This window comes from Pan troglodytes, chromosome 16, assembly GCF_028858775.2.
Source record: "Pan troglodytes isolate AG18354 chromosome 16, NHGRI_mPanTro3-v2.0_pri, whole genome shotgun sequence".
Classification (NCBI taxonomy): domain Eukaryota; kingdom Metazoa; phylum Chordata; class Mammalia; order Primates; family Hominidae; genus Pan; species Pan troglodytes.
Genome location: NC_072414.2, coordinates 36795884 through 36939256, shown reverse-complemented (window position 1 = coordinate 36939256; position 143373 = coordinate 36795884). Strand labels below are relative to the sequence as shown.

Sequence of the window (143373 nt, the reverse complement as noted above, 5' to 3'; positions counted from 1 at the left end):
TTCATTTCATCATTTCATCTATAAATGTTTCACTTTGAATCCCTGAAAAGTGAGGGCTTAAAAAACATACACACAACCACGACACCATTCTCGCACTTAAAAGATAGTTCTTTAATATAGTCAAATAGCACCAGTGTTCAAATTTCTGTTTTCCTCAAAATTGTTTTCCTTTTACAGTTTCCCACCTCTTACATCAGTTGTGATAAGTAGTTATATTTTTCTGGTGTTGTGTTCCTTTAAACATTAAAAAATTGTTTATATAAAGTTGTCCATAAAGTCTTTTACTTTTTTAATATCTGTGGGATCTCTAGTCATGGTTCTTGTTTTCAGTTTTTTGTCCTTGTTTTTAAATTTTTCCTCCTACTTTAGTCACGTCTCTGACAATCTTTTTTTCATTTCTGATACTGGTTATTTGTGCCTTCCCTTTTTTCATTTCCTAGTCTGATTAGAACTTCGTCAATTTTTTAGCCTTTTCAAAGAACATACTTCTGGTTTTATTGATATTCTCTTCATGTATTTCTTTTCTATATCATTAATTTTAGCTCTTTATAATTTCCTTCCACTTTTCTTTCTTTAAAATTGCTGTTCTTAGGCTGGGCGCAGTGGCTCATGCCTGTAATCCCAGCACTTTCGGAGGCCTAGGTGGGGGGATCACTTGAGGTCAGGAGTTCGAGACCAGCCTGGCCAGCATGGTGAAACCCCATCTCTACTAAAAATACAAAAAATATCCGGGTGTGGTGGCGCATGCCTGTAATCTCAGCTACTAGGGAAGCTGAGACAGGAGAATCGCTTGAGCCCGGGAGGCAGATGTTGCAGTGAGTTGGGATCACGCCACTGCACTCCAGCCTGAGTGACAGGGCAACACTCCATCTCAAAAAAAAAAAAAGGCTGTTCTTTTTCTAATTTCTTGAACTAGATAATTGTTTTTGATCCTTTATTTTTCTAATATGTGCATATAAAGCTATAAATTTCCTTTGAAATGTGTGTCACATGTTTTTAAGAGGTCATTTTTTATTATTATTCAATTCAAAGTATTTTCAGATTTCCCATATGAGTATTGTGACTCGTGGATTATGTGAAATGTTTTTAAATCTCCAAGTACATATGATTTTCTAGTTATCTAGTTGTTATTGATTTCTGGAGTTCGAGACCAGCCTGGCCAACATGGTGAAACCCTGTCTCTCCTAAAAATATAAAAATTAGCTGAGTGTGGTGGCACGCGCCTGTGGTCCCAGCTTCTTGGGAGGCTGAGGCAGGAGAATCACTTGATCCAGGAGGTGGAGGTTTCAGTGAGCCGAGATCATGCCACTGCACTACTACAGCCTGGGCAACAGAGCAAGACTCCATCTCAAAAAAAAAAGGAAGGTGTTTTGTGTGATCTTTTCTCTTGAAGACCAGGAAGAGTTTATCTTTAAATGTCCCATTTTACTTCATGTGCCCTTCACAATTGTAAATTATTCTTCACCTTTTTTATCCTAATACATGCATAGTTACATTGATATATTTGTTTTTAGCCATAACAAGTTTTGATGTGCATTCTTGTCAATATTGTTTGCTTCAAAATCTATAAAGCCTAATGATTTTACTAGCTTATGACTTAAAGTTTACTGTTTCAGGAGAATTTTCCCAAATACTCAGTTGACTCAAGTTTATTTCAGCAAAAATTTCTTGCAACATACTTTTAAATATTATCTCATTAGTTTATTCCATTGTTTTATTACTTTTTTCCTGGCACTCCAACTTTGTGAATAGTGCCTTTGCTTAACTTTGATTTCTACCACTTTTCTGTGACCTCTTTTTTCCTTATGTCATTTTCATTCTCCAGGTGTTTTTCTACCTTTCTTCAATGCTAGTCATTATATTTTCATTTGAGTCTATTCTCTTTTGTGACCTTGTGGTTCCCTTTTTCTTTAGGAGATAACTTTGTCTTTCTTTCATTTATCTTCCAGCTTTAATTAACTATATTTTCATTTCCTTATGTTTTTGCCCATTTTTGTTCTTATTTTTTAGATATGTGACTCCAGGGGCTTTTCATATCCACAAATGCTTATTTGAATAAATTTTATTCTATTTGAAGTGTCAGCTTAGAATTTTATTCTGAGCCATAGTTATTTTATTTGGGGAGATTTGAATTAGTCAGAGTATATTGGATCTGAGTTTTTATTTGTTTATTAATGATTTACGTAAGTTACATGAACTTGAAAATTTCTTAGACTGATTTAAATAATTTATGAATACTCTTAGACTGATTTAAATAATTTATGAATACTCCTGACCTCAGGTGATCTGCCTGCCTTGGCCTCCCAAAGTGCTGGGATTATAGGTGTGAGCCGCCACGCCTGGCCTATCAGACCTTTCAAGAACAACATACAAAGCAAAACAATCATAAGGTGGGTAGCAAATTCAAAATACTCTATAATATACAGAGGGCTTTATATCCAGCCAACTAACCTTGTGTAGTACCAGGACTACATAAGAAAGTGTTAAAGATATAAGAACATATAAAATCATTTACCTACAAGCCTTTCTTGAAGAAACTACAGGATGAGTTTCATCCAAACAAATATTACTGGGAAATCCTCATTAAAATGATGGGTGTGAGTATTTACACATATTGTAGCTCTAAGGCTAAAATGAAAATAGGACAAGGGTGAGTTACTAATATGGAAATCTTATATATTGTGTAAGTTAAAAATAATGAAACTAAAAATGGGAGGAGAAGAGAGAGGGAAAGAAGAAAGTAGAATAAGTTAAATTTTTTAAAATACAGAAGCAATTAATACAGGACTTGTAGAAAAGGAAACACAGCAATTATAATAAAAATAGTTATAAAACATTGTGACACAGTTGAGGCCAAATCTATCAAAAGTCATAGTTATCCATATGAATGGCTTAACTACCAAAACAAGACATCACTTTGAATCACAAAACACAACCCAAATATTTGCAGAATATAAGAGACACACCAAAACCAAAGTGATTAAGAAAGGATAAAAATTTACACACAAGGCCGGGCGCAGTGGCTCATGCCTGTAATCCTAGCACTTTGGGAAGGTGAAGTGGGCAAATCACCTGAGGTCAGCAGTTCAAGACCAGCCTGGCCAACATGGTGAAACCCTGTTTCTACTAAAAATAAAAAAATTAGCTAGGTGTAGTGGCAGGCACCTGTAATTCCAGCTACTCAGGAGGCTGAGGCAGGAGAATCGCTTAAACAAGGCAGAGGTTTCAGTGACCTGAGATCGTGCCATTGCACTCCAGCTTGGGTGACAAGTGCAAGACTCTGTCTCAAAAAAAAAAAAAAAATTATGCACAAAGGCATACTAGGCAAATGAAAACATCAAAAAAACAAGGTATAGCAATCCTTATGTAAGTAGTATTCAGGCCACAAAACATTAAGCATGACAAAGAAAGCAAGCTTTTAATGCTAAAACCCAATTCACGATAAAGATACAATACTTATGAATGTCTGCGCACAAAAATCACGTTCTGCATAAATAGAAACCAGAGAGGCACTAATGAGTAGTTAGGAAGGCTCTCATCACTGGGAAATTTAAAACACTACTCTCAATACAACACACATCAAGTGGACAAAATAACTATGGATATAGAAGACCTAAACATCATACAATCAATAAGGAAAATCTTAAGAATAAATACAAACATTACACCCTTGGAGAATATACTTTCTTTGGAGACACAGTCTCACTCTGTTGCCCAGGCTGGAGTGCAGTGGAACGATCTCAGCTCACTGCAACCTCCAACCCCCTGGTTCAAGCAGTTCTCCTGCTTCAGCCTCCCAAGTAGCTGGGACAACACGCATATGCCACCACCCTGGCTAATTTTTGTATTTTTAGTAGAGATGGGGTATCACCATGTTGGCCAGGCTGGTCATGAACTCCTGACCTTATGATCCACCCACCTTGGCCTCCCAAAGTACTGGGATTACAGGCATGAGCCACCCTGCCCAGCCTAGAGTATATACTTTGTCAAGAACACATAGAATAGTCACAAGAAATTATCATATAATAGATCACAAAGACATATCTGCAAGTTCCGTAAGTACAAATATTATAAACAACACTTGCTAGTTACAATGCAATGATGCTAGAAATTATTAGCAAAGTCATAAACACAAAGACTCTTTCCCATGGAAAAATTTTAAAAATTGTTAACTATGGAGTAAAAGGGAAGATGGAAAAATTCTAAAAACAATGATAATTAAAATATTACAGATCAGCATCTATGGGTCCATTTAATGTAGAAATCAGAGGAAAATTCTTAGCACTGAGCACTGTATTAGACCATTTTCACATTGCTGATAAAGACATACCCGAGACTGGGAAGAAAAAGAGGTTTAGTTGGACTTATATTTCCATGTGGCTGGGGAGGCCTCAGAATCATGGCGGGAGGTGAAAGCCATTTCTTACATGGTGAGGGCAAGAAAAAATGAGGAGGAAGCAAAAGCGGAAACCCCTGATAAACCCGTCAGATCTCATGAGGCTTACTCACTATCAGGAGAGGAGCACAGGAAAGATCAGCCCCTATGATTCAGTTACCTCCCCTTAGGCGGCTCCAACAACACCTGGGAATTCTGGTAAATATAATTCAAGTTGAGATTTGAATGGGGACACAGCCAAACCATGTCAAGCGCATTTATTAGAAATGAAAGAATTCAATATATGATTTAATTTCACAGATGGAAAATATAGAAAAGTAATACAATAAAAAAGTAATACAAAAAAAAACAAAAAACACAAGAAAAATATAATAAAGGTGAAAGGAGAAGTAAATGAGATAGGGAATAGAAAAACGAGTGAAATGCAGGCCTCAACAGAACCATATTAATAGTGCATTAAACATAAATAGGTATATCACCACAACCAAAAAGCACAGAAGACCAGACAGAACATGAAAGCAAGAAACAACTGAATTCTTGTCTATTAGGTACAACATTTAGATATGATGACACAGATAGACGAAATTGACCAAATGGGAAATGAAATACCATGCACATTATAAGCAAAAAATTCTATGTAAATATCAGACATCAAGACAAAAGGGACAAAGGACAGTTAATAATGTTAATAGTGTCAATATATCAATAATACATAAAAATTATCGCCATACATGTGCCTAGAAACAGGAGTAAGATATAAAATATTTAACAACTAAAGGGAGAAAAGAAACTCCAAAATCATAGTTGGAGATTTTAACACTAATCTTGCAGCAATTAATAGAAGAGGTGACACACACACAAAAAACCATTTCAAAATAAATGATCTGATGAATGCCATCAACTACTTTAATCAAAGTAAATTGTATTTATAAAAATCCTAAAAGTTGAGAATAAATATCCTTTCAGGTCCAAATGCAATATATTTACCAAGATTTTGCACATACTGGGTCATAAAACAAGGCTCAATAAGCTTTAAAATTTAAAATTTTACAGAATATGTTCTCTGACCAAAATTATACTAAATTACAAATTAACAGAAATAAAACATCTAGATATTCCCCAATATCTGGAAGCTAAACAACTCACTTTTAAACAACAGATTGCTCAAAGAACACATCACAACTAAAAACAGAAAATATTTCGAAATGGATGAAAATTAAAACACAGCGTATCGATATTTCTGAGAGGTATGGAAAACAGTGCAGATGTATAGATTTATGTATATGTTAGGAAATAAAGCAAAAGCTCTATATCAATGCTACATTTAAATCTCAGGAAGCTAAGCAAAGCAAAAAGAGCAAATTTAGATGACAATAAGTAGGTAGAAAAAAACATAGGTGACACAAGGAATTGACGAAAATGAAAGCTAATGAGCAATAGAGAGAAACGATGAAAACAAAAGGGTTTTTTTTGGTAACGATCCATAAAATTGGTAACACTTTAGTAAGTTACTAATATCTAGAATGAAAGGGAAGCTACTATTACAATTCCAACAAAGGAGTGGACAATTCCCAACGTATTTTAAGTGACCAGCATAACCCCAGAAAAAAACAATATCCCTACGAAAATAGATGCTAAATTTCTTAACAAAATATTGGCAAATCAAATGCAGCAATTTTTTGTTTTCTTTTTGAGACGGAGTCTCGCTCTGACGCCCAGGCTGGAGTGCAGTGGCATGATCTCAGCTCACTACAAGCTCGGTTTCCCAGGTTCATGCCATTCTCTTGCCTCAGCCTCCCGAGTAGCTGGGAGTACAGGAGCCCACCACCACACCCAGCCAATTTTTTTTTATTTTTAGTAGAGACAGGGTTTCACCATGTTAGCCACGATGGTCTCCATCTCCTGACCTTGTGATCAGCCCGCCTTCGTCTCCCAAAGTGCTGGGATTACAGGTGTGAGCCACTGCACCCAGCCTGCAGCAATATTTTTTAAAGGTAATCCTAGTGACCAGGGTATCTGCTAATATTAGAACATTGATTGAGAAGAAATTGAACCCTGAAGATTGAAATGGGGAAACACAGGCAAGGCCCCAGTGAAAAAGTGGCCCTTAAACTAAATTTACCAAGTTCTCCCCTCTCCACCCCCTAGTCAAAGCAGCCCTTCAGCACTCAGCTGAGGAGGGTACCTCCCTTTGCCTGAAGAACGTGTAATGCCCCCCTGTGAGGTAGTTAACTTGAAAGACACTGCTGAGTCTCACAAGAACCTATTTTAATAACATTATCCCAATTTATATAGACATTAAGTGGGATCAAGGCAGAAGCAATATAAAGTTAGATCAGGCTGTGATATAAGTTAAATATAAAGTTAGATCGCTGCTGTGAGAACAGCACCAAACCATCTATGACCCAACACCTGCCACTAGGCCCCACCTCCCAACACCTCACCTTGAAGATCAAATTTCAACATGTATTTTGGTGGCGGCAAACAAACCATATCCAAACCACAGCAGCCAGTCTACTAAATTCTCATTAGCCTGTGCAGTCAGAAAGATCTAGGTCCAGTGAACAGAAGTCTGACTTAAATCATCAAAAGAGAGTTACGGCTCCACAATCAATTCACAAACTAGAATCAGTTTATAGAATTCTTTCCTTTGAATTAAGAGGAAAGGTTCCCTTGAGGAAGGAATACAATACAATGTCAGAAACTTGTAATGCTGATTTTCCTCCCAGCCATCCCCAAAGGCACCCACAGCCCTTTGTCACAAGGAGTGCCTTGAGGAAAGGGAAGTAATAAGACTTTTAAGGGATTGCTGGCTCTAAACTGACACTAATTCCTGAAGATGAATACTACCCGTGGCCCATCAGTCAGAATAGGTCTTTATGCAGGTCAGGTGATTGATGGACTTTTAGCTCAGACCTGTCTCATAGTTGACCGACTGTCTCCCTGAACCCATCCTGCACTCATTTCCTTAATTCTGGAATTCATAATTGGAAGAGACAGTCTCAGCAACTGGCAGAATCCCCAAATCCACAGGTTTCCAACCCGTGGAGTAAGGGCTATTATGGTAGGCAAGGTCAAGGAGAAGCCCCTAGAAGTGCTGCTCTTTCTACAAAAATAATTAGCCACAAGCAATACTGCATTCTGGAAGGATTGCAGAAATCAGTGCTACGATCAGGATACAGGGGTGATGATTGCACCACATTCCTGTTCAATGCACCAATTTGGTCCATGGAGAAGACAGACCGATATTGGAGAATGATAGTGGATTATCATAAATTATTCAGATGGTGACTCCAGTTGCAGCTGCTCTTTTCCAGATGTGGTTTTGTTGCTTTAGCCAATCAACCATCCCCTGGTACTTGATTTGCAGCTACTGATCTGAAGAACGCCTTTTTTATTTTCTTTATACCTATTAGTGAAGACCACTAGAGGCACTTTGATTTCAGCTGGCTAAGCTAGAAATACATTTTTGCTATCCAACCACAGGTGTTTATCAACACTCCAGCCTATACTTGATCACCTTTCCTTTCCACAGCACCTCACACTGGTCTATTACTTTTGTGATATTATATTGCTTGAACTTGGTGAGCAGAAAGTAGCAATTACTCTGCAATGTAAGTGTCTCAGGAAATAGATCTCATAAATATTCACGAATCTTCTGTCTCACTGAAGTTTCTAGGGGTCCCATGGTAGGAGAATCCCTCCTAAAGTGAAGGAAAATTTGTTACATCTGGCCCTCCTATGACCACAAAAGATGTATAATCCCTATTCGGTCTCTTTGTAGGCAACATGTATCTCATTTGGGTGTGCTATGCCAACTCATTAACTATGACCTGAAAAGCTGATAGTTTTGAGTATAGCCCACAACGAGGGACAAGAGAAGGCTCTGTAACAGGTCCAGGCTGCTACATTTGTATTACCATCAGCAATGAGATTTTTCCAATAAAGTAATTTTTGCCAATTTACATGGATGTAATAAAATACCTTGCTGTATTCCTGCTTTTCATTTAATTGGTTATTAAATGGCATGTTGGCCATTTGTGCTTACTCTTCTGTGAATTGTATGTTTGAGTCTGTTGCCACCCCATTTTTTGTATTGAGTTGTCTTTTCCTCATTATTTTATAGAACATTTTTATATTCTTTAGATATTCATTCTTTCTTATATGTTACCAGAAAATAAACCAAAAACAAAAGAAAGCAAAAAAAAAAAAAATACAGATAATTGCTTGTGTTTTAAATTTCTTTATTTTCTTTTCGGTTTTTTTTTGAGACAGAGTTTCACTCTTGTTGCCCAGGCAGAAGTGCAATGGCACAATCTGGGCTCACCACAACCTCTGCCTCCCAGGTTCAAGCGATTCTCCTGCCTCAGCCCTCCCGAGTAGCTGGGATTACAGGCATGCGCCACCACACCCGGCTAATTTTGTATTTTTAGTAAAGACGGGTTTCTACATGTTGGTCAGGCTGGTCTCAAACTCCCGACCTCAGGTGATCCACCCACCTCGGCCTCCCAAAGTGCTGGGATTACAGGCATGAGCCACTGCGCCCGGCCTATTTTCTTTTTTATAACTGAAGTTCTTATTATTATTTTAGCAGTTGTCAACCTAAATAATACACTGAAGGATTCTCTAAAATAAAAGATATTTGAGAACAAAGGATTGTGATGAGAATATGTGTGCCATGGTAAACTATGAGCACATTCAGGGAGGAAATGGAAGACAATGGTTTTTAAAGGTAATAATGAAGAGGATTACATTATCGTTCTCAATAAAGGTGATTCCAGTCCAAGGTTGGACAGGCAGTTGCTAGGCAGATGTCACAGAAGCATTTTTTGTACAAGGTTACAATGACCTTTGTGCGAAGTTGTGTTTTTTGCAGTCTTTTATGATACTTTTTGTTATCAGGCATACAAGAATTAGAAATCTCTTTTCTTGGCCTTCTCTGGCTCTATTTGTCAAGCTTTCTTTTTTTTTTTTTTAACATTAATGACTCCATTTTGATTTTGAAAACGTTCATAGAGTATTTATCATTATTTCTACTTTTTGATTCGTGTTTTATAACAATTTTAAGAAATCTTTATCACAAAGTCTTCTTTATTTTTTATAACAAATTTAGGGTATGTCTTTGCTATTATGACCTTAACCCTTCTGAAGTATTTTGTAGATAATAAATAATATGAAGTAAGAGACTATTTTTTCTTTTTTTTTGAAATAGAGTCTCACTGTTACCCAGGCTGAGTGCAGTGGTGCGATCTTGTATCACCACAGCATCGACCTCCTGAGTTCAAGCAATCCTCCCACCTCAGCCTCCTGAGTAGATGGGACTACAGGCACGTGCCACCATGCCTGGCTAATTTTTCATTTTTTGTAGAGATGGAGTCTCACTGTTTCCCAGACTGCTCTAGAACTCTTGGACTCAAGCAATCCTCCTGCCTCAGCCTCTCGAAGTGTTGGGATTATAGGCATGAGCCACCACATCTAGCCATAGTTCTCATGTGGATAACCAACTGTCCCAGCACCTCTGCTGTCCTTCCTCCTTAGCCTTCTGCTGTGATAACTTCATCATATGTAAAAATCGTCCTCAATGTTTAGCTCTGTTATATGGCTCTTCATTCCACTCCAATGCTTCATTTATTTATCCTTGAATCAACACTAGTATGTCTTAATCACACTTTTATAGTAGATTATAGTGAATTACTGAAAATATTTCAAACTGGCTTGTAAAAAAAAAAAGAGAGAAGATATGACTTTTGATAAATGGAATTTTTCTGATTTGTATGGATCCGGGTTTCCAGTTAGATGGTCAGATCTTCCTATGAGATGGTAAGCCGTCCTTCCCGTCTGCTGGGATAGGCCCTCGAGCTTCCCCTTCAGATGCTTTTGCCTCTGCTTGTCCTTTACTCACATCTTACATTGTTAGGGTCAGCATGCGAAGGAGTTCCCCATGAGAATTTTGATGGGATTTCACTGAATCTATAAATCCTCTTGGGAATTATTCACAATGAAGTATAATTATGTAATTTCACAGAGATGGACATTGTATGAGTCTGCTAGGACTGTCATAAGGTAATACCACAGACTGGGTGGCTTAAACAGCATAAATGTATTTCTCACAGTTCATGAGGCTGGATGTCCAAGATCAAAGGGTGAGCAGGTTCGGTTTCTCCTGAGGCCTCCCCGCTTGGCTTGTGGACGCCACCTCACTATGTCCTCACGTGGCCTTGTCTCTGGGCACTGCATCCCTGGTGCCTCTCTCTCTTCTCATAAGGACATCTGTCCTATTGGATGAGGGCCCCACCTACATGAGCTCATTTACCTTTAGGAGCCCCCTAAAGTCCCTGTTTCCAACTACAGTCACACTGGGGGTTAGGACTTTAACATATGAATTTTAGGGGGACACATTCAGCCTGTAGCAGACATTTCAATTGTTTCTCGTGTCTTAATAATTCAAACTTAGCAGTGAGAACTGCAGTAATCTCAGCCTCTGCCATCTCTCATAGCTGGGTAACTAGCCTTTCACAGTGTCTCACCTTGCTTGCTGAGTGTAAGTGTTAAATCACCCTTGTGACTGGCAGCTTTAAGCAAGTGCCTCATGAGGTAATAACCTACATTGGTCACATTGATTTTTTATTTCCTTTTTTTTTTTTTAAATTGAGACAGAGTCTCACTCTGACACCCAGGCTGGAGTGCAGTGGTGCGATCTGGGCTCACTGCAACCTCCACTTCCCAAGTTCAAGGGATTCTCCCACCTCTGCCTCCTGAGTAGCTGAGATTACAGGTGCCTGCCACCATGCCCAGCTAATTTTTTTTTTTTTTTTTGTATTATTAGTAGAGACAGGGTTTCCTCATGTTGGCCAGGCTGGTCTCGAACTCCTGACCTCAAGTGATCCACCCGCCTTGGCCTCCCAAACTTCTGGGATTACAGGCATGAGCCACCATGCTGACCTTATTTCTTTATTGAAAAATAAATAGATAACAATAAAAATTTAAAGATGTAAAATGTTATTAAATGAAAAGCATCTTGTCTTCCCTTCCTATCCCACTATCTATCACATATCTGTTAATTTTCATAATTTCCATTATTTTCATAAATAAGGGCTGTTTCTTTTATGAATTACTGAAAGCAATTCAAACTGGCTTGTAAAAAAGTGAAGATGAATGACCCCTGAAAAACGAACATTTTCAGGTTTGTCTGGATTGGGTTTCAATTTTTTTTCTTTTCTCTTTTCTTTTTTCTTTTTTTTTGAGACAAGGTCTTGCTCTGTCACCCAGGCTGGAGTACAGTGACACAATCTTGGCTCACTGCAGCCTCAGTCTCCTGGGCTCAAGCAATCCCCCCACCTTAGCCTCCCAAATAGCTGGAACTACAGGCATGCACCACCACGCCTGGCTAATTTTCATTATTTTTGTAGAGATGAGATTTTCCATGTTGCCCAGGCTCGTCTCAAACTGAGCTCAAGCGATCCACCCACCTCAGCCTCCCAAAGTGCTGGGTTACAGGCGTAAGCCAGTGTGCCCAGCACTTTACTGTCTTTTACCATTTATCTCTTACATGGGATGAAGCACAGTGATTTACCAGGCCTGAGTTATGTGACTAATTTTATCGTGTGGACTGGGATGGATAATGTGTTTTCTGGAAAAAAAAGAAAAAGAAAAGAAAAGAAAGAAAGAAAAAAGAAAGAGAGAGAGAGAAAGAAAGAAGGAAAGAAAGAAAGAACACAAGATACTGTTAACAGAAAAGGAAACAGGCGATAGGTAAGTCAATATTACAGATATTCACATTTAATGACAATTTAAAATATAATGCATATATTTCTTTTTTTCTTTTCTTTTTTTTTAACTGGCGCCCGGCTCATTTTTGTGTTTTTAGTAGAGATGGGGTTTCACCATATTGCCCAGGCTGGTCTCAAACTCCTGGCCCCAAGTGGTCCGCCCACCTTGGCTTCCCAAAGTGCTGGGATTACAGGCGTGAGCCACTGTGCCCAGCCTATACTTGTTTTTTTGTTGTGGTAAAATGTTTGTAACATAAAACATACCATTTAATCACTTTTAAGTGTACAGTTCAGTGCCACTAAAGTGCATTCACAATGCTGTACAACCATCACCATTATCCATTTCCAGAACTTTTCCATCATCCCAGACAAACTCTGTACCCATTAAACAGTGACTCCCCCGCCCCTAGTAACCATTATTCCGCCTTTTGTCTCTGTGAATTTGCTTATTCTAGGTACCTCGTGAAAGCGGTATCATACAGTTTTGTCTTTCTGTGTCTGCCTTATTCCACTTAGCATAATGTTTTCAAGGTTCATCCATGTTGTCGGCTGTATCAGAATTTTATTCCTCTTAAGGCAGAATCACGTCCCATTGTGTGTATTGTACAGATGCTCTCGATTTATGATGGAGTTACATCTCAATAAACCCACCGTAGATGGAAAATATCGTGTTGCAAATGCATTTAATACACCCAACCTACTGAACATCATAGCTTAGCCTAACCTACCTTAAACATCTCAGAACACTTAGATTAGCCTACAGCTGGGCAAAATCATCCAACACAAAGCTTCTTTTATAATCAAGTGTTGAATATTTCACGTAACTTACAGAATACTGAAAGTAGAAATCAGTATGGTTGTACGGGTACTTGAAGTACAGTTCCTACTGAATGGGTATCACTTTTGCACCATTGTGAAGTCAAAAAATATTAAGTCAAACCATCGTAAGCTGGGGACTATCTGTGTTTGTTTTTGAATAGATAGTACATGCACAGAGTACAACATTCAAAGATGCAAAGGACCTAGAGTGAAGAGTAAATCTCTGTCTTACCCCTTCCTCCTCCCAGCCCCAGCTCCCCTCCCAAGAGACAACCAGTGTGACTGCATTCCTGTGTATCTTTTCTGAGAGTGTCTGCACACTCAGCATCTAGGTTTAAATAGTATTTGAAAATATATTTTCACACAAGTATTAGTACACCAGGCATATTGTTCCTGCATCTTGCTGGTATCTTCTTACTTCACCGCCCCCTTCTTTTTTTTTTTTTTTTTTTTTTTGAGACAGAGGCTTAGCTCAGTGTGCTAATCCAGAGGTTTTTTTGAGACGGTTTAGGGGAGGGGAAAAGGTTGATATAATAATGCAGGGTTGCTCCTCGGGGTATCGATCTAGAAACAATTTTACGGAACTTCAGTTGTAAACTCAATAACATTACTTGTATAATGGTGATGGCCATGTTGTTGTTTTAATCAGTTGCCTCGTTTTAAAAGAAATTTTTAAGGAAAACACATTCAACTATCATTAAAAAAATGAAGTTAAGCTGTTGGGACCATTTCTTTAAGATTTAACAAAAGTTCAGCCTTTTAGGTAGTTGAAGGGAAGTACACCCCGTATTCAGCACATGTTGAGTTTTCTACACCAGGAATTTTCAATATGTATATTGATGAAAACAAGCTCAATTCAAACTGGACAGTTTTAAGATAATATTAAAATCAGCACTTTTAGAGACAACGAAGGCCAAGAATCAGTACAGTAGTATTCCAAAATGATTTTCTCTAGAAATTTGAAAGTGGATCGAATAGAATGTTTTCAACCGCCTACCAGTACAATCTTTTGTGGAAGATAATTTGAAATCACTTTCTACTTTGTTAGTAAAGTTCTCTCTCTTTCCAGAGCTGCAAGTTTTAAAGTGTTACCTATACAGACCAACAAAGAATAGTGCTGAATTAAGTGGCATTTAGTATCTAGAAGCCATTTTGATCCAAGAAGCTACTTAAGTGTCAAAGCCAGCATGCAGCACATGTAGCTTTTCTGTAAACAAGGGTGTGATACGAAGCTGCTTTTTTAAGAAGAGTAAAAGCACATTCCATGTACGTAAGTGAATTTTAAAAATAAATTAAGGCAAACAAGAAGTTTTATTTTTAGAGCGACAAGTTAACTGTAAATATTTTAATGTTAGTTTGATCATCTATGATCTGAGATCATGCTGAAGTGAGAAAAATGTCCCCAAAATACAATTTAATGCATTGGGAAAAAATTTTTTTTTTAAATTTCATTTCATATCATTTTACATCTTAAAATTTTTTTTCTATTTATTTTTCAATAAAGAAATAAGGTCGGCATGGTGGCTCATACCTGTAATCCCAGAAGTTTGGGAGGCTGAGGCAGCGGATCACCTGAGTGCAGGAGTTCGAGACCAGCCTGGTCAACATGGTGACACCCTCGTCTCTACTAATAATGCAAAAAAAAAAAAAAAAAATTAGCTGGGCATGGTGGCAGGCACCTGTAATCCCAGCTACTCAGGAGGCAGAGGCGGGAGAATCCCTTGAACTTGGAAAGTGGAGGTTGCAGTCAGCCCAGATCGCACCACTGCACTCCAGCCTGGGTGGCAGAGTGAGACTCTGCCTCAATTTAAAAATAAAAAAGGAAATAAAAAATCAATGTGACCAATGTAGATTATTACCTCATGAGGCATTTGCTTAAAGCTGCCAGTCACAAGGGTGATTTAACCCTTACCCTCAGCAAGCAAGGTGACACCCTGTGAAAGGCTAGTTACCCAGCTATGAGAGATGGCAGAGGCTGAGATTACTGAAGCTCTCACTGCTAAGTTTGAATTAGATTAAGACAAGAGAAACAATTGAAATGTCTGCTACAGGCTGAATGTGTCCCCCTAAAATTCATATGTTAAAGTCCTGACCCCCAATGTGACTGTAGTTGGAAACGGGGACTTTAGGGGGCTCCTAAAGGTAAATGAGCTCATGTAGGTGGGGCCCTCATCCAATAGGACAGGTGTCTTTATGAGAAGAGAGAGGCACCAGGGATGCAGTGCTGAGAGACAAGGCCACGTGAGGACGGAGTGAGACATGCGGATCACGAGGTCAGGAGATTGAGACCATCCTGGCTAACACGGTGAAATCTCGTCTGTACTAAAAAAAACAAAAATACAAAAAAATTAGCTGGGCGTAGTGGCTGGCCCTGTAGTCCCAACAACTAGGGAGGCTGAGGCAAGAAATGGCATGAACCCGGGAGGCGGAGCTTGCAGTGAGTAGAGATCTCACCACTGCACTCCAGCCTGGGCGACAGAGCGAGGCTCTGTTGCAAAAAAAAAAAAAAAGTAATAAAACGGTGTGAGGTGCTGTGGAAAGGAAAGGTGATCAAGTATAGGCTGGAGTGTTGATAAACACCTGTGGTTGGATAGCAAAAATGTATTTCTAGCTTAGCCAGCTGAAATCAAAGTGCCTCTAGTGGTCTTCACTAATAGGTATAAAGAAAATAAAAAAGGCGTTCTTCAGATCAGTAGCTGCAAATCAAGTACCAGGGGATGGTTGATTGGCTAAAGCAACAAAACCACATCTGGAAAAGAGCAGCTGCAACTGGAGTCACCATCTGAATAATTTATGATAATCCACTATCATTCTCCAATATCGGTCTGTCTTCTCCATGGACCAAATTGGTGCATTGAACAGGAATGTGCTGCAATCATCACCCCTGTATCCTGATCGTAGCACTGATTTCTGCAATCCTTCCAGAATGCAGTATTGCTTGTGGCTAATTATTTTTGTAGAAAGAGCAGCACTTCTAGGGGCTTCTCCTTGACCTTGCCTACCATAATAGCCCTTACTCCACGGGTTGGAAACCTGTGGATTTGGGGATTCTGCCAGTTGCTGAGACTGTCTCTTCCAATTATGAATTCCAGAATTAAGGAAATGAGTGCAGGTTGGGTTCAGGGAGACAGTCAGTCAACTATGAGACAGGTCTGAGCTAAAAGTCCATCAATCACCTGACCTGCATAAAGACCTATTCTGACTGATGGGCCACGGGTAGTATTCATCTTCAGGAATTAGTGTCAGTTTAGAGCCAGCAATCCCTTAAAAGTCTTATTACTTCCCTTTCCTCAAGGCACTCCTTGTGACAAAGGGCTGTGGGTGCCTTTGGGGATGGCTGGGAGGAAAATCAGCATTACAAGTTTCTGACATTGTATTGTGTTCCTTCCTCAAGGGAACCTTTCCTCTTAATTCAAAGGAAAGAATTCTATAAACTGATTCTAGTTTGTGAATTGATTGTGGAGCCGTAACTCTCTTTTGATGATTTAAGTCAGACTTCTGTTCACTGGACCTAGATCTTTCTGACTGCACAGGCTAATGAGAATTTAGTAGACTGGCTGCTGTGGTTTGGATATGGTTTGTTTGCCGCCACCAAAATACATGTTGAAATTTGATCTTCAAGGTGAGGTGTTGGGAGGTGGGGCCTAGTGGCAGGTGTTGGGTCATAGATGGTTTGATGCTGTTCTCACAGCAGTGAGTGAGTCCTTGCTCTGGTGAGGTGGGATTAATTCTTTCAGGAATGCATTAGTTCCTTCAAGAGTAGGTTGTTATGAAACCAGGATGCCCCTTGGTTTTTCTCTCTTCCCTTTTGACCTTCTCTTCCATGTTCTAACATAGCATGTGGCCCCCACCAGAAGATGAACAGATGCCATTGCCCTGTCCCACTTCCCAACCTGCAGAACAACTAGCTAAATAAACTTCTTTTCTTTACAAATGATCCAGTCTCAGGTATTCTATCATAACTACACAAAAAAGGTACTAAAACTCCGGCCATCTATTTCTTTCCTAGAACCATCCTGATAACCAGTCAACTCCAGAGATCTCTCTGAGTCAGTCTATTCTGATCACTTCTTTCGTTCCACTGTCCATTGTGGTGACCACACCCACCTTGTCTTTGACAATCAAGTGTTGCCACTTGGCACCTCATTGCATTTAGGGATCTTAAGTTTGGTGGTTGCAGTTCCCACTGTCATTTCTGACCTACAGAGAAGAATGACCACAGAGATCTTAAGGATGCTAGGGTTCCCCTCACAAATCCATTTCTAACAGCTGTGGTGAAACGTGTGTCCTCTGGATTCCCTGATCATGGGTGAGCAGGCCTTACATGATAAATCCACTCTGTCTTCCCATACCTCTAAGTCTTTAACAATCTTTCTCCATAGTACACCAAGACAGTCTGGCATTTCAACTTCACTCAGTATAGGCTACCTTTGGGCTCACATTTTAGCCAACCAAACAAACAAAGCCCTTCCTAACTCCTGGAGCTAGGAATGCTGCATCCAGGATCTCTGCTTAGTTGACCTATGTCAATACATTTAGCCTGATCCAAATTTATATTGCTTCTGCCTTGATCCCACTTAATGTCTACATAAATTGGGATAATGGTTTTTTGTTTGTTTTTTTTGTGTGTTTTTTTTGAGATGGAGTCTCGCTTTGTCGCCCAGGCTGGAGTGCAGTGGCGCGATCTCGGCTCACGGCAAGCTCTGCCTCGCGGGTTCATGCCACTCTCCCGCCTCAGCCTCCCAAGTAGGTGGAACTACAGGTGCCCGCCACCACGCTCGGCTAATTTTTTGTATTTTTTAGTAGAGACGGGGGTTTCACCATGTTAGCCAGGATGGTCTCGATCTCCTGACCTCGTGATCCACCCGCGTCGGCCTCCCAAAGTGCTGGGATTACAGGCGTGAGCCACCGCCCCTGGCCGGGATAATGTTATTAAAATAGGTTCTGGTGAGACTCAGCAGTGTCTTTCAAGTTAACTACCTCACAGCGGGGCATTACATGTTCTTCAGGCAAAGGGAGGTACCCTCCTCAGCTGAGTGCTGAAGGGCTGCTTTGACCAGGGGGTGGAGAGGAGAGAACTCGGTAAATTTAGTTTGAGGTCCACTCTTTCACTGGGGGCTTGCCTGTGTTTCCCCATTTCAATCTTCAGGGTTCAATTTCTTCTCAATCAATGTTCTAATATTTGCAGATACCCTGGTCACTAGGATTACCTTTAAAAAATATTGCTGCAGGCCGTGCGCCGTGGCTCACGCCTGTAATCTCAGCACTTTGTGGGAGGCCGAGGCGGGCTGATCACGAGGTCAGGAAGGGGAGACCATCGTGGCTAACATGGTGAAACCCCGTCTCTACCAAAAATACAAAAAATTAGCTGGGCGTGGTGGCGGGCGCCTGCAGTCCCAGCTACTCAGGAGGCTGAGGCAGGAGAATGGCATGAAACCGGGAAACGGAGCTTGCAGTGAGCTGAGATCGTGCCACTGCACTCCAGCTCGGGCGTCAGAGCGAGACTCCGTCTCAAAAAAAAAAAAAATCTGTTAAGAAATTTAGCATCTATGTTCGTAGGGATATTGTTTGTTTCTGGAGTTATGCTGGTCACTTAAAATACGTTAGGAATTGTCCCCTCCTTTGTTGGAATTGTAATAGTAGCTTCCCTTTCATTCTAGATATTAGTAACTTACTAAAGTGTTACCGATTTTATAGCTCGTTACCAAAAAAAACCCTTTTGTTTTCATCGTTTCTCTCTATTGCTCATTAGCTTTCATTTTCATCAATTCCTTCTGTCACCTATGTTTTTTTCTACCTACTTATTGTCATCTAAATTTGCTCTTTTTGCTTTGCTTAGCTTCCTGAGATTTAAATGTAGCATTGATATAGAGCTTTTGCTTTATTTCCTAACATATACATAAATCTATACATCTGCACTGTTTTCCATACCTCTCAGAAATATCGATACGCTGTGTTTTAATTTTCATCCATTTCGAAATATTTTCTGTTTTTAGTTGTGATGTGTTCTTTGAGCAATCTGTTGTTTAAAAGTGAGTTGTTTAGCTTCCAGATATTGGGGAATATCTAGATGTTTTATTTCTGTTAATTTGTAATTTAGTATAATTTTGGTCAGAGAACATATTCTGTAAAATTTTAAATTTTAAAGCTTATTGAGCCTTGTTTTATGACCCAGTATGTGCAAAATCTTGGTAAATATATTGCATTTGGACCTGAAAGGATATTTATTCTCAACTTTTAGGATTTTTACAAATACATTTTACTTTGATTAAAGTAGTTGATGGCTTTCATCAGATCATTTATTTTGAAATGGTTTTTTTTTTGTCACCTCTTCTATTAATTGCTGGAAGATTAGTGTTAAAATCTCCAACTACGATTTTGGAGTTTCTTTTCTCCCATTAGTTGTTAAATATTTTATATTCTACTTCTGTTTTTGGGCACATGTATAACGATAATTTTTATGTATTACTGATAAATTGACACTTTTAACATTATTAACTGTCCTTCTTTGTCCCTTTTGTCTTGATGTTTGATATTTACATATAATTTTTTGCTTATAATGTGCATGGTATTTCATTTCCCATTTGGTCAATTTCGTCTATCTGTGTCATCATATCTAAATGTTGTACCTAATAGACAAGAATTCAGTTGTTTCTTGCTTTTATATTCTGTCTGGTCTTCTGTGCTTTTTGGTTGTGGTGATATACCTATTTACATTTAATGCACTATTAATATGGTTCTATTGAGGCCTGCATTTCACTCTTGTTTTTCTATTCCCTATCTCATTTACGTCTCCTTTCATATTTATTATATTTTTCTTGTGTTTTTTTGTTTGTTTTGTATTACTTTTTTATTGTATTACTTTTCTAAATTTTCCATCTGTGAAATTAAATCATATATTGAATTCTTTCATTTCTAATAAATGTGCTTGACATGGTTTGGCTGTGTCCCCATTCAAATCTCAACTTGAATTGTATCTACCAGAATTCCCAGGTGGTGTTGGAGCCGCCTAAGGGGAGGTAATTGAATCATAGGGGCCGATCTTTCCTGTGCTCGTCTCCGTCTCCGGATAGTGAGTAAGTCTCACGAGATCTGACGGGTTTATCAGGGGTTTCCGCTTTTGCTTCCTCCTCATTTTTTCTTGCCCTCACCATGTAAGAAGTGTCTTTCACCTCCCGCCATGATTCTGAGACCTCCCCAGCCACATGGAAATATAAGTCCACCTAAACCTCTTTTTCTTCCCAGTCTCGGGTATGTCTTTATCAGCAATGTGAAAATGGTCTAATACAGTGCTCGATGCTAAGAATTTTCCTCTGATTTCTACATTAAATGGACCCGTAGATGCTAATCTGTAATCATTTAATTATCATTGTTTTAGAATTTTTCCATCTCCCCTTTTACTCCATAGTTAACAATTTTTAATAATTTCCATGGGAAAGTCTTTGTGTTTATGACTTTGCTAATAATTTCTAGTGTCATTGCATTGTAACTAGCAAGTGTTGTTTATAATATTTGTACTTACGGAACTTGCAGATATGTCTTTGTGATCTATTATATGATAATTTCTTGTGACTATTCTATGTGTTCTTGACAAAGTATATACTCTAGGCTGGGCGTGGTGGCTCATGCCTGTAATCCCAGTACTTTGGGAGGCCAATGTGGGCAGATCACGAGGTCAGGAGTTCATGACCAGCCTGGCCAACGTGGTGAAACCCCATCTCTACTAAATCTACAAAAATTAGCCGGGCGCAGTGGCACACGACTGTTGTCCCAGCTACTTTGGAGGCTGAGGCAGGAGAGCTGCTTGAACCAGGGGGTTGGAGGTTGCAGTGAGCTGAGATCGTTCCACTGCACTCCAGCCTGGGCAACAGAGTGAGACTGTGTCTCCAAAAAAAGTATATTCTCCAAGGGTGTAATGTTTGTATTTATTCTTAAGATTTTCCTTATTGATTGTATGATGTTTAGGTCTTCTATATCCATAGTTATTTTGTCCACTTGATGTGTGTTGTATTGAGAGTAGTGTTTTAAATTTCCCAGTGATGAGAGCCTTCCTAACTACTCATTACTGCCTCTCTGGTTTCTATTTACGCAGAATGTGATTTTTGTGCGCAGACATTCATAAGTATTGTATCTTCATCGTGAATTGGATTTTAGCATTAAAAGTTTGCTTTCTTTGTCATGCTTAATGTTTTGTGGCCTGAATACTACTTACATAAGGATTGCTATACCTTGTTTTTTTAATGTTTTCATTTGCCTAGTATGCCTTTGTGCATAATTTTTTTTTTTTTTGAGACAGAGTCTTGCACTTGTCACACAGGCTGGAGTGCAATGGCACGATCTCAGGTCACTGAAACCTCTGCCTTGTTCAAGCGATTCTCCTGCCTCAGCCTCCTGAGTAGCTGGAATTACAGGCACCTGCCACCACGCCTAGCTAATTTTTATATTTTTAAGTAGAAACGGGGTTTCACCATGTTGGCCAGGCTGGTCTTGAACTGCTGACCTCAGGTGATTTGCCCACCTCACCCTCCCAAAGTGCTAGGATTACAGGCATGAGCCACTGCGCCCGGCCTTGTGTGTAAATTTTTATCCTTTCTTAATCACTTTGGTTTTGGTGTGTCTCTTATATTCTGCAAATATTTGGGTTGTGTTTTGTGATTCAAAGTGATGTCTTGTTTTGGTAGTTAAGCCATTCATATGGATAACTATGACTTTTGATAGATTTGGCCTCAACTGTGTCACAATGTTTTATAACTATTTTTATTATAATTGCTGTGTTTCCTTTTCTACAAGTCCTGTATTAATTGCTTCTGTATTTTAAAAAATTTAACTTATTCTACTTTCTTCTTTCCCTCTCTCTTCTCCTCCCATTTTTAGTTTCATTATTTTTAACTTACACAATATATAAGATTTCCATATTAGTAACTCACCCTTGTGCTATTTTCATTTTAGCCTTAGAGCTACAATATGTGTAAATACTCACACCCATCATTTTAATGAGGATTTCCCAGTAATATTTGTTTGGATGAAACTCATCCTGTAGTTTCTTCAAGAAAGGCTTGTAGGTAAATGATTTTATATGTTCTTATGTCTTTAACACTTTCTTGTGTAGTCCTGGTACACAAGGTTAGTTGGCTGGATATAAAGCCCTCTGTATATTATAGAGTATTTTGAATTTGCTACCCACCTTATGATTGTTTTGCTTTGTATGTTGTTTTTGAAAGGTCTGATAGGCCAGGCGTGGTGGCTGACGCCTGTAATCCCAGCACTTTGGGAGGCCAAGGCAGGTAGATCACCTGAGGTCAGGAGTATTCATAAATTATTTAAATCAGTCTAAGAGTATTCATAAATTATTTAAGTCAGTCTAAGAAATTTTCAAGTTCATGTAGCTTACGTAAATCATTAATAAATAAATAGAAACTCAGATCCAATATACTTTGAATAATTCAAATCTCCCCAAATAAAATAACTATGACTCAGAATAAAATTCTAAGCCAACACTTCAAATACAATAAAATTTATTCAAATAAGCATTTGTGGATATGAAAAGCCCCTGGAGTCACATATCTAAAAACTACAAACAAAAATGGGCAAAAACATAAGGAAATGAAAATATAGTTAATTAAAACCGTAAGATAAATGAAAGAAAGAAAGACAAATTTATTTCCTAAAGAAAAAGGGAAACACAAGGTCACAAAAGAGAATAGACTCAAATGAAAATATAATGACTAGCATTGAAGAAAGGTAGAAAAACACCTGGAGAATGAAAATGAAATAAGGAAAAAAGAGGTCACAGAAAAGTGGTAGAAATCAAAGTTAAGCAAAGGCACTATTCACAAAGTTGGAGTCCCAGCAAAAAAAGTAATAAAACAATTGAATAAACTAATAAGAGATAATATTTAAAAGTATGTTGCAAGAAATTTTTGCTGAAATAAACTTGAGTCAACTGAGTATTTGGGAAAATTCTCCTGAAACAGTAGACTTTAAGTCATAAGCTAGAAAAATTATTAGCCTTTGTAGATTTTGAAGCAAACAATATTGTCAAGAATGCGCATCAAAACTTGTTATGGCTAAAAACAAACATATCAATGTAACTATGCATGTATTCGGATAAAAAACGTGAAGAATAATTTACAATTGTGAAGGGCACATGAAGTAAAATGGGACATTTAAAGATGAACGCTTCCTGGTCTTCAAGAGAAAAGATCACACAAAACACCTTCTTTTTTGTTTTTTGAGATGGAGTCTTGCTCTGTTGCCTATGCTGTAGTAGTGCAGTGGCACGGTCTCGGCTCACTGAAACCTCCACCTCCTGGATCAAGTGATTCTCCTGCCTCAGCCTCCCAAGAAGCTGGGACCACAGGCGCGTGCCACCACACACATCTAATTTTTATATTTTTAGGAGAGACAGGATTTCACCATGTTGGCCAGGCTGGTCTCGAACTCCAGAAATCAATAACAACTAGATAACTAGAAAATCATATGTACTTGGAGATTTAAAAACATTTCACGGCTGGGCGTGGTGGCTCACGCCTGTAACCCCAGCACTTTGGGAGGCCAAGGTGGGTGGATCACAAAGTCAGGAGATCAAGACCATCCTGGCAAACACGGTGAAACCCCGTCTCTACTAAAAATACAAAAAATTAGCTGGGCGTGGTGGCAGGTTCCTGTAGTCCCTGCCATACCTGCGCCAGGGCCTGTGTTCTCCAAAACTTTGAATAACAACCCTACGCCATGAATCAGTCAGTGGCCAAATACCATGAATTAGATCCCTGTAATTGTTCTTCATCCTCACTGACACTAACTTAGTAGCACATTAATTCCCTTTTGGCCGGGGCTATCAAAGTAACTTCCTAAGCCGTTACTGTGCCTTGAATCTGTTCCCTGACATCCCCCTTCGCATGGCTGTCAGATTTTGCTTACAAACCAGACATCAGATCAGGGCCCTACCACCCTCCTTTCCCCACTTCCTCCTGCCCCCGCGATTTCCTACAGATTTAGATCGTGGCTGTGCCTGCCTTGTTTACTTCCCAGTTTTTCTCATGCCTTCCGTAGCCCAGTCAACCCGAACTGCCATTATTGTGCCTTCATGCATGCCTTTTTCTTGTAATGCTTTTCTTATCTCCATCTATAGAAAATATGTTGCTTTCTATATGTGAAGCTTTCTCTGATTGCATGCGCACTCTTCACCTCAGGATTAATTGATCCCTCTTTATAGCAATGACCATGGATAAGCCCCATAGGCTGCTAGCTCAATCCACTGTTGATGCCCAGTGAACACGACCGTTTTAGATCAAGTTTCCTAATTCATATGGTCATTAACCAACCCTGTAAAGCTCTGAGATGTGCTAGATATAGGCCCCCAGAAAGTAGTATCTTATGCCATATGTTTTTCCTTCCTTGCCAGAAAAGGACAGCATACATGTATGCTTCAATGTAATTGTCTCCCTACTTCCAGTTATTTATTTATTCTTTTGAAAGGTTGAATACATTCTTGTTTCTTTCATGACCTAAAATATTTCCTTTCTTTCTCCTAGAATATATCAGAGTCTTGATTACATAGAAGATAATGCTACAGGTTTTCATGCCTACTATCTCTCTGCAGTAGCTAATGCCGAAATAAAAAACTCGGTGGCTTTGGGTCATTTCATTCTTCCTCCTGCGTGCCTGCAAAAAGGTTAGCAAAGATCATTCAGCCAATCCCTGTCAGACAGCCAAATCTGGCTAATCTCTGTTAAACAGCCAAATTCAACTGTACTTATTTTACTCTCAGTCACATATTTTTGAATTTTGTATCTATTTAACATAAGTGGAAAAAGCATGGACTTTGGATCAGATTGCCTTGGGTGTATATCCTGACTTTGTTTATGTATTGTTTATTCATACATTCATTGAGCTCTTCCTGTGTGCCAGGTTTCAACCTGGGTAGGTGCTGGGGATTCAGTGGAGAATAAGACAGATGCAGATCTTAACTTCACAGGCTATGATCTGATGCTTACTAGTTTTGTGATCTTGTAGCAAGTTACTTCTCTGAAGTTGTTTTGAGGATAAAATGAGATAATAGGCCGGGCGCGGTAGGGCGTGCCTGTAATCCCAGCACTTTGGGAAACTGAGGTGAGCGGATCACTTGAGCCCAGGAATTCAAGACTAGCCTGGGCAACAGGGTAACATGGTGAGACCCTGTCTGTATTTATTTTAATAATTTCAAATTATTTTTTAAAATAAGATAATGTATTAAGGTATCTGATGTGGTGAGCATTTAATAAATGTATTCTTTGCTAGTTTTGAATCCCTTCATTATTTTTCTAATTTTTTCTTCTGATATTTAAAGATTGGTTATGATAATAAATCCATTTATTCGCATTTTTAAAATGCGAATTTTAAAATTCCTTGAGCCCAGGAATTTGAAGCTGCAGTGCACCATGATCTCCCTGTGAATAGCCACTGCATTCCAGCCTGGGCAACATGCTGAGACCCCCTTCTCTAAAAAAATTAATTGAATAATTAAGTGAGTAGAATTAATTTTAGGAATATATTTTATTTAACCTAATATATCTAAAATATTATCATGTCAATATATAATCTATAAAAACTGAGATACCCTACATTTTTTTGATACTAAGTCTTCAAAATCCTGTATTTATTTTATACTTACAGCACCTCTCACTTTGGATTAACCACATATTTCCAGTGCTCAGTACCTACATGTAGCTAGTGGCTGCCATACTGGACAGCAAAAGTCTAGAGTAATATTACCTTTTTTGTCCTTTTGACTACTGTGAAAACTTTTGAGATCATTGAGTTTGGATGACGACATTGTTGTTTGACATACTGACCATTGTAGAATTCCTGTACTACCATGTTTACTAGACATATTGTTAACGCATCCTTCATTTATATCTATATCTATATATGTGTATCTGTATCAATATCTACAGCTATATAGACATTAGATATACATCTAATATATATCTAATGCATTATATAGATACATATGCATTATTATATAGAGATATATCTATATATGTAGATGTATAGCTACATATGTGTATACATATACATCTAATGTATATCTAATGATACAGATATAGATATTGATGTATATCTAATGTATATGTAGATACAAATATAGATATAAAAGAATAGTGGATGAACATATCTCAATTATATATATACATCTAATGTATATAGAGATACAAATATAGATATAGATATATTCTAGCAGGAAACGTCTACAACAATGATTAGCAAAGTGTATTAGAATTATCTGGAGAGTTTGTTAGAAATGCAAATTCCAGAGCTCCTCCTCAATGATCTGATTCAATAGGAATCTGCATTTTAACAAGTGTGTTATGTGATTTTGTTGCAAATAGAATAACACTGGCCTAGAAATTTCAGACTTTAAGCAAAATTCAGAAGATTCCAAAAAAAAAAAATATTGGATTTGTTTTTCTCACCACAGAAATAAGAAGAAAAATTGGTAGTTTTATTTGGGAACAAGACCAACATTTTCTGATAGAAAAGGTAAGAGTAAATTAAGGTACTTGGTTAGAATCTACAGTTTCAACATTTTCTGAAAGCAAAGTTATCTTTAAAATGTTTACTTGTGACATGTTAGCACCAATGAGTCAGTTTAAGAGATTTATTTATTTATTTTGAGACGGAGTCTCACTCTGTCTCCCGGGCTGGAGTGTAGCAACGCTATCTCGGCTCACTGCAACCTTTGCCTTCTGGGTTCAAGCGATTCTCCTGCCTCAACCTCCCAAGTAGCTGGGATTATGGGCGTGTGCCACCACGCCCGGCTCATTTTTGTAGTTTTAGTAGAGATGGGGTTTCACCATGTTGGCCAGGCTGGTCTCGAACTCCGGGTCTCAAGTGATCCCCCCACCTTGACCTCCCAAAGTGCTGGGATTACAGGCGTGAGCCACTGTGCCCGGCACAGATTCAGAAATTTAAAGGGCATGCTGTTATTTAATATTATATGGTTCGACTTTGTTTCATAGCAGTACATTAGTAAAATTGAGGTTATTTTGTATAAATAAAATTATTCCTATAAGAAACTTGAAAATTTGCTTCTGTTAGTAATAGGAAGAGAATAACAGGTGCATAGTATTTACCAGTTCTTTACTGCCAGTGTAGATTCTGATTGGTTAATTTCTGTGACATGCTGTTTGTTCAATGTTTTGAATAACACCCCTCCATAAATGTGTACAAGAGTCTGTCTGAACCTATTCTGGTTCAGGGGCTGCCTGATTAACGAAAAAAAAGAAAAAAATAGTGTACAATACTGGAAAAATAGCTGTTTTGTAGCTTTTGCCATCCTGCCTCAGATTTTCTTATGCTTTTGACTTACTTCAGAATCTTTAAGTAATAGCCAAATTTGGGAACAATTGAGCATTAAAACTGATAATGACAATAATGGATTATAATATGTTAGGTAAAAAGAATCCATGTGCTTGCTTCGGCAGCACACATACTAAAATTGGAACAATACAGAGATTAGCATGGCCCCTGCATGAGGATGACATGCAAATTCGTGAAGCATTCCATACATGTATATGATACTCCAAAAGCAGACATAAAGAAAAAAGGAAGGACAGAAGGAAGAAAGGAAAGAAGGAAGAAAATAAGGAAGATAAGGGTGGGATAAGGAAAATTTTCCTTTACAAAAATAGCAGCTAGTAAATATAGAAAGAAAGATAAAATAGAAAAATCACCATTTTTAAAACCCTCAATTTAATAATTGATTTAGATAAGTTCATTAATGGATTCTAAACCTATGATCTCAAATTATCACCCACAGATTGATTATTAGTTACAAAGTTAAACAGTGTACCTTTACAATGGAGCGATCTGGCAGGCACCATTTAACTAACTTAGCAAACAGCATCACCAATATTGGAGCAACCTTTCATTATGTTCAGTCAGATATGGTATAATAAATACACAATATTATCTGTGTAGTATTCTTGTTCAAAACATTTAACCCGAATTTAATTATGAGTTAACATTCAGACAAATCCAGAATATGGACCATACCACAAGACAATTAACTGACCTGGACTCTAACATCAGTTAATGTCATAAAATACAAAAAAAGCAATAGGAGCATAGTAGATGAAGAGACATAAAAAAGAGGTATAAAAGACATTTGGAGAGCAATTGGGAAAATTTAACAATGAACTGTATAATGGGTGATACTGTATTACATTTTATTTTCTTAAGTGTGATAGTGGTGTTGTAAAGATAAAACAATGTATATTTTTAGAAAACACATGCCAGGTATTAGAGAGTGGAAATGTCATATCTGCAAATGTTTTCAAGTGGTTCCACAAAAATAAAAAGAGAGAGGAGGCACTCAAGGTGTCGGAAATGTTAACACTTTGTGAATCTAGGTGAAAGGTATATGGTATTTATTATACTATTCTTTTTTTTTTTTTTTTTTTGAGACAGAGTCTCATTCTGTCGCCAGGGTGGAGTGAAGTGGCGGGATCTCAGCTTACTGCGACCTCCACCTCCTGGGTTGGAGCGATTCTCGTGCCTCAGCCTCCCGAGTAGCTGGGATTACAGGCACCCGCCACCACACCCAGCTACTTTTTGTGTTTTTAGTAGAGACAGGGTTTCACCATGTTGGCCAGGATGGTCTCAATCTCCTGACCTCGTGATCCACCCACCTTGGCCTCCCAAAGTGCTGGGATTACAGGCGTGAGTCACTGCGCCTGGTCTATTGTACTATTCTTTAACTTTTTGGTAAGTTTGAAATTTTTCACAATAAAGAGTTAGGGAGAAAATCTTTCATTTTTGTTTTTTTAAACTTTAAACCCACAGCCATATCATATAGAAAACCTTTACATTATGTCCAAAATCAAGCTATCAACTTATATATTTTATATTTCTGTCATTAATTTGTTTTTTCTTCCCAAGGCATCATCATCTGAAAATAATAGTTCTTTCAGTCTTTTTGCCTAGGAGGTAATAGTATGTTGTACTAAGGACTGAAATATCTAATCCTTGACTTTTCACAGTGTTTCCAGGAACGTGAGCAGTAATGCAATGGTTATTATTTGGTGGTAATTATTGACTCTAGCAGAACTTTAGAGTTTAAAGATCATTAATTTCATCATTTAGCTTTATACATGAGAAAACTAAGGTAAAGAAAATATAATGACCCATTTTAGTACACATTGGCAAAGTGGAGCCAAATTTTCTCAGCTCTAACCCAATCCGATGTTTTTTCTACTAAAAAATTACTAAAACATGCTTGTATGGACGTTGACTCTAGAAGTTATATTATTACATGATAAAAGAGTTTGTCAATTCTTTCAAAATATTGGTTGATATGAGTATTAGCCAATTATAATAATGTAACCATAGCATATATAAGTGGAAGGTATTCATTGAATGGCAATAACTAGGGTAAATCTGGGGAGCATTACAATTGTTTGGAGTGGGTTTAAGTTTTTATTTAAATATAGAAACTTCTTAATGGTGGCTGGGCACGGTGACTCGCGCCTGTAATCCTGGCATTTTGGGAGGCTGGGGCGGGCCGATTGCCTGAGCTTGGGAGTTCGAAACCAGCCTGGGCAACATGGCAAAACCCCGTCTCTACTAAAAATACAAAAACTTAGCCAGATGTGGTGGCTGGCGCCTGTAATCTCAACTACTCGAGAGGCTGAGGCAGGAGAATTGCTTGAACTTGGGAGGCGGAGGTTGCAGTGAGCCGAGATTGTGCCACTGTACTCCAGCCTGGGTGACGGAGCAAGATTCTCTCTCAAAAAAATAAATAAATAAATAAAAATTTAAAAAAAGAAACTTCTTACTGGTATATAAAATAAATAGATTATGTGATAGGTACCAGTATCTAAGTTGCTTTCACAGAATATTTAGAAAAAGCTTAACATACATTTAGTCATTTTTTATCTTTACAGCTAAATACTTCAATGTCATTTTGAAGGAGAAACATAATTTGTTCAGCTTACTTTATAGTTTTGATTTGTAGCTCACAGGAATCCTTAAGTCATTAAGGATTCCTTAAGGAATCCTTAAATCCTTAAGGATTTTAAGAAAGTTTAAATTAGTAGCAAGATTTTTTGTTTCCTTATTTTTGTGACTAAAAGGTAATATAACCACATTAGAGGAAATTTCAATAATTGAAAGGAGAATAAAATCAGTCAAAGTTTTACTTATCTGACATAACCACAGCTGGTATATTTAAAATTCTGGTCTTCTTTATGTGTCTCTAAAAATATATAGTATAATTACATGTTTGTGTGGACAAAATTTTGTAAATTTTCTCCACAATGCTAGATTGAGTGGACTTAAATGTGTAAATATTTTTATGGCTTTTGAGATATATATTTCCAGTTTATTTTTCCTTTTTAAAAACATTACTGATTGTATCACTGGTATGACGATTTTTTAAAATGTGATTTATTTTTCTATCCACAGCATGATGAAGTAACACCAAATGAAATAAAGACCCTTAGGGAAAACAGTGAACTAGCAACATAGCACAAAAAAGAATTATCCGAAAGGTATTGAATTCATAAACTTCATTGATATTCAATTTAATGTAGAAATCTGTGAGCACTGATTGTGTGCTTATCTCATTTAATTTTCAGTTTTCCTATGAGATAGATAGCGTTATAATCATTCCCATTATACAAAAAAAGAGATCTATGATTAGAAAGATAAGCAATTTCCCCAAAGTCATATAAACTTTGTTAAGTAGGAGAGAAGCAGGATTTCAATGAGTCAGAGCCCATTCATTTAAATGGTAGTCATTAAATACTATACCAGGTATTTACTATGTAGAATACTATACTATCTCATAGTATAGCACACTATACTGTCTCTTCAGAAAGGAGACAAGGATTTTATGTATGTTATGATAACAGTTAATACATTATTTAAAAATTATATGTATCTGTATGTGAAAACCCAATCATCATGCTTATGAACTACAAAATAATCTTAAAATATATTTTTTACTTGGAAGGAAGTACACTACATATTAGCAGTAATTTTATTAGGATGAAAAGTGGTGAGTGATTTCCCCTCTTCTTTCCAAATTGCTTGTAATATATTACATTGGTTTAAGAAATTAAATTTAGCCTGGGCATTGTGGCGCATCCTTGTAATCTCAGCACTTAGGGAGGCTGAAGCCGGATGACCGCTTGAGCCCAGGAATTTGAGACCAGTCTGGGCAGCATAGGGATACCCCATCTCTATAAAAAATTTAAAATACTAGCTGGGCATAGTGGCACATACCTATAGTCCCAGCTATTTGGAGGCTGAGGTGGGAGGACCGCTTGAGCCCAGGAGGTTGAGACCACAGTGAGCCGTGATCACGCCACTGCACTCTAGCCTGGGTGACAGAACAATACTCTGTCTCAAAGAAAAACAAGAAATTAACTTAAAAAGACAAACAAACATGGCCTTGCCATTATATTAGGACCAGTTTATGAGAGGCCTTCTCATTGCAGGTCCTAGTTATACATGATCTAGTCCTAGTTCCATATTTTCCAATTCAGTTGGTTTTCAAATATTCATAGGGAACATTGGTTCTTCAGAAGTCTATTTTATCGCTCCAAACCTGTGGCCGGAGTCAACCTAAAAGTGGAGGCAGGGGAATCCCCACAATGGAGTGCCCCAAACTGTCCCAAGTTGGGGCCAGTTGGGATTCTAAAGAAAGAACCACTAGCTAGAGTAATCAGTCTAAAGCATTTATTGAGGGAACTTGTACAGTATTGCACCAATCCTTGCAATGGACAAGATATAAGGGGTGTTCTACCTAGGTATATCCACAGTGAGGCGGTCTGGGTATGGAGTTTATATGAGGGTTTAAGGAATCTGGCTCAGGGCTGAGGCCAGTTTCTTTCAGTGTTTTGAGCAGCAACCTAGATACCTTTATCAGTGCCTGGAAATGTTTAAGGTCCTGGTTTGAGTTCAAGCCTGATGGGAAAACCCTGCACTGGGCTGTCTCACAGAGCAGTCAAAGCCCTCTGTGATTTTTGGTCAGGACACAGAAAGAAAGCCAGGAGTGGAATCGGGGGAGGGGAGGATGGGACTGGGGTACCCTACAGTCTGGTATTTAGCTGCTGTAATATAAATGATCAAATAGTAGTTATCTTTCTTCAAAATAAAAAGTAATGATGTAATTTATATAATTTTTTCAAGTTTTTCTCCCATAAGGGCTAATTTCCTTAATATACAAAGAAGTATTAGAAATCTGGGAAAAATATGTCCAATCCAAAAACAACAGAAATGGACAAAGGATATGAATAAACCCTAGGTAGGTGTCTACTTAGAGCCTTTTCTCTGTGGAAACACCAGAGGGTGCAGTGTGAACATAGATAAAATATACCCTCAATTTACCTGCTGAAGCATTTGTTAGCATAGTACTAGGGACATTGATTTTTTTTACATCATACAAACTTGATGTATGAAAAATCAGGCAGTACAGAATTAGTATAAAATCCTAGTTTCTCCCAAATCCTCTCCCAGTGATAACCTTCGTTTTTTGTTTTTAATTGAGACAGAATCTTACTCTGTTGCCCAGGCTGGAGTGCAGTGGTGTGATCTCGGCTCACTGCAACCTCTGCCTCCTGGGTTCAAGCAATTCTCATGCCTCGGCCTCTCGAGCAGCTGGGACTACAGGTACATGCCACCCCACCACACCAGCTAATTGTTTGTATTTTTAGTAGAGACGGGGTTTGGCCATGTTGCCCAGGCTGGTCTAAAATTCCTGGCCTCAAGTGATGCACCTGCTTCAGCCTCCCAAAGTGCTGGGATTACAGGCATAAACCACCTGTGCCTGGCTGAAAAATCTTATTTGATATTATGATGTGTAATGGCAGCATATGGCGTTTCATTTTGTTTAACCTTTTTTTTTTTCGAGACAAAAGCTCACTCTCACCCCCAGGGCTGGAGTGCAGTGACGTGATTTCAGTTCACTGCAGCCTCAACCTCCCAGGTTGAAGCGAGAGATCCTCCCTCCTCAGCCTCCCAAAATGCCGCTAGGATTACAGGCATGAGCCACCACACCTGGCCTAGAATTTGTTACTTTTATGACACTTCCATGAACATCTTTTTAAAAGTAAATCTTGCTCTACATTTTTTATAGATTTCTTCATGTAAATTCTCAGATGTGGAAATTATGGTACAAAGAGGAGTTTTTCTTCTTTCTTAAACACCTTATGTTTATTTATTTACTTAATTTGTGTGTGTCTGTGTGTGTGTGAGAGAGAGAGAGAGAGATAGGATCTTGCTGTGTCACCCAAGCTGCAGTGAGGTAGCATGATCATATGCTCACTGCAACCTGGAACTCCCAGGCTCAAGCAATCCTCCCACCTCAGCCTCCTGAGTAGCTAGGACCGCAGATGTGGGCCACCACGCCTGGCTAATTAACAAAAAAAAAAAAATTTTTTTTTGATACAGGTTCTCGCTCTGTCACCCAGGCTGGGGTACAGTGGCACAATCTTGGCTCACCGTAACCTCTCAACTTCCACCTCCTGGGTTCAAACGATTTTTGTGCCTCAGCCTCCTGAGTAGCTGGGACTACAGGTGTGTACCACCACGCCTGGACAACTTTTTTTGGTATTTTTAATAGAAACATGTTTTTGCCATGTTGGCCAGGCTGGTCTCAAACTCCTGGCCTCAAGCAATCCACCTTCCTAGGCCTCCCAAAGTGCTAGGATTACAGGTGTGACCCAATTCACCCAGCCTAATTAAATTTTTTTTGTCAAGATGGCATCTCACTATGTTGCTGAGGCTGGTCTTGAACTTCTGGGCCCAAGGTATTTATTAATTAGTATAGTAGCCAGCCAGGCATGGTGGCTCACACCTGTAATCTCAGCACTTTGGAAGACTGAGGCATGAGGATAGCTTGGGGCCAGGAGTTCGAGACTAGTTGGAGCAATATAGAGAGACCCAGTCTACACAAAAGATTTTTTTAAAAAAATTCACTGGATGTAATGGTGTACTCCTGTAGTCCTAGCTACTTGGGAGGCTGGGGCAGGAGGATTGCTTAAGCCCAGGAGTTGAGGTTTGCAGTGAGCTATCTATGGTCATTCCACTGTGCTTCAACCAAGGTGAAAGAGTGAGGCCATGTATCAAAAAAAAAAAAAATTAGTAGCATATATCTGTTTCTTAGAATATGGAGCTGGAGGGTATTCTTTCATACTGGAAATAAACTACATAATATCATACAATATGCTCAAATGCATATACTAAAGAACTCTACAAAATTTTAATCAAAATCTAGGTTTAGTTTGTTAAGAATTTCTTGAGAGAACCACTGAGAGACAGTGTCCTTTTGATCAAATGATGAATCTCTTCAGAGTTAAGTCTTATAAAGGAAATTTTGACTATGTTGATCCAAGTAATGCAGTAGTGGCACATTGGTTAAAAGGCAAAATTTTACTTTTAATTTTCCTAAATGCTGTCTCACTTGAGTCAGGAGGGATTGGGAATACTCAAAATGATCTTCCAGAGAATTTCTGCCGTAAGAGTGTGTGCCCTCATTAGGAATGGCTCTCTCATTATCTGTCCATGATTGGAGGACTGCTTTCTCTGATAAAACCTTTATATCTCCTGGTAAAGGGGAAGATGTAGTATAAAAAAGAACTTTGCCATTTGGTGAGAGAAGGGGATGTCTTGTGTATGTTGCAGTAAAATTCATCATGCGCAGTTTTGTGCTGTCTTTCCAAGGGTCTTCAATGCATCCTACCGAGGTGCAGGCTTTCTTGATTGCAGTTGGGGTTTCCAGTTTTCTTAATAGTTCAGCTAGCACTTGAGTCACCAGATATAAATTAGACATTTATCTCTTCAGTTGCCAGTATACATTCTGTGTATTATCACTTGAAGTTCTTACTCTTCAGAGATCTCTGCTCTTCAAGATTGTCTTCCTCATACAGATAGGTTTGTCTGGTTTTTGAGTAGTTCTATTTTGAGATCGTTACCTTCTTTCCTCATCAACTCTTGTTCCAAACCGTGGATCTTCAGGTCACAGCTTAACTTTTCCACCTCCCAGTTTGATGAAGGTGGATTGAAATTCCTCATCACCAGCTGAGTTTCGACCTCTGTCCTTAGCTAGAGTTCTACTTCTTTAGATTGCATCTGTTTATTCAATACTTTTAAAGATTCAGAGTTGTGTCTACTCGTTTTATCCAATTTGCTCTTTAAATCATCTCTATCAATGCAAATCTTTCTTTTTTTTTTTTTTTTTTTTTTTTTTGAGACAGAGTCTCACTCTGTTGCCCAGGCTGGAGTGCAGTGGGCAATCTCGGCTCACTACAAGCTCCGCCTTCTGGGTTCACGCCATCTTCCTGCCTCAGCCTCCCGAGTAGCTGGGACTACAGGCGCCTACCACCATGCCCGGCTAATTTTTTGTGTTTTTAGTAGAGATGGGGTATCACCGTGTTAGCTAGGATGGTCTCGATCTCCTGACCTTGTGATCCGCCTGCCTCAGCCTCATAAGTGCTGGGATTACAGGTGTGAGCCACCGCGCCGGGCCACAAATCTTTCAATATACATAATAGGCCTTATTTACTTGTTGCTATTCCACAAAACTTGTTTCTTCATCTAATTGAGCTCCTATAAGCTTTTCTTCCAAAAATCTAATTCTTTTCTTTAACATAAGATTTCTCTTTCTCTGAATCCTTAAGTCCTTTTATGATGTATTCATATGGGCAAATTGGGAAGCAACAGAAGCATCTCCTCAATATGTTGAAACTGGAGTTGCTGGGGTTTTCTCATAATTTAGCATACAGGTATCACCTTTTATCAGTGCATCCAAGAGAGCCTGAAACCAGGCTACTTAGGGCCGCCACGGAGTTTCCATTCCCTAATGTTTAGAAACAGCCAAAAACAGATCGGGTTGCCAGGGATCACCACGGGTTCAGATTTCCTTGAAGATACCTCCACTTTGCCAGCAAAAGCAGCCACTCTGAGTTATTGAATTGAGAGTATTGGTCTTATATCTACCCATTTGGAATTCCTTAAGATTCTAAGAATATTTTAATCAATTCTCTTGGCTCTTCAGGGTGCCTAGTCATATCATTTGTTAATAAATGAAAGTATTCCGGCCGGGCGTGGTGGCTCACGCCTGTAATCCCAGCACTTTGGGAGGCCAAGGTGGGCGGATCACGAGGTCAGGAGATCGAGACTATCCTGGCTAACACGGTGAAACCCCGCCTCTACTAAAAATACAAAAAATTAGCCGGGCGTGGTGGCGGGCGCCTGTAGTCCCAGCTACTCGGGAGGCTGAGGCAGGAGAAGGCATGATCCCAGGAGGTGGAGGTTGCAGTGAGCGGAGATCGCGCCACTGCACTCCAACCTGGGCAACAGAGCGAGACTCCATCTCAAAAAAAAAAAAAAAGAAAAGAAAATTTACCCTGGCCTCTGCCCACTAGATACCAATAGCATTACCCATCTCTCCCCGAGTTGTGACAACCAAAAATGTTCCTAAACATTGCCAGATATCCCCTAAAACATCAAAAGATTTTTTGTTTTATTTTCAGCTTATGACTGGAATTAAATTCCCTCAGACTAATATCACTTATTATCACCAATGATAAGAAGTTCTGATTGACATTTACATATGTGATTAATAAGAGTAAGAAAGCAATTACTAATAATTGTAAATACTTTGCTGGCAACAATTTTCAAATCAAAAGATTCTGATAATTAAAAGTTTGGAAATCTATAATAGATGCTGTACTAGTTATTTATTGATATAAATCAAAGTGCTCCGAAACTTAGCAGCTTAAAACAATGAACATTTATTTATTTATTTATTTATTTATTTATTTATTTATTTATTATAGAGATGAGGTCTCACTGTGTTGCCCAAGTGGGCTCAAACTCCTGGGCTCAAGCAATGCTCCTGCCTTGGCCTCCCAAGGTGCTGGGATTCCAGGCACGAGCCACCGCACCTGACCCAGTGAACATTTATTATTTCAGTTTCTAAGGTCAGAAATCCAGGAGTATCCTAGCTGGATACTTCTGTCTCACAGCTTTTTGTAAGGTTGCAGTCAAGTTGTCAGCTGGAGTGCAGTCATTCCAAGGCACAACTGGGACTGGAAAATCCACTTCAAACCTCATTCAAGTGGTTACTGGCAGGTGTTGGGTCCTTGCTGGATTTTGGCCAAAGGCTTCAACTCTTCACCAAATGGGCCTCTCCATAGGGACCATCCACAGCATGGTAGGTAGTTTGCTTCCCTCAGAGTAAAAAATCCAAGAATAAGAAAGAGCATGCCCAAGAAAAAAAGCCATAGTCTTTTTCACATCCGACTCTCAGAAGTGACATTGCATCACTTCTGTCATATGCCAATGGTTATACAGATCAAACCAAGTACAAAATCATAGTGGACTGTGAATATCAGGAGGTGGGGATCAGTTGGGGCCACTGGGTGGCTGGCTATCACAGATGCATGTGGGATTGTCCACCAGGAGTGCCTTTCTTAGGAATTCCCTTCTCCCTCCCAATTTATCTGGATAACACAGGAACAGACATTTTTTAAAACATGAGCTTGCTCCCCACCCTCAACATTTGCTTTGAGAGTGAATGCTGATTTGAACCGGGCTAATTGCAGATCTTCTTCTGGGTTTTTAGATGTGGAACATAGCAAATCAAGTCATTCTCATTTAGGTGATCAAAACTCTAAGATGTAAAACTTAGGAGCTGTCATTGGCCATATTTTCTACCATGAAAAGAAAGCCAACTTGCCTCCAAAAAGGAAAATGAGGCTAATACATAGAGAAAAACTTGAGACCAAGGCTGCAGTGAGGTGTGATAGTGCCACTGCACTCCAGCATGGGCAACAAAATAAGACCCTGTCAAAACACACACACACACACACACGAAAAAAGAACCCTAAAAACTTCAGACTGGTGAGAGCGATCATAGCTGGTTCTAATTAACTCTGAGTCCCAGCAATATGCCTGCCTTCCTCACAGCTCAGATGATATGGCAGTGTCCTTCCAGTAAACTCCCCTTTTGTTTAAGTTAGTTTAAATTAGGTTTCTGTCCATTTCATCCTAAAGTCCTTAACTATTCAAAAATACTACAATAATCTATTTCTGATGCCATAAATGTCCTATCCTTCTTATACTTATAGGAATATTTTTTACGAATGTAGTAATTTTTAAATTCCTATCCTCACACATCTTCAGAGGTTTCACACAGTGTATATGTGCAATTAACTAAACACTAATAGTGATATTTTTCTGCACTAGTTTATTTTACACAGATACATAGCCATTAGGCAAAGATTATGAACTCATAGAGTATAGTGCTTCAAGAGCTCCTGAAGTAAATGACCATGATTAAAATATCTTTAAAGATACTAGTCAATTTTATATGGTTGGATTCATAGTTAATTTATTAACTGTGAATTTATTTTTTATTAGAAATGGTTAAACAATATGCATGGATATCCTGTTGATCTTGATGGTATGGTGTTCTAAATTCAGTCATCCTTGAGCTTTATCAGAATTTTTTTCACACAATATTTACTTTTAAATTAGATTTCAATTTTAGTAAAAGCCACAAACACTTGTGTTACACATAAAATGTAATCATTTAAATAGTAAGCAACTGATATCAAGTTAATATTGCTTAGTCATAGAGTCCTTAAGCTGTCTCCATTCTAGGCAGCATTTTTTTATATGACTCATATCTGTTTTGGATAACTAATTGACATCAAAATTACTCTCACCCATTATCTTTGTTGACTGAGCAGTAACATCAATTTTTCATTAATTTTTTTGTTAAAAGAATCCTATTCCAGTGTTAGCAGTGCAGGAAAGTGTTGCCTGCTGAAACAGGGAAGATGAACTGTTTATACTGTTAGTAGCTAGTTGGATGGATAGTTCTAAGTGATTACCCTCTAAGCTAGATACACTTCCCAGTTATTTTGGTCTCTTTTACGTTCTAGCCCCAACCTAGACTTCACAATCTCAATAGTTAAAGCGACTTTAATCCACATTTTAATCTTTTAAAAGGTGGCAGAAAGTTGTGGGAGGGGAAGAGGAGGTGTTCCCTGATAATTATAAGGTTTCATGGAGAATCTTCTTACTAGTATTATTTCTTCTTTTTACTTCTTTTCTAAAAACATTCTTTAGAAGTCTTAACTCTAATAAATCAAAGACACTGAAAAGCAAATAGTATGAGAGGGTTTCAAGTATATATCTGTATATATTTATTTTATTTTATTTTGTAGATTATATATCAATTGATGCCATGAAGAAATTCCTTGGGGAGTTACATGACTTCATTGCTGGAAACTCAGGATATTTGGCATATCATGTTCAAAATGAAATTAATATGTCTGCTATAAAAAACAAATTGAAGAGGAAATATTAAATTAAATTGTAAATACCTTGGCATTTATTTTCTATAAAATATTATCAAGATGTGCATAATGTAAAATGCTCCCTTTTGGTACTGGGGGATAGAGAAATGGGAAATAATTTTTCTGTTTCTCAAAATATGTCTTTAGGAAATTCAGAATCATTTTGGTTCTGTGTTTTGACATTTGGGCTGGATTTTTTCCCCTAGCTTATAACAATATGTTCAAATATTCTCAATGCACAGTTGTTAAGGAGTAATTGTCATTAAAATACATTTCATGAGAAGTCTCAATCACAAACTCTCCATCTCTCAATCCTCCTCCTCCTCCTCTCTCTCTCTCTTTCTCTTTCTCACTTTCTCTTTTCTCTCTCTCTTTCTCTACTCCCCTTCTCTCTCCCCTGTCTCTTTCTGTCTGTCGAATGCTCTTTTGGCTTTAACATTCTATTAATTATATTTTTTCTAGATTGAATACTGTGAATGCTAAGTGTTATTATTCTGGTCATCTTATTTTGATTTTAAAAATTAGGATGCGGCCGGGCGCAGTGGCTTACGCCTGTAATCCCAGCACTTTGGGAGGCCGAGGCGGGCGGATCACGAGGTCAGGAGATCAAGACTATCCTGGGTAACACGGTGAAACCCCGTCTCTACTAAACAAAAATATGTGGTGGCGGGCGCCTGTAGTCCCAGCTACTCAGGAGGCCGAGGCAGGAGAATGGCATGAACCTGGGAGGCAGAGCTTGCAATGAGCCGAGATCGCACCACTGTACTCCAGCCTGGGCGACAGAGCGAGACTCCATTTCAAAAAAAAAAAAAATAGGATGCTAGTGGAGTTCTGAATTACTGTCTCTGACTTGAAACATAATGGAGAAAAACATTTTAATAATTCATATATCATGTTGGATGGTTTCTGATAATATTTCTTTTTTTTTCTTTTTTATTTTTATTATACTTTAAGTTTTAGGGTACCTGTGCACAACGTGCAGGTTTCAAAAGTGACTTAACATAAACAGACTATGAGTGTTATGTCTTGTTAGATGAACCTGCAAGTCACCTTAGAATCACAGTTTTAGAAAGGAACTTAAAGAACGAGTCCCGTTCACTTATTGTTTTTAATGAGGAAATAAGGACCTTGAGAAGATGTCTTACTTAGGGGGACTAACTGGGGGCCAAAACAAAATTGGAACACAACCATCTTGATTTTCTAGGCAAGTACTTCCCCACTCTCCCAAATAGCATATGCTGTAGCTTATGTGCCAGGCACAATACAACTGCAGATCCGCAAAGCAGACCCAGAAACAAGCCAACATGCTTGTCTTTTAAATAAGCTGAAATAGTGAGGGAGAAGAAAAGGAAAAATCAGTTAGGCAGACCACTAAGGCTAGTCCTCTGAGAAACAGCCTGAAAAAATCACAGCTACAGGCATAAATAGAGCAGCCTGGGGAAAAACCAAATGGCAGCTGCACTGATAAGAAAGCAAGGCCCAGCATAGAGCCTTTGTTCTTTGTGTGATTAGCAGGCTCTCAGGAAAAAATTTCCTCCCCTTTTCAGGCATTTATGTGGTGAGCTCCGTGGGAACTTGCACAGGGAGGTGGGGGGCTTACCTAAAACAGACCCACAGTTACACAAACAAGAGAAGCTGCACTTTGTGTTTACCCAAGACATACACAGATAAGGAGAGTTACATACACAGCTTCATAGATAAGGGAAGTTACACAAACAGCTACAGAGTTGAGGGGAGTTTCACATAAAAGCTTTTGGATTCAACTGTAAAAACAGCAGCCCACTCGGGTCCCTTCTCCACTGTGGAGAGCTTTCTTTCTTTTGCTTATAAAAGTTTTGCTCCAACCTCACCCTTGTGTCCAGGCTCCTTAATTTTCTTGGTTGTGAGACAATGAGCTCAGATAACACCTCAGACTACAAGACCATTGACCCTAGACAGTTTCATTAGTATTGAGTTGTAGTGATTTCAAGAAGGCAGTTTGTTATCTTTATTCATATGGCCATGCTATATAGAGTCTGACTGGTTTATTACATTTTTGTGACTTATAAATGACAGTGTTATTTGTGAAGCTATCATCTTAGAACTGTACTTCTTCCAAGCAAGTGAATACCAGCTGTAGAATTATCTAAAGAAAATGCACACTTTTTTAGTGCTTGGACCATTTAGGTATATGTGGGCCCTGGCCCTGGCCCTTCTCGCATGACATAAATTTCATAAGACAAAATTTTAACACTACTTTTGGCATCAGCATTTGAGAATTTATATTTTTTCCATATGATAACTTTTCCTTATTTATATTCACATCTGTGGTTAAGCCCTTCAGATCTTGTAAATTACACAAAAAAACAGAAAAGACAAAAACCTTAAATCTTAATTATCTTTCCCTGAAACGCATTTCTCCTGAATACTTTATCGTAGTTACATACCATTGACTGTTTCTTGTATAGAAACCAAGCCTGTCTGTAGATCTTAAATTAATGACTAAGAGGATTAAGTAAATTTACACCAAGTTGTGTATGTTGGAATTTCTTGAAAGAGAGTATCCAGTATTTTTCTGATATATTATGCATGTGTAAATTTAAAATTATAATGAAACGCTTTTTTTGGTTTGTTTCCCAAAGTCATTGTATCTTTCAATGTATATAGTAAAGCAAAATGTAACCTATATCTTTGAAATATTGTCAGACACAATAAAATCAGTGATAACATAAGCCTTCCAGGAATTAGAAGCATATGAAAAAATAAAATAAGCAAAGTTGAACTATTTTAAGTTTATTGTTTTAATGGGAAGTGAAAAGCAATGTGATCTTAATTATTGCTCATGTAACCGTTTTTTAAAACTTGCTTTAATGTAGCTGATGGATAATGCCTCTGAATATCCTTATAAATAAGTTCTCTCGCCAGGCATGGTGGCTCATACCTGTAATCCCAGCACTTTGGGAGGCCAAGGTGAGTGGATCACGAAGTCAGGAGATTGAGACCATCCTGGCCAACAAGGTGAAACCCAGTCTCTACTAAAAATACAAAAATTAGCTGGTCGTGGCGGCAAATGCCTATAATCCCAGCTACTCGGGAGGCTGAGGCCAGAGAATCCTTTGAACCTGGGAGGCAGAGGTTGCAGTGAGCCGAGATCATGCCACTGAACTCCAGCCTGGAGACAGAGGGAAACTCCGTCTCAAAAAAAGAAAAAAAAAGAAAAAAATGTTCTCCTCACTTTAGAACTTTTGACCTTATTTCTCCATCCTTTTGAAAGCATGTCTTCTCTGATGCTTTCAAGTATTAACCATAGTCATTTCCTAAACTGTTTAATTTAGTGTGTAGTTCATCTTAGTTATTTCATCCTTTGTGACTAGATTTTTTTTCTAGCTTTTGGTAGTGTTTTCTGTAATTAGATACATTATGAGTCATTGGCCAAGTCTGCCAGTTAATTTCTGAATGTCTGTTTCTCTTTTTTCCATAATGATATAGAACCCCTAATTTCCTTCCTTCCTTCCTTCCTTCCTTCCTTCCTTCCTTCCTCTCTCTTCTTTTCCTTTTCTTTTCTTTCTTGTTTCACCAGGCTGGAGTGCAGTGGTGCAATCACCTTGAACTCCTGGATTCAAGCAGTCCTCCCACCTCAGCCTCTCAAGTAGCTAGGACTATAGGCATATACCACTACACCTGGCTAATTTTTAAATATTTTTCTAGAAACAGGGTCTCACTATATTGCCTATAGGCTGGTCTCAAACACCTGGGCTCAGGCAATCCTCCTGTCTTAGCCTCCTAAAGTGCTGGGATTATGGGCATGAGCTACCACACCTGGCCCCAGAACCCCTAATTTCTATCTAAGCACATGCTACCAAGAATAAAGAATATATTCTCAGTTCCACTTGAAATTAAGTATGGTTGTCACAGTGGTTTAGCCAATGGATATACAGCAGAAATGGCATCCGGGAACTTTTCTTAAAGGCCTTGGCACATACTCTTTGTCTCCCTTTCCTTCCACTCCCATTCTTTCTGTGTTCTTTCAGCCTGTTACTTAGAGGATGTGGTAGTTACCATTTCAGTCCATAAGAGCAAGAACCATACCCTAGGGTTGGCAAAGCAGTGGACTGAAAAGAGCCTGAGATCCTGAGGATATTGTGTAGAAATCTGCCATCCCAGCCTTGGGCTGCCTACCTCTAGACTTATGTGACAGACAAACAAACTTCTGTTTTGTTTAAGTCACTATATTTTTGTCTATTATTGCCAAACCAATTATAATTGAGGTTTAAGGGCAAGGTGTTGACCTTGGTCTATGGATGAGAATTGTGTGGAAGATACCATTTATTTACATCTGTAAAGTATTGACAGATTTGTAACCTTAAAGTGAGATAGGTGACTTTAGTGACATCACATGTTTATTAGATTTATAGCAGCTTTAGTAAAAAGTTCTTTGTAATGGCGTGCTTGGTTACACTATTATTTAGCAGAGTGAAAAACTGAAAATAACCTCAATGTTTAATAATGAATAGATAGAATGGCATCTTAAATCATATTGCTATTCCAGTTTAATGGAATAGCCATTTTTCCTTTAACTGCTTTATTAAGATATAATTCACAGACCTTACAATTCACTCATATAAAGTGTACAATTCAATGGTTTTTAGAGCATTTACAGAGTTGTACAATCATCGCCACAGTCTGATTTTAGAACATTCTCATCATTCCCAAAAGAACATTCTAGAACATTTCCATCATCCCCTTGACCATTAGCAGTTACTCCACATGCCCCCAACACACACCCCAGCCCTAGGCAACCATGAATCTACTTTCTATTTATATATATTTTCCTATTCTGGACATTTTATATGAATGGAATCATACAATATATGCTGTTTTGTGACTAGTTTCTTTCACTTAGCATAATGTATTCCAGGTTCATTTATGTTAAAGCATGTATCAGTACTTCATTACTTTTTATTGCTAAGTATAATAATATTCCATTGTATGGATATACTACATTGTATTTACCTATTCATCAACTGATGGACATTTAAGTCTTTCCACTTTTTATCTACTAGGAATAATGCTGCTATGAACATTTCATTTTTATGTGGATATATTTTTTTTTCTATTGCGTATATATCTAGGAGTGGAATTGCTGGGTCATCTAATAACTATGTTTAACATTTTGAGGAAGTGCCAACTGTTTTTCAAAGTATCTACACCATTTTCATACCCACCAGCAATGAATAAGGGTTCTAATTTCTTCACATCCTCAACAACATTTATCTGTCTTTTTAAATATAGCCATCCTAGTGGGTGTTAAGTGGTCTCTTGTGATTTGCATTTCTCTAATGGCTAATAATATGGAACATCTTTTCATGTGCTTATTGGCTATCTCTCCCCCCCTTTTTTTTTTTTGAGATGGGTTCTCACTCTATCACCCAGGCTGGAATGCAGTGACATGATCTTGGCTCATGGAAACCTCCACCTCCTGGGCTCAACCAATCCTCCTGGCTCAGCCTCCTGAGTAGCTGGGACTGACTACAGGCAAGGCCACCATGCTTGGCTAATTTTTTTTTTTTTGTAGAGACAGGGTTTTGCCATGTCACCCAGGCTGGTCTTGAACTCCTGGACTCAAGTGATCCACCCATCTCAGCTGCCCAAAGTGTTGGGATTGCAGGCTTAGCCACAGTGCCCAGCCTGGCTATTTTTTGTATCTTCTTTGGAGATAAAAAAGAAGCCAATAAAAGAAGATATTGAATATACTTCAATATCTTCTGAAGAATATTGAATAGAAAGAATAGAATATCTTTCTATTCACCTCCTTTGCCATTTTTAATCTGGGTTAATTGTCTTTTTGTTAATGAATTATAAGAGTTCTTTATATATTCTGGATACAAGTACTTTATCATATATATGATTTGCAAATATTTTCTCCTACTCATGGATTGGTGTTTTTTTTTTTTTTTTTTTTTTTTTGCTTTCTTGATGACATTGTTTGCAACACACAGTTTTTAATTTTGATGAAGTCCAATTTATCTATACTTTCTTTTGTTGATTGTGCCTTTGGTTTGTACCTAAGAAACCATTGCCCAACCTAAGATCATGAAGATTTACTCCTACATTCTCTTCTAAGAGTTTTACAGTTTTAATTTTTACATTTAGGTCTATGATTTGAGTTAGTATAGTTTGAGGTAGGAGTCCAGATTCATTCTTTGGCATGTGGATATTCAGTTGTTCCAGCACCATTTGTTGAAATGACTATTTTTTCCTTCATTGACTTGTCTTAGCAGAAATAACCATCTTTAAGTTTATTTTTCTGACTATGTGTGATGTGTTCTTATAAAAAATTAAACATCATATAAATAAAAAAAAGAAAAAGGCGTTTAAAATACCACCTCCAGGCCAGGTGTGGTGGCTCATGCCTGTAATCCTAGCACTTTGAGAAGCCATGGCAGAATAGCTTGAGTCCAGGAGTTTGAGACCAGCCCGGGCAACATGGCAAAACCTTGTCTGTACAAAAAATACAAAACATTAGCTGAATGTGCCTGTTGTAGTCTCAGCTACCCAGGAGGCTGAAGTAGGGGGATCACCTGAGCCCAGGAGTTCAAGGCTGCAGTGAGCTGTGATCACACCACTGTACGCCTGGATGACAGAGTAAGACACTGTCTCAAAAAACAAACAAACAAACAAAACCACCTTCAAAGATAATTGTTAATATTATAAATGAGTGGTCTGGAATAATAGATCTCTAAGGGACCTTCCAGATCTGTGAGTCTATAAAATTTTACTAGGCACAAATAATTCCCAGAAATAACTATTTAGCAGAAAATTCTATTTGCATGAGTGATTCCCTGAAGTACTTAAATGAAAGGCCTAGTAGCCCAGCGATACAGCTATCATCCTGTTACTACTGGATAGGAGAACCCACCTAAAGCTATTAATAATTTTATTAAAATCTACAGACCTTCCGTAGAGTACCTTTTTTTTTCTGTTTACTTTGCATTCTACATTATGACACAGCAAACATACTCGTAAATGATACTTGAACTCATACCCTTTGTATTGGAGAGGGCATTGCATCTCAGTAGCAGTATAAGGGAGTGGCTAAGAGCCCAGAGTCAGACTATCTTGGTTTAAATTCCAGCTGTAACTCTTATCTAGTTTGTGATCTTGGACCAGTTACTTAAGCTGTCTGTGCCTCAGTTTCCTGGTAAATGGGGATCTTAATGCCAAAATTATAGGGAAATTGTGAGGATTAAGCAAAGTAATACATGTAAAGTGCCTAGGACCGTACCTGATACTTAGTAAGTGCTCAATAAAAAAGCTATGTAGCTTCATTATTATTAGCATATTCTGGTTCCTGTCACAAAGTAAGTGATAAATGATCATCAAACTAGTACTTTGAAAACTCAAATTGGGGCCAGGCATGGTGGTCTCAGCACTTTAGAGGCCAAGGCAGGAGGATCTCTGGAGGCTAGGAGCTCAAGATCAGCCTGGGCAACATAGCAAGAACCCAGTCTTTACTTAAAAAATTAAGTTCATTAAAACACTCAAAGCTGGGCACAGTGGCTCACACCTGAAATCCCAGCACTTTGGGAGGCCAAGGTGGGTGGATTACTTGAGGTCAGGAGTTTGACAGCAGCCTGGCCAACATGGTGAAACCCCGTCTCTGCAAAAAATACAAAAATTAGCTGGGCATGGTGGCGTGTGCCTGTAGTCCCAGCTACTTGGGAGGCTGAGGCAGGAGAATCGCTTGAACCCAGGAGGCAGAGGTTGCAGTGAGCCAAGATCGCACCACTGCACTCCGGCCTGGGCAATAGAGGGAGACTCTGTCTAAAAAAAAAAAAAAAGAAAATCACTCAAATTGGGGCTATCTAGTGTGGGCAAACTAGATAGAGTTGGGGAGCTTTTTACCTCCTAAGACACAAAGAGTTCATGACAGCTCCATTTTTATCCTAACAGGTTGGAAAAGATAGAAATCTATGAATAGCTGAAGGCAGAATGTGTTTATCCAATACAATAACATAGTTGAAACCTTGAACAAAAGCTTTTTAAAAGTTTGCTTAACGGAAACAATGTTACTTGGAGTAGTTTTTTAGTTTTTTAATTTTTTCAGTAGATGGCATCAATATAATATCCTTCATTTCTTGCCAAGGAAAATTTTTCTCTCTTTACGGGAGATACATGGTAGAAATGTTTATTATTTACCCTAGTATATCAACAATTATCTTAAAGGTAAGTGGACTAAATGCTTCAATTAAATCACCACTTTGGGCATCTAGGGTTTTAAAATAATTATATGCCATTTATAAAAGACATTTAAAATTTAAGGATGTTAAAATGTTGAAAGTAAAAGAATGGAAAATAGGGGCTGGACGTGGTGGTTCACGCCTATAATCTTGGCATTTTGGGAAGCCGAGGCGGGAGGATTGCTTGATCCCAGGAGTTTGAGACAGGCCTGGGCAACATAGGGAGACCCCATTTCTACAAAATTTTTTTTAAAGTAGCTACGTGTGGTGGCGTGTACCTGTAGTCCCAGCTACCCAGGAAGTTGAAGTGGGAGGATTGCTTTGAGCTGGGATGTTGAGGCTGCAGGGAGCCATGTTTGTGCCACTGCACTCCAGCCTGGGCAACAGAGCGAGACCATCTAAAAAAAAAGAAAAAAGGAAGAAAGAAACTGAAAAAGAAAAAAATCACCAAAAAACCCCAAAGAAAATAGAAGTTAGGAAATAATATGGAATTGTAGTAGAGATAGAAGAAATTAATAAAATAGGAAACAAACTTACAATAGAAATGATCAACAATCAAGAAGTTGAGTTTTGAAGACTAAAAGAAATTTATAAATTTCTGATAGGACTGGCAAAGAAAAAGAAAGAAGGCACAGATAATATCAAAAATGAAAAGAGGAATACATCTCAGATTCTAGAGACATTTAAAAAAATTAGAGGAAATTATGACCAAATTAATGTCAATAAATTTGAACATTTACATGAACATTTACATGAATTAAATAGTTCATGATTTAATCATGAACTATTTAAATTTCTAGGAAATATATCTTACTAAAACTGCCATGAAAAAGAGGAAATCTGAGCAGTCCTATAACTGTGAAAAATAGTGATTTTATAATATTAAAAATCTTCCTACAGCCCCACTAATTACTAGATTTTGTCATCTTAGTGAGCTATGTAACTTGTTTCCGCATCTGAGAAATGAAGATAGTAACAATGCCATAGTAATATTGGAGGATTAAATGAGAAAATGCCTGTAAAAGTGCATTGCACAGGGCCTAGCATTTGCCACATGATCAATGCATGCTTGCCTTTATTAGTTTCCTTTACAGCTACGGTGTATCACTGAGTGCAGAACATGTGTGTTCTTCAGGCTCCCTTGTGTGCAGGCTCTGAAAGGTAAAGGGGCCTGCTCTTTGTTCTGAAGTAAAACTGCTCAGGGCATTAGGTGGATCTGAAATTTAAAAATAAAATTGAAAGTAAATCAATCTTTTCCTTAAATCAGATTGTCTCTGCTTTTGTTTTGCACACCTGCCTCAATATCAGTCTTGGAATTTTTTTCCCGCTGTTGTGGGTGCAATTTTTGTGATATGTACAGAACCACCTACCCTACTCCAGGCCTTGGATCCTGACCTTAGTGGCTTGGAAAAGGCTGTCACTTAGAATTTACACTCCAGTCCTCACTATCACTGTCTCCATTCTTCTTCCATCTCCCCACCCTGGGGTGATTTCCCAGCCTGCTATTTGTTTTCCCGTTCATATGGTTCCCCTAATCTCCAGACCATGTAGTACTCACTAGCCAGAGTATTGCCCATGTCTTCCGTGTTACATAAAGTTATTTCCAGCATATCTGATCTCTTCTCATCCTTGCTGTGTCACTCGGGGGCTTTGCTCAACCTGGTTGTGTCACAGTCTTTAGGAGATTCCCTCTTTCTTGATCAGAGAGCCCTTCATTCCTCCATTCCTTGCCTCTGCAATCATGAGGGTGTGACACAGATGATGGTGTGGCACAGATCTCATCTCTTCCTGGAATTCCCAATCTCAAGAGCTTTTTTCATGGTGTTGCTGACTTAAACGAGGGTGCCTGCCAACTGTGGGACCCTCACCCCTCTTAAAGAGGTTCGTTTCCTTGTCACAGTGTTGTGATTTATTTCACTTTGCTCTTATCTTTAAAATCGGGTTCATTTCCTTGTCCTAGTTAGGCTCCTCACCATACCTACTCTGTATTGTGTTTCTTCTTCATTTGTCAGATTTTTTTTTTTTTTTTTTTTTTGAGATGGAGTCTTGCTCTGTCGCCAGGCTGAAGTGCAGTGGTGCGATCTTGGCTCACCACAACCTCCACCTCCTGGGTTCAAGCGATTCTCCTGCCTCAGGCTCCTGAGTAGCTGGGACTACAGGTGTGCGCCATCATGCCTGGATAATTTTTGTATTTTTAGTAGAGACAGGTTTCACCATGTTGGCCAGGATCGTCTCGGTCTCTTGACTTCGTGATCCACCCGCCTTAGCCTCCCAAAGTGCTGGGATTACAGGTGCGAGACACCACACGCAGCCCATTTGTTAGGTTTTTAAAAGCTGTTTCTTTCCCTCTCCCCATTCCCATCTGTCCAAATCCTGTCCTTCTTTCAGGCATCATCTCAAAGGATATCTCTGAATGAAATTTCTTTGGCAACCTCCTCTTCTTGCCCCCTCTCCCCACAGGACTCTAGTCCACTTAGAGCACTTAGGTTACTCCACCTAAAGTTATAATTACTTGTGTACACCTGCCAAAGGCCCCTACTACATTGTTAGGTACTTGAAGGCAAGGATTATTTCTTACTAATCTTTGCAGCTCCCACAGCACCCAGCACAGTGCCTGGAATATGGGAGTTACTCAGGAACTATTTGATGAATTGAATTCATACATGTAAGGATCCAGAAGATAAAGGAAAATATTTCCTTCAGTTTCCAGACTGGGACCCAACAGTGCCCTGTTTCACTGTTTATTAGGAAGCAGGTTGTATGGACCTGGAGGTGCCAGATAAAACGAAGGCTTCCATAATACACATTCATCAACCTTGCTAGGGTTGTCTCATTCATTCATTTATGCATTCATTCAACAAACATTTGTTGATGACAGAGTGCTAAACTCACAGCTTTTTTTTCTTTTCCTTTAAAGTGAGATAACAGGGAGTGGGACCCTTCCATTAAGGCATTTATAATCTGGTTGGAGAGTTGGAAATATAAACAACTGACTGTAAGGCAAAGTGAAGTAGGTGCTAGAATAACATATAGGTCAAATTGTCTGAGAGCACTAGTCCTTGGTTTCTGCAGGGCAGAAAAGAGGGATATTGGAAAAAATCAGGATGATTCAGAAGAAGGGTAACTTTGTTTTCCCTGGTGGACTCATAGCATCACTATGATAACAACAACTAGGCCCCAAAATGGGGAAATCCTGTCATTTCCAGCAACAACATGGATGAGTCTGGAGGTCATTATGCTAAGTGAAATAAGCCAGGCACAGAAATATAAATACCACATGATCTCACTTATATGTGGATTCTAATAAAGTTGAACTCATAGAAGTAGAAAGTAGAGCAATGGTTAACAGAAGCTTGGGGGAAGGTGGGGAGGGAGAGAATGGGGAATTGTTGATTAAAGGGTACAAAATTTCAGATAGACAGGAGGAACAGGTTTTGAGATCTACTGCACATCAGGGTGACTATAGTCAATGGTAACATATATTTCAAAATAGCTAGGAGTAAATTTCAAATGTCTCACTATAAAAAATAATAGGTAAGTGAAATGATGGATATGTTAATCAGCTTGATTTAATCATGCCAATTGTATACATATATGAAAACATCACATTGTAGCCCATAAATACATGCAACAATGATATGTTAAAAAAAGAAAGAAGTGGCCAGGCATGGTGGCTCACACCTTTACAGGTTCCCAGCACTTTGGGTGGCCCAGGCAGGAGGATTGCTTGAGGCCAGCCTGGGCAACATATTTTATTGCCTTATATAAAAAAAAAAAGTCCCCCTGAGCTTTCCTGGCCCACCTCTCATGAAATCCCTGGCACCGTCTCTGCATTTGATGAGACTGCGAGGTAGAGTGGGTAGGAGCAGGCAAGTCAAGTTGCTGTAGACCTGTGCTGTCTAATATAGCAAGATGTAGCTAGTGGGCACTTGAAATGTGGCTAGTCTGAACTGAGATGTATTAAGTGTGAAATACACCTTGGATTGTGAAGACTTAGCGCAAAAACAGAACAATTTTTATTTTTATTTTTTGAGACAGAGTCTCCCTCTGTCACCCAGGCTGGAGTGCAGTGGCACCATCTCTGCTCACTGCAACCTTATGCCTCTCAGGTTCAAGTGATTCTCGTGCCTCAGCCTCCCGAGCAGCTGAGATTATAGGCGTCTGCCACCATGCCTGACTAATTTTTGAATTGTATGTGTGTTTATTTAATTTATTTTTATTTTTTGTTTTAATTTTTGTATTTTTAGTAGAGGTGGTATTTCACCATGTTGGCCAGGCTGGTCTCAAACTCCTGATCCCAAGTGATCTGCCCGCCTCGGCCTCCCAAAGTGCTGGGATTACAGGCGTGAGCCACCGTGCCCAGGCAAAAACAGAATAACTTTCATGTTGATTACATGTTAAAATCATGTTTAGGATATATTGGTTTAAATAAAATATATTGTTGAAATTAATTTCAACTGTTTCTTTTTTTTTTTACTTTTTTAATGTGGCTACTTGACCATTTAAAGTTAGATACACCATGGGCAATATAGGGTGTAGACCCTCATCTCTACAAAAAAAATAAATAGTTGAGCATGGTGATGCATCCTTGTTGTCTCAGCTGCATGGGAAGCTGAGAGAAGAGGATCACTTGAGCCCATGGGTTCAAAGTTGCAATGAGCTATGATTGTGCCACTGCATTCCAGCTTGGGTGACAGAGCGAGACTCAGTCTCTAAAAAAATAAATAAATAAAACTGTACACGGCCCACATTATACAGTTGGCCCTTCATATCTGTGGGTTCTGCATCTGTGGATTCAACCAACTGTGGATCAAAAATATCTGGGAAAAAATAACGATACAACAATAAAAATAACAAATTTTAAAAATATGACAACTATTTACATAGCATTTACATTGTCTTAGGTATTATAAGTAACCTAGAGATGATTTAAAGTATACAGTAAGATGTGTGTAGGTTATAAGCACAAACTATACCATTTCATATAAGGGACTTGAGCATCGCGGATTTTGGTAGCTGTGTTGGAGGTGTCCTGAAACCAATCCTCTGTATATCCCAAGAGACCACTGTACTTCTCTTGGACAGTGCTGTCCTAAAGGCTGTTCCCCAGACTCAGGTACCCTAGGAAATTTGGAAAACCTTGGGGGAAACAGATAGATCTTGATACTGAGCCGGCACCCAGTCCCACTGGTAACCAGTCCTGACCTGGATCCAAACTCCCAGGGACTTTGGAAGTGCTATAGGCATCACTTGGGTCTAGGCTATGGTGGAGTCAGGTCACAGATAGGAAACTTGGTTCTCTCCGTTCTGTGTTTCCCTGTGACTCAGGCCACAAGGACAAATGTTGGTTTCTTTTTTGTGTTTCTTTCAAGCAGCTTCCTTGAAGACACAAATAGCTTCTGAATGGCAACGATAAGGAGCCAGTCTGGTAGAGTCTTCCATAATGGCAACTAAGCTTTTGATCATTAATCATTTAGCATACTGCTTGCCTAGGTGACTTCTTATATACAGAAAAAGGCGGCAAGGTGATGACTGAAACAAGATGCTATGCTGCCAGCTTTCAAGATGGAGGAAGGTGCCCAAGAATGCAGCTCTAGATGCTGGAAAAGAGAAATAAACAGAATCTCCCCTAGAGCCTCTGGAGGGAGCTCGACTTTGCAGACACTTGGATTTTGGCTCAGTGACACTGATTTCAGACTTCTGACGTCCAGAACTGTGAGAGAATAATGTGTATTGTTTTTAGCCACCAAGTTTGTGGTAATTTATAACAGCAGCCATAGGAAATGAATACAGCCAGGCACTATTCTAAAGAACTCCCTTGTATTGGCTCATCCAACTCTCACCTCTTCCCATCTCCTCATTGATGGTGGGGAGGTGTATCCAGGGATCATACTTACTAATCTACCATCCTCACTAGGCTTCACCACACACCTGTACTCACATGCGCAGAACCTTCCTGACCCACTTTATTCTAGGCCAGGGAGAGACCTGAAGAGCCTCAAGCCACAGCTTTCTCCCAAACCACTCCTCACCAATCCCATAACCCCATAACCCAGGGTCCAGAGTGAAAGAAGTTGCAACAAGGAAAAAATAATTATCTTTTCACTGACTTGTTTTGTAAATCTGGATTTTTATATTAGGTTAGGATGAAGTTGGCACCTTCCTCCATCTCAAGGGCCAGCAGCATAGCATCTGGTTTCCATCATCACATTGCTGCCTTCCTCAGTAAAACCCTTCCTAGATTTTACTCCTTCTATCTCCTTCTTACAAGGACACTTTGTGATTACATTTAGGGTCCACCCAGGTAACCCAAGATAATTTCCCCATCGCAAGATACTTAATAACATCTGCAAAGACCCCTTTTCCATTAAGGTAACATTCACAGATTCCAGGGATTAGCACCTAGATATCTTTCATGGCCATTATTTAGCTGCCACGCTGGTATAAAGTAAATGCTTAAGAAACTAGCTATTATTATTACTGTGCTAAGCACTTTTTATGTGCTAATTAATCCTCACTACAACACTATGAAGCAGAGACTATGGGTATCCCATCTTACAGAGAAGAAAGAGGCTTAGAGAGCTTAAGCAGTTGCCTAAAATCAGATAGCAAGTGTCAGAGCCCAAGCTCTTAGCCTCCATACAGGCTGATTTGGGGAGCACACCTATGACTGCACTTGTGGTAAGGATGACACTCACCCTACTTTTCCATTTGAATCATTTGAGTGGTTGTATGTGTTCTTGGAGTAGGGGTGGTCTTTCCCCATATAGTGTCATCTCTTTCAGGACAAGGAGTCTGTCTGTCATGGACTTTCTCTTGTGGTTTGGTGCTCTGCACATACTGAAAACAAAATTAATATTGTTGATTTAACTGCCAAAGCTGGAGCACATAAGGATCATTAAGTGCAAAGAATACTGATCAAACAGAACAAGCTCTACCTCCTTATTTGCCAACCCCTAGAGGTTGACATGGTGACAGGGGTGAGTTGAAAAGGAAGAAGTTTAGTTTTACCTTCTAAAGGTCAGCCTGTCTGTTATCTGGTACAGGTAGAGATTACAACAATAACCCTTCAGGAAAACATTACATTTTGTCCCATGAAAAATAAACAGTGTTTTGTCCATGCGTCACATACTAGTCTTTCTGGCATGATGGACTGTGGTTAAACTCAGCATATCCTGGGAATGGGTAGGAGATGGACATCATTGAGTAGGAGAAAGTGAAACTGGGAAATGAACTGTGGTGAAAGAGATCTCCACATGGTCAGTGACAAGTATTCAGAATGATCATGGGAAAAAGCGTAGTGTGGAGGAAAAGGGGGGCAGTGGAAGTGACTGAAGTTCAGACTGCATTCTGGGAGATGAAAGAAGCAAACAAAGGCACAGCACTAAGGAAGGAGAGGAGAAGGAGTTTGAGTTATACAAGATTTTCTCTGAAAAATGAAAGATACCAGAAGTGGCCATATTAAAAACCATCTCATAATGGACCTGCTTTACTTCAGAAGGGATACGTGCTAGTATTTGGTAAGTCTGAGAAATCATCATTGCAGTCTTGTCATGATGAATCATGTAGTGGCCACCCCAGAAACCTGAATCACCAAAGCTTCCTTTCCTCACCTCATTGCCATATAAACTGACTAGACTGGGATGGGAGAAAAAGATGGAGGCTTACAAATATCCTCTCCAGCATCACCCAGGCACTAAGGGCAGTGAGGTGGCCAAGGTCCGAGTCCTAGGGCTTTTAGATTTCCACTGATACTGCTCTAGAGGATTTGATGGATGTGCTTGTTGGCTCATCATGTCATCCCCTTTCCGTAGGCACATTTGTAAAAATGTCACCAGAAGGTGGCCCAGTGAGCAGGAAACCCCAGGGGTGGGGTACGGGAGGCTCCATGGTTCTAATGGCTGATGCCACCCTGCTTCAGTGGCCTGATGCCTCCATGTCTGTTATTAGGGTGTTCCTACTGTGGGGATTGGCACATTGTTTTCATTCTATGTTATTATGCAACTGATTAGGTTGAGACTTAACCTAATCCGGTGCAGTCCAGTTCCTATTTTCCAGAGATGACAGTATACCCAGGCCACTTAAATTTGATCGGGGTGTTGGTGAGACTATTACACACCCACAAATAATCCAATAATCTCTTTGGCTGTGTCATTTCTACTGGTGTCTAACCTCATCCTTTTTATTTGGCTCTCATTGATTTTATATTATTTGGGGTGTCATCCCAACATATTGCCTGTATAAATAGTGTCTCCTTAATTCCACAAATGAACATTACTGAGGGTTAGTGTTATTCTTATTTTACGGCTGAAAAAAACTGACACTAACAGGTTTGGTAACTTGTCCAAAATCACATAGCTGGTAAATTCTAAGAATAGTGGTTCTGGCTGGGCGTGGTGATCTCACACCTGTAATCCCAGCACTTTGGGAGGCTGAGGCGGGCAGAACCTAAGGTCAGGAGATCTAGACCATCCTAGCTAACATGGTGAAACCCTGTCTCTACTAAAAATACAAAAAATTAGCCAGGCATGGTGGCAGGCACCTGTAGTCCCAGCTACTCAGGAGGCTGAAGCAGGAGAATGGCATGAACCCGGGAGGCAGAGCTTGCAGTGAGCCGAGATTGCGTCACTGCACTCCAACCTAGGCGACAGAAGGAGACTCCGTCTCAAAAAAGAAAAAATAAATAAAGAATTATTATTCCATCCCTGATCAGTCTGATTTTAAGGTTCAGTCTTTTCCAACATAATGCTGAAGTGACTGGGAAAAGTCAAGCTTCTAAATTGGCAATTCAATTGGGAATTTACTATTATGGTCTGTGATGATGACATCTTATATCATGTACAACAGTGGATCAAACCTGACTGCATATCAGATCATGTTGTTGAGCTTTTAAAAACTATACATGCTTGGCTGGGTGTAGTGGCTCACACCTGTGATCCCAGCACTTTGGGAGGCCAGGGCAGATCACCTCACGTCGGGAGTTCAAGACCAGCCTGACCAACATGGAGAAACCCCGTCTCTACTAAAAAATACAAAATATTAGCTGGGTATGGTGGCACATACCTGCAATCCCAGCTACTCGGGAGGCTGAGGCAGGAGAATTGCTTGAACCTGGGAGGCAGAGGTTGTGGTGAGCCAAGATCATGCCATTACACTCCAGCCTGGGCAACAAGAGTGAAACTCCATCTCAAAAAAAAAAAAAAAAAAACTATACATGCTTTGAATGTATTAATACAATTAGATTTGCTAATATTTTGTTCAGAATTTTGCATCTATGTTGATGAGAGAGATCAGCATGTAATTTTCCTTTCTTATAATGTCCTTGTCTGTTTTGGATATCAAGGTTATGCTGGCCTCATAAAACAAGTTATAAAGTGTTCTCTTCTCTTTGGTGTGTGTTTTTTTTTTTTTTGGTAGTGACAAAGTTTCACCTTGTTGCCCAGACTGGTCTCGAACTCCTGGGCTCAAGGGATCCACCAGCTTTGGCCTCCCAAAGTGCTGGGATTATACGCATGAGCTACTGTACCTGGCTCTTCTCTTCTTTTTTATTGCCTTGTATTTAGACAATGTTATCTGTACTTTTTCTATAGTTTATACCTCACAAATTTTTCATTTTGGCCTAATATATGGTCAATTTTTGTGAATTATCCACAGATACTTTAAAAAAAAGGTGTATTCTCTTTCTTGAGTACCAAGTTTTATCTGTTATTAATTATGCTATTTAGCCCTTCTCTGTTGTTTTGGCTTCTACTACAGTGTTTCCATTTTTTCTTGTACATCCTGTGATTTTATGTTTTAATTAATATTCATGTCGGTGCTAGGTTATTTGGTGCCTAGGTATTCATAACATTGTAACTTGTGAACTGCAATTTTTTATCATTATAGATTATTTATTTGTACCCCTTAATACTTGTTTGTCCTGATATTAGCCTTGCCTGATGTTAAAATTATAACCATTGCAGTCACTTCCAAGATGGCTGAATTGGAACAGCTCTGGTCTGCAGCTCCCAGCGAGACTGACACAGAAGATGGGTGATCTCTGCATTTCCAACTGAAGTACTTGGTTCATCTCATTGGGATTGATTGGACAGTGGGTGCAGCCCACAGAGGGCTAGCTGAAGCAGGACGGAACATTGCCTCACACAGTAAGCACAAGGGGTTGGGGCATTTCCCTTTGCTAGCTAAGGGAAGCCATGGCAGACTCTACCTGGAGGAACGGGTACACTCCCACCCAAATATTGCACTTTTCCCACAGCCTTAGCAACCAACTGACCAGCAAATTCTCTTCCGTGCCTGGCTCGGCAGGTCCCACACCGATGGAGCCTTGCTCACTGTTAGCACAGCAGTCTGAGATTGACCTGCAAGGCTGCAGCCTGGTGGGGAGAGGGACATCCGCCATTGCTGAGGCTTGAGTAGGTAAACAAAGCAGCCAGGAAGCTCGAACTGGGTGGAGCCCACCGCAGCTCAGCAAGGTCTACTGCCTCTCTAGACTCTACCTCTGTGGGCAGGGCATAGCTGAACAAAAGGCAGCAGACAACTTCTGCAGACTTAAATGTCCCTGTCTGACAGCTCTGAAGAGAGCAGTGGTTCTCCCAGCACAGTGTTCGAGCTCTGAGAATAGACAGACTGCCTCCTCAAGTGGGTCCCTGATCCCTGTGAAGCCGGACTGGGAGGCACCTCCAGTAGGGGCCAACTAACACCTCATACAGGTGGGTACCCCTCTGGGACAAAGCTTCCAGAGGAAGGATCAGGCAGCAATAGCTGTTCTGCAATATTCACTGTTCTGCAGCCTCCACTGGTGATACCCAGGCAAACAGTGTCTGGAGTGGACCTCCAGCAAACTCCAACAGACCTGCAGCTGAGAGGCCTGTGAGAAGCAAAACTAACAAACAGAAAGGAATAGCACCAACATCAACAAAAAGGACATCCACACCAAATCCCCATCTGTAGGTCACCAACATCAAAGACCAAAGTTAGATAAAACCACAAAGATGGGGAGAAACCAGAGCAGAAAAGTGGGATATTCCAAAAACCAGAGTGCCTCTTCTCCTCCAAAGTACTGCAGCTCCTCGCCAGCAATGGAACAAAACTGGACAGAGAATAAGGTTGATGAGTTGACAGAAGTAGGCTTCAGAAGGTCAGTAATAACAAACTTCTCCAGCTAAAGGAGTATGTTCTAACCCATTGCAAGGAAGCTAAAAACCTTGAAAAAAGGTTAGACGAATGGCTAACTAGAATAAACAGTGTAGAGAAGACCTGAAATGACCTGATGGAGCTGAAAACCATAGCATGAGAGCTTTGTGATGCATGCACAAGATTCAATAGCTGATTCGATCAAGTGGAAGAAAGGATATCAGTGATTGAGGATCAAATTAATGAAATAAAGCGAGAAGACAAAATTAGAGAAAAAACAGTGAAAAGAAATGAACAAAGCCTCCAAGAAATATGGGACTATGTGAAAAGACCAAATCTACATTTGATTGGTGTACCTGAAAGTGACAGAGAGAACGGAACCAAGTTAGGGAACACTTTTCAGGATATTATCTGGGAGAACTTCCCCAACCTAGCAAGGCAGGCCAACATTCAAATTCAGGAAATACATAGAACACCACAAAGATACTCCTTGAGAAGAGCAATCCCAAGACACACAATTGTCAGACGCTCCAAGGTTGAAATGAAGGAAAAAATGTTAAGGGCAGTCAGAGAGAAAGGTTGGGTAACCCACAAAGGGAAGCCCATCAGACTAACAGCAGATCTCTTGGCAGAAACTCTACAAGCCAGAAGAGAGTGGGGGACAATATTCAACATTCTTTAAGGAAAGAATTTTCAACCCAGAATTTCATATCCAGCCAAACTAAGCTTCCTAAGTGAAGGAGAAATAAAATCCTTTACAGACAAGCAAATGCTTTTGTCACCCCCAGGCCTGCCTTACAAGAGCTCCTGAAGGAAACACTAAACATGGAAAGCAGCAACCAGTACCAGCCACTGCAAAATATGCCAAATTTTAAAGACCATCGATGCTAGGAAGAAACTGCATCAATTAATGGGCAAAATAACCAGCTAACATCATAATGACAGGATCAAATTCACACATAACAATATTAACCTTAAATGTAAATGGGATAAATACCCCAATTAAAAGACAGAGACTGACAAATCGGATAATGAGTCAAGACCCATCAGTGTACTGTATTCAGGAGAGCCATCTCATGTGCAGAGACACACATTGGCTCAAAATAAAGGGATGGAGGAAGATCTACCAAGCAAATGGAAAGCAAAAAGAAAAGCAGGGGTTGTATTCCTAGTCTCTGATAAAACAGACTTTGAACCAACAAAGATCAAAAGAGACAAAGAAGGCCATTACATAATGGTAAAGGGATCAATTCAACAAGAAAAGCTAACTATCCTAAATATATATGCACCCAATACAGGGGCACCCAGATTCATAAAGCAAGTCCTTAGAGACCTAAAAAGAGACTTAGACTCTCACACAATAATGGGAGATTATAACACCCCACTGTCAATATTAGACAGATCAATGAGACAGAAGGCTAACAAGGATATCCAGGACTTGAACTCACCTCTGCACCTAGTGGACCTAATAGACATCTACAGAACTCTCCACCCCAAATCAACAGAATACACATTCTTCTCAGCACCACATCGCACTTCTTCCAAAATTGACCACATAGTTGGAAGTAAAACACTCCTCAGCAAATGTAAAAGACCACAAATCACAACAAACTGTCTCTCAGACCACAGTGCAAACAAACTAGAAATCAGGATTAAGAAACTCACTCAAAACCGCACAAATACATGGAAACTGAACAACCTGTTCCTGAATGAATACTGGGTAAATAACGAAATGAAGGCAGAAATAAAGATGTTCTTTGAAACCAATGAGAACAAAGACACAACGTACCAGAATCTCCGGGACACATTTAAAGCAGTGTGTAGAGGGAAATTTATAGCACTAAATGCCCACAAGAGAAAGCAGGAAAGATCTAAAATCAACACCTTATCATCACAATTGAAAGAACTAGAGAAGCAACAGAAAACACATTCAAAAGCTAGCAGAAGGCAAGAAATAACTAAGATCAGAGCAGAACTGAAGGAGATAGAGACACAACAAACCCTTCAAAAAAACAGTGAATCTAGGAGCTGGTTTTTTGAAAAGATCAACAAAATTGATAGATGGCTAGCAAGACTAATAAAAAAAAGAGAGAAAAATCAAATAAATGCAATAAAAAACGATAAAGGGGATATCACCACAGATCCCACAGAAATACAAACTACCACCAGAGAATACTATAAACACTTCTATGGAAATAAACTAGAAAATCTAGAAGAAATGGATAAGTCCCTGGACACACACACCCTCCCAAGACTAAACCAGGAAGAAGATGAATCTCTGAATAGAACAATAATATGTTCTGAAATTGAGGCAATAATTAATAGCCTATCAACCAAAAAAAAGTCCAGGACCAGACAAATTCACAGCCAAATTGTACCAGAGGTATAAAGAGGAGCTGGTACCATTCCTTCTGAAACTATTTCAAACAATAGAAAAAGAGAGAATCCTCCCTAATTTTATGAGGCCAGCATCATCCTGATACCAAAGCCTGGCAGAGACACAACAAAAAAAGAGAAATTTAGACCAATATCCCTGATGAAGATTGATGCAAAATTAGTACAGTCAAACCGAATCCAGCAGCACCTCAAAAAGCTTATACACCACAATCAACTCGGCTTCATCCCTGCAATGAAAGGCTGGTTCAACTTATGCAAATCAATAAACATAATCCATCACATAAACAGAACTGATGACAAAAACCACATGATTATCTCAATCGATGCAGAAAAGGCTTTTGACAAAATTCAACAGCCCTTCATGCTGAAAACTCTCAATAAACTAGGTATTGATGGAAGGTATCTCAAAATAATAAGAACTAGTTATGACAAAACCATAGCCAATATCATACTGAATGGGCAAACACTGGAAGCATTCCCTTTGAAAACCGGCACAAGACAAGTATGCCCTCTTTCACCACTCCTATTCAACATAGTGTTGGAAGATGGGCCAGGGCAATCGGGCAAGAGAAAGAAATAAAGGGTATTCAATTAGGAAAAGAGGAAGTTAAATTGTCCCTGTTTGCAGATGACATGATTGTATATTTAGAAAATCCCATCATCTCAGCCCAAAATCTCCTTAAGCTGATAAGCAACTTCAGCAAAGTCTCAGGATACAAAATCCATGTGCAAAAATTACAAGCATTCCTATACGGCAATAACAGACAAACAGAGAGCCAAATCATGAGTGAACTCCCATTCACAATTGCTTCAAAGAGAATAAAATACCTAGGAATCCAACTTCACAGGGGATGTGAATGACCTCTTCAAGGAGAACTACAAACCACTGCTCAATGAAATAAAAGAGGACACAAACAAATGGAAGAACATTCCATGCTCATGGATAGGAAGAATCAATATAGTGAAAATGGCCATACTGCCCAGGGTAATTTATAGATTCAATGCCATCCCCATCAAGTTACCAATGACTTTCTTCACAGAATTGGAGAAAACTACTTTAAAGTTCATATGGAACCAAAAAAGAGCCCGCATAGCTAAGATAATTCTAAGCCAAAAGAACAAAGCTGGAGGCATCACACTACCTGACTTCAAACTATACTACAAGGCTACAGTAACCAAAACAGCATGGTACTGGTACCAAAACAGATATATAGATAAATGGAACAGAACAGTGGCCTCAGAAATAACACCACACATCTACAACCATCTGATCTTTGACAAACCTGACAAAAACAAACAACGGGGAAAGGATTCCCTATTTAATAAACGTGCTGGGAAAACTGGCTAGCCATATGTAGAAAGCTGAAACAGGATCCCTTCCTTACACCTTATAAAAAAATTAACTGAAAGTGGATTAAATACTTAAATGTAAGACCTAAAACCATAAAAACCATAGAAGAAAACCTAGGCAATACCATTCAGGACATAGCCATGGGCAAGGACTTCATGACTAAAACAACAAAAGCAATGTCAACAAAAGCCAAAATAGACAGATGGGATCTAATTAAACTAAAGAGCTTCTGCATGGCAAAAGAAACTATCATCAGAGTGAACAGGCAACCTACAGAATGGGAGAAAATTTTTGCAATCTACCCATCTGACAAAGGGCTAATATCCAGAATCTACAAAGAACTTAAACAAATGTACAAGACAAAAACAACCCCATCAAAAAGTGGCCAAAGGATATGAACAAACACTTCAGAAGACATTTATGCAGCCAACAGACACACAAAAAAATGCTCATCATCACTGGTCATGAGAGAAATGCAAATCAAAACCACAGTGAGATACCATCTCTGACCAGTTAGAATGGCGATTATTAAAAAGTCAGGAAACAACAGATGCTGGAGAGGATGTGGAAAAATAGGAACACTTTTACGCTGTTGGTGGGAGTGTAAATTAGTTCAACCATTGTGGAAGACAGTGTGGCGATTCCTCAAGGATCTAGAACTAGAAATACAATTTGACCCAGTGATCCCATTACTGGGTATATACCCAAAGGATTATAAATCATGCTACTATAAAGACACATGTGCACTTATGTTTACTGTGGCACTATTCACAATAGCAAAGACTTGGAACCAACCCAAATGTCCATCAATGATAGACTGGATTAAGAAAATGTGGCACATATACACCATGGGATACTATGCAGCCATAAAAAAGGATGAGTTTGTGTCCTTTGCAGGGACATGGATGAAGCTGGAAACCATCATTCTCAGCAAACTATCACAAGGACAGAAAACCAAACACCGCATGTTCTCACTCATAGGTGGGAGTTGAACAATGAGAACACATGGACACAGGGCGGGGAACATCACACACCAGGGCCTGTCAGCGGGTGGGGGCCTGGGGGAGGGATAGCATTAGGAAAAATACCTAATGTAAATGACGAGTTGATGGGTGCAGCAAACAAACATGGCACATGTTTACCTATGTAACAAACCTGCACATTGTGCACATGTACCCTAGAATTTAAACTGTAATAGAAAATAAAAAGGAAGAAAGAGAAAAACAAAACAAAACAAAACAAAAAAATTATAACCATTGCTTTCTTCTAATTTACATTTGTAAAGATTTTGTATTTACTTTTTTTTGGATCCCTTGTATACAGCATAGAGTTGGATTTTCCTTTATGATTTAATCCAAATTTATTTTATTTTATTTGACTTTCAATTTTTATTATTTTTTAAATAAAAAATAGTGATGGGATCTCACTATGTTGCCCAGGCTGTTCATGAACTCCTGGGCTCAAACGATCCTCCTGCCTAAGCCTCCCAAAGTGCTAGGATTACAGGTGTGAGTCACCACACGTGACTGAAATTTCTTTTATTTTAATACATTAGCTTAGCACATTTATATTTATTAAATTGACATACTTGGTCTTAATTATTTATATAATTTTATATGATGCCTTCTATATTTCATAGATCCTTTAAAAACTCTGATGTTGTGGTATTTGGTTTTATTTTTTCTGAAAATCTGGAAAGGTTATATTTTTGTTTTAGTGATTGTCTTTATAATTTATATACTTAATCTTCCTCTTTTAGGCATTATCTATCAATCCCCTAATATGACTAAATAATGAAATTAGAATATTTTCTCATCTTCTCCCTATCCTGCTCTTGATGACCTCTCTTTTTGCCATAGTCTTCCCATTTATTTATTGGTTGGTGTAAGTTCATCTTCTAGTACTTTCTTCAAGGAAGGCTCATGGAAACAATATTTCTTGAGATCCTCCCATGTTCAGAAATGTCTCACTGTGCCTTTTTATATAAACAGACAGAGATAAACACAACAGAATATCTCGAGAATTGACTCAGAAGTATGCCATGTGATGCTACCTCGAAGTCAGAATAACCTGCATTATAGCTGAAATAAACTTTAAATTGCTATTCCTTTTTACCTTCCTCCCTTCCTCTCGCTCTCTCTCTCTATCCCTCTCTCTCTCTCTCTCCCTCTCTCTCTCTCTCTCCACTTACTGCAGCCTCTGCCCCCCTGGATTCAAGCAATTCTCCTGCATCAGCCACCCAAGTAGCTGGGATTACAGGCGTGTGCCACCACACCTGACTAATTTTTGTATTTTTTTTTTAAATTTTTTGTGGAGACAGGGTTTCACCATGTTGCCCAGGCTGGTCTTGAACTCCTGAGCTCAAGCGATCTGCCTGTCTTGGCCTCCCAAAGTGCTGGGATTCTAGGTGTGAGCCACTGTGCCTAGCCCCTTTTTAGTTTCTTATCCAGCTGCTCCCATATCAGACCTCATCTTTTTAAATTTTATTTTTGTTTACTTCCCTCCATTCATTCACATGCTCATTTGAGAAGACTTAAGTTCTCCAAGCTTTGGACAATAACTGCTTTTAAAAACTGTAAGATTTCAAGAGTACATTTGCCCAAGACTCAGAATTGTTTTACAAATGGAGCATGTGTATTATGTGGCCAGTGTCTTCGCTCTAACTTGGTTATAAGACTGAAACCATTCTTCACTGCTCTAACATGCTGAATAAATCAACTGAGGGGGAGGGGATGTTTATCTCTGTCTGTTTATATATGTTATATGCGTTGTCATGAGGCTGTGTGACTTATCTAAGTGGAATATTGAATATCCATTGAAATGGATTTGTTAAGTCATTTATATTATTAATGAGCATTTAAATGCAACGGATATCAGGTGACTTCACATGAATGAATAAAAGCCAGTGCTATTGGATTATTTTTGGCTTGAAAAAAAATAGACTTTGTACATCAGAGAGAAATCCTAACCCTAGAGAAGTATAATTTTCCAGCTTTTCCCCTAAGGTCTTCAGCCATAGGCCTTCTCACTACCTTTCTTCTTGCACCCTGGCATTTCCTACAATGTAAAACACTGGAGGATCTATGTGAACCCCTGGGTTGGCTCACTTGCTAGGCTCTAGTTGCTGTTGTTGTTTTTGTTGTTTTGTGCCACTCTCTCCTTGTTCACTGTGATTCTGCCACACTGCTGACTTTTCATGATGGTCTCGCCCTCTTGGACTCCACGTTTGTGGTTCCTTCTGCCTGGAACACACAATCTCCCTCCCTAGCCTCACTGCTGTCACAACTCAAGTCTCTCAAGTACAGCTTTATCTATCACTCCCTCAGGGCAAACTTCCCTTGCTTTCAAGCTAAACTAGGTTCCTCTGTTACACACTTTCATGGTTTTCTTTTCTTTTCCTTCATAGCCCTTACCATAATTGTGTTTGAGTCATTACTTCTATGATTATCTGCTTAATGGCTTGTCCTCCCCTAAGTGGGGATTGTGTCTGTCTTATTCATTGTATCCCCAGCACCTTGTACCAGCATGTCATAGACAATTATTACATAGTTGCTGAATAAATGGATGAATGATCCCGTCCCAGTATGGCTCCCACTCCCATCTTTCCACCCAAACTCTGTTTGCATGATTACCAATTACCTCCTTGTTGCTGAATCCACTAGATATTCTTTGGTTTCCCTCTTGACTTCTTATCAGTCTTAAACACTTGAGCACTTTTTTCTTAAAACACTACTTTTTGGCTGGGCACGGTAGCTCACACCTGTAATCCCAACATTTTGGGAGGCCGAGGCGGGTGGATCACGAGGTCAGGAGATCGAGACCATCCTGGCCAACATGGTGAAACCCCGTCTCTACTAAAAAAAAATACAAAAAATTAGCCGGGTTTGGTGGTGGGTGCCTATAGTCCCAGGTACTCGGGAGGCTGAGGCAGGAGGATGGCGTGAACCTGGGAGATGGAGCTTGCAGTGAGCCGAGATCACACCACTGCACTCCAGCCTGGGCAACAGAGTGAGACTCTGTGTCAAAAAAAAAAAATACTTAAAAATGTGGAAATGGCTTTGGACTAGTTAATGGGCAGAGGTTGGAAGAGTTTGGAGGGCTGAGAAGAAGACAAAAAGACTAGAAAAATTTAGGAACTTCTTACATATTGGTTAAATGGTTGTGACCAAAATGCTTATAGACATATAGACAGTAAAGGCCATGCTGACAAAGTCTCAGATGGATATGAGGAACTTATTGGGAACTGGAGCAAATGTCACCCATATTATGCCGTAGCAAAGAACTTGGCTGCATTGTGTTCATGGCCTAGGGCTTTGTGGAAGGCCAGACTTAAGAGTGATGACCTGGGGTATCTGGTGGAAGAAATTTCTAAACAGCAACGCATTCAAGAAGTGGCATGGCTACTTTTAACAGCTTATGATCAGATACAGCAGCAAAATAATGATCTAAAGGTGGAATTTCTAAATAGAAGAGAAAGAGCAAAACAATTTGCAATATTTATAACTTGGTCCTGTGGTAGAGAAGGAAAGAATGTTTTCAGGTGAGGAATCCAAGGGTGATGTGGAGCAACCACTTGCTAGAGAGATTACCATGGAAAAAAGGGAACCAGGTGCTAATAGAACAATGGGGAAAAGACCTCAAAGACATTTCAGAAATCTTTGAGGTCATCCCTCCCATCACAGGCTCAGAGGCCTATGAGGACAGAATGGTTTCAGGGGACAGGCCTGGGGTGCTTTTGTGCTGTGCCACCACAGGATGTGGGGAGCATCCCAATTGCTCTAGCTCTAACCTGAGCCCAAACAGCCCCAGGTACCACTCAGGCTGCTGTTCCAGAGAGCGTAAGCCTTAAGTTGTGGCAGCTTCCACATGGTGTTGTCTACAGGCTCCCAGAATGTAAGAGTGGTAGAGGCTGGGCAGCTTCCACCTAGATTTCAGAGGATGTATTGGAAAGCCTGAGTGCCCAGGCAGAAGCCTGCCACAGGGGCAAGCCACTGCAGAGAAACTGTACTAGGGCAGTGCCTAGTAGCTGTGGAAGAAGGGCTGCTGCCCTCCACCCTAGCATTATGGAGTCACCAGCAGCATGCACCTCAGTCTGTGAAAGCCTCAGGCACTCCACTCCAAACCATAAGAGCAGCCATGTAGGCAGTGCTCAGCAAAGCCATAGGGGTAGGGCTGTCTGAGGCACTGGGAGCCATCCCTCAAACCAGTGTCCCCAGAATGCAGGACATGGAGTCAAAGTTTATTTTGGAGCTTTAAGATTTAATGTCTGCCTGTCTGCCCCACTGGGTTTCAGACTTGCATGGGCCTGTTACCTTTCTTTTGGCCAGTTTCTCCTTTGGGGAATGAAAATCTTTACCTAATGCCTGTACAACCATTGCATCTGGGAAGTAAATAACTTGTTTTTGATTTTACAGGCTCATAGCTGGAAGGAATTTGCCCTGAGTCTCAGATGAGACTCTGGACTTCATATTTTTAAGTTGATGTTGGAACAAGTTAATGCTTTTGGGACTACTGGGGTAGACTGTATTTTGCATGTGAGAAGGACATGAGTTTGGGGGGAAGGGGCAGAATGTTATAGTTTGGATGTTTGTCTCCCCAAGCCTCATGTTGAAATTTGATCCCAATGTTGGAAGTGGGGCCTAATGGGAAATGTTTGGGTCAGAGAGGATGACCTCTCATGAATAGATTAATGCCCTCCCTTTGTGGGTTGGTGGGTGCAGGTAAAGTGAGTGAGTTCTCACTCTATTATGCTGGTTGTTACTTCCCATGAAAGCTGGTTGGTAAAAAGAGCCTAGCACCTCCCTGCTCTCTCTTGCTTCCTCTCTCACCATGTGATCTCAGCGCATGCTCGCTCTCCTTCCCTCTTCCCTTCTGCCAATAGTGGAGGCAACCTGCAGCCCCTCACCAGAAGCTGAGCAGATGCTGTCACCATGCTTATTGTGCAGCCTGCAGAAACACGAGCCCTATAAACCCTTCCTTTATAAATCACCCAGCCTCAGATATTCCTTTATAGCAACACAAAGTAGACAAAGACACCATCTCAAACTTGGCCTACCCAAAATTATACGTTTGATATTTTCCCCAAATCGGGTCCTCCCCAAATCTCAGCTGAGAGTATCTTCATCCATCCAGTTAGTCATGCCAGAAATCTGGGAGTCAGCCTTTCTGCTATCTTCTCCTCAACTCCCGCAAGCTAACACCTTACCAAGTTCCATGGATCCTACCTCCAAAATAAATCTTGGATCTGTCTACTTCACTCCACCTCCACTTCCATCATTTATCCAAGTCCAAATCACAATTCTTGGCTGGCATATAGCAGGAACCTCAACTGGTCTCCTTGCTTCCATTCTTCCTGTGCCACTAGCACTGCCACCACTACCAAAGTGCCTCTCTCCTTGGGTAGTTCTAGACTAAAATTCCTGCTCTCTGACTCTCTTTTCCTAACTCTTCTTAGTGCTTTCTTCAGGTTTGTTAATGGAAAGTATGTTAATGGTTCCTCAGGGTGACCTCTATTAATCTCTTTTATTGCATATGGATTTTATTAGTTTAATGTTCATTGTCAACCTTATTTCCAAGTTCTTCAAGAAACTTTATGGTTTTTGGTTTTTTGTTGCTTCTTTCTTTTGTTGTGAATAGCTAGGTGTGAGTAACTGAATAGCTGATGAAGCAATGGAGAAAGCCATAGTCAGGATTTTATAACTGTTCTGACTTTTGGAACACCAAGGACCTATGGCACACTGATTTTTCTTGTTAGTACACTATGTAATCCAGACCTGCAATAACCCAGTATCTGTGATAAGTTAAGGGGAGACTAACCCATCACAGACACTGGGTTATTGCAGGTTATCCAGATCCAGTATCTGATGGGTTAAAGTCTCCCTTAGATACGTGACCCCACAGGATTAATTTTTAATTAATTATATTTTAAACTCCAAATGAGTTTTTTCTTTTCCTTTTTTTTTTCCCAGAGGAAAGCACAAATGCAGTTCCTCACTACCACAAATTATGCAGTTGAGTTTCCTGCATTTGGGGAAATCACAGGGGTAAGCACACCTATGGAGTGCAATGGATGAGCCTCACCCTGGGAAAACCACCTTCATGATCATGGCATCTCCCCTGCCAGGTAAGAATCCAAATAAGTTTTGATAGTAGAGATTTATCAAGAACTTGTTAGTTGTATTCAGTGGGGAGAGTGTTTTGAAGTGCTGTGCTGTCTGGGAAAGTTAAGCAGAGACCTAGAGAAGCTATGCCAAGCAGGCCACCAGCAAAGTCAAAGGCAGCATTTTACAGCTTATTCAGTAAAATGCCTGGAAAAGTCTGTTCCTCAGCACTATGAATGCTGGTCTTCATTAGGAAATTATGCAGAATGTCACAATACTATAATAACAACTTTATTTTTTGTTTTTAAAATGTCAGCTTCTTAAGACTCCTTATCAAGTTCTTCTGCTCTGAAAAAACAGAATCCTTATCAATTCTTCCTTTTACTTTCTCTATAAAGAGCCCTAGTCATAGAATATATTTCTAAATTTGCCTTCCCCTCCTCCAAATCTCTGCTACCAGGCAACAACCTTCAAGACAGCTTTAAAGTGTTATTGCTCAGGAGAAAACAAATACAACTCCAGTGTGGCCATTATGTCATTATTCCAGTGGCTTTTGCTTTGGTTCTCTGTGTTTTGTTTTCATAATTTAAAGTACAAGTAGTGTCTCCTTAAAGTGGCCCTCAGCTCTTAAGCCATTCCTGGGGTCTTCTCCTTCAGCTTCACCCATTGGAAGGACATGCTTAGAAGACTGTGAGCAAACCCCACAAAGCAAGGGGGGTTAAACTGGGTTTTAAATTCAGTGGGTAAGTGAAGGCAAGTACCTCATCTCTCCAAGCAAGACCTTCTTAGCTGCTAAGAGCAGGAGCTACTGAAGGAACCAGTCATGCACAGCTAAGAGCTGTGGGAGGTATCTAAAAGCAAAGGACCTGACTGATTCTATAAGTCATTCCACTGCAAAAATCCATTCCACTGCCTTGTACATCTTGTAATGCTCCCCCACCCCGCACCTACACATGCACGCGTGCGCACACATACACACTTCCTTTTTTGTCATTACTGGGGCTCCAGAGATTGATCCGTCTTAATCACCAAATTTTTGGGGGGCTTTTATACTGTATAGAACACTTTACCACATCCTGGTTAAGAAATGAGGCCTTGTCATCAGTGGGATTCCAGTGCATTTGGGGAAGGGGTGATTACTGGTGAAAGTACAGGCTGTGCCCTGTGTGTTGGGCGGGCCAGGGGGAGACAACTTCAAGGGCTGGGGCAAAGTCTAATGGATTAGGTAAGGGGATTAGCAGTGTGTCTGTGAAACCACCACTGCAAAATCATAACTGAGACAGTGAAAGAAATCTGACCTAAAATCTTGCTTCTAACCTCCAAGCTGTCCTTCTTCATTCCTGGGCATGGTCTGAACCAACTTCAGGGGGATCTTAGTTTTTAATTTATAGATTAAAACAAAGATAACAGCCCTTCTCCAAAACAAACCTCCTTCTTGCCTGGGGACTAGACTGCCTTTGTAGGAGTAATGAATTAGCCACAGGAGTAGAAATTATGGTTTAGGAGTCACGCAGCTGGAGACTACAGGATTCTGACCCTCCCCAAATTGCTCCTGGGGATAACATCACTATTGTAAAATGAAATGTTAGTGCTTTAGATATTTTGCAGACCCTGCACTTGATGGATCAGCTGGCACCACCCAGATTGATAAACTGGCTCATCTGATTTTGGGGCCCCTACCCAGGAACTGACTCAGCCCAAGAAGACAGCTTTGACCCCTTATGATCTCACCTCCAACCCAACTAATCAGCACTCCTGACTCACTGGTTTTCCCCCACCCTCCAAATTATCGTTAAAAACGCTGATCTCTGTATGCTTGAATGCTTGGGGAGACTGATTTGAGTAATAATAAAACTCCAGTCTCCCGCAAAGCTGGCTCTGCATGAGTTACTTTCTTTATTGCAGTTTCCCTGTCTGGATAAATTAACTTTGTCTAGGCAGCAGGCAAGGTGAACTCATTGGGCAGTTACAAATTTGGGGCTTGCTGGGGCTTGCCCTTGTGGCTGCCTGCCCATGGTTTGGTAGACTCCCTCCAGCAACAGATCCAGAGGCCAGCCCAAGTGGCCACCTAGTTCTCTTGGACTCTAGGTTCTACTGGTGGGGTGCTGCTGATCCAATGGGCATGGATTTAATTGCAATACAGAAATAGTCCTGGGAGATATCCCATAACTGTAGCTCCATGGTGGAATGTTTGTCTGTAGCCCCATGGTGGGGTGTCTGTCTCCAGCTCCACCACTGGATGTCAGACTCTAGCCCTATCACTGGGTGTCTGTCTGTAGCCCATCATGTAGTGTCTGTAGCTGTAGCCCCATTATGGGGTGTCTGATTTGGTGAGTATTCTAGGTGCTGCCAACAGCCCCTTCCTTCTCCTATTTGTCAGCCTCTCTGGACGTGCTGCTGTCTCTTGGTTGCCTTGCAGGATGTCTGTCTGTAGCCCCATCATGGTGTGTCTGTTTTTAGCCCCATCACGAGATGTCTACTGGTGGGGTATCTAATTGGATGGAGAATAGGGGACTTGTTTGGAGGAATACTCTTGGTTTGTGACTGGGTCTGGAATCTGTGTCTCAAAGGCCTTCTGTCTGTCTTGTCTTTGTTGTGTGTGTGTTTGTATATGTTGAGGGGATCTCTGAGGGAATTGCTGATGGAAGTCCAGCAGGCCTAACTCAGAGAACCCTCCGTAAGTCAGGTTACATCTGGTGAGCCCTGAAGAAAGCTCAACAGGTCTGACATGGGGTGACTGTCCACTCTTCATCTTGCCCAGAGACCACCCATTTAATTACCGGTTGGAGGTCATCCCTCTCCACTTGGAGTGGATCAAAGACTATAGGAACCAACATGAGAAAATTTGAGCCTTGCCAGGTCAATATTGGGTGCTGAACGAGGTGACTAGTGTCTGTTTTGTTATGTGTATTTTGCTTCGGCTGGGATGGAAAATATTAATTCAGTTCCCCATGCAACCCGTCAGGCAGCATCTTGCAAAAGTGAGAAGCTTTTGCCTACGGTTCCATAAAACAGAAATGGATGATTTTCTTTTGTAACAGGGCTTGGCCCCCACAGCTATGGCACAGTAAGCAGAGTCATCAAAAGCTGCTCCATTCTTCTGGAAGCTTCAGAGAAAGGGAACACAGAAATCTGGTATGCTGGCAAAAAGGGTAAGAATTTCTTACCAGCCGAGTTTCTGGTCTCTGTCTCTCTCTCTCCTCTCTCTCTCTCTCTCTCTCTCTCTCTCTCTGTGTATGTGTGTGTGTGTATTTGTATAAATGATAAACATCACTGTTTGTCTCCTCTGCAAGGGTTTGATTAGTAGAAGAAAGCATTTGTGAGACTAGTCTTAGGTGGTAGCAAATCTGGTGTACTTTGTGCTAAGAATTTGTCTTTCTGTGTTCTTCTGTAATGGAGAGAAGGGAATCACAGAATAGAATGTGGGTTTAAGACTCCTGTAAGCCCACTTTTCAAGCCATCCTGGCAGGCTGCTCAGTTACAAACTTTGCTGTGTGTCCCTGAAACCAATACTAGATGAAATTTATCTGTTTGTTTTGTGTCCTTAAGAGCCCAATCTTGTGACCATGTGGGGATACTTTCTCTTGGTCTCTGCCACCCAGAGGACAGGAATTTGGGGATTCATGTCATAGTTAACCCTAAAAGTTATCTTGAGCAGTTAAAAGCCTTTGCAAGCTCAAAATTGGCTGCTCTAGGCTTCTTCTAGGAAGAGCAATAGAAATTGCTCAATGCTGTAACTCAGTAGCTAAGGCCTTGTCTTTTGACAATGGCAGCCCAGGTTCAATTCTTGGCTTAAGGAATGAGTCTTTTCTGGTTTATTTGTGTAACTTTTTGACCCTTATTGATTCTTTTTCCCCCGTGGACCACTTTTGATTTCTCCTCTTGAGTTTTCCTTTGAACTACCTTGGGAAGATTCTAAATCTTGTTAAAAAAAAAAAAAAAGAAAGAAAGAAACTGATTACTATCTCTTTGAATCACCATGTGTATCCATTATAACCTTATTTAAAACATTAATTTCACATGGGAAGTTACCTGTGGTGAAGTTCAAAAGCAAGGAACATTGACTGTCTATGCTGGCTAGAGTCTAGTAATTAGATATTTAAAAAATAATTTTTTAAAGAGCTGTATGGTTAAAATCAGCTTGATTAAAAGCAGATATCCAAACTGTACATATATTTAAAATACCTTTACTTTTTTTTCTCTTCTTGGATCTTATTTTTCTAAAGAAAAAAGAGGTTTTTTCTTCTCAGTTGACTGAATTGTTTTTCTCCACTTTTGTCTTCTCAACAATCTTGATGCCCACATGAAAGAACCTAAGATAAATTCTAACAGCCTGGGACTCTTAGGGAAAAACAGAGGAGGTGCCACAGACCCCATTCTGGGAAAAAGCTCTGTTTTTCTCATGGAACCCTAGGAATTGAAAGAGAATAGATCCCTCTCAAAATCTAAGGCTGTGTTCTGTTTTATATTACATTACCTGACATTTTTTACTTTGGCAGGTATCAAAAATTACTTTGCATTATTTGAGAGCTTTTAGTCTTGGTGTGTAATAACCAGGTAGGAAATATACTTTAAGGGATAACTAATAGCAGTTAAGAGAGATACTTGGCTCTTGGATTTTTGGATTAGAGAAGCATGCTCTTGGCCACCTGGAAGGTATGGAAATATCCCCACCCCGAACTGAGAGGAGACTCCCATGGAGGATGGGCTGATTTCAAAATGGGCTGATTGGCTTTGGGTTGCTTTGCAATGACATGCATGGTAGAAGTATTACACTATCTTCTCCCATAGTATTTCCCTCTTTTGGGGGGATTCAGGATGCAGTATACAAATGGCACCCTTAATTTTGGGGATATGTTTTTGCCTTCTAGCTATGCCTTCTTATTGGGCCCTAGAAATGCCATGCTTTCCTGGTGCTGTTCCTCCAAGGGTGTCACCTTGAAGCCAGTAATCCAATTAAGAAACTAGCAAATGAAAAATCTTACAAGTACCAGACCTTCTGTCTGTCTGTCTATGTATATGTGTTGTATGCATGATGTTTGTATAAAAGAGCTCTAATTGGCTTAGAAAAATAAGCACTTAAATCAAATATTTTGTCAGAAAAATAGAAACTTTTTAATGCCTGTTTGTTCACATAATTTCAGTGATCTTTTGGAAATAAAAACAGTTTTAAAGATCATTGGTAAATAAAAAATGTCTTCACAATTTAGATGTTTGGTCTAAATAAGGTCAGATGTTAGGTTTGCTAAATGCTTTAAAGTCATAAACTGTTTCTTTGACTTTCAAAAATTGTTAGACTTACCTACTTTGGAGCCATTAGAAATTCTAGCTAAGGTCTGGGGACATGTGGAATTAGCCATGCCCCCTAGCTATGCTGGAGTCAGACCTTATCTGCATTTCTGTCTGATGTCCTAGGCTCCACACTTAGTACGTAATTAAAACCACTTATTTATCAGGGTTTTCATCAAAAACAAAAGTTGCTAAGTGTTAACGTTGTAACATGTAATTGAGACTACTGGAGAAATCGTTTTATATGCAAGATGTGTAAGGAAAGTAGAATGTGCTTTAGCTAAAGGATTAAATAAAGTATGGGAATATGGCTTTTGTCAAAGGGAATGTAATTTTGTCTAGTTCAGAGGGCTTTAAAGATTGTCTTAACCTAAAAGAGTAACAGGACAAAACTGAAGGTTTAAGCAAGTTGAAAAGTGTTTGTGAAGGGTTGGTCTTAAGTTTTGAAGGGGATTATTTAATTTTTTTCTGTATGTTGAACATAAAAGCACACTAATGCTGGGCCAGAATCTGGGCCCCTGTGTCTAAACAACAGGGTTTTCTTAGAAAATTAATCTGCTGTTTAATGGAAAATTGTAAAGTGTTCTAAAAAAGTTTATGAAAACCTTACCTTATGGTCAAACTAATTAAAACTGGATAATTTATAACATTTTATTTAAAAACTAGCTTTAGCATTAAAGAGGCATTAATGCAAACATGAAATTTGGTTTTCTCTTTTGAAAAAGATTTTTGTGTTATTGATATATGTTCCAAAATTATGTGAAACTCCTGTAATTCTGATATGACTTTGTATATGTTATCATTAATAATTATAATTGCTATGTTAAATTATTGTGTTCCCCAGAAGTAACAAATTTCCTTGTCAATTGTGTCTTTAACTGTGGCTGGCCTAAAACTTTTTGTCATCCACAGACAATTATTGTCTTTTGATCCTCTTTAAATGGTTTTATAATCAGCTATAACACTCTGACAGGTGCTCTTAAATGCAGGTTTCTGAAAACTTTGGAGATTGTGACATTAGAATAGAGGAAAAACTTTCAGGACTCTCATTGAGAGCTGAAATGTTCATGAATACTAAGCAGAACGGAAGTTAACTGCATGGGCTGAACTAATAGAAGACTGAGGCAACTTTTTTTGACTTTTTGTTTAAAACATTGCTGATCGTTTTTTGTTTTTTGGAGCCAAGAAAACCTTTCTTTTGAGCTATTTACAGCTTTTAATATTGAGTAAAGTACACATCTGTAAACAAAATTTGGAGCATATTTGTTTCTCTCTTCCTGATTTTGCCAGGATTTGGTAACTATTTGTGAGTATTCTTATGGCAATATAGTTACTTCCATAAGTGCAATAAGAATGTTTTCATTTGCAACAGGACAAAATTGAAGAAACTGGTTATTTTACCAAGGCTTTGACTGGAATCGTATGCTTGCCTTTAAGGAATAAAAGCCTCTTGAGGCCAGGCATGGTGGCTCATGCCTGCAATCCCAGCACTTTAGGAGACTGGGGCAGGCAGATAGCTTGAGCTCAGGAGCTCAAGACCAACCTGGGCAACTTGGTGAAACCCCGTCTCTACTTAAAATACAAAAATTATCTGGGTGTGGTGGCACATGCCTGTAGTTCCAGCTACTTGGGAGGCTGAGGTGGGAGGATTGCTTGAACCTGGGGGATGGAGTTGCAGTGAGCAGAGATTGCATCACTGCACTCCAGTCTGGGTGACAGAGCAAGATCCTGTCTCAAAAACAAAACAAAACAGAGAAAACAAAGCCCCTTGGGAAAACTGGCCTCATGCCTTGTCTACACAGTCCCTGTACAGGGTTCCTGATCTGTGGTAAGTAAAGAATGTCACTTTCTAACAGGCCCAGGAGCCCCAAGTTATCTTGGGACCTCAAGAGGAGAGGAATTTACCCAACTAATGGTTATTTGAGGGTACAAACCCATGGGCTTGGCCTGGCTTTAAAAAAGTCTTGTTTGAGATTCCTTATGGAACAGAGTTCCATCAAAGCCAATTTAAAAAGCCTATGTGAACAATAATTATTGTTGCTGCAATTATGCAAGTAATCAGGCAGAGCATAATAAGACTAAAACTTATTTTGCAAGTAAAGTTGACCTACTGTGATTTATTTTTAATTATAAAATGGGGACTAGAGACAGAAAAATTATGCTCCAAAAATAAAAAACAATCATTGTTAGTTGTTCTTGAGTTTTTTCTGCAGTTTGGACTAAATCCTAAATTATTCATGGACTACAAGTCTCCAAATTAATGTTTTCAAATCTTTACTTTTAAAAGTTGGAATTGCATTCCTTATGCTAGAACTCATTATTTACTTTGTAGTGTGCTGTTAAATGCAATACTAAATGCAATATTAAATGCAATACTAAAATTATAGATGACAATACTAACACATTTTTCAGCCATCCTGTGTGAGTATGTTCAGACAGTAGCAAAATGATTCCAGTCCTCTCACCTTGGGGTCAACACCTACCCCGACTATGCCCCTGGTCAGCAGGAAGAAGTTAGAGTGGTCTTTGCCCTTTCTCCATCTTCATTAGCCAACACCTTAAGATTAAGGTATTATAAAACCCAAAGGAAGGGATTGAAAACGCCATTGCAAAAATATAACTGAGACAGTAAAAGAGATCCAGCCTAACCAAGTCCATCTTGCTTCTAACCTCCAAGCTGTCCTTGTTCATTCCTGGGCAAAGTCTGAAATAACTTTGTGGGGAACTTAGTTTTTTTGTTTTCTGTTTTTTTGAGACAGAGTCTCACTCTGTTACCCAGGCTGGAGTGCGGTGGCATGATATTGGCTTACTGCAACCTCTGCCTTCTGGGTTCAAGAGATTCTCATGCCTCAGCCTCCCAAGTAGCTGGGATTACAGGTGCCCACCACCATGCCTGGCTAATTTTTGTATTTTTAGTAGAGACAGGGCTTTGCCACGTTGGCAAGGCTGGTCTCAAAATCCTGACCTCAGGTGATATGCCTGCCTTGGCCTCCCAAAGTGCTGGTGAGAGGTGGAGCCAGCTGGACTTCCTAGGCCAAATGGGGACTTGAAGAACTTTTCTGTCTTACAAGAGGATTGTAAAATGCACCAATCAGTGCTCTGTAAAAAAACACCAATCAGCATTCTGTAGCTAGCAAGGGGATTGTAAAATGCCCCAATCAGTGCTTTGTAAAATGCACCAATCAGCAGGATCCTCAAAGTAGCCAATCACAGGGAGGATTGAAAAAAGGGCTTCTGATAGGATAGAAATGGAACATGGGAGGGGACAAATAAGGGAATAAAAGCTGGCCACACCCAGCCAGCAGCAGCAAGCCGCTCGGATCCCCTTCCATGCTGTGGAGGCTTTGTTCTTTTGCTCTTCAAAATATACCTTGCTAGTGCTCACTCTTTGGGTTGGTGTCACCTTTAAGAGCTGTAACACTCACCGCAAAGGTCTGCAGCTCCATTCTTGAAGTCAGCGAGGCCATGAACCCACAGTAAACCAACTCTGGACACACTTTGGGGGCTCATCCAGGATAGTATCATGCAGTGAGTACCATTTCACTTGCTATTCTGTCCTATTTTTCCTTAGAATTCGGGGGCTAAACACCGAGCACTTGTCAGCCAGGTAGAAGGAACTAGTGTGGCCCCCAGAATAAGACACGGGTGTCAGGCTTTCTAGGAAAGGGCTCTCTAAAAACCCCCCAACTCTTTGGAGTTAGGAGCGTTGGTTTCCCTGGAAACAGCTTCTGCTTTTCCTGTACTTCCGGGCTGAGCTAAGGGTCGACAGAGAGGAAAGCCATTCACTCTGGGGTCCTGACAAAAGTTGGTTGACCTTGCAGCCATGAGCAGACTCTCAAAGTTACGTCACCCAAGTGAGACTTGTCCATCATCCTATCTATCCTGATCCTTGCCTCCTGGGTCCTAATGCCTGTCAGACAAACTTCCTCCTGCCTCTGTTCTCCAAGGGTAATCCTGCTTCTAAAAACCACTCCCTGTCCCTGGTGCTTTTCAAGTTTCTCCTATAAGAATGATTTCTAGTATAAATTTCGGGACTCTGTTCCCTTTTTGAGGCACCCAGGCTCACCAATCAGAAAGACATAATTATTGCCCGAAGCCCTATCTCAGGGGGACTATCTGGAATTTTAGGATCCCTCTACAGACTAGTAGGCCTAACAAAGGCTATTCTCGAAGCTAAGATATGCGGAGCCTCAGAAATTATAGATTCCAAAATTGGGAAGGGGGATATCCTTCCTATTCATATGATGAGAAGTGAGGACAAAAGGCATCACTCTTACAACCCTGGAGATCCCTTCCCTCCTTCAAGTATAGCCCTCCACTCCATTTTGAGGCATATCATCTCTATAGGACAAGGGTAAGGTCACAATACCAACAGAAGAAAATGCTTAGGACTCTTAACTAACAGGTTTTCGAGAATGTGTCAGTAAGGGCCACTGAATCCGATTTTTCTCGGTCCTCTTTGTGGTCTAAGAGGAAAGGCAAGGGTGCATGTTTTCGAGAATGCATTGGTAAGGGCCACTAAATCTGACCTTCCTCAGTCCTCTTTGTCGTCTAGGAGGAAAACTAGTGTTTCTGCTGCTGCTTCAGTGAGCACAACTATTCTGAACAGCAGGGTCCAGGGACTGTTGCAAGTTTTTGGGCAGGGATAAAAAAAAAACCAAAACCATGGGCAGTTTTTTCTTTTAGATGGGAAACACTCAGGCATCAAACAGGCTCACACTTGAAATGCATCCTAAGCCATTGGGATGAATTTGACCTGCAAGCCCTGAAAAAGAAGAGGCTTATTTTTTTCTGCACTATGGCCTGGTCCCAATATTCTCTCTCTGATGGGGAAAAATGGCCACCTGAGGAAAGTATAAATTACAATATTATCCTGCAGCTTGACCTTTTCTGTAAGATGGAAGGCAAATGGAGTGAAATACCTTATGTCCAAGCTTTCTTTTCATTGAAGGACAATCCACAACTATGCAAAGCTTGCCACCTACATTCCACAGGAGGACCTCTCAGCTTACCCCCATATCCTAGCCTCCCTACAGCTCCTCTTCCTATTAATGATGAGCCTCCTCTAATCTCCCCCCACCCAGAAGGAAACAAGCAAAATCTCCAAGGGGCCACAAAAACCTCTGGGCTATTGGTTATGTTCCTTTCAAGCTGTAGCGGGAAGGGAATTTGGCCCAACCTGGGTACATGTCCCCTTCTCCCTCTCTGATTTAAAGCAGATCAAGGTAGATCTGGGGAAGTTTTCAGATGATCCTGATAGGTATATAGATGTCCTACAGGGTCTAGGGCAAAACTTCGACCTCACTTGGAGAGATGTCGTGCTATTGTTAGATCAAACCCTGGCCTTTAATGAAAAGAATGCAGGTTTAGCTGCAGCCTGAGAGTTTGGAGATACTTGGTATCTTAGTCAAGTAAATGATAGAATGACAGCCGAAGAAAGGGACAAATTCCCTACCAGTCAGCAAGCCATCGCCAGTATGGATCCCCACTGGGACCTTGACTCAGATCATGGGAACTGGAGTCACAAACATCTGTTAACCTGTGTTCTAGAATGATGAAGAGAATTAGGAAAAAGCCCATGAATTATTCAATGATGTCCACCATAACTCAGGGAAAGGAAGAAAATCCATCCACCTTCCTCGAGTGGCTATGGGAGGCCTTAAGAAAATATACTCCCCTGTCCTCTGACTCCCTTGAGGGTCAATTGATCCAAAAGGATAAGTTTATTATGCAACCAGCTGCAGATATCACGAGAAAGCTCCAAAAGTGAGCCCTGGGCCCTGAACAAAATCTGGAGGCATTATTAAAGCTGGCAACCTTGGTGTTCTATCACAGGGGCCAAGAGGAACAGGCTGAGAAGGAAAAGCAAGATCAGAGAAAGGCCACAGCCTAACTCATGGCTCTCACATGAACAAACCTTGGTGGTTCAGAGAGGAGAGAAAATGGAGAAGGCCAATAACCTGGTAGGGCTTGTTATCAGTGTGGTTTGCAAGAACACTTCAAAAAAGATTGTCCAATGAGAAACAAGCCACCCTCTCGCCCATGTCCACTATGCCAAGGCAATCACTGGAAGACGCACTGCCCTGGAGGACAAAGGTTCTCTAGGCCAGAACCCCCAACCAGATGATCCAACAACAGGACTGAGGATGCCCAAGGCAAGTGCCAGCTCATGTCATCACCTTCTCTGAGACTCGGGTAAGTTTAACCATTGAGGGCCAGTGAATTGATTTCCTCCTGGACACTGACACTGCCTTCTCAGTGTTAATCTCCTGCCCCGGACCACTGTCCTCAAAGTCCATTACCATCCAAGGAATCCTGGGACAGCCTGTAACCAGGTATTTCTCCCACCTCCTCAGTTGTAATTCAGAGACTTTGCTCTTTTCACATGCCTTTCTTGTTATGCCTGAAAGTCCCACACCCTTATTAGGGAAGGACGTGTTAGCCAAAGCTGGAGCTATTACTGATATGATATGAATATGGGGGACAAGTTACCCATTTGTTGTCTCCTACTTGAGGAGGGAATCAACTCTGAAGTCTGGGCATTGGAAAGACAATTCAGAAGGGCAAAAAATGCCCAGCCAGTTCGAATCAGGCTAAAAGACCCCACCACTTTTCCTTGTCAAAGGCAATATCCCTTAAGGCCCAAAGCTCATAAAGGATTACAGTATATTGTTAGACATTTAAAAGCTCAAGGCTTAGTAAGAAAATGCAATAGGCCCTGCAACACTCCAATTCTAGGAGTACAAAAAGCAAATGATCAGTGGAGACTAGTGCAAGATCTTAATCTCATCAATGAGGCAGTAATTTCTCTATATCCAGTTGTACCCAACTCCTATACCCTGCTCTCTCAAATACCAGAGGAAGCAGAATGGTTCACTGTTCTGGACCTCAAGGATACCTTCTTCTGCATTCTCCTGCACTCTGACTCCCAGTTTCTCTTTGCCTTTGAGGATCCCACAGACCACACATCCCAATTTACGTGGACAGTCTTGCCTCAAGGGTTTAGGGATAGCCCTCATCTGTTTGGTCAGGCACTGGCCCAAGATGTAGGCCACTTCCCAAGTCCAGGAACTCTGGTCCTTCAGTATGTGGATGATTTATATTTTTTATTATTACTATACTTTAAGTTCTAGGGTACATGTGCACAACATGCAGGTTTGTTACATAGGTTACATGTGCCATGTTGGTTTGCTGCAACCATCAACTCGTCATTTACATTAGGTATTTCTCCTAATGCTATCCCTCCCCCTGCCCCCCACCCCATGACAGGCCCCCGTGTGTGATGTTCCCCACCCTGTGTCCAAGTGTTCTCATTGTTCAATTCCCAACCATGAGTAAGAACATGCAGTGTTTGGTTTTCTGTCCTTGTGATAGTTTGCTGAGAATGATGGTTTCCAGCTTCATCCATGTCCCTGCAAAGGACATGGACTCATCCTTTTTTATAGCTGCATAGTATTCCCTGGTGTATATGTGTCACATTTTCTTAATCCATTCTATCATTGGTGGACATTAGGGTTGGTTCCAAGTTTTTGCTGTTGTGAATAGTGCCACAATAAACATACGTGTGCATGTGTCTTTATAGTAGCATGACTTTTAATCCTTTGGGTATATACCCAGTAATGGGATGGCTGGGTCAAATGGTATTTCTAGTTCTAGATCCTTGAAGAATCACCACCACACTGTCTTCCACAATGGATGAACTAGTTTACACTCCCAACAGTGTAAAAGCGTTCCTATTTCTTCACATCCTCTCCAGCATCTGTTGTTTCCTGACTTTTTCATGATCACCATTCTAACTGGTGTGAAATGGTATCTCATTGTGGTTTTCATTTGCATTTCTCTGATGACCAGTGATGATGAGCATTTTTCCATGTGTCTGTTGGCTACATAAATGTCTTCTTTTGAAAAGTGACTGTTAATATCCTTTGCCCACTTTTTGATGGGGTTGTTTGTTTTTGTCTTGTACATTTGTTTAAGTTCTTTGTAGATTCTGGATATTAGCCCTTTGTCAGATGGGTAGATTGCAAAAATTTTCTCCCATTCTGTAGGTTGCCTGTTCACTCTGATGATAATTTCTTTTGCTGTGCAGAAGCTCTTTAGTTTAATTAGATCCCATTTGTCTGTTTTGGCTTTTCTTAACATTGCTTTTGGTGTTTTAGTCATGAAGTCCTTGCCCATGCCTATATCATGAATAGTATTGCCTAGGTTTTCTTTTAGGGTTTTTATGGTTTTAGATCTAACATTTAAGTCTTTAGTCCATCTTGAATTAATTTTTGTATAAGGTGTAAGGAAGGGATCCCATTTCAGCTTCCTACATATGGCTAGCCAGTTTTCCCAGCACGTTTATTAAATAGAGAATCCTTTCCCCATTGCTTGTTTTTGTCAGGTTTGTCAAAGATTAGGTGGTTGTAGATGTGTGGTGTTATTTCTGAGGCCACTGTTCTGTTCCATTGGTCTATATATCTGTTTTGGTACCAGTACCATGCTGTTTTGGTTGCTGTAGCCTTGTAGTATAGTTTGAAGTCAGGTAGCATGATGCCTCCAACTTCATTCTTTTTGGTTAGGATTTTCTTGGCAATACAGGCTACAGGCTCTTTTTTTGTTTCCATATGAACTTTAGAGTAGTTTTTTCCAATTCTGTGAAGAAAGTCATTGGTAGCTTGATGGGGATGGCATTGAATCTATAAACTACCTTGGGCAGTATGGCCATTTTCATGATATTGATTCTTCCTATCCATGAGCATGGAATGTTCTTCCATTTGTTTGTGTCCCCTTTTATTTCACTGAGCAGTGGTTTGTGGTCCTCCTTGAAGAGGTCCCTCACATCCCTTGTAAGTTGGATTCCTAGGTATTTTTTTCTCTTTGTAGCAATTGTTAATGAGAATTCACGCATGATTTGGCTCTGTTTGTCTGTCATTGCCGTATAGGAATGCTTGTGATTTTTGCACATGGATTTTGTATCCTGAGACTTTGCTGAAGTTGCTTATCAGCTTAAGGAGATTTTGGGCTGAGACGATGGGGTTTTCTAAATATACAACCATGTCATCTGCAAACAGGGACAATTTGACTTCCTCTTTTCCTAATTGAATGGCATGAACCCAGGAGGCGGAGCTTTCTCTTGCCTGATTGCCCTGGCCCATCTTCCAACACTATGTTGAATAGGAGTGGTGAAAGAGGGCATCCTTCTCTTGTACCACTTTTCAAAGGGAATGCTTCCAGTTTTTGCCCATTAAGTATGATATTGGCTGTGGGTTAGTCATAAATAGCTCTTATCATTTTGAGATATGTTCCATCAATACCTAGTTTATTAGAGTTTTTAGCATGAAGGGCTGTTGGATTTTGTAAAAGCCTTTTCTACGTCTATTGAGATAGTCATGTGGTTTTTGTCGTCGGTTCTGTTTATGTGATGGATTATGTTTATTGATTTGCGTATGTTGAACCAGCCTTGCATCCCAGGGATGAAGCCAACTTGATCATGGTGGATAAGCTTTTTGATGTGCTGCTGGATTTGGTTTGCCTGTTTTTTATTGAGGATTTTTGCATCGATGTTCATCAGGGATATTGGTCTGCAATTCTCTTTTTTTGTTGTGTCTCTGCCAGGCTTTGGTATCAGGATGATGCTGGCCTCATAAAATGAGTTAGGGAGGATTCCTTCTTTTTCTATTGTTTGGAATAGTTTCAGAAGGAATGGTATCAGCTACTCTTTGTACCTGTGGTAGAATTTGGCTGTGAATCCATCTGGTCCTGGACTCTTTTTGATTCATAGGTTATTAATTATTGTCTTAATTTCAGAAACTGTTATTGTTCTATTCAGAGATTCAACTTCTTCCTGGTTTAGTCTTGGGACAGTGTGTGTGTCCAGGAATTTATCCATTTATTCTAGATTTTCTAGTTTATTTGCATAGAGGTTTTTATAGTATTCTGTGATGGTAGTTTGTATCTGTGGGATCAGTGGTGATATCCCCTTTATCATTTTTTATTGTGTCTATTTCATTTTTCTCTCATTTCTTCTTTATTAGTCTTGCTAGCAGCCTATCAATTTTGTTGATCTTTTCAAAAAACCAGCTCCTGGATTCATTAATTTTTTAAGGGTTTTTTGTGTCTCTATCTCCTTCACTTCTGCTCTGATCTTAGTTATTTCTTGCCTTCTGCTAGCTTTTGAATGTGTTTGCTCTTGCTTCTCTAGTTCTTTCAATTGTGATGATAGGGTGTTGATTTTAGATCTTTCCTGCTTTCTCTTGTGGGCATTTAGTGCTATAAATTTCCCTCTACACAATGCTTTAAGTGTGTCCCAGAGATTCTGGTACATTGTGTCTTTGTTCTCATTGGTTTCAAAGAACATCTTTATTTCTGCCTTAATTTCTTTGTTTACCCAGTAGTCATTCAGGAACAGGTTGTTCAGTTTTCATGTAGTTTTGCAGTTTTGAGTGAGTTCCTTCATCCTGAGTTCTACTTTGTTTGCACTGTGGTCTGAGAGACAGTTTGTTGTGATTTCTGTTCTTTTACATTGGCTGAGGAGTGCTTTGCTTCCAACTATGTGGTCAATTTTGGAGGAAGTGCGATGTGGTGCTGAGAAGAATGTGTATTCTGTTGATTTGGGGTGGAGAGTTCTGTAAATGTCTATTAGGTCTTCTAGGTGCAGAGCTGAGTTCAAGTCCTGGATATCCTTGTTAACCTTCTGTCTTGTTGATCTGTCTAATATTGACAGTGGGGTGTTAAAATCTCCCATTATTATTGTGTGGGAGTCTAAGTCTCTTTGTAGGTCTCTAAGGAGTTGCTTTATGAATCTGCGTGCTCCTGTATTGGGTGCATATATATTTAGGGTAGTTAGCTCTTCTTGTTGAATTGATCCCTTTACCATTATGTAATGGCCTTCTTTGTCTCTTTTGTTCTTTGTTGGTTCAAAGTCTGTTTTATCAGAGACTAGGATTGCAACCCCTGCTTTTTCTTTGCTTTCCATTTTCTTGGTAGATCTTCCTCCATCCCTTTATTTTGAGCCAATGTGTGTCTGCATGTGAGATGGGTCTCCTGAATACAGCACACATATGGGTCTTGTCTCTTTATCCTATTTGTCAGTCTGTGTCTTTTAATTGGGGAATTTAGCCCACTTACATTTAAGGTTAATATTGCTATGTGTGAATTTGATCCTGTCATTATGATGTTAGCTGGTTATTTTGCCCATTATTTGATGCAGTTTCTTCCTAGCATCAATGATCTTTAAAATTTGGCATGTTTTTTTGTTTGTTTGTTTTTTGTGTTTTTTTTTTTTTTTTTTTGAGACAGAGTCTCACTCTTTTGCCCAGGCTGGAGTGGAGTGGCATGATCTTGGCTCACTGCAAGCTCTGCCTCCTGGGTTCATGCCATTCTCCTGCCTCAGCCTCCTGAGTAGCTGGGACTACAGGTGCCCACCACCATGCCTGGCTAATTTTTTGTATTTTTAGTAGAGACAGGGTTTCACCATCTTAGCAAGGATGGTCTCGATTTCCTCACCTTGTGATTCACCCACCTTGGCCTCCCAAAATGCTGGGATTACAGGTGTGAGCCGCTGTGCCCAGCCAAAACTTGGTATGTTTTTGCAGTGGCTGGTACCGGTTGCTCCATTCTATGTTTAGTGCTTCCTTCAGGAGATCTTGTAAGGCAGGCCTGGTGGTGACAAAATCTCTGAGCACTTGCTTGTCTGTAAAGGGTTTTATTTCTCCTTCACTTATGAAGATTAGTTTGGCTGGATATGAAATTCTGGATTGAAAATTCAGAATTTTTTTCTTGAAGAATTCTTTTCTTGAAGAATGTTGAATATTGGCCCCTACTCTCTTCTGGCTTGTAGAGTTTCTGCCGAGAGATCTGCTGTTAGTCTGATGGGCTTCCCTTTGTGGGTAACCAGACCTTTATCTCTGGCTGCCCTTAACTTTTTTCCTTCATTTCAACCTTGGAGCATCTGACAAGTATGTGTATTGAGGTTGCTGTTCTCGAGGATTATCTTTGTGTTGTTCTCTGTATTTCTTGAATTTAAATGTTGGCCTGCCTTGCTAGGTTGGGGAAGTTCTCCTGGATAATATCCTGAAGAGTGTTTTCCTACTTGGTTCCATTCTCCCTGTCACTTTCAGGTATACCAATCAAACATAGATTTTGGTCTTTTCACATAGTCCCTATTTTTTGGAGACTTCGTTCATTTCTTTTCACTCTTTTTTCTCTAAACTTCTCCTCTCACTTTATTTCATTAATCTGATCTTCAATCACTGATATCCTTTCTTCCACTTGATCAAATCAGCTATTGAAGCTTGTGCATGTGTCATGTAGTTCTCGTGCCATGGTTTTCAGCTCCATCAGGTTGTTTATCGTCTTCTTTACACTGTTTGTTCTAGTTTTCCTTTCATGTAATCTTTTTTCAAGGTTTTTAGCTTCTTTACGAAGGGTTCGAACATCCTCCTTTAGCTCAGAGAAGTTTGTTATTACCAACCTTCTGAAGCCTACTTCTGTCAGCTCATCAAAGTCATTCTCCGTCCAGCTTTGTTCCATTGCTGGTGAGAAGCTGCTGTCCTCTGGAAGGGAAGAGGTGCACTGGTTTCCAGTAAATTCCACTATTCTGCTCTGGTTTCTCCCCATCTTCGTGGTTTTATCTACCTTTGGTCTTTGAGGCTGGTGACCTACAGATGAGGTTTTGGTGTGGATGTCCTTTTTGTTGATGTTGATGTTATTCCTTTCTGTTTGTTAGTTTTCCTTCTAAGAGTCAGGTCCCTCAGCTGAAGGTCTGTTGGAGTTTGCTGGAGGTCATCTCCAGACCCTGTTTACCTGGGTATCACCAGCGGAGGCTGCAGAACAGCAAATATTGCAGAAGAGCAAATGTTGCTGCCTGATCCTTCCTCTGGAAGCTTCGTCCCAGAGGGGCACCCACCTGTATGAGGTGTCTGTCAGCCCCTACTGGGAGGTGTCTCCCAGTTAGGCTACACGGGGGCTAGGGACCCACTTGAGGAGGCAGTCTGTCCATTCTCAGAGCTCAGAAACCATGCCGGGAGAGCCATTGCTCTCTTCAGAGCTGTCAGACAGGAACATTTATGTCTGCAGAAGTTTCTGCTGTCTTTTGTTCAGCTATGCCTGCCCCCAGAGGTGGGGTCTACAGAGGCAGCAGGACTTGCAGAGCTGCAGTGGGCTCTGCCCAGTTCAAACTTCCCCAGCCACTTTGTTTACCTACTCAAGCCTCAGCAATGGTGGATGCCCCTCCCCTGCCAGGCTGCTGCCTCAGACTGCTGTGCTAGCAGTGAGCAAAGCCGTGTGGGCTTGGGATCCACCAAGCCATGTGCAGGATATAATCTCCTGGTGTGCCGTTTGCTAAGATTGTTGGAAAAGCACAGTATTTGGGTGACAGTGTCCCGATTTTCCAGGTACAGTCTGTCACAGCTTTCTTTGGCTAGGAAAGGGAAATTCCCTGACCTCTTGTGCTTCCTGGGTGAGGCGATGCTCTGCCCCACTTCGGCTTGCCCTCCATGGGCTGCACCCACTGTCCAACCATTCCCAATGAGATGAACTAGGTACCACAGTTGGAAATGCAGAAATCACCATCTTCTGCATCAATCACCCTGGGAACTGCAGATCGGAGCTGTTCCTATTCAGCCATCTTGGAATGGAATCGGGATGATTTACTTTTGGCTACCAGTTTGGAAGCCTCATGCCAGCAGGCTACTCTAGATCTCTTGAACTTTCTAGCTAATCAAAGGTGCAAGGCATCTAAACTGAAAGCCCAGCTCTGCCTACAAAAAGTCAAATATCTAGGCCTAATCTTAGCCAGAGGAACCAGGGCCCTCAGCAAGGAACAAACACAGCCTATACTGCCTTATCCTTGCCCTAAGACATTAAAACAGTTGCGGGGGTTCCTTGGAATCACTGGCTGTTGCTGACTATGGATCCCCGGATACAGTGAGATGGCCAGGCCACTCTATATGCTAATCAAGGAGACTCAGAGGGCAAATACTCATCTAGTAGAATGGGAACAAGAGGCAGAAACAGCCTTCAAAATCTTAAAGCAGGCCCTAGTACAAGCTCCAGCCTTAAGCCTTCCCACAGGACAAAACTTCTCTTTATACATCACAGAGAGAGCAGGAATAGCTCTTGGAGTCCTTATTCAGACTCGTGGGACAACCCCACAACCAGTGGCATACCTAAGTAAGGAAATTGAGGTAGTAGCAAAAGGCTGGCCTCACTGTTTACAGGTAGTTGTGATGGTTGCTATCTTGGTATCAGAGGCTATCAAAATAATTCAAGGAAAGGATCTCACTGTCCGGACTACTCATGATGTAAACAGCATACTAGGTGCCAAAGGAAATTTGTGGCTATCAGACAACCGCCTGCTTAGATACCAGGTGCTACTCCTTGAGGGACCAGTGCTTCAAATATGCAGGTGTGCGTCCCTCAACCCTGCCACTTTTCTCCCACGGGATGGGGAACCAATCAAGCATGACTGCCAATAAATTGTAGCCCAGACTTATGCACCCAAGAGGATCTTTTAGAAGTCCCCTTAGCTAATCCTGACTTTAACCTATATACCAATGGAAGTTCATTTGTGGAGAATGGGATACAAAGGACAGGTTATGCCATAGTTAGTGATGTAACAGTACTTGAAAGTAAGCGTCTTCCCCCAGGGACCAGCACCCAGTTAGCAGAACTAGTGGCACTTATCCGAGCCTTAGAACTGGGAAAGAGAAAAAGAATAAATGTGTATACAGATAGAAAGTATGCTTATCTATTCTACATGCCCATGCTGCAATATGGAAAGAAAGGGAGTTCCTAACCTCTGGGGGAACCCCTATTAAATACTCCAAGGAAATCATGAAGTTATTGCACCCAGTGCAAAAACCCAAGGAGGTGGCAGTCTTCCACTGCCAAAGCCGTCAAAAAGGTGAAGGAGAAAAGGCAGAAGGAAACCATCAGGCAGACACTGAGGCCAAAATTGCTGCCAGGTGGAAACTCCCATTAGAAATACCTATGGAAGGACCCTTGGTATGGAACAACCGTCTCCAAGAGATTAAGCCCCAGTGTTCCCCAACCAAAACAGAATGGGGACTTTCATGGTGGTATAGTTTTCTCCCCTAGGGTGGTTAATGACAGAAGAGGGAAAGGTACTCATGCCCAAAGCCAGCCAGTGGAAAATACTTAAGAACCTTCACCAAACTTTTCATATGGGTATTGAGAACACTCATCAAATGGCCAAATCCCTATTTATGGGGCCAAATCTCCTCCAGACCATCCAACAAGTAGTCAAAGCCTGTGAGGTGTGCAAAAGGAATAATCCCTTGGTCCATCATAAGGCCCCTCTGGGGGAACAAAGAATAGGGCATGATCCTGGAGAGGACTGGCAGTTAGACTTCACCCATATGCCTAAGTCAAGGGGATTTCAATACTTGGTCTGTGTTGATATCTTTACAAATTGGACAGAAGCCTTCCCCTCCAAGACAGAGAAGGCTTGGGAAGTGGTTAAAGTCCTAATTCATGAAATAATTCCTAGATTTGGGTTTCCCCAAAGCTTACCAAGAATACCCTAACAGGATGTGCAATCCAGCTTTTACATTTCCAACCTCACCTATTACATGAGCAATGAAAAGTCCATACACGGCCCTGTAACCATGAATACTGTCTTAACTTTCAAAGCCCCTTTATGCCTCCAGCACAACCTGTTATCAGGCCTGCCCCTGGGGCACCTACTATCCCATCAGTGTAATTACACCCTACAACTTCAAGCCCCAACTGATCATAGTAACTTCTGAGTCACCCAAACAGCTCCATTCAGATGGCTTGTCCACTTCTCAGGGCCTCCAAAAATCATTACCTCCTCCATGCTTAACAAACAGTCCGGGTTTTGTAATGGCAAACATACTCCCTGCATGACCATTCACCCCTGGTCCCCCTGCAGCAATGCCCCCACCATTAATTATTGCCTTCTCATCCCCTCTTTCAATCACTCCCTTGAATGGTTCGTAGTTGATACAAAATGATTTTTTCTCCAGTGGGAAAATGGAACACAGGGAGCCACTCAATTTGCTCCTAACACCCCTTTCCAGCCACTCACAAGAGCTACCTTGGCAAGTACTCTAGGAGTATGGGAAAATGGAACACATGGAGCCACTCAATTTGCTCCTAACACCCCTTTCCAGCCACTCACAAGAGCTACCTTGGCAAGTACTCTAGGAGTATGGGAAAATGAAAACAACAAACTCACACACCTTTTTAACATACACAACCAGTTCTGTCTACAGCCAAGGCATATTCTTCTTATGCGGAACTTCAACCTATATCTGCCTCTCCACCAACTGGACAGGCACCTGCACCTTAGTCTTCCTAAGTCCCAACATTGACATTGCCCCAGGAAATCAAATCCAATCAATGCCCCTCAAAGCTCAAGTCCATCAGTGCAGGGCCATACAACTAATACCCTTCCTTATAGGGTTAGGAATGGCCACTGCTACAGGAACTGGAATAGCAGGTTTGTCCACTTCACTATCCTACTACCACACACTCTCAAAGGATTTCTCAGACAGTTTGTGAGAAATAACAAAATCTATCCTTACTCTACAATCCCAAATAGACTCTTTGGCAGCAGTGATTCTCCAAAACCGCTGAAGCCTAGACCTCCTTGCTGCTGAGAAAGGAGGACTTTGCACCTTCTTAGGGGAAGAGTGTTGCTTTTACACTAACCAGTCAGGGATAGTATGAGCATTTACAGGAAAAGGCTTCTGAAATCACACAATGCCTCTCAAACTCTTAGACCAACCTCTGGAGTTGGGCGACATGGCTTCTCCCCTTTCTAGGTCCTGTGACAGCCATCTTGCTATTACTCACCTTCGGGCCCTGTATTTTATTTTATTTATTAATTTTTTTGAGATGGAATCTCACTCTGTCACCCAGGCTGGAGTGCAGTGGTGTGATCTTGGCTCACTGCAAGCTCCACCTCCCAGGTTCATGCCATTCTCCTGCCTCAGCCTCCCAAGTAGCTGGTACTACAGGCACCTGCCACCACACCCGGCTAATTTTTTGTATTTTTAGTAGAGATGGGGTTTCACTGTGTTAGCCAGGATGGTCTTGATCTCCTGACCTCGTGATCCACCCGCCTTGGCCTCCCAAAGTGCCGGGATTCAGGCATGAGACACTGCGCCCAGCCCAGTCCCTGTATTTTTAACCTCCTTGTCAAATTTTTTCCTCTAGGATCGAGGCCATCAAGCTACAGATGGTCTTACAAATGGAACCCCAAATGAGCTCAATTCACAACTTCTACCAAGGACCCCTGGATCAACCTACTGGCCCTTTGACTGGCCTAAAAAGTTCCCCTCTGGAGGACACTACAACTGCAGGGCCCCTTCTTTGCCCCTATCCAGCAGGAAGTAGCTAGATCAGTCATCGCCCAATTCCCAACAGCAGTTGGTGTGTCCTGTTTAGAGGGAGGATTAAGAAGTGAAGCCAGCTGAACTTCCTGGGTTGAGTGGAGACTTGGAGAACTCTTCTGTCTTGCAAGAGGATTGTAAAAAGCCTTGTCCCACCCCTGCATGCGCTGCCTCTCCCAGGCCCCGCCTTCCACCCAGTGTCCTGGACCCTCAGCTGGGCAGCACCACCAGAGCAACCATACATCTTGCGTGTTCCAGGCCTCACTCGAGAGGCAAAAAAGCTCCATGGCGGCGGCGGCCAAGCCCGAGAACCTCTCCCTGGTGGTGCACGGACCAGGTGACTTGCGCCTGGTAAGCCAGGAAGGAGGGTGGGAAGCCTACCGACCCTGACTCACTCTCCTCTGAGCCCAGCCACAGTCCTGGCTTCCCACTTACAGCCCGGCGCCGGCCCCGCACCTTAAGCGCCCTGGCTGCCCAGATCCCAGTTCCCCTCGGGATGTAGGGGTGGCGGGTAGTGGCTGTTGCGAAGAGCAGGGATCTAGTTGTGTACCTCCGAGAACCTAGCCCCATGGCTGGCACGTGGCCGGTGCCCAGGATGGTTGCAAACTGATTGAATGAAGCTTTCTCTCTCCTTTGCCAGCTGCAGATTCATAGTCCAGCCTCTCGTCATTGACCTTTTCAAAGAAAATGCTAAGGCTGTCTGAATTATCCGGGCAGACAGTGCAAAGCAGAAACGGGGGCCAGAAGACACTTAAAAACTGCAGAACTTATATTTAACTCCCCTTTCTTGGAACTGATAAACCTCCCTTGCAGGATTATTATGATCACAAGAGTACTCAGCACTTAGTACGTGCTCAGGAAGTGCCAGCTCCTTCTCCTTTCCTTCCAGTCTAGGCCTCCATCTCCAGAACTCCTGGTGTTCCCCTTGCCTGTGCCAGACTTCTGAACCTTGGTAGTCCCCTTGTCTGTAAGGCTCCTTCTCTCCCTAAGTCCCTATCTGGTTTACTTTCCAGCAGTTTTTCTTTCTAATCCCGTGCCTCTGTCCCTTTAGGAGGATTCTGTATGTGTGTCCTCTGCTTTAGACCCTGCCTTTTGCTTCCTGTTTTGTGGCACCAAAGTTTAGGAAGTGGCGGAGTCAGCACCCTGGTCATGCCAAGGCTCCCTTGACAAAGTTCTTCTCAGATGGGCCTGGGATGGCAGTGGGTATGTGGGATGAGTGCCAGCCATCTCTGCTGCTCCCCTGTACCTCCTCTCCCTCAAAGTACATGCATCAGTATGTAAATTGCAGTAATTCAGAAGCTTATCCAGATTGGCAGTTCTTGACTATTTAAGAATCAGTAGTGTCCCCTCGACAGAATGCAAAGAGACTGAGTTTGGCAACAATTTCAGATTGTTCAAGGACTCCCTTTAAGCCACTCTAAGCCCCTCTATAGAACCCTTGTCCCAGCTGACTCTCCATCTCCTCAGTTGAAGAAAGTGCCATACCCAAGGTGATAGGTTTTGTTAGTTAACAGAGCCATGACAAGGACTCAGATGTTCAGACTCCCCATTCTAGTGCTCATTCCACTCTTTGGAGCCTCCATCCAAGGCCCTGAATTAAAGTGAGGCTGTTAGTGTTTATTGTTGCAAATGCCAGATGGTATTATGAGTAAGGGAAAGTGGTCCAGCTCTACCCAGCTTGCAGAGTGATTTCCAACTCAGTACTTCATTCCACAAACATTCACTCATGAAAGGGTGCCTGCCATGTGCCAGGCACTGGGCTTAGGGCCCAGAGAGGACACAGCCCCTGCTCCCAAGTTTACTGAGGGAGGCAGACAGATAAAGTCAACAATTATGACAGAGCCCGAGGGCTTTGATGGAGGCCTCAGAGAGAAAAGACCCCACAGAGAAAAGACCCCAAGAGAAAAGAACCTTGGCCCTCTATCTGCTCAGAGCCTGCTTAAAAGTCATGCACCTAAGGTGCAGAAACACCATTAAGTTCTCCTTCATCTTACCTCAAACTCATGGTCTTCCACTGCTCAGGCAGACTACCTCTACTATGGTTCCGTAGACAAAGCTTTGAAGATTAGAGCAGCAGTGAACTAACCTTGATCTCATCAGCTTTGCATTAGAACCCACTCTCTGACTGGATTAGGGGCTAGGTTGGGGTGGCTGTAACCTAAAAGATCTAGAAAATATGATGGGCTATTTCACCTGTGGTTGTGTGCTGGTACACTAACTGGGTAAAAGAGTTCAGAGGAGGATTTAGGAAATGACACCTAGGCTCAGTTTGAGAATGGGAAGTGGGAGGGTCATTTACTGGTCAGAGTAGATTAAAATGAGATCAGGTTTGAAAAGTTGAGTTTAAGATGTCTCTGGAGGCCAGCTGTGGTGGTTCATGCCTGTAATCCCAGCACTTTTAGAGGCCAAGGTGCGCAGATCACTTGAGGTCAGGAGTTTGAGACCAACCTGGCCAACTTGGTGAAACTCTGTCTCTACTATAAATACAAAAATTAGCTGGGTGTGGTGCCACATGCCTGTAATCCCAGCTACTTGGGAGGCTGAGAATCGCTTGAGTCTGGGAGTCAGAGATTGCAATGAACTGAGATCATACCACTGCACTCCAGCCTGGATGACAGCAAAACTCTGTCAAAAAAAAAAAAAAAAAGATGTCTCTGGGACAGGACACAAGGTGCCTTTGAGAAATTTCCTTGGGTGCAAGGATCTGGAGTGCAGGGATACTAACTATCTTGGGTGGAAATGTAAACTCAGGAGTCCTTTGCTCCTCTACTGAGCAGTACTACACTGCCCCCCTGACCCAGAGGGCATTTGTAAATGTGTCAGGGAGGTTTGGTTGTCACAATGACTGAGGAGCAATACTGCGGACTTTATTCAGTTCATAGCACTGTCCTGCACAACAAAGAGTTGTCCTGTCCCAAATAGTGCCCTATGGGGAATTATGGATGGCTGAGCTTGCCTGGGCTGAGTGAACCATGTAGAGTGAGAAGGAAAGAAGAGGAGGACATTACCCTGGAGAGAGCCCCAACACTGGAGGGGAAAGGGCAGAAAGAATTTTCAGCAGAGGAGACCCACTGTGCAGGTGCACCTGCAGCTCAACACAGACCTTCTGGGCCCTCACCACTCCTTCTCAGGCATGGTCTTCCCCCAGCACCTCCACAGTGCCCAACCCGGACCCCGAGTGTGGCATCACTGCTCCTCCATCTTTTCCTTAAGACAAATAGGCTCAGTGGCTTGGGTTTGGGGTCAGTAGTGAACCAGAGATAGCAACTAGGAGGAACAATCCTGGGGAAGCTTTGAGGGGAACCACCCATTTTCCTCTCTGCAAGAGGACCAAAATGAAACCCAGGATTTCCTGGACTTAATAAATTGTCAGCGGTTGCATTTTGGGGGAGGAAAAAACCCTTGGTTGGATATGAACTGGAGAATTTGACTGTTTTCTTCTTTTGATGTAAGACCACCAGCCACAGATTAAAAACCCTTCCATTTCTGGCTGGCTGGGGAAATGCAGCCCAGCAAACTGTGGCCGATTTAGGTATACCGGGGGCAGGGTCTACTGATAAAATGGTTCAGTGCCTCAGGAACTCCTATGAAGGGAGTCATTTGAGGAAACTCTCATTCCTAAAATCTTTTATTATTATTATTATTATTATTATTATTATACTTTAAGTTTTAGGGTACATGTGCACAATGTGCAGGTTAGTTACATATGTATACATGTGCCATGCTGGTGTGCTGCACCCATTAACTCGTCATTTAGCATTAGGTATATCTCCTAATGCTATCCCTCCCCCCTCTCCCCAACCCCACAACAGTCCCCAGAGTGTGATGTTCCCCTTCCTGTGTCCATGTGTTCTCATTGTTCAATTCCCATCTATGAGTGAGAACATGCGGTGTTTGGCTTTTTGTCCTTGCGATAGTTTACTGAGAATGATGATTTCCAATTTCATCCATGTCCCTACAAAGGACATGAACTCATCATTTTTTATGGCTGCATAGTATTCCATGGTGTATATCTGCCACATTTTCGTAATCCAGTCTATCGTTGTTGGACATTTGGGTTGGTTCCAAGTCTTTGCTATTGTGAATAGTGCCACAATAAACATACGTGTGCATGTGTCTTTATAGCAGCATGATTTATAGTCCTTTTGGTATATACCCAGTAATTGGATTGCTGGGCCAAATGGTATTTCTAGTTCTAGATCCCTGGGGAATCGCCACACTGACTTCCACAATGGTTGAACTAGTTTACAGTCCCACCAACAGTGTAAAAGTGTTCCTATTTCTCCACATCCTCTCCAGCGCCTGTTGTTTCCTGACTTTTTAATGATTGCCATTCTAACTGGTGTGAGATGTTATCTCATTGTGGTTTTGATTTGCATTTCTCTGATGGCCAGTGATGGTGAGCATTTTTTCATGTGTCTTTTGGCTGCATAAATGTCTTCTTTTGAGAAGTGTCTGTTCATATCCTTTGCCCACTTTTTGATGGGGTTGTTTGTTTTTTTCTTGTAAATTTGCTTGAGTTCATTGTAGATTCTGGATATTAGCCCTTTGTCAGATGAGTGGGTTGCAAAAATTTTCTCCCATTTTGTGGGTTGCCTGTTCACTCTGATGGTAGTTTCTTTTGCTGTGCAGAAGCTCTTGAGTTTAATTAGATCCCATTTGTCAATTTTGGCTTTTGTTGCCATTGCTTTTGGTGTTTTAGACATGAAGTCCTTGCCCATGCCTATGTCCTGAATGGTAACGCCTAGGTTTTCTTCTAGGGTTTTTATGGTTTTAGGTCTAACATTTAAGTCTTTAATCCATCTTGAATTAATTTTTGTATAAGGTGTAAGGAAGGGATCCAGTTTCAGCTTGCTACATACGGCTAGCCAGTTTTCCCAGCATCATTTATTAAATAGGGTATCCTTTCCCCATTGTTTGTTTTTCTCAGGTTTGTCAAAGATCAGATAGTTGTAGATATGCGGCATTATTTCTGAGGGCTCTGTTCTGTTCCATTGATCTCTATCTCTGTTTTGGTACCAGTACCATGCTGTTTTGGTTACTGTAGCCTTGTAGTATAGTTTGAAGTCAGGTAGCATGATGCCTCCAGCTTTGTTCTTTTGGCTTAGGATTGACTTGGCAATGCGGGCTCTTTGTTGGTTCCATATGAACTTTAAAGTAGTTTTTTCCAATTCTGTGAAGAAAGTCATTGGTAGCTTGATGGGGATGGCATTGAATCTATAAATTACCTTGGGCAGTATGGCCATTTTCACGATACTGATTCTTCCTACCCATGAGCATGGAATGTTCTTCCATTTCTTTGTATCCTCTTTTATTTCATTGAGCAGTGGTTTGTAGTTCTCCTTGAAGAGGTCCTTCACGTCCCTTGTAAGTTGGATTCCTAGGTATTTTATTCTCTTTGAAGCAATTGTGAATGGGAGTTCACTCATGATTTGGCTCTCTGTTTGTTATTGGTGTATAAGAATGCTTGTGATTTTTGTGCATTGATTTTGTATCCTGAGACTGCTGAAGTTGCTTATCAGCTTAAGGAGATTTTGGGCTGAGACAATGGGGTTTTCTAGATATACAATCATGTCATCTGCAAACAGGGACAATTTGACTTCCTCTTTTCCTAATTGAATACCCTTTATTTCCTTCTCCTGCCTAATTGCCCTGGCCAGAACTTCCAACACTATGTTGAATAGGAGTGGTGAGAGAGGGCATCCCTGTCTTGTGCCAGTTTTCAAAGGGAATGCTTCCGGTTTTTGCCCATTCAGTATGATATTGGCTGTGGGTTTGTCATAGATAGCTCTTATTATTTTGAGATACATCCCATCAATACCTAATTTATTGAGAGTTTTTAGCATGAAGAGTTGTTGAATTTTGTCAAAGGCCTTTTCTGCATCTATTGAGATAATCATGTGGTTTTTGTCTTTGGTTCTGTTTATATGCTGGATTACATTTATTGATTTGTGTATATTGAACCAGGCTTGCATCCCCAGGATGAAGCCCACTTGATCATGGTGGATAAGCTTTTTGATGTGCTGCTGGGTTCAGTTTGCCAGTATTTTATTGAGGATTTTTGCATCAATGTTCATCAAGGATATTGGTCTAAAATTCTCTCTTTTGGTTGTGTCTCTGCCCGGCTTTGGTATCAGGATGATGTTGGCCTCATAAAATGAGTTAGGGAGGATTCCCTCTTTTTCTATTGATTGGAATAGTTTCAGAAGGAATAGTACCAGTTCCTCCTTGTACCTCTGGTAGAATTCAGCTGTGAATCCATCTGGTCCTGGACTCTTTTTGGTTGGTAAGCTATTGATTATTGCCACAATTTCAGATCCTGTTATTGGTCTATTCAGAGATTCAACTTCTTCCTGGTTTAGTCTTGGGAGAGTGTATGTGTCAAGGAATTTATCCATTTCTTCTAGATTTTCTAGTTTTTTTGCATAGAGGTGTTTGTAGTATTCTCTAATGGTATTTGTATTTCTGTGGGATCGGTGGTGATACCCCTTTATCATTTTTTATTGCATCTATTTGATTCTTCTCTCTTTTTTTCTTTATTAGTCTTGTTAGCAGTCTATCAATTTTGTTGATCCTTTCAAAAAACCAGCTCCTGGATTCATTAATTTTTTGAAGGGTTTTTCCACCTATTCCAAAATTGACCACATAGTTGGAAGTAAAGCTCTCCTCAGCAAATGTAAAAGAACAGAAATTATAACAAACTGTCTTTCAGACCACAGTGCAATCAAACTAGAACTCAGGATTAAGAAACTCACTCAAAACCGCTCAACTACATGGAAACTGAACAACCTGCTCCTGAGTGACTACTGGGTACATAACGAAATGAAGGCAGAAATAAAGATGTTCTTTGAAACCAACGAGAACAAAGACACAACATACCAGAATCTCTGGGACACATTCAAAGCAGTGTGTAGAGGGAAATTTATAGCACTAAATGCCCGCAAGAGAAAGCAGGAAACATCCAAAATTGACACCCTAACGTCACAATTAAAAGAACTAGAAAAGCAAGAGCAAACACATTCAAAAGCTAGCAGAAGGCAAGAAATAACTAAAATCAGAGCAGAACTGAAGGAAATAGAGACTCATTCCTAAAATCTTTTCAAAAAATGTATAAATTTTCAAGGGAAAAGTGTATCATTTAAATTACATCATTATTTGCTTTCCAAAAAGTGTATAAATCATTCCTAAAATCTGAAGCAGGATCCCAAAGCATTCTGAAGCAGGAAGCAATATCTCAACCGCTGCCATCCTACTTGAGGTAAGGCCAGGAACCAGCCAGCATCCAGGGCAGTGGTTCTGTGGGGGAATGCGACCTGATCCACTTTACTTGTCCCTTAACTGGCAGGAAGGAAGCCTACCGCACAGCCTCCCTACTGCCTAGGAGAAGGCACCATTCTCTTCTTTCTTGATGTATGGCTGCAGGGAACAAAAAAATAAACTCCTTGCCTACTAATTAGTTAATGATCACCTTGACCACAGCAAAGAGAAGTATTTATAAATTGGGTGGTAAGTCAGACACACACTAAGACCAGTGGTTTTCTTTTATAATTAGGAGAACAAAATGAAACATCAATCTGAGACTTAAGGACTTTCGCTTTTCCCCTCATTTTAAATAGAGATAGTTTGAGAATTGGCAGGAGGAAAAGTAACTGTTGACCAAATTGATGTATAAAGAAGCAAACAGTGTCAGCTTGCTGGAGTTCTTTCTAAATGGAAATAGTACGAAGTTCCCAAACCAGGCTGGGGAGCCAGAGTGGGGTTTAGTCCCCGTTCTACTGCTGCTAGTTGTATGACTCAACAAATTATTTTCCACTTCAACTTCCCAGTGAAATGGGGATAATGGTAGTATTCATCTTTGGTTGTATGAGGATTCAGTGGAACCAATTGTGTGTGTGAAAGGCCTAGCACAGCATCCAGCACACTGTTAATGGTATGTGCTAACTGTGGAGATAAGCAGGAAGCCAGAGCCCCTGAGGATGGACACTTAAACCATATTAGCTTAAAAAGAGGTGGACGGAGACCAGGGCCTTCAAACACATGAACAGTTTTCCTAACCAAATTATTATAATGTGGGCCCAGGCAATAATCTTGCTTTCCACTGTATTTACCAGTTTAATTACTGTATGCCCCTTTGATCAGTCTGTAGAAACCCAGAAGCTTTTAATTAGGAAATGAATTACAGATTCATGAAGTTAGAATGTAAAACAGTCAAATTACTTTTTCCCCCACAGAAGCTATGTTTGGTGGTGGGGGTGGTGGGTAGCTTGTTTTTATAATGTAGGGTTCACTCGAATGGTAAGGAAATGCGGGGAATTAATATATTGACTGCCTACTGCATTCCAGGCATGTGCTGGGAACTTTAATACAGGGCTTTACAAACTGTCCACAATGAAGGACCAATTTTACTTTTTCCAGTCGGCCATGGACTGATATGTTTGCATCAATATATTTGAATGCTGTGTCACGTCAAAATGCTATAAACAGCCAGGCACGGTGGCTCATGCCTGTAACCCCAGCACTTTGGGAGGCCAAGGTGGGCAGATCACTTGAGGCCAGGAGTTTGAGACCAGCCTGGCCAACATGGCAAAAATCCTGTCTCTACTAAAAATACAAAAATTAACTGGGTGTGGTGGTGCATGCCTGTAATCCCAGCTACTCAGGAGGCTGAGGCATGAGAATCACTTGAACAGGGAGGCAGAGGTTGCAGTGAGCTGAGATCACACCACTGCACTCCAGCCTGGGTGACAGAACAAGACTCTATCTCAAAACAAAAACAAACAAAAAAATTCTATAAACATTTCTAAATGCTCCTCTCAATTTCTGTACATTGTATTACAAATCAGTTCTTCAATCACCCTCTGAGTGCCCTTTATCTCCCTTCTTCCTGAAAGCTGGCTCTTCCTTCAGGCAGGAGCATCTGAACAGGGAGAAGTATAGGAAGAAAACAGGCTCCACTTCCAGGAAACAACACCGTGGAGGGGATGTAGTCAGATTTTTGTTATGATCAACTATATGAGGAGACAATAAATTAAAGGACAAAATAACAATTTCAGAATGATGGGTTAATGTTGTTTAATTATAAAGGTCAGAAAAAAATAATACATTGGCATCAAGTTTAAACATTACTTGGAGATATTACATGAAGATATTTCTTGAGTTTTTGTCCATTGAGGCAAGGTATTATACCTTAGGTCAAAAGGATTGCTTTGATCTACTTTTATTTATTTTTAAAAATAAGATAAATCTATATCTGTAATACAGCACATTCAAAATGTCCCCTCCTTGCCGTCTGTACTTTACTGTTAAGATTTTGGGGTGATAAGCGGATTTTATAATGAGAGGGCATGAACATAGGCAACTCAGATGGTCCTGGGCATCATGTCTGTTTCTCTGAGCCAGCTGCTTCTACGTGATGATAGTCATGAAGGAGCAGCTGGATTAAACCAGATTACCCTGATAGTGACGAGATGCAGGCTACTTAACCCTTACCAGTCAGAGACACTCGAGAGTGAAAAGAGAATCTAAAACTCCTCCAGAAAAAGAGAAATTTGGTAGCAGCTAGTAACCCAAAGAAGCATCTTTCTTGCTTTTATCTTAATTATGTTTTAACAATAAAACACAACCCAAACGGGACAAACCATTTCAAATTCAAAACAGGAAATTAAATCCAGCAAACACTCCCACCTCCACCAACAGCTCTGGAAAGACAGTGCCTTTGTCTGTGAAAGACCACGAAACACAAAGTTAGCATTTTCCTCTCAAAGTGATGCAAGCTTTTTCTTGGCCCCTTCGCCGGACTTACGGAAGGGGTGCATTATCTACTGGGCCTACCGTGCTCAACCCCTTGTGGGAGGGAGCACATGAATGAGCGAGTGCGGGATCCAGCTGGCCAGCTGCTCCAGGCACTGACACAGGAGCAAGCTCCTTGAGGGGAATGCAGCAGCACCCAGGTAAGGGTGTCCATGACCCTGAAGCCCCAGAGGGGCTGTTACAGTGCTCCTTTAGTTCCACCGTCTGCAGATGGTGTCAGGTTAGCAGCTCAGTTGGCCCCTTGCCTCGCTGCACGGGGCATGCCACTGGTGAGGGGCAAAGGGCCAGTGTGACAGCCTTTTCTGGATACCTGTACTTGGTGGGCCCTGAGCTCTTGTCCAGTGTCCAAGAAGAATGAGGTCACGCAGATGATTGAAGGATGGTGAAGGTGGAGAATTTTACTGAGCAATGAAAATGGCTTTCAGCAGAGAAGGGAACTGGAGAGGGGATGGGAAGGGCAGGTCATCTTTCCAGAAGTCAGGTTGTCTCTTCCCCGAAGTTAGGCCATTTCCTCCTCTACCAACTGAGTCTAGGATCTTTATAGGCACAGGATGGGAAGTGTGTGTTGATTGGTTTGTGAGTATGCAAAAAAAGTTAAAGTGAAGACGCCACTCAAAGGTGGGCAAAACAGTGTAGAAAACCACTTAGGAAAGGTTAGGTGTATGTAAAATTGGTGAAGGGTGGGGATCAATCAGAGGAAGGTGTCCAAACAGGAAGACAAGTTCTTGATCCAGTCCCAGGATTTAACTTGTAGCTTGGCTTTCAGGCTTTAAACTGTCTTCTACTTGGAGGTGGAATTTCACTGGGTACCCACCCCTATCTGCCTAGGCATTTGGCCACCTCCTTTCACTATCAAAAGCAGGAGAAGAAGCAAGCAATATCACAAATAGGATTTTACCGTTCTGTAAAAGCAGCCCTATTTTAAGGGGAGACACTAGAATTATGGACGTAGGGGAAATTTCTCTTTAAAACTTGCATGGCAGAAATTAAGAAGGAGGAGAAATATGTACACGTAGATACTCAATATTAGCATCTAACTTAGAAGTCTTTTAGTGTGGCTGTTGAAGCTGGCAGTTTTCCCCAAATCAGGTTTACACTAAGAACATTAGTTACCAGGGAAAATATATTCAAATTTTGCAAAGTAATATTCAACTCAACAATTTTAAAAAACACAGAAATATTCAGTTACATACACCTGAACACAGTGAGCACTTATCAAGATCACGAACAGACTAGAGCATCTGACAAAGCTCAGAGACTTAGAATTTTTGCTCCATATATAGAACCATTTAATAAGATCATGTATGGTTATGTTCATACACTTTGAATTAGGAGGAAATTTTAATATATTTATCCCTAATGAAAATTAAATAGTCCTTAACTATCCTGTGTGGATTCAATGCTAGGTGCTGGAGAAGTGCAAATGAGAGAAAGGAGTCACCTCTCCAGCCTGGTGAGGACAGGGGAGGCTTCTTGCAGGAGGTGATGCCTGAGCACCAGTCCCAGTAACCAACTGCCTGTTGAACAGCTGTCATGTCAGGTTCCAGCCTACTTGTGCTGACTCCGACCAGGAGCCCAGAGGTTTCACAATAACTCAATGGCCAATTAAATGTGAGGCTTTCACATACCAACAATCATGCAAATATATTCAACACACACAGGCAGTGATAGGGGAGGTCGGGGCGGGCATGGTGGTTCACACTTGTAATCTCAGCACTTTGGGAAGCTGAGGTGGGAGGATCACTTGAGGCCAGGAGTTTGAGATCAGCTGGGGCAAGACCTCATCTCTACAAACAATGTAAAAAGTAGCCAGGTGTGATAGCACCCTCCTGTAGTCACAGCTACTCAGCAGGCTGAAGTGGGAGGATCATTTGAGCCCAGGAGTTCGAGATTGTGGTGAGCTATTAATGTGCCAGCCTGGGCTACAGAATGAGAACCCATCTCTTAAAAAAAAAAAAAAAAAAAAAAACAGGGAATGAACCATGGCAAGTAGCTCCAGAGACCAGCACGCCGACTGATGAACAGATTTGGATTGCCCTTGAAACAACAAAGTGGGAGGAGTGTTGTTGCTGTTCTTCTCCCAGCAGAACTTATGGCAGCCTCTGTTCGTGAGGAGGCCTCAGAGTTCTCACAGCAGAGCTTCTACAGGCTCTCGGCCATGGTCACTTTCTTTGCTGTTTTTATACCCCGCATAGGAATGTCCATTGTCATAACTTAGCCACCTTTTGGCTTCACTTTCTTATTTTATTTTTTAAAATTAATTTTGGTGACAGGGTTTCACTGTGTTGCCCAGTCTGGTCTGGAACTTCTGAGTTTAAACAATCCACCTTGCCTCAGCCTCCCAAAGTCCTGGGATTACCGGTGTGAGCCATCCTGCCTGGCCTTGGCTTCACTTTCTTATCAAGTTTTGGGGTTGCCTGGCCACAGCAGGTGTTGTCATCTCAGTCCCACAAACATATGCTTATCACTTTGAGCAGTCATCAGTTTCATTGTGAGCTGAGTCACTTATCATTGTGACTCCACTTTGTTGGTGGAAACAACCCAGATGTTATTCAAGTAATGAACACTTTTTAAAAATGTGGGATATAGATATATAATGGAATATTATTCAGCCCTGAAAAAAAGTTTTGTCACATTCTGTGTTAAAAATAAACCTTGAGAATATTATGTTAATAAAAACAAGCCAGTGACAAAGTGACAGATAATGTATGATTCCACTTATATGAAATAAGTAGCCAAACTCACAAAAAGTAGAATGGTGTTTGTTAAGGGCTGCTGAGGGGGTAAAATGGGCAGTTGTTACTTAACAGGTATTCAGTTTCAGATTTACAAGATGTGAAATTCTAGAGATCTGTTGTATAACAATGTGAATATAGACAACAATATTGAATTATACACTTAAAAAGATTTAAGATGGTAAATTTTATGTTATGTATTTTACCACAATATATTTTTATAAAACAATAACTAGAAGAAAAAGAAGACTCCATTTTGAGACATTTAGAATCACAAAACATTATTATATATCAATAGCCCTACCTGGATGTCCCAAGACACCTCAGTCCCAGCATGTCCAAACCTAAGTGTCTCGTAATTCTCGTAGGAATTTAGAAGTCATCCCAGATGCCTCAGTTCCCACCTCCTGCGGGATCTGAAAGAAGGAGAGGGATTAGGCAATGGGAAATGGGTGTAGTTGGAGGTGAGATGGGGGTGTGGTGGCCACCAGGTGAGGGGTTTAGGAGTCTCCAGGGTCACTGGCGACTTGACACAGATTTGCATTTCAGCAAGATTGTTATCAGCAGAACAAAGTTGAATGGAGCCAGGAGAGCTTGGGCTGGAGACCAGCTCATTGGACCTTGTGAGGACATTCTACCTCCTACTTTGACCTCAAGTTTGCCAGGACCAACACGGCTAGAACAAAGCCTCTCATGACAAAATAGCCAATTGGAAAACCTTTGAATTTTCCTCCCACCCTTAAAACACCCTTCAGGCACTCAAGGGAAAGGGAAAATGGAAGAGGAAAGGAAGAAAAACAGGGTCTCTTGCGCTCTGCAGGTGTGCAGGGCAGCCCTCCACAGGCCCACAGAAGGCTTGGCAGCAGGGAGCAGGTGACTGCTGTGCATCTGGGATGAGACCAGCACTTTCCCCACACACTGCTAGCCGTCCCCAACCCTAAGACAGTGGGAGCACATTGCACTCTTTCCACAACTGGCAGAGTCAAGCCTAAAAACTGCTAGAATCCCTTCACTTTCTTCCAAATGCCAGCCTTGTAGAGTGGTCAGATTTTCTTAATGTTGATATGAAAACCATGAGAATACAGTTGTCCTCGGTATCCTGGAGTAGGGGAAGGATTGGCTCCAGGAACCCTTTGTGGATGCCAGAATCCAAGGATTCTCAAGTCCCTTGTATGTGATAAAATGGTGTAGTATTTGCATATAACCTACATGCATCCTCCCATCTACTTTAAATCCCCCTAGATTACCTCTAATACCTAACACAATGTAAATGCTCTGTAAATAATTGTTATACAATATTATTCATTTGCATTATTTTTTATTGTTGTATTGCTGTTTTTTATTTTTTGAATATTTTTGGCCTGAGGTTTGGTTGAATCCAGGATGCAGAACACAACTTTTCCACAAAATGATTTAAAATACCTGTCAAAAGATAAAATGACTGCAATTTAATTTAAAAGATTTTCTTTGGCTTTATTTGCAATTCTAGAATTGGGCAACACTTCATTCCATAAAATAGCCTGTGTTCCAGTGAGGTAAACAGAGGAGGTTGGTTTTACAAACAGAAAAGAGCTAAAGAAAGCAGAAACACAAGAAAAAGCAGATTGGTCATTTCAGTTATTTTCCTTGTAAGGTGGGAACAGGGAAATAGAACAACAGAAAAATAACTGATTGGTTAAGATCAGGTTTCTTCAGGTCATTATTTTTTATTTTTTGATAAGGATTAAAGTAGAGGGAACTTTATTATCATGCTGACTGAAACTGGCCTGTTTGGGACTTTTGGCTATTACCTCTCCTGATTTCTCTGAAGGTCATATAAGAACTTAGTTTTGCTTTGATGATGTGGAACTTTAGTATGAGTGGCTCCATTTTGGGTTTTTAATTCTGTTCTCTTGGGGCCCTGTGCAGGAGCAAAACAGTGGCCTCCTGTAATTTCTATTTAACATGCTTTACTCTCGTCAGAAGGACAAGATTGTCCAGGGTTGGTTCAACCATAATGTGAGCTAATTATGGAAAAAGAACTTTGATTTTACTTCTTTTGTAATAAGAGTGAACGTATTTACTGAGTCGGCATTCCCTTTCATGATTATCATTATATGAAGGAGGAAATTGGGGCACACAGGGGTTACATAACTACCCTGAGGTCACGCAGCTGGTGGGGGAAGCCTGGGTTGCATGTAGACAGGCAGTTCTAGAGTCTGAGTTCACTGTGCCACTCAGGTTGGCTGGAGGAGGGAAAAGGCATCTTCCTTCCATTTCTGCTTGTGTTGAGGCCGTTGCTACAACCCAAGCAAGACGTGTTGAGGGAATCAACTCAGTTATGCAGGTGGAAGTAGAGGAAGAGGGACCAATGATGACATAGCTAGAAAATATATATTTAGGCTAATGGAAAAAATGTATTTAGGAAAAGCAAGATAACATTTAGTATGTGAGAGGTACCTGAGATGATTCCATGTCCCCGCAGAGAGTACTTCCTGAAGTATTTCCATGAGTTACTTCAGGAGTGGGCAGGTAGGGCAGCGGGAGGAGCTGAAGGGGATAGAAGGGAGAGTATATATGTGATTCAGATATGTATTTCTGACTTGAAGTGAAATATGCTGGAAAACTCACACAACTATGGTAAAGAAAAATTACTCAATTCCTTTTTACCCTCTTGTACATTCACTCATTAAAAGATAAGAAATTCGGCCGGGCATGGTGGCTCACACTTGTAATCCCAGCACTTTGGGAGGCAGAGGCAGGCAGATCACTTGAGGCCAGGAGTTCGAGACCAGCCTGGCCAACATGATGAAACCACATCTCTACCAAAAATAGAAAAAAATTAGCCACGTGGCGTGGCACGCACCTGTAATCCCAGCTACTCAGGAGGCTGAGGTGGGAGGATGGGAGGATCACTTGAGTTCAGGAGGTCGAGGCTGCAGTGAGCCGAGATCGTGCCACTGCACTCTAGCCTGAGTGCAGTGACATCTGACATCAGGGACTGCTGATGAGTTACAAAAAATAAATAAATAAATAAATAAATAAAATAAAGAAAGAAATTCCTTTAGGAAACCTTGAATATGATTGAGATGACAAAACCTTTGGGAATGAGAAAAAAAAGGAGCTGTGGAGATAAAAGTGAAAGTTCGGGATCTCAGAGGAGCTAAGAAACCTTGGTACCTGAGAAATTGGATAAATGGAAGAGTAGCTGAGACAGAAAAAGATTAAGCAAACAGAGGATTGTGGCCAACATCATGGCAAGGAAACATGAAAAGCAAGGTTTTGAGCAACCATGCTGTAATAACTTTCTAAAACATTATAGTCTCCCCAGTGTGCTTAGGGCAATATTTACAAACCTACGGGCTGATGTTAAAATGGTTTTGTGCTCAGGTAGCATGTCCCCTACAGAGAGAGGAGGCAGGAGACAAGCCTGAGTTGCAAGGGTAATTAGAATCAGCAAGAAAAAGAATGGAAAAAGAAAGTTGGTGTGCAGGGAGAGGAATTTATTTGAACTTCTCCATCAAGCGTGTTCTGCTATAGGCACAGAACACAGCACAGGCTGTGGGCACAGCACCCTCTAGTGTCTGGGAGAGTCACTGCAGCTTTGCTGTGTGGTAGGAGCACAGCTGTTCAGCTCCGTTAACTTGAACAAATATTTACAGTAGTGTTCTCTCTAGTGACCCAGGGCCTATTTGGTGTGCCTGACTGTTGTTCTAAGCTTTAGTCTTACCACCTCTCCACCTTGAAATGGGGCGTTCAGGTCTGGCCTGGCTGGAGGCAAGGCTATGAATTGTATGCTGTGGAACTGTCTTTCAGTGTCTGTGAATTTGCCTACTAGTGCCTTTAGCAGGGAGGGTGGGGTTCTCTCCCATGTTTGAAATAAAGGCCTTAGTCTTTAGTTTCAATTTAACCTGCAGTTTAACATTTCACGCAGTATAATGCAGCCATAAAAAAGAATGAGATCATGTCTTTTTCAGGGACATGGATGAAGCTGGAAGCCATCCTTCTCAGCAAACTAACACAGAAACAGAAAACCAAATACCACATGTTCCCACTCATAAGTGGGAGTTGAACAATGAGAACACATGGGCACAGGGAGGGTAACATCACACACTGAGGCCTGTCGGGGGGTGCGGGGCAAGGGGAGGGAGGGCATTAGGACAAATACCTAATGCATGTGGGGCTTCAAACCTAGGTGACGGGTTGATAGGTGCAGCAAACCAGCATGGCACATGTATACTTATGTAACAAACCTCAGGTTCTGCACATGTATCCCAGAACTTAAAGTAAAAAAAAAAAAAATCCACGTGGTATAACAGAAGGATCACTTTACACAGCGGTCCCTGATTTCTGATGTGGGACCAGCAACAACTTTGAGGAAGGTTTTGGTGACAATCAGCTATCTTGAGGTGGCTATTTCTAGACTGATTACTTCCCTCCCTCCCATACTCCCTTCCTTCCTTCCTTCCTTCCTTCCTTCCTTCCTTCCTTCCTTCCTATGTAGCCAGTCTAAATTATCAAGAGATTTAAAAAAACTCCCTTAAGCCCTTTTGCCCCCATCAGGCTGCTTTGGATGCAGCTCCACCGTTTACTGCCTTAGTGTTACCATGGGTGGGTTCCTCAGTCTCATCACATGAAAAAGAGACAATAGTAGGATGTACCATGTAGGGTTTCTGTGAGTATTAAATGAGGTAATGCCTGTAAAGCACACAGTACCTGACACAAAGAAGCCATTGAGCAATATCAGCTAGGCAGCAATAACATTAAAGCTTTGAGCTTTGTTTCACGGGAGAAGAGGTTCAAATTAGCACTGAGCCTCTTCAACAGAAAGGGCTGGTAACTTGACATAAGTGAAAACCTCTGACCTTCCTTGGAAACACTAGTTTGGATAGTGGTTATTTAACAAGTACAAACACTTGAGTTTGGGGCCAAGCAGTGTACCTGGTGCTAAAGAGATGGAAGGCGTGGTCTTTGGCTTCAAGGTGTTTATTATCTTGTTAGGAAAAAATAAAAAGCCACTGATCACTAAGCACAGTGGTAGTACCAAGCAGCATTTGTCTAGTGCCCTTTGGTGTTGTTTAGTGCGGTGGGGCTGCCTATGAAAGTAGCTAGTTAGGCCCTTTTGGAAGGAGGTAAGCTTTGACAGTGCCTCCTCCCAGAGCTTTCTTCATGGGGCCCAGCTCTGACATTCTCATCACTTGTTTGGCATCTCTTTGCACCACCCCTGAAGGAGAAAAGACATATTCCACCTTGGGGCTACAGTAGGGTACAGTGGAAGCAGGCTTCATCCACTCTCTGGTAGCATGACCTTGACCAAGTTATTTAACTTCCCAGCTTCGAGTTTCTCACTTCAAAACTAAGTGCTATGGTGAGGATAGAGTCCAGCCCACTGTCTGGCACATGACAGGTACTGTGAACATTTCCATCTCTCCCTGTCTCTCTTTTTTTTTTTTTTTTTTTGAGACGGAGTCTCACCCTGTCACCCAGGCTGAAGTGCAGTGGCACAATCTGGGCTCACTGCTACCTCCATCTCCTGGGTTCAAGCAATTCTCCTGCCTCAGCCTCCTGAGTAGCTGAGACTACAGGCACGTGCCACCACGCCCGGCTAATTTTTGTATTTTTGGTAGAGATGTTGGCCAGGCTGGTCTCAAACTCCTGACCTCAAGTGATCCGCCCGCATCAGCCTCCCAAAGTGCTGGGATTACAGGCATGAGCCACTGCGCCTGGGTACATCTCTTTTCTTGATTACCTTCAAAGAATAAAATGAACACTTGGATTGATTTGGCCACTCAGTGGCCTTCCTTGTCACTAGGACTTTCCTAGCCCGTTGACAATGAGGAAAGAAGGCTTAGTAAACCAACACTACTACAACTACTGCTGCTACTGCTACTACTACTAGCTGTGAACACCAGAATAGCTCAGATTGCTTTTGAACCTGTGAGGGGGGCCAAAATGCAGGTCTTATGTGTTCCCAAGGGGCCCCTCAAATGCCACATGGGAAGTTTAGGAAAAGAGGACCAGGTATCAGTCTTTGTGCTGATGTAAAGGAAAGAGGTTGGCAGCACAGACACTTTCTCCTACCTGTCTAGAGGGAAACATCCTCACGTGCAACTGTCAGAAATGCCTGCATCCTTTCCCTGGAGGAGTTTGTCAGACCAAACAAATCTGTATCTAAGAACATGTTTTTCCAGGAAGGCAGGATCTGATACGGATGGCAGATCTAGAGACCCAAAGATCCCTTCTGCCTAGAGTTACATGGACTGTGCTTTTTCCTTAGTCCTGGCGAAGTTGCACCAGTGGGTGGGATGAGGTCAGCAATTAGAGTCAGCTCTTCCTCAGTTAGGATTGTGCCTTCGGCTTGTAGGCTGTTTCCCAGGGAGGGAACCCAGCGTCAGAACTTCATCTCACCCTGTGACATGTCACTACTGACAACAAGTGTGGTCCTCTGTATGCTCTGTGAGTATGCTGGGCATGCTGCTGTTGGGTCCGTCACTGTGTTATGCAGAAAAGTGACGAAGGGCTAGGCAGGTGTGTGCAGCGTGCCATTTAGCGCATCCCCTCAGGCATGCACCCAGGAGCAGTGTGGTCTGAGCTTGTGTTAATTCTAAGAAGAAATAAACTAATGATGAAACTCTAATTGTTTTTAATGGAAAATGTTCATAAGGTGAAGTTATTATGCATGCTAAATGATTTTTTCAATTTTGTTTCTTTTAGGAGAACTATCCTATCCCTGAACCAGGTCCAAATGGTAAGTTCTTGGGAAACATGACTTATATTCTGTTATTTCCTGTTGTTTCCTTTGGAGTCACATGTATATTGTTCCCTTACGTCTCTTTTCCAACTGTTTATTACTTTTGCGTCCATTAAAAACCTATGCTTTTGTTACGCTGAGAACAGTGTGTACTGCCCACAGCATGACCTCGTGGGAAGTTTATCTTGGCTGCTACATGAAATAAAAAGAATAGTGATAGAATCAGAAAAATTACCGTACCAGACTGCTGACTTGTCCCAAAGAGTTTTTGATGTGAAGTATATGGACCAATGACAGAATTCTTCCTCTTTTGACCTAATGACAGTGTACCCTATCTACCAGAAGCTGCTGTTGGAGTGGCCAAGTGTCCTAACCCTAACGCAAACTTTGAAAAGGAGTGAGTCTACAGAACTTAATCTTTAGCAAAGGGAGCATCATGCCAGCTTTCCCCACTCCCCAGGAAGGCCAGTCACCAAAGTGTGGGGCAGCCCAGGACCTACTGTCCAGTGGGGGTGGGAGGTGCTGCATGGGGCCCTGTCCCCTGCCCTAATCAACCAAGCACAGAAAGTGAGTGAGCACACTGGGGCAGGGTTTCCAACACCTTTACTCCACTTCTTCCAGGTCTCTCACTTGCTAAGCCTGTGGGGCTTAGCTGACAAGCTGACGCCCAAGGTGGCATCTGCAACTTCCCAGCTTTGGGTTTCTCATGTACAAACTGAGTGCTATGGTGAGGATAAAGTCCAGCCCACCATCTGCACATGGCAGGTGCTGTGAGCATTTCCATCTCTTTTTGTCTGTTGGCTCGGGGAGATCCCTGCTGACAGCTTTCTAATCCCTCCCATCCCTGGAATTCCACTTTGTCATAATCGTGCAGGACCCTGAAGTGAGGCTGGGGGCAATGGGCAGAGTGTCTGTAGATACTCACCCTCCCCCTCTCACACCTAGACAGTCAGGTCCCCTTTCTGCCCTTGAGGAGTTGGGGGTGTCCTTTCCCACTTTGTCCTACCTCACACCAGAACCGCAGCTTCTGGGTGAACATCAGATCAAAGGCAGCTTTCCTGGTAGATCCACAGCTTTGCTACTGAAAGGTCAGTTGTGTTATCAACTTGTAAGTGGTAAGAATACAGACTAGATAGAATATAACCATTCTGTGGGTGCTGAGTAAGTATTGTATAATTAGGGTTCAAGGATTTTCACCAAGATACCATGTTCAGAGAAGTGAAAGAGTTACCTCACTGTGTCCTGAAAAGTTGACTGTTGATTCCAGAAGTGGCCAAATGAGGGCTGTCTTGGACCCAGAGTACAAGCTTGGCTCCTGGTACAGCTTTTCTCCCTGAAGCAGCATTCTGCTCGCACTCTCGTCTCTTGCTACACTTGCATTGGAAGGGAAAAGAGTGCATTTCAGCGAGTGTTCTAGCAAGTGAAATCTAAGCTCTCGCTACCAATTGCTACTTCAAGAGAGGAAATTCTGAGATGATTTTCCTAACTCAAATGCCTTTTCCCTGCATTTGACCTGAGAATTCACCCTGCCATTTCTTACTCTTCACTAAAACTAAGGAGGAAGAAAGTTCTGAAGAGCCACCCCTGGCAGTCTGTGGCAAGTGCAGTGCATAGCAGAGATTTGGGTCTCTTTGTCTTTCTAAGGCAGAGTGTTTTTTTCAGGGAGGTATTCATAACCATCATCTCAGTCAGAGATGATGGTACTTATTGGTACTTATTCCACCAAAAGGGCTCAGTACCATCCTTATTTTAAACTTAGAAAACTGGCCAGGCGCGGTGGCTCAGGCCTGTAATCCCAGCACTTTGGGAGGCTGAGGCAGGTGGATCACCTGACATCATGAGTTCAAGACCAGCCTGGCCAACATGGCGAAACCACGTTTCTGCTAAAAATACAAAAATTAGCCTGGCATGGTGGTGCACACCTGTAATCCCAGCTACTTGGGAGGCTGAGGCAGGAGAATTGGTTGAACCCAGGAGGCAGAGATTGCGGTGAGCCGAGATCCTGCCATTGCACTCCAGTCTGGGCAACAGAGGGAGACTCTGTCTCAAAAAAAAAAAAAAAGAAACAAAGAAAGAAAGAAAACAATAGGCATGAAGAACTCAACTTGATAGTTCACAAAATGTTGCCGAGCTGAGATTCTACCAGACCTGTTCTCATAAATAGATAGGAATCACGCATAGCATATTAATTGTCTGGAAAGTTATCTTTTGGAAAATAGTTTGTTCTCTTAAGTGGTTGGTACATTTCATCCTACTAATGATATATTGTTTACCCAGTGTATTAGTTAGTGTTGTCCAGAGAAACAAAACCACTAAGATATATGTGTATGTATGTATGTGTGTATGTGTACAAAGGGCAGGCTGGAAATTCAGGTAAGAGTTGATGTTGCAGTCTTGAGGAGAATTCCTTGTCCTTCAGAAAACCTCAGTCTTTGCTTTTAAGACCTTCAAACTGATTGGATGAGGCTCACCCACATTATGGAGGGTAATCTACTTTACTCAAAGTCTATTGGTTTAAAAGTTAACCATGCCCAACACGTATCTTCAAACAACCAGGCACTATAGCCTGGACAAGTGGACACATAAAATTAGCCATCACATGTGGAAGCTTGTTTGCCTTGCGAGACTTAATCAGGGTTGCTATGGAGCTTGATTTCCTCTATGGCCTAAATTGTGTACCTGGCCCGGTAACCCAGCCCTCTCCCCTGGGCAAAGGGAAATCACTAGGTCACCTCAGAGTGATAGGGGTTGTTCCCTCTCTCACTGTTTTTTTCTTCCTTTCTTTTATCAGAGGTCTTGCTGAGGATGCATTCAGTTGGAATCTGTGGCTCAGATGTCCACTTCTGGGAGGATGGTCGAATTGGGAATTTTATTGTGAAAAAGCCCATGGTGCTGGGACATGAAGCTTCGGGAACAGTCGAAAAAGTGGGATCATCGGTAAAGCACCTAAAACCAGGTCAGCAAGGTCCTTCGACTTATGTGTTCATTCAACATAAATATGTGTGCATGCTTTCTTTGGGCCAGGCCCTCTGTTAAGCTCTGGGTACAGCAGGGAACAAGACAATCTTGGTCCATACTCACATGGATCTTACCTTACACAAGAAAAGAGGGACCTGGAGCAGACAGATAGTTACTTAGTCACCATGTGTTAAGGGCAGTAGAGGAGAATGCAGGGTGTGATTAGTGTATTTTACCCAGACCCTTGGTTCATTTGAGGAAGGGACAATTAATCCAACATCCGGAGCCAGGTAAGAAATAAGCCAGGTAAAGGGCTGGAGAAAACATTTGAGGCACAGGAAACCAAACTACCTTTACATGCTGTGAACCACGGCCTTGGATATCATGTTTGATTTTTATTAGATGGCTGGGAAACCACCATTATTTTTCCTCGATTTACTTAATTCATTTTTCCAGAGGGAGGAATTCTCAGCTGTGGCAGGCTGTGTTGTTCCCTGATACTGTGAATTAAATCCAAGTTGTCTTGGCATAGTTAGCTGTTGGCTTTAACCTTCCTTTACTGGTGAGGCTGCTGTGCAGCCCGGAAATAAGGTCACATTATTTGGAGGAAGGTGGAGGTTGACAGGAGGCACCATCCTGTGTTAGTTATAAAGTTCTCTGAGCCCAACCACATGGAGAGGGATTGACCAGCTGTGAAGCAGTCAGGCATGTGTCTTGTTTAGGGATGTTAAGTCATTCATCATTAGTGGAAGTCAAGAAGGCTCCTGTGGTGTTATGAGGTTATTTCATAGTGGAATGTTTATAGCTTCCAACAGCCACTGATGATTGGTTCTCACCTGTGGGACAAAGTCTCTGACTATAAATTATAACAAAGAGTGGGGTTCTCTAAATGTAAATTATAACAAGGGTTTAATCAGTTGTCCACAATGAGCTCAGTCTTATGCCACGAGCCTTGAGGGATATAGAAAAATGAGCAGATATGATCCCTGGATGCTTAGATCTATATGGAAACACTAGATGTCAGGCCCTTCATAAATACCAGCAATTAGACAGCAAGCCCATAGGGTACAATTAGGTGTGGGAAAGAATAGGCTTTAGGAGTTCAAAGGGCATTTGTTGTGGGCAGAGGTGGTTAAAGAGTTCATGGAGGAGATAGGTCTTTGAGCTAGACATCTAACAGTAGTAACATTAATAAGAAGGTGACTAATATTTATTGATTTGCTACATTAGTCTCCATGTTAAACACTTAGATGTACAATTCTTTCTTTCTTTCTTTCTTTTTTTTTTTTTGATGGAGTTTCGCTCTGTCACCCAGGCTGGAGTGCAGTGGTGCGATCTCGCCTTGCTGCAACCTCCACCTCCTGGTTCAAGTGATTCCCGTGCCTCAGCCTCCCGAGTAGCTGGGATTACAGACATGCAGCACCATGCCTGGCTAATTTTTGTATTTTTGGTAGAGGCTGGGCTTCACCATATTGGCCAGGCTGGTCTTGAACTCCTGACCTCAAGTTAATTGCCTACCTTGGCCTTCCAAAGTTCTGTAATTACGGGCCTGAGCCACTGCACCTGGGCTATTTATTTCATTCTTGAAACAACTCTGTGAGATAGGCATTATTATCTTCATTAATTGAAGAAGAAATTGAAGCCTGGTTATTGCCCAGGGTCACTCACTAGTTGGTCTCAGAACTGGGATACCCACCCTGGTCTTTTGGACTCTAGAGCAAGTGCTCAGAACCACTGGGCTACCCAGCATCTTCATACTTGAGAACGGTTTTATATTTGAGTTATTGAAGAGGTCAGAGCTAATATTCTAGTTAAGAGGAAGCGAATAGGCTGGGTGCGGTGGCTCATGCCTGTAATCCCAGTACTTTGGGAAGCTGCGGTGGGCAGGTCACTTGAGGTCAGAGGTTTGAGACCAGCCTGGCCAATATGATGAAACTCTGTCTAAAAATAGAAAAATTAGCCAGACATGGTGGCACGCGCCTGTAGTCCTAGCTACTTGGGAGGCTAAGGCAGGAGAATTGCCTGAACTCAGGAGGCAGAGGTTGCAGTGAGCTGGGATCGTGCCACTGCATGCCAGCTTTCCAGCCTTGGTGAGAGACAGAGTGAGACTCCATCTCAAAAAAAAAAAAAAAAAAAAAAAAAGAGGAAGGGAACAACAAAATTACAGATGTGAGAGTGACACATCTGGGTGCAGATAAGTCTGTGCTGCTCAGAGCAGAGGTTTTGTGTTGGGGAGTTATTGGAGATGATAAACATGCATAATCTTCATAAAAGTCCCCCTTTAAAAAGCACTTGGCTGGGCATGGTGGCTTACACCTGTAATCTTAGCACTTTGGGAGGCCGAGGCAGAAGAATTGCTTGAGCTCAGGAGTTTGAGACCAGCATGAGCAACAGAGGGAGACCCTGTCTCTACGAAAAATAAAATTAGCCGGGTGTAGTAGTGTGCACCTGCATTTCCAGCTACTCAGGAGGCTGAGACAGAAGGATCACTTAAGCCCAGGAGGTTGAGGTTGCAGTGAGCCATGATTGCACCACTGTACTCCAGCTTGGGTGACAAAGCAAGACTCTATCTCAAAAAAATAAAATAAAATTTAAAAAGCACTGTAAAACTGCGAAATGTCATGTTATCATAATATAATCATAATTAGAAGGTAAAACTGAATAATATGAAAACTCCACCTGATTATGGAGGATCTTGAAGGCTAGGTGGAAGAATTCATCCTTAATGACATAGGCATAATTTGCAGAAAGTTCACTGGACAGGAGAGAAAGCAGAGGAAGTCAGAGGAGATAGAAGGAAGAGACAAATATAGACATTTTATTTTTTTGAGATGAACTCTCACTCTGTTGTCCAGGCTGGAGTGTAGTGGTGCCATCTCAGCTCACTGCAACCTCAGCCTCCCAGGTTCAAGTGATTCTTGTGCCTCAGCCTCCTGAGTAGCTGGGATTACAGGCATGCACCACCACACCTGGCTAATTTTTGTATTTTTTAATAGATACTGGGTTTCACTATGTTTGCCAAGCTGGTCTCAAACTCCTGACCTCAGGTGATCAGCCCTCCTCGGCCTCCCAGAGTGCTGGGATTACATAGGCATAAACCACCATGCCCAGCTAAATACAGACATATTTTGGTGGTCATAAGGATTTCTGTGGGTCCTTTTCTTTCCTTAGGATACAAAATTTGGATTTAAAGTCTTTCATATGTTAACTTTGACTTAAAATTCTAATCAACTAATCTAGAAAGAAGACCACAACTCATCAAATATTTCCGAATGTTCATTTACAGAATTTAAACATATAAGTCAGTCAGCCACAGTAGCTCACGCCTGTAATCCTAGCACTTTGGGAGGCCTATGTGGGCAGATCACTTGAGGTCAGAAGTTCGAGATCAGCCTGGCCAACATGGTGAAACCCCATCTCTACTAAAAATACAAAAATTAGCCAGACGTGGTGGCATGCATCTGTAATCCCAGCTATTCAGGAGGCTGAGGCAGGAGAATTTCTTGAACCTGGGAGGTGGAGGTTGCAGTGAGCTGAGATCATGCCACTGCACTCCAGCATGGGTGACAGAGCAAGACTCTGTCTCAAATAAATAAATAAACAAACAAACAAATGAACAAACATACATATAAGTCAATAACTCTAAGGCATGGAAGCATTCCTATTTTTTTTAAGACTAGTCAAGTGCAGTAGTGAGAAGTGGGGAAAGAGTAGAACAAGGAGTATTATCTGTAACTGAGTATGAACAACCAATTAAGATGATGCACTACCTTCAGACCAGCCTTCACCACTTATTTTAATGAGCACTAACTATGTACCAGGACTCTACACTATTCTGTGAGTACTTTCAACACAAAAAGACAGGAAAAATTGTTTATTATTTCCCTGCTGAATAAAGGCCAGACCTTCCATGGCCTCAGCAGGCCTCACCAGGTTCCTAACATCCTCTTCAGGCTCCAGAGGGCCTGAACACTAGTACAGAGGTGAGCGGACAGTCAAATCTCCACAGCTTATCACTGCGTGACCACCTGAGCTTCTGTTTCCTCATTGCTAAAGCAGAGATAACACCATCTTGTTGGTTTATGGTGAGGGAAGGGAGATTTTGTGATGTGCCTTTCCTGGTACCTGGCACACAATGGGCATTTGGTAAATGGCAGGACTTGATCCCACCATTATTTGTAAACTCTATTCTGTGTAGTAGGTTTAAGCACCTCTTCCCAGTGGAGTCTGTCCGTCAGACTTTTCCTGAATAACCAGGTACTGAGGCAGGATAAGGCCTGTGGGTCCTTTCCTGGGCTCCTGCCACATGGCTTCCTGCCTCACTGGCATTTGTCCGTGTTGGTCTCCAGCTTGTTCCTGGCTGCTAGAAGGGGAGATTTCTGCTGTTCTCTGTGGAGTTAATGCCTGGGTTCAGGCAGAAGGGTCTGCCAGGGTTTCTAGTTCAGTCTCTGATTCGCTGGTATGGGTCACTCCCCAAATTCAGATGGAGTTTAAATCCAATTGTAACTTTGATGTGTAGCAATACCTGTGATATTAAAATCCCCTGTAAGTCTGCTTTCTGTTTTCTGCAAACATGGAGGCCATTGCTGTATTGACAGTGTATTTGGAGTTCCCCTACACAGGGCTGGGTATCTGCATGAAGATGAACCATCTAAACCATCCCAAAACCTCAGGATAACTATTTGTCCTCAATTATTCCTACCTGTCTCCCTTTCCTTTACAACAGAAAAGTGCTACTGTCTTTAACCAACAGGTTTTACTTGTCACATTCCAGGGGAAATTTTTGCCAATAAGTAATGCCCTTCTAGATACTAATGACATTTGTGTCCCATGGTTTGTTTTCCCCCAATCCACAAATTCTATGTTTAGCAATAAAAATTTGTCTAGCAATAATAATTTCATAGACACTATGAAAAAATAAATGTGAAGCGGAAGACTGACTAATCCTGAGGCATTCCCATCCTTGATGAGGAGGCAAGATAGTCATGAAAAACAACCAGGGATGGACGTGGTGGCTTACACCTGTAATCCCAGCACTTTGGGAGGCCAAGGCAGGAGGATTGCTTGGTGCCAGGTGCCAGTCACAGGAGCAGTTGAGCTCAGGAGTTTGAGACCAACCTGGGCAACATGGAAAAACCCTGTCTCTGCAAAAACAAAAACAAAAGTCACCCAGGCATGGTGGCATGCACCTATAGTCGCAGCTACTTGTAAAGCAGTCTAGGGTCAATATAGCAATCTCACTGTCTGAGGCGTTATCCAGAGTTCTTTGTCTCATGACCAGGAAAATTAAGGAGTGTGGACACCAAGGGTGAGGTTGGAGTGAAAGTTTAATAAGTGAAAGAGGAAAGCTCTCAGCAGCAGAGCGGGGGACCTGAAAGAGGGTTGTTGTTTTACAGTTAAATATGAAGGTTTTTATAAGAAACTTCCCTTATCTGTGTAGGTGCTGTGTAACTTACCTTATCTGTGTAGCTACCTGTGTAGCTTCCCTTATCTGTGCAGCTGTGAGCATGTCTTAGGCAAGCACAGGGTGCAGCTTCTCTTGCCTGAGCAACTACGGGCATGTTTTAGGCAAGCCCCCACCCCACCCCATGCAAGTTCTCATGGAGCCCACTGTGTACATGCCCAAAAAGGGGAGGAAACTATTTCCTGGGAGTGCACTGATTACACAGAGAACCAAGGCATTTCTATGTTGGGCCTCACTCCCTTATCTGTGCCTGTAGCTTGATTTTTCCAAGCTGCTCTTTATGTGCCTGCAGCTTGATTTTTTCCAGACTGCTCTTTTGTTTGAAAGAATTCCACCGAGGACCTGCCCTAACTGTCTGCCTGCTTTTTTTCTTTCTCCTTCCTCACTTGGGAGGCTGAGGCAGGAGGATCACCTGAACTTGGGGAGGTCGAGGCTACAGTGAGCTGTGATTGCACCACTGGACTCCAGCCTGGGTGACAGAGTGAGATCCTGTCTCAAAAAACAAACAAACAAACAAAAAAAACAAAGAAACATACACAAAAAAACCCCAGAAAACCAGCAATGAGAAAACTGGAAACAACCAGGTTTTTTCCATCAATAAGAGAATGGTGATACTGACTGTGGTATACTCTTACATTAGGCAAGCACGGGGTGCATCTTCTCTTGCCTGAGCAACTATGGGAACACTATTCAGCCATGAAAAGGAACAAACTGTCATTTGTTTTTGAGACAGTCTTGCTCTGTCACCCAGGTAGGAATGTAGTGGTGTGATCATGTCTCTCTGCAGCCTCAACCTCCTGGGCTCAAGTGATTCTCCCAACTCAGCCTCCCAAGTAGCTGGGACCACAGGTACACACCACCATGCTCAGCTAATTAAAAAAAATTTTTTTTGTAAAGATGAGGTCTTTCTATGTTGCCCAGGTTGGTCTCGAACTCCTGGGCTCAAGCTATCCTCCTGCCTTGACCTCCCAAAGTGCTGGGATTATGAGATTATAGGCATGAGCCACCACACCTGGCCAGACAGTTAATACCACAACAACATAGATCAATCTGAAAAGCATTATGCTAACTGAAAGAAGTAAGATTCAAAAGAGTATCTGCTGTATGATCCCATTTTTGTGATGTGCTAGAACAGGCAATACTAATCTGTGGTACAAAAAAATAAAAAATAAAAACATTGGTGTCCTCTGGGGATGGGGGTGGGGATTGACTGGGAACAGATACAGAGGAATAAGATTTCTGAGGTAGTGGTAGTGTTCTGTATCATAAAAGGGGTTTGCATTCCTAGGTGATACCTTTAAAAAAGAACCATAAACAAATACTGAACTCTAGTTAATGATATGCAGGCTGAAGCATTTAAGGGTGAAGTATACTGATGTCTGCAGCCTGCTTTGAATGCATCAGAAAAGAAGATAGACTGATGGAAGGAGACAGAGATGAGATGGAGGGGTAGATGGATAGATATGTGATAAAGTGAACATAGCTAGATGTTCCTTGAAGAATGTAGGAGGAGGGTATCCAGGTGTTGACTATACAATTCTTTGAATTTTGCTGTGTGTTTGAAATTCTTCATAATAAAAAGATAGAAAAAGAAGACAATTAGAGAGCAGTTCTCAGGCTGGGTTTCCAAGCAGTCGTTGTGAGGCATAGAGTAGAAATATAATAGAGCTGGCTGTTCAGAAGCCTCAAGTATTACTCTCCACTGTATGAGGCCTCTGCAGGTCATTGGCCTTTGCAGTTCTACTACCAGGAATCAGTTGACTCCTAATTATTGTCTAAAAACGACCAAACTGGACATAAAACATGCTGTAATTATAGCTGTTGTCTTTGTAAAGGCTTTGCTTTCTATCTTCTAAACAGATGAAGAAAAAATGCCTGCAAACTCCATGTATTAGCTACCCCTTTTCCAGCAGTGTGAGATGGGAACTATACTTGGCTTGCCTTGGCTGGGAAGTGGCTATGGAGATAGAGGGTGGCTTGGCTTGTTGCAGGAGCTGGAAAAAGGGCAGGCCACACTGGGCTGTGGAGGAGGGGGCTGGTCCTTTTCCCCCAGAGTGACTCTGTGCTTCATCCCGAGTTTCCTCACTTGCCTAGGACACCCTGGGTCCCCAGGGAGGAGGGTGGCTAGTTAAGCTAGATTCTCTCATCTGGCATCTGCCCATGAGCATGCAAGCCTTCATAACATCTCTGCTTCTGCTGTTTTCAAAGGTTGGAAAACAAAGAACCGGACCAAAGAGGAGGCAGACTCTGCTCCCACCTTCAGACATGGTGCCATCTTTATTTTCCTCTCCAGGTGATCGTGTTGCCATCGAGCCTGGTGCTCCCCGAGAAAATGATGAATTCTGCAAGATGGGCCGATACAATCTGTCACCTTCCATCTTCTTCTGTGCCACACCCCCTGATGACAGGAACCTCTGCCGGTTCTATAAGCACAATGCAGCCTTTTGTTACAAGTTAGTGTCCACAGCCCCACTGGGTCACGTGGGACCTCTTTCCCTTCATTAACTTGGTGCTGTTTCCTGTGGTTATTTCTTTATTCTTTCAGCTCCTAATTCCAAACATGAGGCATCGCCTGGGCAGGCTACTCTTCTTGGTGGCATTGAGAGAGGGTAGCCTCCCTAGGAATAAGACTGACTCACAGTGGTTGGTTTTAGTCTTTCAGTTTCAGTTTCCCTTACTTAGAGCAACAATAGAAAATTCTTGCTGAAATCACTCACCCTCTGCAGACATCCTGGAGGGAATTCCTGTGGTTCATCCTCTGTTATTAGTTTCCACTGCAACCACCAGGAAGGTCATAACAACAATGACCTCGACAATAACAACAACACACCATGACAGCAACGGCTGACATTTCCTGAGGTGCCGTGGTGTGCTGCCAGGGCTTGAGCTCTGGGATCCTGGATCTACTCCCTCCTGACAAGTGAATTTGGAGAAATGATTTAACTTTTCTCTGCTTCAGTTTCATTTAATCGCCAAAATATTAAATAAGGTGATGCATGGAGAGTCATAATTATTATTACTATGTGCCTGCCCTTGTGCTAATAAGTGCTTTGAATGCCTTAATTTATTTAATCTCCACAAGAATAATGGTGAGGTGGGCACCGTTATTGGGTCAACCAAGGCAGAAGGAAGCTCATTGACTTGGGCACAGAGCACAACCAAGAGTCAAACTGGGGTCTCTGTGAGTCTCAAGCTCCTGCCCTGTGCCCACTCCCCTACCCTACTCCAATTCTCACCCCTGAAATTGTGAAGTTGAGTCTGGAGGAAGCAAAGTGCTTCCCTTTCTGCATGGCCCCCCCATGGCCCCAGCCATGGAGCTCTAGGGTGCCGAAGTGCCGCTTTCCCCCTGACCCAACCCAGATGCATTCTTCTCCCACCGCAGCCTGGCCCCAGTGGTGGTTTTCAACCAGGATGGGGCTTGTCTGATGGAGGCCAGGTGCCACTCACAGGAGCAGTCTGACAGATCTGAGTTTTTCTAGGGCCCGCTGGGAGCCTTGAGAGGAGTCACAGGCCAGAGACCTTGTGATGGGTTTAAGTCAACACTTGAACCTGCTCTAGAAGTAAGCAGGTTACATGTGCAGAGTACACCTTTCAGCAAGTGGTTCCTGAATGGGCCCATCTTTCTGGGGCCCTTTCCAAGTCAAGACACCAAACAAAAGTTTCATGGAAGGCAGAAGAGCATAGTAGTGAAGCCCACTGGTCTCTGCCAATTACAACTGTGTGACCTTGGGCAAGTCACTTAAATTTTGTAACCTCAATATCCTCGCCTGTAAAATAGAAATAGTAATGGTACCTCCCTCACAGAATTACTGATGAGATCCAATGAGAAAAGCATATCAAGTCTCCAGCATGAGGTCTGGCACATAGTAGGTGCTCAGTAAATGGTACTAAGCTATGCCATAGTCATGGCCTAGTGGTCTGGGGATGGAGGTTCAGGAGTAGGCCTGAAAGAGAGCCTTGTGCTGGTGGTTTATAGGGAATGATGGGGCTCTGGTTGGCAGTGGCAGTGGCAGTGGGGGTGCTGAGGAAGGTCTCTGGGGAGTCCTACAGCCCTGCCTTTCTTCTCCTCCCAGGGGGCTTTCTGCCTGTGTCCCCAGTTCTTCCCTAGACCCAAGCCCTCCTCTCTGATGTCTTTTTAGGATTCCCATACTACACAGCCTCTTTATTTTTGTACCTATTTTCTTTCTATTTTCCTGCTTCCTCCTTGGCTTCTTGATCATCCGTTACCCAATTAGGACTGTTCCCTGAACCCCATTGTAAAAACTACCAAGTTGCCTCATCACTCTCTGGTATTTATAAAGCATGAAAGGTTGGGGCTGGGAAGAGACTTGGAGTCTTCTCATCCTTGTTCTCCATCAACCCCCACTGGACAAGACTGGGGAGGGTGGAGTCAGTGGTTTTCCCAAGGACAGTGGCAGCGGGGCTGGCCTCCAGGACTCCTTGTGCATGCTTCTGCCTCCACACCAGGTGGCTTTCCAACATGGTTGGCTGTGTTGGGTGCAGGCGGATGAGGCAGCATCTGCTTAATCAGTAGAGTATTCTTCCTGATAACAATCTTCCCTCATCACCTTCCCCAATCCCATCTCTCCTCGATGTAGTTTCCACGCAAGCCACCCTCTGCATAGAGCCCTTATGAGTTCCTCAGGAGGCCCAGATGTGGAAGGGCAGGCGTGTCTAGGAGCCTGTGGAGTCCCTGAGAGAGTTTAGAAATCTTCACGATTTCATTTTCACCTTTTTCCTGTTATATGGAAGGGATACTTCTAGGGGGAGTAGAAGGAGTGTGACCGCAGTCAGAGAAGGAGAGTGGATTGGAGTAGGGGAAGTGATGGGAAAGAAGCCGATGGGAAGGGATAAGGGGGTGGTGGGTGGCAGCTGGGCCTCCATTGGCCTGGTGAGTAGTTCTGTCAAGGATCAGGGACAGTGACAGGAGGACTCCGAGTTATTCTGTTGAAGATTGGAAACAGTGTTGAAAGGATCATGGGGATGAGCACATGGTTTGGCTGCCACATTTATTTCTTTTTGGAACTTGAGGGTTTTCCTGTTCCTGTGTGTGGAGATTTGGGGTGCTGGGTAAATCCTGGGCAGTGAGGAACTAGCAGAAATTGGATATTAATATTAGCTACACAGCTGCTCATACCAGGATGGAGCTGATATGGGATAGGCAGAGGATGTGGAATCAGGACACCTTGGTTAAGTCTGGCCTTCATTCCCTAGCTTCATAACCTTGGTAATTCTCTTAATGTCAGTGAGTTTCCGTTTCCTCTTCTGTAAAATAAATGTTTTTCAAAAAAAGCCTGCCCTACCTGCCTAACATGGTTTTCATGAGGATTAAATGAGATAACGGATGAGCATGTTTCCTAATCTGTAAAGCTTTATGCAAATATTTGCTGTCGTCATCAGCTGTATTATTGATAGGGTCAAGATGCCAGTGGAAGTGAAAACCTAGAACCCAGAGTGAAGGTGACACAGTATTTAATCTGCTGTGTGGAACAGGTCCTTTCATCTTAACTGGTCCTGGGTCAGCGGGGCAGCTGCTGTCCTCAGATGTGGTTCTTCTGGAATGTATAATATGGGAGGCGACTATCAGAGTGATGCCCATTGCTAAATCACTGTTCTGCAAAACTGGTGATAGTCAGGATTGTTTGCTAAAGTGAAACTAAAAAGGCTGTAAGTTTGGGAAGCAGATGAGATACTGGAAGGTGGCCATATTAACTCCTTGTTAAATAAACTTTTCGGCCGGGCATGGTGGCTCACACCTATAATACCAGCACTTTGGGAGGCCGAGGCGGGCGGATCACAAGGTCAGGAGGTCGAGACCATCCTGGCTAACACGGTGAAACCCCGTCTCTACTAGAAAATACAAAAAATTAGCCCGGCATGGTGGCGGGCGCCTGTAGTCCCAGCTTCTCAGGAGGCTGAGGTGAGAGAATGGCGTGAACCTGGGAGACAGAGCTTGCAGTGAGCCGAGATTGCGCCACTACACTCCAGCCTGGGAGATAGAGTGAGACTCCATCTCAAAAATAAATAAATAAATAAGTAAATAAATAAACTTTTCATTTATTAATGATAACCACCATACCGTAGCTTGGATAGCACATTAAAGAAAATATAATGTGTTCATTTCACTGAATTGATTTCTCCAAAGAAAACCATGTTGCCTTCTTCAGATGGGGACATTGTGGCATGGGTTCTGTGATGAGAACATATCTGGCTTCTAATTTGAACGCTTTTGGCTCCTCACTAGCTTTGGACCGCTGGGGCAAGTCATTTAACCCACCAAGCCTGTTTCCTCATCTATAAAATGGGAATGATAGTACCTACCACAGAACTATTCCAGGGATCTACATGAGTTAATGTATATAAATTGCTTAGCACATTGCTCTGCACATAAATAAATGCTCGATAAATGTTAGCTATGGTTGTTATTACAGTGACGTTGGGCATATATAATACTATTGTTAGCATTGTAGTTAACTCAGAGGATCTCTGTGTGTCAATTGACTCCTCAGGCTTCCTGACAATGTCACCTTTGAGGAAGGCGCCCTGATTGATCCACTTTCTGTGGGGATCCATGCCTGCAGGAGAGGCGGAGTTACCCTGGGACACAAGGTCCTTGTGTGTGGAGCTGGTAAGAAACAGAAGCCAACCTGTTGCGGGTTCATTGACTGGGAATTCAGGGAACCCTCTGCCCATCTCATTCCCCCTCCAAGGCTTGAGATTTGTTCTAGAATCCTTCTGGGTAAGGGAGGATTGCAGTGTCCCATTCCCTCAGTGACTAGCACTTTGCTAAACAAATGAGTATCTGCAGACATGATATTAACTAGGGTTGTATGTCCTAGGCAACATAGCCCTTTCGTTCATTTAAAGAATGAATTGGCTGGGCATGGTGGCTCCTGCCTATAATCCCAGCACTTTGGGAGACCAAAGCCAGTGGATCACTTGAGCTCAGGAGTTCGAGACCACTCTGGGTAACATGGTGAAACCCCATCTCTACAAAAAAATACAAAAATTAGCCGGTGTGGTAGTGTGTCCCTATAGTCCCAGCTACTCAGAAGGCTGAGGTGGGAGGATCACTTGAGCCTGGGAGGTCAAGGGTGCAGTGAGCCATGATTGTGCCACTGAACTCCAGTCTGGGTGACAGAACAAGACCCTGTCTCAAAAAAAACAAGACCCCATCTCAAAACAAACAAACAAAAAGAATGATCTGGGCCAGGCACAGTGTCTCATGCCTATAATCCCAGCACTTGGGAAGGCTGAGGCGGGTGGATCACTTGAGGCCGAAAGTTCAAGACCAGCCTGGCCAACATGATGAAACCTCATCTTTACTAAAAATACAAAAATTAGCCAGGCGTGGTGGTGCACCCCCTGTAGTCCCACTTACTTGGAAGGCCGAGACAGGAGAATCACTTGAACCTGGGAAGCAGAGGTTGCAGTGAGCAAAGATCATGCCACTGCGCTCCAGCCTCGGCGACAGAGTGAGATTCTGTCTCAAAAAAAAAAAAGGGAATTAATCTGGCGATTATTTTTGAACCCTTGATGGGAAACTAGGGAAATTTTTTTATTTGCGTGATCTTGGCTTACTGCAACCTCCACCTTAGAGAAATATTTTTGATAGTAAAGGGAAGGGCAACTCTTGGAACTTTCAAATTATACCAGCAAAGTGATGGCCTAGTCCCATCTATGAATAAGGTAGATCCTGCTCCCAGCCAGTGGGAGGAGTGAGCAGTGGTCTGCTCCCACACCACTGTGAGCCAGCAGTCTGCCTGCAGTAGGGTTGTAGCTAGCTGCCTTCTCTCATCCCCTGTTTCCAGCCATCTTTCCAGCCATCTGGAACAGGCCCTAGCAGCCTCAGAACGAATCATTCTGGTGACCCAGACAGTACGCTCACACTCCTTGTGGGTGTGATCTGGTGTTCCTCATACTTGTTTGTGATTTTCTTTGGCTGGCCAAATAAGTGATCACAGGGCTTCCTAAGAGGGGTGATGGATGTAGAATAGACTTGCCACAATGGGCTAGCAGACTGCGGGACTCAGGTGACAGATTCTTATAAAAATCTGCATGGATCCAGTACCTTTTTACCATAGAAAAGGAAAATAAGTCACACATACCACACACATGCATGCCTTGCCCCCAACACACACACACAGAAATTCACCTGCAATCCCGTCACCGATTAGCCCAAGAGAACCACTGTTAATATTTGGGTATAGAATCTTTTAGTTAGTTAGTTTTTTTCTGAGACCATGCTAAATACGCTTCCTTTACCTACTCTTTTTTAAAAATCAGGCTGGGCACGGTGGCTCATGCCTGTAATCCTAGCACTTTGGGAGGCTGAGGCAGGCAGGTCACCTGAGGTGAGGAATTTGAGACCAGCCTGGCCAACATGGTGAAACCCCGTCTCTACTAAAAATACAAAAAGTAGCCAGGCTTGGTGGCGGGTGCCTGTAATCTGCACTACTTAGGAGGCTGAGGTGAGAGAATTGCTTGAACCCGGGAGGCGGAGGTTGCAGTGAGCTGAGATTGCAACACTACACTCCAGCCTGGGTGACAGAGCAAGACTCTGTCTCCAAAAAAAAAAAAAAATCAATATACTGTGAACATTTTTCCATGTCAATAGATAAAGAGTTATGGCGTAATTTTTAGTAGCCATGTAGTTTTTTAATCATGCTTTGTTGTACATTTCAGGTATTATTTTTCAGTGTTTTGTTTTCTGAGGGAGCTCACAAAATTATTCTTAGGGGATGTGTACAAAAAGTAAACCCCCAAAGATATTCTGCATTGCTTTCATTCTGTGGGTCTGATTTTTATATTAAAACCATAGTGTCACATAGCATGCAGATACTATGGGGAAGCAGGTGTCTCAGGCAAATCCTTGGATACCTGAGTATCCTGGGGCTATCTGGGCACCTGGGCCAACCCAGGGAGCCAGCTCACTTAAGGACCCTCTCTAGGTGGTCCTCAGAGGGCACCTAAAAGGAATATGTCTCTCTCTGGGGGAGGTGTGATGGGTTCTCACGAAGGTAGGGGCAAAGAAAGAACAGGAAAACAAGTCCAGACCTTCTGAGATTTCTTATTTTCTGAGTAAGTTTGTGTTTCCTTGAATCCTGTGGTTCTTTGAGATTATCTCCACTAGTGCCCAGGAGTAAGTGGGAAAATTTTAGCTCTGAGGTTTGAGAGGATTAAATAGAACCCAGCACTAGGAGCGTATTTTATGTAGCAAATAATTCTTCATGGATTCATTCTCTTCTGCATTCAACAAACAGCCGCTAAGGTCTTATCATGCCAGGCACTGGGATAGATGCTAGAGACACACAAAAGATATGGCTCCTGTCCATGGCCTGGACAAGTGGGAGAGCAGATGTTTAATATTTCACAATCTTCCGTCTTTTGCTTTGTTTAGGGGCAATCGGGGTAGTCACTTTGCTCGTGGCCAAGGCAATGGGAGCAGCTCAAGTAGTGGTGACTGGTAAGACTTTGTTCTTTATCAGTCCCCTTGACTGGGAAACAGCTGGTCCTACTGTATGTGCATGTGTGAGGAGAGGTTATCTGTGACAGTGTGGAGGGGGTGAGTGTGTAGTGTCATATGGACTGTGGAGATATAGAGGAGTGTGAGTGTGTGTTTTGTGTTAGGAGAAGCTATCAGAGAGAGAGAGTTTGTGTGAGAGTGTGTGTGTGTGTGTGTGTGTGTGTGTGTGTGTAGCTGTGTGGTGGATATGGGGGTATATGAGGGTGTAGAGCAGGGGTGTCCAATCTTTTGGCTTCCTTGGGCCACATTGGAAGAATGGTCTTGGGCCCCACATAAAATACACTAACACTAATGATAGCTGATGAACTTTACAAAACTGTTTTTTAATTTCATAATATTTTTAGAGAGTTTACAGATTTGTGTTGGGCCATATTCAAAGCCATCCTGGGCTGCATGTGGGCTGCAGGTTGGACAAGCTTGGTGTGAAGAGTATGTGTGTTGGGCTCAACACCACCACCCATTGCATGAGAGCTTTGTTACCATCAGATCTTACAGCTCCATTTTCTTTTCTGCCTAATGAGTCATCAGATTTCTTTGTTTGAAAGAATTTTTTTTTTTTTTTTTTTTTTTTTTTTTTTTTTTTTACCTTCAGATCTGTCTGCTACCCGATTGTCCAAAGCCAAGGAGATTGGGGCTGATTTAGTCCTCCAGATCTCCAAGGAGAGCCCTCAGGAAATTGCCAGGAAAATAGAAGGTCTGCTGGGGTGCAAGCCGGAAGTCACCATCGAGTGCACGGGGGCAGAGACCTCCATCCAGGCGGGCATCTATGTGAGTGGGCTGAGGGCAGCTTTGGGGAATCAGCGTAGGGGAGTGAAGGAGGCAGAAGTATGGAGTCAAACTTCTTTACCAGCTTGCTGTGTGAGCCCCAAGCCAAACTTATTCATCTTTTGCTATCTCTGTTTTCTTATATCTAGTGTGGAGCCTGTACTTGAACTTGCCTTACATCCTCATTGGCCCATCTGAGGTTCACACAAGATAACAGCTATACATGGGCCTTGAAAAATGTTAAGGACACACACTTTGGGGACGCGGTTGGCTTCATGATCATATCTGTGATGTTAAAAGTGCAGTAGTTTTGGTAAAAAGATCAAGAAGAAAAACAGGGAACCATGCCTTAATTGCATGTGGGAAATCCCCGTCTTATTTTATTGAGGAAAATTGCAGTCTTTAGTCACTTATATAAAATAACAGTCATTTAGTTAGTCATGAAGGTGAGGTGATTTTCCAGGGTCACAGCTGACTACTGCTTGTTTTGTCTCCCAGACCTAGGAACAGATAAGCTGCCAATGCCCGACTCGCCCCTCAGTGACCCACCAGCCACTTATGGGAACTTGGCAGGAAGTTGGAGGTGGTGGGAGGGAGTGGCATTGACAGATCAAAGTATGAGGAAACGAAGGGAAAATAACAACTTCCAGGTTCCAAGCCCTACTGTATGCCAGGTTCTCTGCTGTACTTTATAAACATGAGGCCTAATCTGCACAACAGCCCTGAAAACCAGTTACCGTTTTATGCTGAGGGATTTGTGGTTTGTTTGAGGCAAGCCAAGTCAGGCCCAGGCCCAGCCCTGCCAGGCCCCAGTGCCTGAGTTGCCCCGCTGCTTAGGAGAGGAAGGGAAGGAGGGCACGAACAACCATGCTAGGGTGGGGGGACAGGGCCAGGGCTGGAGAGGGTAGCAGGCAGCCGCCACCACAGGGGACTCCTGTCCCTGCCTCCCAGACAGCCTCCCCACGGTAGCGTGGGCTTCCTCCTTCCTTCTGAGACTCACAGCAGGAGGGCACTTTGCATCACATGAGACATTCTAGGGAAGGCTGACCCACCAAGCTGAGTAGCAGAGCTGCCTAGACCTCCTCCTACTAAGTTGCCCAGTGGCCTTGGGAGCTGAGGAAGCAGTGGGGGAGAGGGAGGAGCGGGTGCCACCTTGGCACTGTCCTGAGTTTCAGCGGGAGTCGGCCAGCCCTCTGCTTCACTGTCATAGGCAGTGGTCACCATGTGGGAAGGGGCAAAAAGAAGCCGAAGCTCAGAGAGGAACAATGGATCTGTGTGTGATTGATCTACCCATGGTATGTCTTGGGTACCTACCATGTGCCAGGCTTTGTGCTGGGCACTTTGAGGGCTAAGACATGAGTAAGTTGCATCTGCTGTCTTCAAGTTGTCAGCAGGTAAGTGACCTCCACCCCACAGAGAGGCAGTATAAGCTGGGGGACTTAAAGGACATGGCTCTCCTTCATCTTGTGCCCTGCCCTTAGAGCATTTGGAACAGTTGGCATTTCCAGCTGTTGATGGTGGGGGCCTGGTTGCCAGGCTACCTGAGGCAGGCATGGAGGTGAATGTGACCCATGGGCCTCACCAGGCCTGAAGCAGTGTCTCTCCTGACGTCACGCATGACGGGTGCTGTAGAATGCTATAGGCCACCCCGCCAATGAGCAGGCTAGGTGGCTGGACCAAATATGGACAAATCTGAGCATCGCCTTCCTGCCAGGTTATGACTGGATAGTGTTTGTGATGAGACGTGGCAGATGCCTTGGGGTAGAATTGATGTCATATCCTTGGTGCAGATGCCATACCTACAGGATAGTGTCCAGGTGGTTCCAGCATTCCTTGACCTGGGGTCAGCAAACTGCTGGCATCTTGGCAGCTTGGAATGGCCAGTTGGTGTTCCTCCTCACCACCAGGTAGAGAGGAAGTGCTGATGAGGAAGTAGTTTCCCTAGAAAATGGGCTGAGAGGGCACGTCCAGGGTGCCACAGCTCTGAAGCAGCAGCGCTGGGAGTCACTCCCACACCACTCAAACCCTGGGTTCACCTCTTGCTCACGGCACCACAGGCCTCTCTCCATGGTGTATCCTTCATCTCAGAAGTGGAGGCTGTGATTGTGGTGTATCCTTCATCTCAGAACTGGAGGCTGTAACGTGTGCCTTTCTCTAGTTCCACTGTTTAGCCCTAGAATGGTCCCAATAAATGCTTGCTGCTGACTATAATGAACAACCAGCATGACTGAATTATCCATTGTTCTGTCTCTCACCGCACTGAGCACAGTGATCCCCAGAAAGCTCTGGAACAAGCACAGCACTCACAGGGAGTTCTGGGGAAATTTTCAGGAGAAATTTCACTGCTGCCTGTGACCCACTCCAAGTGGGGAACTGATAAGGCAGATAAACATTCAAGGAAGACAAAACCCATTATGGCTCATACTGTTGAGGTAAACATCTCTGGAACAAAAAGATTTCTAACTGCCAGCCTGCACGCATGTATGAAGCCTTTTTTAAGCCACAGAATACAAGTGGCCCATCTGTCTCATGTTTATAGTTTTCTCACCACCGGTGAGCTTAGAGGGCCAGTGGTTCCTTCCAGCTCTGATGAAAGTGCTGCCTGTGGAGGGGCGCTCTGGGGGAGGAACAGGTGCTTAGACTGTGGAGGTGGCTGAAGCCAATATTGGGTCCCGAATCTGTAAAGCTTTGGAAGATGTTCCCACTGTGCCTGGTTCTCCATGGGTTAAGTGTATTTTTTCAGAATACACTTTAAAGAAAACCGTGTTTACTCTCCCGCTCAGTTAAGTTTGGTTGGCAGGTTGAGCAGTTCAGCAGTGTACACAAATCACATTCTCAGGAATTTTTGGATGCTCAGCTGATGCAACCAGAAGATACTTGTGTGATGACAATATGTTATTGTAAGTGGGAAGTCAGTATTATCTTCTGAGCTTTCTTGTTTTTACCTCCTTTACAGGCCACTCGCTCTGGTGGGACCCTCGTGCTTGTGGGGCTGGGCTCTGAGATGACCACCGTACCCCTACTGCATGCAGCCGTCTGGGAGGTGGATATCAAGGGTGTGTTTCGATACTGCAACACGTGAGTATGCTGTGGGTGAGCCGGGATGCCCAGCCTCCAGCAAGACCATGGCAGGCCCCACTCAGCCTCTGGGCCCATGAGTATCTGCCTGTTTGTTCATGGGGGGCACTCCCTGGCCACACTGATAGCTGTATGATATAACAGGGATCCAAAGAGAGAACACTCACTGCCAGTTAAAGAATGGGAGGGACAGAAGGATGGATGGAGGGGAGGAAGGAGGGGATTTTGAAGCATACTCTTACTGAGTGTCTGCTGCTTATCCCCTCCAGGCCCCTTTTTTCCCCCCATTTTCTTAAGTTACCAGATCTCCATTTTCTCCCTTTAAAGGGAAGAAGGAGAGAAAGGAGGACAAAAGGAAGAATCAAGTCCTGTGGCTTCCGTTTCTGAGCCCTAGGGCCCACCCTGGGGAGCGAAAGGGTCTTAGTTTGCCCCACCCATGTTCTGCAGCTCCACCCTCTCCCCTGCTGGGGCCCTCTGGCTGGGACCCCTCTCCCCAGCAGTGTCCCTTACTCCTGGCTTTAGAGGCTGTAACTCTATGCCCTCATCAGGGCGCCAGTTTTCCAGTAAGCTGAGCTGTTAGTGGGTGTGACTGGATTGTCCTGGGCTGCCTCCCCACAGCTTCTCTGCCTTTTCCCAGTGGTCTCCACCATGTGCCTTGTACCTTCATGCCACAGGAATTCTAGGCTCCATGGCAGACGTGGCAGAGTGAGCGGGTGGGTGAGGGGTGGGGGCAATTGGAAATAGGCTCTGTACCCCTGAATCATAAGCCATAAGGTCCTTTCCTGGGTTGTTGGCCTGTAAAATTGGCTTTGCAGAACCACAGTGCTATCAATAAATATGGCCAAGCTGATCTAGTGCTTGGTAGTTTGGGGCACCTGGCTCTTTCCTCTTGAAGGTTGAATATAATGCTCGTGCTCTTTTACAGGTGGCCAGTGGCAATTTCGATGCTTGCATCCAAGTCTGTGAACGTAAAACCCCTCGTCACCCATAGGTTTCCTCTGGAGAAAGCTCTGGAAGCCTTTGAAACATTTAAAAAGGGATTGGGGTTGAAAATCATGATCAAGTGTGACCCCAATGACCAGAATCCCTGATGTTAATGGGCTCTGCCCTCATCCCCACAGTCTCGGGATCTCAGGGCACAATGGCTGGACACGGGTGGGCTCTGATGCAGAACTTTCTCTTTTGAATGTTAAGAATAACTAATACAATTCATTGTGAACAGAAGTCCTTATGCAGAGGAATTGGTGTGCCTTAAAGATACAATCTGGGATAGTTTGGGGGAACTTGTAGCCAGAATGCCCTGTTCATGCTGAGCAAAGTTCAGCAAGTAGAGCAGAGTTTGGCAGGCAGGTGCCAGGAACTCCCCTTCTTCCTGGAGTGCCTTCATTGAGGAAGGAAATCTGGCCCTTGGGTTTCCTGGTTCCACTGCTACTGACCCAGAGGGGAATAAGAGCTGAGTTATGAAAAGATAACTTCATGAAGACTTAACTGGCCCAGAAGCTGATTTTCATGAAAATCTGCCACTCAGGGTCTGGGATGAAGGCTTGTCAGCACTTCCAGTTTAGAACGCAATGTTTCTAGAGACATATTGGCTGTTTGTTTTGATGATAAAAGGAGAATAAGAAAAGGCATCACTTTCCTGGATCCAGGATAATTTTTAAACCAATCAAATGAAAAAAACAAACAAATGAAAAAGGAAATGTCATGTGAGGTTAAACCAGTCTGCATTCCCCTAATGTGGAAAAAGTAAGAGGACTTCTCAGCACTGTTTGAAGACTGCCTCTTCTTCAGCTCCTGAGAATTGTGTTATTTCACTTGCCAAGTGAAGGACCCCCTCCCCAACATGCCCCACCCCACCCCTAAGTACGGTCCCTTCTCACCAGGCAACCAGGAAACTGCTACCTGTGGACCTCACCAGAGACCAGGAGGGTTTGGTTAGCTCACAAGACTTCCCCCACCCCAGAAGATTAGCATCCCATACTAGGCTCATACTCAACTCAACTAGGCTCATACTCAATTGATGGTATTAGACAATTCCATTTCTTTCTGGTTATTATAAACAGAAAATCTTTCCTCTTCTCATTACCACTAAAGGCTCTTGGTATCTTTCTGTTGGAATGATTCTATGAACTTGTCTTATTTTAATGGTGGGTTTTTTTTCTGGTAAGATTTGGACCTAAATCACATCATGCCAACTTGTGACTTTGAGACTATTCATCAAGAATGAGGATATAGTAGCCATGACATAGCTTGAGCTATAGCCTTTAATTCCTTACTTTGGCTATGGGTGGAGGGTGAGTTTGAAGAGGTTCTGATTTTATTGTAACCTGGGAAAGCCATGACCTTGTGCCCGATTCTTTCAGATTGCTTTGGGTAATAAATATTGATGGTGGTATCTGACTCATGCTGCTGTTTATGGCCCTGTTTAGTGGGGAATGGACTCAGGTTACCCATTTCCCAGAGGGAGGGATCCCAGGATTTTTGAAGGTTACATATTTTCTGTACCAAATATAATTTCATTGACATGAATTATCTCTAATCCTCATGACAAGCCACATACACAATCATTTTGTAGATAAAGAAGATATAAATGCCAGAGGAGACCTTAAGATTGTCTTACAACACAACCCTTCAGTTAACAAGAGAGGAAATTGAGGCTCAGATTGGGGAAGTGACTTGGCAAATCACACAGTGGGTTAGTCAATGGCCCAGGATTAGACAGAACCCAGGAATCCTGACATCAAATCCTTTACAACATGCTGCCTCTCATAGGCCTGAGGTGTCCAGTCCTAGAGCACAAATGATGCTCCCCATGCCACCACCCCCACCAAGCAGCTCCTACTGATGAGAAGATGCACTAAGCAGTCTTGGTGGAACATCATCCTCACGCCCTGTGCCCACTTTCAGGTGCCCAGAGAAGGAGCTCAGTGTCTGCTTCAGCCAGGGCTTTAAGAGAGAAGGAAGCTGGGAGTGAGGGGCAGAGGCTCTACCAGAGAATGTCTGCTGGTGTCTTGGAGGCACTTCCTGCAGCCTATGCACTTCTCGTGAAGCCATTTCACTGCTGCCCCTTCATCCTCCTCCTCCCTGAACCCTAGGTAGAAGTCAGTGTGTGGAGGAGGCCACCCAAAGATGACCCTGACCAGGCCCCACCGCCTGTAGCCAGACCCAGCCTCTGTCCCAGCTGGCTGCTAATTTCCGAGCATTGCGTCCCTGTTAGTTGGTCTCTGTACCTTGAACCTTGGTTGACATCATGAGCAGGGGACAGTTCTTAGGAAAGGCAAATATCCCATAAATCCTATTTGCCTCCCCTTCTCCTAACCTCTGGCTCCACCAACTCCCCAGCAGGCCTCCTGCACACACAATAGGAGCCAGGAGGGAGGAGGCAGGACTGTGCTACACAAGGGAGACTGGGCGGGGAAGATGTCAGAGAAGCAGTGACTGAGTGCAGAGGTGACTTCACACCAGCATCTGCTGTAGCCAGAGGTGGGCTGCAAGAGGGAATTAGTGGAGCCAACATGTCCCCTTTCTCCTTTAGGGTCCATGGAGCAGTCTGCTGCTTTCTACCTTCCAGGTTGCCTGTAGGATCCTTCCCAGCTCTCCGCCCTGACACCTCTTCACTCTCTAGCACTCGTGGTGCTGACTGGGTGGGGACCTCAGTGTTGACTGAAAGCGTGAATCAAGTGCCAGGCACTGGTGACAGAGCACACAGAGGCTGCTGGGCCTCCCAAGGTCGGGGAGCTTGTGGGGAATTCACATTCTTGGTTCCGGGACTGATTCACTGAGTCAATCAATATTGATTGAGAACTTAGTTGGTTGTGGTGGTGGTAGGAATGAATTCCTGGGCTTCCTGCAGCCCCTTTCCATGAATCTATACATATCAGACATGTGCATGCATTTGTAAACATTAATGGGAGTGTACTTTACTTTTTTCATTTTACTCTTAACAGATGAGGACTTTAAAAAAATCACAATTATTAAATAATTCCCATTACTATACCTGACAAAACTAATAATAATTTCATAATAGCTAATACTCAGTCAATCCATGCCATATTTTCCCTCATCTAAAAAAACAGGAAAATTACCTTTTTTTTGACCAAGACAGGGTCTTGATCAGAGCTCACTGCAATATCAAACTCCTGGGTTCAAGTGATCCTCCTGTCTCAGCCTCTGGAGTAGCTGGGATTATAGGCATGCACCACCATGCCTGGCTACTTTTTGTAGAGAAAAAAATTTAAAAAGATCTCACTATGTGGCCCAGAGTGTTCTTGAATTCCTGGCCTCAAGCAATCTTCCTGCCTCAGTTTCCCAAAGCACTGAGATTACAGGCACGAGCCACCATGCCCAGCCAAAACTTTACTTTTTTATACTTGCTTTTCTGGAATCAGGATCTAAACATACTGCATGTGGTTGATATTTTAAGCCTGTTTTATTTTTTATTTTTTCTTCTTTCTTAAGCCTCTTTATTATAGTTCCCCCTACATTTTGGTTCACATGCCACTGTTATGTTGAAGAAACTGGGTCCTTTGTCTTCTGGATACCGTTTTACAAACATACTTGTTTTCATTCAATAAATGGCTAAATTTATTTCTATGTCAATAATTATACACATCATTATTTTAAATCACCACATCCCATTGTGTGGATAGACTATCATTTATAAAGCAAATTGCAGTATTTTGAGTGTTTGGATAGTTTACAGAGTTTTGCTCTAATAATAAAGTTGCAATGACAACCCTTGTTGCATATTTTTGTGCCCCTGACTCATTATTTCCTGAAGTTATTAATACGTTATTTCTTGAAGTTATATTTTAGAATGAAAATAGCTGGGGTTAAGGGTACACACATTTTTAAGGTGACCTGGTTAGACAAGAAAACACAGTATTGACATTCAGACTGTCTAAGAAAATCTCTGGGGGTGCCCCAGGCTTTGTGTGATGTGGGAGGACTCTGGGATCTTGGGTAGCTCACAGGGGCTGCTGAGGATGAGGCCATGAAGCCACTGGCTCTCTGGCTTCAGGCCACCCTTGGGAAAGCAGGGGCCTAGACCCGTAAATCTGGACAGATTGCCATTTTCCAGGCCCCAGTTTCCTTATTAGTAAAATTGGTGGTCCCTTTTAGCTCTGGGACTACTGCCAGGACATGACAACAAACAGCTCCTGTAAAGGACTGGCACAGAATTCACAGGGAACTGTAGCCCAGCTACTGTGGAGCAGTGAGCCGCCATCAGTGAACTTATACTGGAAGCCTTCTCTACCCCTGCCCCTCCACCTCAATTCCAGGGGACACTGGGTACCGTTCACCAGACTTTTTTTTTTCTCCTCCAGGTTTATCTTACAACCAAATCCAAGCAGAGGCTGCCCCACCCCAACACCCCATTTTACACAAGGGGGGAATGCCAACAGAATTCAGCAGCATGACTCGCTCACCCCTCACCACTTCCATTGCTCAGGGCATTGTGGGGAGGGAAAATCCCACCTCAGCCCAATACACTTCCAGAGTTCCCTACTACAGGCATTCTGCAATAGTTACACCAGACCCGGGCTCACTGACATGGTTGGGATGGAAGAGGCTGGGCAAATGGCAGCTTCAGCTAACCTTGAGGCTGCCATGTTCACTTTTCCCCACTGGGCCTCAGGAAGATGAGAATCCCTGATCCCCTGTGGCACACAGCAGAGGGCCCAGGAGGAAGAAGCCAGAGGGAGGCAAAACAGAGAGCCCAGGAAACTTTCCCACCTACAGAGAGCAAAGTGCCCTCTCCTTAAGTAATCCATTCCCACTGCCACAGCAACAGATGGGCGACTCGGAAGTTGGGGAGCCTCCGTGATGCCTTCAGGGATCTTCCCAGAAAGTACAGAGCACATGTTGCTGTCTTTCTCCTGGCTAGGCCCACCCAAGTTAGTCAATATCCAGCAGTCCCTTCCCCTTGTGCCTGACCTGGCGATTTCAGGAAACTAAAGTCTGGGACTCCTGATCTATCTTTTGGCCCAGTAACAATGTTATTCAGGACAAAAATATTCCTGCTTGTAATAACCTAGAATTAGTGTTTCTTACGATATATAAAGATGGGGCATATTGCTGTTGAACACTGTCAGCAATGAAACAGCAAAAGAAACAATGGGGGAGAGGGAGGAGCATAAGACTATTGAGATCTGTTTCACTGAGAAGTTTAGGGCAGGAGCCCCTGCAACTCTAAAGAAAGGCCATTCACCAAAGTTTTTTTTTTTTTTTTTGGAGACAGGATCTCATTCTGTAGCCCAGGCTGGAGTGCAGTGGCGTGATCTCAGCTCACTGCAACCTCCACATCCCAGATCCAAGAGATTCTCCTGTCTCAGCCTCCTGAGTAGCCAGGATTACAGGCACACACCACCACGCCTGGCTAATTTTTTGTATTTTAGTAGATACTGGGTTTCACTATGTTGCCCTGGCTGGTCTCTTGAGCTCAGGCAATCTACTCGCCTCGGCCTCCCAAAGTGCTAGAATTACAGGCAAGAGCCGCCGCACCCGGCCCATTCACCAAACTTTAACAAATCACCAGGAAGAAGTAAGAGTGGTGTGTGTAGAATGTTCCTTATTGGTTCTGACCTCTCCAAGTAGGTGCAAATCCATGTGGCATAAAATGACTTGGATTGGGTACTGGCTTAGTCCATTTTGTGTTACTATAACAGAATACTTGGGACTGAGTGATTTACAAATAAAGGGGTTTATTTAGCTCACAGTTTTGCAGGCCAGGAAGTTTAAGGGCATGGCCCTACCTTCTGATAAGGGCTTTTGTGCTACACCATAACATTGCAGAGAAAGTCAAAGGGGAAGCAGACACGTGTGAAGAGGCCAAACTCAAGGGACGTCCTGGCTTTATAACAACCCACTCTTGTGGATCTAATCTGTTCCTGAGAGAATTAATCCAGTCTTGCCAGAGTGAGAACTCACTACCTCGAGAATGGCACCAAGCCATTCGGGAGGAATCTGTCCTTATGACCCAAACACCTCCCATTAGGCATCTGCTCCCAACACTGCCACGTTGGGGATCAAATTTCAACATGAGTTTTGGTGGGGACAAACTCAAACCATAGCAGGTGTTAATATGCAGATCTTAGGTGCTCAGACCCCAAGAGACTTGGCAATTTGTAGAACCCTTAAGGAACTTTGCCTTCTGAGTGATTTGAAAGCATTTGTCACATTGCTGTTTCATTCTGTGGGCACATATGTGTATGTAACGCTGTGCTTATATAGCTTAACAATACTGTGTAGATTTTCGAGTGCTCTTGCATATTTGCACTATCTGCTTTCAGGAATACCAAAGGGAATCATATCTCTTGCCACCCATCATGTGAGATAGGATAGGGCTGCCAGCGCTGACAGTATTAAGGTTTGATGATTCTCAGGAACTTCTGGAAAAACTGTTATCAGTAAGAAGGAGTCCAACACATGATCTGTGAGAAAGTGAATTCAGAAAAAGCTGGGAGGCAAGGAACTAGGCATCTAGAGCAGACTGAAGAAAGTGACTCAGCTCTGGCCTTTGGGGACTGGGGCTGCTTGTTCTTGGGAGCAGCTGGGCTTTCAGCATAGCACAGGGACAGACAGGCTCTAGCCAGAGCTCTCCAACCCCTACCTGCCTTCCCCTATACCACACACTAAATCCCCACACCTCGCTGAATGCCCAACAAAACTAGGACCTGAGGAAGGCCCTTGCTCCTGCCATGCTGCCTTCCTCCGGAATGGGGTTCCAGAGGGAACGATGCTTCCGAAGGGAAGACAGACATTGCCAAGGTGGTTGGCTGGGAAAGTTTCTGTCATCCAGTCTGTGTCTGGCCATGGGCCTGTGGCTGACTGGAGGGACACCTCTCCTGCATTTGGAAGAGGCACTTGTAAAGGAAGAGACCAGTGGGTTGTGTAGATGTCTTGGGCTCCCTATAGTAAGGAAGAGGTGAGTACACGTTAGGCTACTCTGCTTCCTGATGACCTCGAGCAACTCACTTGACTCCTTCAAGCTTCAGGTTCCTCATCCTTCAAGTGGGAAAAATAAAACAAGCCTCAGGCTTGTCATAGGGACAGAATAAAGAAGTTTGATGTTCTTCCCCTGGTGAATGGCACTCTGATTATGCTTATTAAGTGCTTGTGCCCCTGCCCTTGTCTCACCAAATTTTCTCTCTTGACCTGTTAAATGAGTAGGATGAATGACCCTCAAGACTTTTCCAGCTCTGAGCCCTGAGTCTGCAAATGTGCTTGAAGGTACGTGAAGAGTTCCCAGGGTGGCAGAAAAGGCCTCAGCCTGGCCTTGACCCAGCATTCTCAGCAATTCCACAAACCTGCCAGGGAAAGAGAGATGGCAGCAGGCCCAGAGGCCAGGCAGGGAGGAGGAGAGGAACCAGGTGTCAGCACTTAGGAGCTGCCTCTTACCAGCCTGCTCTGCTCTGCTCCCCTGATGCCCCTCTGAAGAGCCGCTGGATCCAGGAGCTCTGGGCGGTTGGTTCACATGGACGGGGACCCCCAGAAGCTATGACCAAGTCTCACACCTACATTATGGAGGTGTCCCTAACTGGCTGGCACAGTGCCTGGCATGTAGAAGGAGCTCTGGAAATGTCTGTAGCCTGATAAGCAACCAGACCTCACTCCCCGCTCCCAGCTGTTTCCATCCTGCCCATTAGCCTGAGCTAAACCCAGAGCAGCCAGGAATCCTCAGGCCGGCAGTCTCAACATGTAGTGACTCACTGTGTGGAAGGGGAAGCCAAACCTCGAGGACCAGGAGGGGCACGTGCAGAGACTGCAGCAAGAGGAGGGCTCACCTGGCCTAGAGCCCCCTGCCCCAGAAACCCACCAGAGACACCCTAGGGTGCAAATAAGACAACGGAGCTGGACGTCGCTGAGGGACAAGGAGTAGGACCAGCTGCTCCATCCAGACAGTTTCGACTTTTAAGGGGGAATTGTGGGGGACCCTGTGGTGTGGTGAAAACAATACCGGACCAGAGGCAGAGTTCTGAGTTCTGGGCCAGGGTTCCCAACCCATTAATTTCAGGAGAGCTAATAGTGAGTATGTTCTTTTTTTTTTTTTTTTTTTTGAGACAGAATAGAGTCTTGCTCTGTTGTCCAGGCTGGAGTGCAGTGGTGTGATCTCAGCTCACTGCAACCTCCTCCTCCCAGGTTCAAGCAATCCTCCTGCCTCAGTCTCCCAAGTAGCTGGGATTGTAGGCATGAGCCACCACACCCGGCCGTGTGTATGTTCTTAACTATCCAGGTAGGAGTCAGTGAAACCTCTCAGAATCGTTATCATCTCTACAATAGAATGCTAAGCTTCTGTGAACGAGAAATAAGGAATGAATCACAACAGCTGAAACTGGGTGCCCACTATAGGCCAGACACTATTCTGAGAATACCAAATATCTTAACTCATATAACCCTCACAATAACCCTAGGAGAGTAATATCATTGCCCCCATTTTAAGGCTAAGAAAACTGACATACAGAGGGATTAAATGATTTGCCCCACATCCCGCCTACTTCCTACATACATATGTTTGAATATGTGTAGAAAATAATGTCCAGGCTGATGGACATCAAACTATTAATAGTAGTTAGCTCTGGAAGAAAGGACTTTGGGGTTTTGTGTTGTTTGCCCAGCGGGGTGGTTGGGGACAGGAGGACTTTCATTTTTTACTGTATAAATTCCTCTATAATTTGAAAAATTTTTAAAAAGCATGTTCATGTGTCATTTTTGTAAGTTAAGAAAAACTAATAAGAATGTCACACCTTGCTGTGGCTTTCAGGCTCACCTGCAACATTTTCATTCCAGAAAGCCCTTGACTGCAGCAATTTCCTAGGAGCAGTGGAAGGGAGGGAAGAACCCACTCACCACTACAACCCTAGCAGACCCCTGGGCAGCCTGGGCAGGGCGATCTGTGATACCAGAGACCGCATGGGTTTGTTATGAGGCCTCAAGGACCATGGGAGGACAGTTAAACAGATCCCGAAAGCGCTGGTTCCGAAAAGCCAGCTGCTTCCTTTCACTGGCACTCGGTCTTTTAACTAACCACCTACTTTATCTGATGGTCAGCAGAGTAACAGTAGGGCAGTCCTTGACACCTCCTTTTAGGTTGTGTGCCTGTATTTTTGGTTTT

The 143373-nt window shown here is 42.1% G+C and overlaps 1 protein-coding gene, 1 long non-coding RNA gene, 2 other non-coding genes and 1 pseudogene across 8 annotated transcripts; 3 read left to right on the top strand and 2 right to left on the bottom strand.

The window, feature by feature from the left end:
- The first annotated feature begins 24522 nt into the window (after positions 1-24522).
- On the top strand, positions 24523-30512 carry LOC112205563 (uncharacterized). Its single transcript, XR_002939493.2, has 3 exons — positions 24523-24658; positions 26444-26505; positions 30430-30512. It is a non-coding gene; the product is annotated as an uncharacterized LOC112205563 (long non-coding RNA).
- On the top strand, positions 27434-27537 carry LOC112205816 (U6 spliceosomal RNA). The gene has a single exon (XR_002939899.1). It is a non-coding gene; the product is annotated as a U6 spliceosomal RNA (small nuclear RNA).
- A 3812-nt stretch (positions 30513-34324) lies between the features above and the next one.
- Positions 34325-35697, bottom strand: LOC112205551 (5-azacytidine-induced protein 2-like; annotated as a pseudogene).
- A 33707-nt stretch (positions 35698-69404) lies between these two features.
- LOC112205669 (U1 spliceosomal RNA) lies at positions 69405-69569 on the bottom strand. The gene has a single exon (XR_002939767.2). It is a non-coding gene; the product is annotated as a U1 spliceosomal RNA (small nuclear RNA).
- Positions 69570-71360: 1791 nt separating this feature from the next.
- On the top strand, positions 71361-135659 carry LOC107968609 (sorbitol dehydrogenase-like). Of its 5 annotated transcripts, XM_063794923.1 has the most exons (12): positions 71459-71868; positions 72580-72690; positions 80663-81022; positions 92018-92544; positions 111432-111465; positions 114260-114424; positions 122184-122343; positions 126400-126518; positions 129291-129356; positions 130009-130184; positions 133138-133259; positions 134185-135659. In XM_063794923.1, exons 4-12 carry the CDS (start codon positions 92356-92358, stop codon positions 134348-134350), a joined length of 1197 nt encoding a protein of 398 aa, XP_063650993.1. In that variant the 5' UTR covers positions 71459-71868; positions 72580-72690; positions 80663-81022; positions 92018-92355; the 3' UTR covers positions 134351-135659. The 5 variants fall into 5 exon arrangements, with proteins under 5 accessions (XP_063650992.1, XP_024204956.2, XP_063650993.1 ...); XM_063794922.1 differs by lacking the exon at positions 80663-81022 and having other exon boundaries at positions 71361-71868; XM_024349188.3 differs by lacking the exons at positions 80663-81022; positions 92018-92544 and having other exon boundaries at positions 71397-71868.
- Positions 135660-143373: the final 7714 nt, after the last annotated feature.

Excerpts from the sequence above, each read along its gene's own strand:
- LOC107968609 (XM_063794922.1), top strand. The coding sequence starts at position 92,356 with ATGCGCTGCCTCTCCCAGGCCCCGCCTTCCACCCAGTGTCCTGGACCC. Across the intron at positions 92,545-111,431 it reads GACCAGGTGACTTGCGCCTG|GAGAACTATCCTATCCCTGA; the intron begins GTAAGCCAGGAA and ends TGTTTCTTTTAG. Across the intron at positions 111,466-114,259 it reads CCCTGAACCAGGTCCAAATG|AGGTCTTGCTGAGGATGCAT; the intron begins GTAAGTTCTTGG and ends TTCTTTTATCAG.